General features: G+C 38.9%; 10 protein-coding genes and 1 pseudogene across 11 annotated transcripts; 7 read left to right on the forward strand and 4 right to left on the reverse strand.

Annotated features, from left to right (window-relative positions):
- Positions 1–1,225: 1,225 nt before the first annotated feature.
- Positions 1,226–2,603, forward strand: LOC102702051 (annotated as a pseudogene).
- Positions 2,604–5,786: 3,183 nt separating this feature from the next.
- LOC102702330 (wall-associated receptor kinase-like 8) lies at positions 5,787–9,470 on the forward strand. Its single transcript, XM_040528924.1, has 3 exons — positions 5,787–6,726; positions 7,189–7,296; positions 7,901–9,470. Exons 1-3 carry the CDS (start codon positions 5,787–5,789, stop codon positions 9,100–9,102), a joined length of 2,250 nt encoding a protein of 749 aa, XP_040384858.1. The 3' UTR covers positions 9,103–9,470.
- A 4,011-nt stretch (positions 9,471–13,481) lies between these two features.
- Positions 13,482–13,946, reverse strand: LOC102702610 (uncharacterized protein At5g01610-like). Its single transcript, XM_006663261.1, has one exon. It carries the CDS (start codon positions 13,944–13,946, stop codon positions 13,482–13,484), a length of 465 nt encoding a protein of 154 aa, XP_006663324.1.
- An 11,666-nt stretch (positions 13,947–25,612) lies between these two features.
- LOC102706789 (non-lysosomal glucosylceramidase) lies at positions 25,613–36,994 on the forward strand. Its single transcript, XM_006662784.3, has 20 exons — positions 25,613–25,764; positions 27,259–27,357; positions 27,721–27,825; positions 28,124–28,180; positions 28,291–28,361; positions 28,811–28,910; positions 29,735–29,805; positions 29,930–30,030; positions 30,105–30,208; positions 30,313–30,366; positions 30,502–30,557; positions 30,656–30,694; positions 30,818–30,962; positions 31,854–32,035; positions 32,125–32,192; positions 33,764–33,836; positions 33,930–33,991; positions 34,068–34,992; positions 35,683–35,973; positions 36,432–36,994. The coding sequence occupies exons 2-20, from the start codon at positions 27,280–27,282 to the stop codon at positions 36,703–36,705; spliced, it is 2,856 nt and encodes a 951-aa protein (XP_006662847.1). The 5' UTR covers positions 25,613–25,764; positions 27,259–27,279; the 3' UTR covers positions 36,706–36,994.
- An 8,015-nt stretch (positions 36,995–45,009) lies between these two features.
- Positions 45,010–48,382, forward strand: LOC102703165 (probable protein phosphatase 2C 74). The gene is made up of 4 exons (XM_040528792.1): positions 45,010–45,522; positions 46,641–46,874; positions 47,416–47,586; positions 47,733–48,382. The coding sequence occupies exons 1-4, from the start codon at positions 45,010–45,012 to the stop codon at positions 48,078–48,080; spliced, it is 1,266 nt and encodes a 421-aa protein (XP_040384726.1). The 3' UTR covers positions 48,081–48,382.
- Positions 48,383–57,579: 9,197 nt separating this feature from the next.
- On the reverse strand, positions 57,580–58,280 carry LOC121055743 (ethylene-responsive transcription factor ERF022-like). The gene has a single exon (XM_040528793.1). The coding sequence runs from the start codon at positions 58,278–58,280 to the stop codon at positions 57,705–57,707; it is 576 nt and encodes a 191-aa protein (XP_040384727.1). The 3' UTR covers positions 57,580–57,704.
- A 15,337-nt stretch (positions 58,281–73,617) lies between these two features.
- On the reverse strand, positions 73,618–77,051 carry LOC102703438. 2 transcript variants are annotated; one of them, XR_005812687.1, is made up of 4 exons: positions 76,546–77,051; positions 74,818–75,078; positions 74,389–74,630; positions 73,618–74,081 (listed from the first exon to the last, which is right to left on the reverse strand). XR_005812687.1 is itself a non-coding variant. In XM_006663264.2 (3 exons), exons 1-3 carry the CDS (start codon positions 77,038–77,040, stop codon positions 74,439–74,441), a joined length of 948 nt encoding a protein of 315 aa, XP_006663327.2. In that variant the 5' UTR covers positions 77,041–77,051; the 3' UTR covers positions 74,354–74,438. The 2 variants fall into 2 exon arrangements, 1 of the variants encoding a protein (XP_006663327.2); XM_006663264.2 differs by lacking the exon at positions 73,618–74,081 and having other exon boundaries at positions 74,354–74,630.
- Positions 77,052–78,788: 1,737 nt separating this feature from the next.
- Positions 78,789–91,327, forward strand: LOC102707067 (probable serine/threonine-protein kinase At1g54610). Its single transcript, XM_015842641.1, is given in 9 exon segments — positions 78,789–78,994; positions 79,521–80,234; positions 80,356–80,640; positions 80,718–81,035; positions 81,163–81,390; positions 90,583–90,683; positions 90,779–90,866; positions 91,064–91,171; positions 91,173–91,327. Coding segments are annotated over 8 exon segments (1,764 nt in total). The 5' UTR covers positions 78,789–78,994; positions 79,521–79,667; the 3' UTR covers positions 91,242–91,327.
- A 7,040-nt stretch (positions 91,328–98,367) lies between these two features.
- LOC121055781 (glucuronoxylan 4-O-methyltransferase 2-like) lies at positions 98,368–99,684 on the reverse strand. Its single transcript, XM_040529018.1, has one exon. It carries the CDS (start codon positions 99,588–99,590, stop codon positions 98,616–98,618), a length of 975 nt encoding a protein of 324 aa, XP_040384952.1. The 5' UTR covers positions 99,591–99,684; the 3' UTR covers positions 98,368–98,615.
- A 4,335-nt stretch (positions 99,685–104,019) lies between these two features.
- LOC102707345 (glycine-rich protein 5) lies at positions 104,020–107,870 on the forward strand. Its single transcript, XM_006662785.3, has 3 exons — positions 104,020–104,206; positions 105,556–105,727; positions 107,344–107,870. The coding sequence occupies exons 1-3, from the start codon at positions 104,029–104,031 to the stop codon at positions 107,432–107,434; spliced, it is 441 nt and encodes a 146-aa protein (XP_006662848.1). The 5' UTR covers positions 104,020–104,028; the 3' UTR covers positions 107,435–107,870.
- A 352-nt stretch (positions 107,871–108,222) lies between these two features.
- On the forward strand, positions 108,223–110,471 carry LOC102707620 (chlorophyll a-b binding protein CP26, chloroplastic). The gene is made up of 6 exons (XM_006662786.3): positions 108,223–108,536; positions 108,656–108,740; positions 109,175–109,225; positions 109,388–109,508; positions 109,691–109,825; positions 109,972–110,471. Exons 1-6 carry the CDS (start codon positions 108,338–108,340, stop codon positions 110,230–110,232), a joined length of 852 nt encoding a protein of 283 aa, XP_006662849.1. The 5' UTR covers positions 108,223–108,337; the 3' UTR covers positions 110,233–110,471.
- Positions 110,472–131,197: the final 20,726 nt, after the last annotated feature.

Genomic DNA, 131,197 nt, shown 5'->3' on the forward strand with positions numbered 1-131,197 from the left:
TATAAGTGTCTTGTGGTGATTTGTCTTTACAAACAAAGAGACAATTTATAAAGTGTGTCTATGCCTTGCAGCATTTTTATAGAGACGTTAAATTATATGGCTACCATAGCAAACCATTATAGAAAAATAGAAAAAACATACCTTTTGCACCTAGTAGTCCTTGAACTTAGGACCTATTAACATAGAGTTATTTATATATCATTCACCTAACCATTTTGACCTCAGGTGATTACTTGTTAATTAATATCACGTCTTAAATATATTTAGTTATTTAGAATGTATTAACCTCAAATAAAGTGTCTTTAAGAAGGTTAAAATGCCTCAACAAAATGCCGATACATGTGAGGCAAATTATAAAGTGCCACAAAGATGCCTCTATAAGATTAATTTAGAAAATTAGGTTAAAAAATGCCTCTAAAGTGTCTCTAGAGTAAAAACATTATAGGCAATTTACAAAATGCCTCTAAACAATGTCTCTATGCTATAGGAGTCTTAATTTTAGAGACATTTTTTAATTTGTCTCTACAAAAGTGCCATTATGTAAGGTTTTTGTTGTAGTGTCGGTGAGAATCAATTTGGGCTTTTTAATAACCCTTCAAAAGTATTTTGAGGTACCAAAAGTTAAATTATGGTACCTCTAGGTACCGAAAATTTACACTAGAAGATATGGTAACTCAAAGTACTTTTTTTAAGAATGTTAAAAGAAACTCAATCAATTTAGCTATTTCTTTCAATCTTTTGTGGCTTCAGCTCTACCTTTCAAGAAGTAAAATAGTGTGACATGCTTTATAACCCGTCTAAAAAAATACTTTTTCAGATATTGATGAGTGCCAATTGCCAGATATTCACCCATGTCAGGGAAACTGCATCAATTTGCCTGGGACATACCGATGCTCACCAAACAAAGGCATCAGGAGCCTTCCAGGTACAAACATGTACCACTACTGCTACAATTTTCAGTACCAATAATATCAGTTGTCCTTGATGCAATTGAAAACTAACATTTGATAGAGTATGTATTTAGATTCCACAACAATTTGAGTTCAAAATGACAAGGGGGAAAAGGTTTACAAGAATTACAAGAGTAATTTTAATGTCCTTGATAAGATATACTAAAATTTCAGGGTAAAATTCTGGTACCTCTTGGTACCTAGGTACAAGGAGGTACCAAATTTTATACTAAAATTTTGATATCTCTCAGTATCTACTCAAGAACTATAAAATTGCTCTAATTACAATAATAGCAATCAGTTCTAGCTTTTGCCTACTACTTTTACTACTTGGTATTGCCAAGAGCATTTTTCTCATACTTAAGTAGGTACATGAGATACTACTGTTTTCAATATAAAATTTGATATCTATATATTGCCAAGAGCTTTTTTCAAGAGCATTTTTCTCAAGGATGGAAAAAATGCTCTATTGCCAAAGTCACCAATGAACTCAAGCAGCAAAGAGAGAAGAAGATAAGATTTTGTAAGAAATCATGGATTCATTCTCATCAAACAAACATATGGCTGAAAGGATGGAGATTTTCAGCTTAGAAGAACTAGACCAAGCAACCAACAAATTTGACCAGAATCGCATCCTCGGCGACAGGGGCACAGTTTACAAAGGCATCTTATCTGATCAACGTGTTGTGGCCATCAAGAAGTCCAACATTGTAGTTCAAAGGGAAATTGATCAGTTCATAAATGAGGTTGTCATACTTTCACAGACAAACCATAGAAATATGGTGAAACTATTTGGCTGGTGCCTTGAGACAGAAGTTTCTCTACTAGTGTATGGGTTCATATCAAATAGAACTCTCTCATAGCATCTTCATGAAAAATGTGAAAACCCTTTGTCATGGAAAGATAGAATGATGAGATGATTACACTGGAAACTGCAAGGGCAATTGAATATTTACAGTGCTGCTTCAATATCAGTCTTCCGTAGGGATATCAAATCTGCAAATGTACTACTTATTGATAATTTAACAGTAAAAGTGTCAGATTTCGGAGCTTCAAGATCAGTTTTGACAAATAACACAGGAATAGTTACAGCCGTCCATGGAACTCATGGTTACCTTGATCCTGAGTACTACTACCTAATCGATTAATAGAGAAGAGTGATGTTTACAATTTTAGCAGAACTACTAACAGGGGTAAGCCAGTTTGCTCTTCCCATTCATGAGAAAACACAAGCCCCGCATCACACTTTATGCCTTGTTTAGTTTCCAAAATTTTTTTCCAAAAACATCACATCAAATTTTTGGACATCTAAATAAAGCATTAAACATAGATAAACCAAAAAACTAATTGCACAGTTACGGAAGAAATCTTGAGACGAATCTTTTGAGCCTAATTAGAAAGTGATTAGCCATAAGTGTTACAGTAACCAACATGTGCTAATGACGGATTAATTAGGCTCAAAAAATTCGTCTCGCGGTTTTCAGCCGGAATCTAAAATTTGTTTTGTAATTAAACTACGTTTAATACTTCAAATATATATCCGGAAACTTGATGTGATGTTTTTGCAAACTAAACACCACCTTTGTGTCACTGATAAGAAACAATCGCTTGTCAGACATTCTGGATCCACAAGTTAGGTGGTGTTTAGATTGAGAAAATTTTTAGGAGAAATGTCACGTCAAATGTTTGACCGGATGTCGGAAGGAGTTTTCGGACACGAACGAAAAAACGAATTTCACGGCTAGCCTAGAAACCGCGAGACGAATCTTTTGAGCCTAATTAATCCATCATTAGCATATGTTGGTTACTGTAGCACTTATGGCTTGGCTAATCAGGCTCAAAAGATTCGTCTCAAGATTTCTTTCGTAACTGTGAAATTAGTTTTTTAAGCTCATCTATGTTTAATACTTTATTTAGGTGTCCAAAAATTTGATGTAATGTTTTTGGAAAAAAAATTTGGGAACTAAACAAGGCCTTATTTAAGAGGGAGGGACTGAATATGGCCTTGTTTAGTTCCTAAAATTTTTTTCCAAAAACATCACATCAAATTTTTAGACACCTAAATAAAATATTAAACATAGATGAACCAAAAAACTAATTGTACGGTTATAGAAAAAAATCTTGAGACGAACCTTTTGAGCCTAATTAGCCATGATTAGTCATAAGTGCTACAGTAACCGACATGTGCTAATGACGGATTAATTAGGCTTAAAAGATTCGTCTCGCGGATTCTAGGCTAGCCGTGAAATTTTTTTTTTCATTCGTGTCCGAAAACCCCTTCCGACATCCGGTTAAACATTTGACGTGACACTTCTCCTAAAAATTTTATCAATCCAAATACCACCTATACATGTCTAAGGGGTTGCAAGTCTCGCAAAAGCTTACAAGGTGACAAAGGCCTAGAGTGAGGCAAGTAGAGATAGCACTTGAAGGTATGCAAAGCTCAAAGCTCCACGTCAGTTGCCGTATCACAAGGGCGAGTCAAAATGTTGAAAAAGACCAGACATACAGTGGAATCAAAAGAGGTGAAATAGCTAGACAGTACAGCATGGAAACAGAGTTGTTACATTCATCTGAAATACCGAGAAGAATCTTCATTCTAACGTAAGCTATTTAGCAGTGTTGGGCCATCTGAAATTTTCTGCAGTGTGCCCTGCCCGAATGTAAATAATTCCTGGATATATTGATGCAATGCTGCGGTATCACTGAAATAAATCTGCCCAGAAGATGTGCATTCAGAAACAGATCACAGCAGCTCACACTATTATATTTTATTGATTTGAAAAACAAAAATGCACTAATCAATTCAACGATCGAAAGATGGCCATATGCTGAAATTCATCTGAAAATCCAGGGGAAAGTTATCAGAAATAGAATCTTCAGTAAAGATTGCCCTCGAAGCTCCAGCTGAAGTCGCAAAAGAGCCTCATCGCAACCTGCCATTGCCAAGCCCCAGCTGGATTTGGCCGCCCAGAGTTGGGGCAGTTTGTCCTTTCGGGGTTCAAAGCGATGGTCATAGCTGATTAGGAATGATTGATTAAAGGAATATTCGTGGTCTACAGAAAGTCTGGATTTCTTTTCTTTTTTGAAGCCCACAGCTACCATTTTGAATTTTACATGCTGCACGCGTTTTGTTGGATAGCTCCTAATCACGTCACCTTCTCGGTGTTTGGATCGGAGACTTTTTTACGTAAATAAAGGCTATTTTATTAGACAAAATTTTTAAGCCTAATTAATCTATGATTAGTAAATATTTACTACAGCATTATATTCGTTAATCATAAACTAATTAGGCTCAATAGATTCGTCTACGAAATAGTCCAAATGAACGAGGTGAGTTTTATTAATAGTCTATATTTAATATTTTTAATTAATATCCAAACATTCGATAGGACAGAAACTTAAAAAAAATCATCAGAGCCAAACAGGGTCCAGTTTCATATGGCGTGCGACGGTCGTATGCGCCGACCATTGTAGTCACCGCAGCCTGAGAATTTTATATGGCGCACGCGTTTATAGTTCAATAATTACTCAGAATGTCATCTTCTTCATTAATTAACAGGCTAGGTTTTGTATCGTCAAGCTCATGGATCGATGTAACGTACTAACTAACGTTTAGTTCTCAAAAAAATTTTCAACAAACACCGTATCGAATATTTGAACATATAAATACAGCATTAAATATAGATGAGAACTAAAACTAATAATTACACAGTCATAGGGGAATCGCGAGACGAATATTTTGAGCCTAATTAGTCCATAATTAGCCATATGTGCTATAGTAACTAACATGTGCTAATGACGGATTAATTAGGCTCAAAAGATCCGCCATACAAATTCGTTTTTTTTTATGTCCGAAAATCCTTTTCGACGTCCGATGAAACGTCCTACGTAATAATCTTTAAAAACTTTTAGAACTAAACGGAGCCCTCTCTCCTCTCACTCTCCATTAAAAAAAAAAAGAGGACAGGTGATGCGAGCCGGACTTGCAGTGATCACTTGACCGCGTCCGTCATCCAGTACAGAAGAAGCAGTGCGATTTCTTGTTTTTTTTTTGTCGTTTGACCGAAGTCAGTAGGAAAACCCCAACCTCCAATCTATTTCTCTTTAATTTTTTATTTTAGCCTCAAATTTTTGGGAGTCGAACTTGGCCTATTGATGAGTGACTGAGTGCTACTTATGTGCTTTATTCAGGAAAACTATTCAAAACTCTCGAAAGAAGATACTCTCGTATATAGACATGCTATCTAAATATTTATTAAAAATATTAAAAAAATTTGTGTATATAGATTATGTGATATCTCACTACACAAATATGCAAGTTCCATAGCAAAAATAACAAATATATGATTGTGAGTATGTGTATACTATTTACAGTTTAATTTTTTATTTTTGTTATGAATCATAAAAGTCATATTTTAACTTGTACGTTTGTATAGTGATACATCACATATTAATTTATCTTAACATATTTTTTCATATTTTTGTGACTATTTAGATAATATATAATAGACGAAAACCGACTCCTCGGTAGTTTAGAATCGAGGCTCGCTTTATCCAATAGACGTCCTTTCGTCAGGATGACTTTTTTTTGAAAGGAATCAGGATGACTTTTGGTACCTCGCACGTAGAATCAGGATTGTTTATGTGATGAGCGCGTTTAGATGGATAGCTAGTCGCCTAATCATCACACATCACCTTCCAATTTTTCTTGATAGTGCGGTGTGCGCTGGCCGGCCTTTCAGCTAATTAAACACATCTTTAAGACTTGCAGTGAGTGACCATTCTTGTCGCCACCAAAGACTGCGTATTTCTTCGCAGCTAGTAGAGCAGACGATGACGATTCCCGTCTCATCTCGGCGACCGGCGATCGACATGATCGGAGCACTGACATTGTTTCAGACGATCCTGGCGACGGCGGCGGCGCTAGCTGCAGGCCGGATATCCCTGCCTGGTTGCCCGGAGAGCTGCGGCGACGTGCAGGTGCCGTACCCGTTCGGGATCGGCCAAGGCTGCTTCTTCCACGAACACAAAGCAGCTGGCTTCAACCTCATCTGCAACGAGACGCTGCATCCGCCAAAGCTGTTCTTAGCCGCCGCCGGCGCGGAGGTGCTGGGCATCTCCTTGCCGGACGGCACGGTGCGCGTCGGCGGCGACGTCCGACGGTGGCCGGGCTTCGTGTACGACAACACGTGGTACGCGCCGTACGCCGCGGGCTCCTTCCGAGTGTCGAGCGCGCGCAACTCCTTCGTGGCCTTCGGCTGCAACGTGGTGGCGCAGCTCATCCCCGCCGCCGCCGGCGCCGCCGACACTCTCACGGACGACGGCGGCGCCGCCAGCATCTGCGCCGCCGTGTGCGCGCAGCAGACGCGCAACGGCTCGTCGTCTTGCTCGGGGGTCGGGTGCTGCCGCACGTCCGTCGTTCCGCTCGCGTGGGGCGCCGCCACGTACGGCCGTCTCCACGTTAACCACCTGCTCGGCGAACAGAACTCCGGCCCTTACATTGGAACGAACAAAACCATGTTCATCGTTGATCAGGAGTGGTTCAGCAGAAACGAGCGCGAGGTGGTGAGAGAGTTCAGCCAGCCCGACCCCCAGGTCCGCAGCGTTCCGGTGGTCTTCGAGTGGTCGCTGAATGTGACCGCCGGCGACGGGACGAAGGGATGCCTGAGCGCAAACAGCTTCTCGTATTCTGTCGACGGGAGTGACGACCGGAGGCGATGCAACTGCTCCCAAGGGTACGAGGGCAATCCCTACCTCAGCGATGGATGTCAAGGTATCCACCCACCACTTCAATTTGTGTTTCTTTTCTTCATTCTTCATTGGAAGTTCGGACAAACGCCCGGGGGTTTCTTTCTTTTCTAATATTGAAGATCGTCGGAAGTTCGTATAAGTGACCATAGGTGGTTCTTAGCAAGAAATAATTAATTGAGTTACGATGTTCAATGTTTTCACTTCTATTTTTCATTCAGTAGTTTTGTACTTGTACTGTGTATTGGCTCTCAAAGTCCTTTTCTTAGCTGAGCATTTTTCCTATCCTTTAGTAGGTACTATGAGGCATCACTGTTTTCTATATAAAATTTGGTATTTTCTAATATCTATATAAAATTTGGTATTTTCTAATATCTAAGATACTAAAAGTTACAAAGAAAACAGTGGTACATACTAATAACTCCTCAGGGATGGTAAAATTGCTCTTCTTATAATCCTATATGTCTTTTTTTTATAAAATTTTCAGATATCGACGAGTGCCAACAGCCAGATCGGTACCCATGCAATGGAACCTGTACCAATTTGCCGGGGACACACCGATGTTCACCAAAGAAAAGCAGCAGGAACCTAACAGGTCAAAAAATCACTTGCTTGATGTTTTTTCCCAAACACACAATAGATTATTTGCATGCTTTTTTCATAGAGAAGATACCATAAATAACGTATGCGCTAAGTTTTAAATGAAAAATTTATAGAAATTGAGAATACACCACAGTCTTTGACTAACATATTTGCTTGAAATGGAAGTTTCCCTTAATGTCATGACTCATGACTTACGACCATGATGTGCGAATGGGCTTGTTCTAGTGGTTACAATACCTTAGCAGTAATTGAGGTCTTGGGTTTGACTCCCTATGCAAATGAATTTTCTGGTCGGTGTTACCTCACCCGAGAATGAATAATATGATATGTACTTAGAAGTTAGAAGCTCATCACCCGCACCACTACTATTGCCAATGTTTTTAAATTCCAACATTAAGTTCAGTTGTCCCTGATGCTATAGCAAATTATTATTGGATATGGGCATATAGCATCTATATTATTATGTGAAGTGCAAAAAGAAAAGGCGAAAAGCATGTTGAAGAATTAATGAGTCACATTTAAGTGGTTCGAAAAGTTGAAATGAGTGCCACATGTATTGTATTTGTATTCTAAATTCTTGTATTTACTTTCGACAGCCTTAATTACAATAATAGCACTCAGTGCTGGTTTTGGCCTACTGTTTTCACTCCTTGGTGTTGCTAAAATCACCAATAAAATCAAGCAACGAAGAGCCAAGAAGCTGAGACAAAAGTTTTTCAAGAGAAATCATGGGTTGCTTCTGCAACAATTAATCTCATCAAACAAAGATATAGCTGAAAGGATGAAGATTTTCAGTTTAGAAGAACTAGAGCAAGCAACCAACAAATTTGATCGGAACCGTATTCTAGGAGGTGGAGGCCATGGCACAGTCTACAAAGGCATATTATATGACCAACGTGTTGTTGCCATCAAAAAGTCTAAAATTGTGGTTCAAAGGGAAATCGATCAGTTCATAAATGAGGTTGTCATACTTTCACAGACTAGACATAGAAATGTGGTGAAACTTTTTGGTTGTTGTCTCGAGACCGAAGTTCCATTACTAGTCTATGAGTTCATATCGAATGGCACCCTATCATATCATCTTCATAGACAGATCGAAAACCCTCTGTCATGGAAAGACAGATCGAGGATTGCACTTGAAACTGCAAGGGCCATTGCATATCTACACTCTGCTGCTTCTATATCTGTGTTTCATAGAGATATCAAATCTGAAAATATACTACTCACTGATAACTTAACTGCCAAAGTATCAGATTTTGGAGCTTCAAGATCAATCTCAGTAGATGATACAGGAATACTTACAGGCATCCAAGGAACTCACGGTTACCTTGATCCTGAATACTACTACACCAGTCGGCTCACAGAGAAGAGCGATGTTTACAGCTTTGGTGTTATTTTAGCAGAGCTTATTACAAGGATTAAACCGGTCTTCTCTTATCATTCATCAGAAGTAACAAGCTTAGCATCACACTTTGTGTCAATGAGAAGAAATAATCGCTTGTTGGACGTTCTAGATCCACAAATTGTTGAAGAAGGAGGTGCTGAAGACGCCGAAGTGATTGCAAAGCTCGCAGAAGCATGCTTAGGCTTAAAAGGCGAAGAAAGGCCTACAATGAGGCAAGTGGAGACAAAACTTGAAGATGTGCAAGGCTCAAAGGTCCATCCCAATTCTCAGACAACAAGAATAAGTCAAAATGCTCAAAAAGATGAGTCGGCTAGCAGGAACAAAAGCGGTGAAGGAACTAGACAGTACAGTTTAGAGAAAGAGTTCATACAGTCATCTGAAATTCCAAGATGACAACACTTGCAAAAGCTCAAAGCTCCATATCAGTTTCAGTATCACCAGAGTGAGTGAAAATGTTTTCTTTATGGCCAGAGTGAGTGGAAACGTTAAAAAAGGACTAGGCACACAGCAGAAGCAAAGGTGGTGAAGCAACTAGACAATACATGATGGCGAAGTAGTTCTGGGAAGGGGCAATTTCGTTTGTCCCTGTTTCGATCTGCAATACTGATTTTATCTCTCGTTTTTAGGGTATTCATTTTGAACCCTATTTTTTTAAACTCAATGTACAATCTGTTCCTCTTTTGGATAGGAGTACTAACGGTGTTAAGTTATTCATATAAATGTCATTTTATCCTTTCTTGCAAGGGCAACTCTCCGGTACATTTTACTGGTAATATTATACTACCAATAGAAAAAAGGGTATTTTTGTATTTTGTTAATTACTTTATTAGTAGTATTTTCTAATTTTTTTGCAATAAAGATCGCAACAAAAAGGACGATATACCCCTTCAAATTTCTACCATACCTAATATTGTTAATATTGTTGGTAGTATAATTTAATCACAGCCGTCCAATAAAAATAGATCATCGGTATGCTTTAAATTCTACTACCAGTTAATCTTGGAAATTTATGAAAAATTAGACTCACGGTGAAGAACAAGCAACAAATGTAAGCTTGGTTAAACGTGATTTTTTCATGCCAGTGGTCACGATTCCCACTGCGATCTCCGCATGCATTGCCACCGTTGCTTATTCACCCACATGGAAATTAACCGAACAAACACAAACAGAAATACATGAGAAGAAGAAGACCGCATGGCATTGCTGATTCCCCCAGTCCTTGGAGCTTAACAAAAGATCGATTTTGCATCAGCAAAGTTCATCTCACATGAGTTAGCCTTTTGGCTTACCTGTATCATCTCGACACCTTAAATCCCTAGCAAAAAAACAAGAGCAATACTGCGTTACCACTGGCTAGCATTACATTGGATGAGCAAATTAATACTTCACATCTCCCTGCCTATAAATCGAACCTCCAATCCTCCTCCTTTCTCCATTGCTTCCCATGAGTAGAAGCTCGTCACCAGCCAAATTCCCCACGCTTCCTCCACCATGCCAAGTCCCAAGACTCGGGAAGTTGGTGCGCCGAAGCGGATATTTTGAATTTCTAATTTTATTTATTAAATAATTTACAAATTTAGTTTTGTATTTCAAAAAACGCAAAACTAACCTCTAGGAGAGGCGAAAAGGTGACGTGGCAATGGCTCCCTCGTCGTCCCACCCAAAAAAATATTCTACCACCGGGACTCAACCTTAGGGGCATATTGACCACTAAGCCAAATAATACCATTGATTAAACAATCTCATATATTATATATGTATCAGATCACGGTTAAATCATAAAATTTCTAATTGGCACGACAAATTTTATATTTAGGTCTTTTTCGCCCTCTTTCCATCCTTACAGAGGACGGCAAAGGTCTAAATGTAAAATTTGTCATGCCGCCATTTCCGGCCGTTCGTCAGGATCAAGTGGTCGTTGCTGTGTCACCTTTTCGCCCTCGAGAGGACGAGAGGAGGTTAGTTTTTTTATTTTTTAAAATACAAAACTAAATTTATAAATTATTTAATAAATAAAATTTAAAATTCAATAAATTCGCGACGAAGCTGGATGCGAAGAAACGGCCCAAACGGGCCAAGAAGCCCAACAGGTGGGTCGTCGGGCCAGCATGGGCTGCATAGGATCCGGCCCATGCATGAACGGCCCAACGGGTGGCTCGATTCGCTTCAATCCAGATTTCCTCACGAGATCCGGATCCTCCACAAACACACCACACTCGCTCGCTTCCTCGTGCGCACGGGAAACCATGGCGGCAGTCGCGGATCCCATGGGTTCGGTGCTGGCCAGCCAAGCTTGAAGAATTGGGGAAGAAGAAGATGGACAGCTCCAACACTCTAGCGGATGAGACGAGGCAGAAGAGCTGGAACAAGTTCAAGTCTCCGTTCGAATCGCTCACAGAAGAACAAAGCTTCGGCGAAGAACTGGAAACTTCCCGTGCCTCAAATTGAGTTTCCTCGTTTCGATGGTACGTACCAATCCCAAAACCTGGCTCAAACGCTGTGAAAACTTCGATCTTTGATGTTGTCTATGATATACCTTCTGAGCATTGGGTTAATTAAATTAGCTGCAATGCACTTATTTTGTAGGCTCTGCTGCCTTTTGGATGCAATATGTCAGTAGAAATGGATCTTAAAATCTGTAGCTGGAAAGCAAAGAATACAAGGAAAGCAGTTCAAACCACATGCTCTTTCATACTCCTTCCGTCCCAAAATAAATCAATTTTTCACTTTTTATCTATAATTTTTTACTCTTCGTCTTATTCAAATTTTTTTTACGATTGATATTTTTGTTTTTATTAGATGATAAATCATCACTAATACTTTATGTGTGACTAATTTTTTTCTAATTTCCAGAAACTTTTTAAAATAAAACAGATGGTCAAACGTTGGATACGGAAACCGAAGAATTAATTTTTTTTTTTGGCAGACGGAGTATCGTTCTAGCCAGAACCTGCCAGGCACATGAGAACACTAGCCCAAATCCTGCTGTCTAGCAGAAAAGCAAAAGACCGGCAAACTACTTCGACGAACTAAGGCCTTGTTTAGTTTTTAAATTTTTTTTCTAAAAACATCACATTAAATTTTCAGATACCTAAATAAAACATTAAACATAAATGAACCAAAAAACTAATTGTACAGTTATGGAAGAAATCTTAAGACGAATCTTTTGAGCCTAATTAGTTCATGATTAGCCATAAGTGCTATAGTAACCAACCTGTGCTAATGACGGATTAATTATGCTCAAAAGATTTGTCTCGCAGTTTCTAGGCTATCCGTGAAATTCGTTTTTTCATTCGTGTCCAAAACCCCTTCCGACATCCGGTCAAACATTTGACGTGACACTTCTCCCAAAAATTTTCTCAATCTAAACATCACCTAAAGCTAAAAGGAACACTAACCACACAGCATTCAATTATTCAACTACACATGCATATGTAGTTTTAGGGCTTTTTTTACCATTATTGATAATGTACGAAATGTTTTAGTGTAAAATTCTGATACCTTGTGTCTTGATATACTAAATTTTTATATTAAAAAATATGGTATCTTGAGATAAAAGGCTTGTAGTTATAACATACAACCATCAGTCCTCTTCTCCAAAGCAACTACTCTTCCTTGTAATAATTAACCTTCTGCCTTGTTGAAACTAATCCATCCAAAAATCTTTAGCAGTTTTGATCCCCACAGTTTGCCTTTGTTTCTCCTGCAAAATGGTATTATCGAATTAAAGCAGGCAGCATTCCTTGTTTACAATAGGCTTATTTTTATGTCCATTCAATTTCTTCTAATTTCAGAACTTGTTGGATCATATTAAATACACATAGATATCTTCTAATTTCAGAACTCGTTGGACTTGTGCATTCCACGCGGGAAATTGTTTTTAGCACACGGGTGTAGGTACACCCGTGTGCGTGCATGTCATCTCAATAGTCATCAAAAAATATAAAAAAATTTGATAAGATATATAAATATGAGTTATATCACTCCACAAATATGCAAGTTTAAATTTAACTTCTACAAGTTGTAGCAAAAAAACAAACAAAACTGAAACTAACCATACGCATATTCATAATTGTTTTTATTATTTTTGCTACAACTTGTAGAAGTTGAATTTAAACTTGCATGTTGGTGGAGTGATATAACTCATATTAAACTATCTTGTTAATTTTTTTATATTTTTTATGACTATTTAGATGACATGCAAGCAATAGATGTATATACACCCGTGTGCTAATAAACTGCTTCCCATTCCACCCTACATATGAGGCTAATCTTTATGCAACCAATTTTGAGCTAATAAAAATGGCATCCATTCACATAATGTGCTTCCTCTTTGCATTGTGGCTAGATAACAAAAATGGCCATTTTAATCCATCCATGCATACAAATAATATTCTCTCCCCATATGCTAAATTTCTAAGAAAAGGTTAATGCTTGATTCTTAACATGGTCATCGATCATTCCTCCCTTAAATTATCATAGCTCTTACGTTTACTTGTACATATTACAATCTTTCTCTCATCGTCTCTACGGTAGTATCATGAGGTACCGGTTTTAAATTATCATAGCTCATACATTTACTCATACATATTATAATCTTTCTCTCTCATCTCTACGGTAACATCATGAGGTAGTGTTCGTAATACCTCCCGCATAACAGTAAAAATACCTCCCGCATAACAGTAAAAAATAATCTCAGACTCACGAAGACATCACATTATTAAGTGAAACAAAGAAAATGACGAATGGATTGAATCGACGGCGGCCGGTGATCACTTGCACTGGGGGCTGACGGCGAGCTGGTCCGCCGCCACCGACTTGGTGAAGGGCCCGACGTGGAGCCGGATCTGGTCGCCGTCGACGTCGACCTGCGAGATGCGGAGCCACACGAAGGTCTCCTTCACCTTCACCCCCTCCAGCGACGTGATGGAGCCGGCGGCGACGCTGCCGGCGACGCGGCTGCTGTAGCGTAGCACGTACCTCTTCGCCGCCCGGAACTGGCAGTCGCCGGCGAGGTACACCTCGAAGGAGGAGCCGTCCTCGCCGAGCCTGTATCCCTGCACGCCCTCCGGGAGGATGCCCACCGGGAACCCGAACCTCTGCAGCATCTCGTACGCCGTCGGATCCGGCGACGATGGCGACGGCGAAGTCGAGTTGTCCGGCGAGGAGGCTGTGGAGGCGGCCGCTAGGATCAGGAGGGCGGATGCCACCATTGCGAGGAGGAAGAGCTTCGCCATGTCTGCTTGCTAGCTTGGGATAGCGAGTGAAGTAGGATTGTGCTGTGGTGCTATACTGTACCCTAGCTTTTATATATCAGTATAATAAATGGAGAATACGTTTTGATTTGGAGCATGATCATTGCAGAATGAATGTGCTTCTAAAAAAATACAATAAATATGTACAATCATCAAATATAAGCTAAAGATATATGCAAGGCAAATGAGGCATGCATTTGTTACTACACAGATATACTACCTGGCTATTAGGGATGGGCACGGGTCAGCCCGCGAATAATTCGGACCAGCTCTAGTTCATTAAATAAACTTAGGCTATGTTTGGTAAGCAAATAAGTTAACTTATCTTCATTGTTTTCCGCGCGCACGCTTCCCGAACTGCTAAACGGTGTATTTTGTAAAAAAATTCTATAGGAAAGTTGTTTTAAAAAATCATATTAATCTATTTTATATTTTTTAATAATTAATAATTAATTAATCATGTACTAATCTATTGCTATGTTTTTCGCGCCGGGTAAATTAACTTATCGCTATCTCCCCCGAACCCAACACAGCCTTAGTTTACTTTTGAGATCTCATCCTTATTGGCTACCTGCATTGTTCTATATAATTTGCCAATGTATATATGGTTAGCTGGCGCCGCATAACTGTACACCACGTCTTTTTTTCGGAGAGGGGTTCAAAAGAACCTTTTTTTCACTTCGACCCAAGAATTTTTATATTTTTTAAATTATTTAATAAATAATTTTATTACTAAATCTCGAAGAAAAAAATATTTTACCATACGAACCTTTTGGCCAGATACGAAGTCGTGTCCGTGTGATATGATAAGAAGAAAAAGGGTCAGACTGCCCTCTTTTCTTTTCCACATGAAGACTTCATTTTCTAAAAGGGGTGTTTCTCGACTGACTAGTTGTCGTGCACGTAGCTCATTCAGGTTCGATCCTAACTGATCACACAACCCGAGTGTCCTGCCAGTGGTGGTACCCATTCAGCATATGTGTCTCATATATATATATCCCACTTCTAAAAAAACTTGAACCGACCCATTCTTCGTGAAATGGTGTTTTTTACGAAAGAAAAAAATGCAGCCATGTCCAATAGTTAAATCTAGTATGCTACCTATCAAATCACCGTCCTATCAAATCACCGTCCAACAAATATTGTGTCCTAACGATAAGCATTGTGTACAACAGGAGCATTGTGTACAACAGGTGACACAAGAACAATAAATATTGCTTACAACAAGTACAACAATGTTACAATATAAGTGGTTTTGGTATATTGATTAAAGTTTTATTCTCCACCCTCTCACTCCTCAGTCACTTTATCTTATTTTCTGTTGTATTCAAATATATGATCTGTTGTATTCTATTGTATATTGTACTGATCAAACTTGGAGTACAAGATAAATATTCCATCTTATCTCTCTAGGATTTTATCTTTATCTTTAGAGTTTCTGTTGGACTCTATTATCTCTATCCGTATGCATCTATATCTCTAACAAGTCCTTCGGTGGGGGACGACTTGGAGATGGCGCCGGCGTGGAACGTGATGTCGCCGCCGTCGACCTCGACGTCGTGGATGCCGACCCATACGATGGCGATCTTGACGCTCACCCCGTCGAGGCCGTCGATGGAGCCCGCCCGCACGTTGCCGTAGATCTGGCTCCGGTACTGGAGCCTGTACCCGTCGATGTCGACGACGCAGTCCCCCGGCAGGGTCACCTGGAACGAGCCGTCGTCCTGGTTGAGCGTGTACCCCTGCACGCCCGCCGGCAGGATGCCCGCCGGGAAGCCGTACTGCGCCATCATGTCGTACGCCGTCGCGTTCGCTGCGCCGCCGCCGGCGGGGAGTACGGCGGCGGGAGCGGCGGCGACGGTACCGCTGGAGGGCGCCGTCGACGTCTCCGACATCGACGCCGTGTTCACCAAGCTGGCGACGGTGGCCGCCCGGGAGGCCGTGGCGGCGGAGGCGAGGAGGGCGGCGGCCACGACGGCCAGGAGGAGGAAGTGGTTGATCTTGATGCCGGCCATGGCTGATGCTTGATTCAATGTACGTGGAAATGCAATTGAAGAAAAGAATATTTGTAATTGAATCGCTAATGGCTATGTAATAATGTTTTCTAAGATAACCTCTCTATGTGTATATATATATATAGCTTCATGTCATGATGTATTTTATGTATACTCCAGATACTTAATTAGAGCAAGAGATTATCATTCTAGAGTACCAAAATCAGACAAATAGTTCAAACCTTAATCACAATCAATTTTGAATGGAAGTTAACAGATACACCGGGATAATTATAAATTATTATTTGAAATCAAAATAAAAGAGATGGTATATGTTATGTACAGTAGGTCTACATAGTTTTTTTCAAAAGAAAAAAAGGTCTACATAGTTGGTAACTACGGTAGTATCCACTTGCATGATCACATATGCAATATATGCTTCCAAGTTTTATACTTGTATTATGGTGGCTTTTTGGTACAAAAGTTGATATGCCAGATCATATAGTTACTTCTTCCATCCCTAAATATTTGATATCGTTGACTTTTTTATACACGTTTAACTATTCCTCTTATTTAAAAAAAATTATAAAATATGTAAAGCTATATATATGCATAAAAGTATACTTAACAATAAATAAAATGATATAAAAATAATTAATAATTATGTAATTTTTTGAATAAGACGAATGATCAAACGTACATAAAAAAGTCAATGACGTCAAACATTTAGAAACGGAGCTAGTAATTTGTATCCACAGTGGTTCGATTCTTGCTTCCTTGGCGTGGTTTTGTTAATCTAGCGTTATTAAGTTGCAAGTAATCTCATGCGTTTAGCATGTTTATAATTTGCAAAGCTAGCTAATATATTTAAGTTATGTTACTGAACCACGGGATGGCCTAGCCTAGCCTATGTCATGGGCTTTATTTAGCCCCAGGCCCTTGTTGCATGGGCCTATATACACACATATACATACACTCCTTTGGATGTCACCTATGTATAAAAGTTTATTTCTTGTAATATCGCAAAATTATTTAGAATGTACTTATATGTATAGATTCATGTATGTACTTCTTGGCAGATATGGCATGGTTTTACTTAATAATTTAAATATTTTTGGTTAGATTAAGGGATAAAATGTAATTGTCAATGACCTAACTAAACCATAAGCACCGGACAAACCAGCAAGACTAATGGTAATTATTCAACGAGAGAAAAGAAAAAAGTATAAGGTGTTATACGTTTGCCGTTGACATATACAAATCACCTTGGAGAAAACATGGTTCTACTTAAATACCATCATATAAGCATTTTTCTTCTTCTTTCACCCTAGCCATTAGCTTTTAGTCATCGTTACTCGGTTTATAATGTCGTAAAAGGGTACCTCCCATCTTAGCAGGGGCGAACCAGCCAGAAGCCACGTCTAAGGCTCAAATCAGTATCTTGCTCTAACTCTTTATAAATTTAAATTTTTTTCTAAAACTCATACAAAATTTATAGGAGTTTTCATCACAGGACTAAGGCTTAAGCCATATCTGCCACGGGACTGGATCCGCCCCTACATCTTAGCAGTTTTTGATACTATTACCATTCCAAAGTATAACTAAATTTACAACAGTGCTTTGATTAATAACAAAAAAAATTAAAAAGATCGTAAGAATTGTGTTGCTTGATTTATCATATTAATTATACAAAGCATCATAATATGCAACTCCATTTATTTAAAACAAATAAATATTAGTGTCAAAATAGTATCTCGAAAATTGTCTCAAGATTTGAAAATAAGTTATATTTGGAACAATTGGATTGCCATTTTTCTAGATTGTCATTTTTCTAGATTTCTTTGGAGATCAATTCAATTCTCATTTGGATTATACCCACCACAAAGTATATCTCATATGTTTGGGAATTGATTGGTGGGTGTCAATAAAAAAGTTAAAAAAATTATTCTTGTAGAGGCTTCCACTATATGTTGGGCTCTTTGGCTTAGCAGAAATGTTATGATTCTTGATAAAACACCGTCAAAATCTTATTTGCGGGTACTTTTCAGGGCAACATATTGGCTTCGGGGTTGGGCCCAACTACAAAGGCATGATGATGATATCAAGCTAATAAATGATGCATATCGTGAACTAGAGTCGACGATTATGCATCTTTTTGCCAACTTCGGATGGAGATTCTCGAATAGAATTAAGTAATTAAGGGTTCTTTTATCTTGTGTTGGTGTCTTTTAGTTCATAGTTTCTCTACATTATATCAGTGTGTATAAAATTTATTCATACACGGATTTTATAATAATTGACCGTAGCTCATTGAGCAAAGACCACAATGTTATTTTATTATCTAAAAAAATTTGGAACAATTGGAGTACACTCTATGGGTAAAATGGTCTCGTTGTTAATGCGTTACGGCCAACGGCAATGAATAAGGAAGAAAAAAAAGACTGGTGCGATGATATTTCGCGTCAATGGTAAAAAAAAAAAGGAGGAAAAACCATTGGTGTCATGGGCCGGCCAATCCCAACAAGACGTCTTCTGTGCCCAACTACAAGGGCCCAATGTGGAAGTGCTGTGAAACAAGGTGGTCATCATTTGGCTTTTGGAGGGGAAAACAAAACGTTATATATTTACAAATGAAAATTATTTATAAATAAAATTTTTATGCACGTGTTCGTGATGATTTAAAAGCAATTTAAAGTTGAAAATTAAAATTTTGGCTTAATAACTGGCGTGCCAAACTGCCAGCAATTGCTTCCATCACAAAATAACTTTATCTTACCTTCTCTAGCTAGTTTGTCATAAATTAAGTTACTGCATTGCAGTCTGTAAAAGTAGGGGAAAATGCATTGGAATTTGGAATTAGATAGAGCATGGCACAATTATATTGATATATTATAAAGTGAAGGGTGTTGTAATTTTTTTCCTTCTGTATATCGATATATGTAGGATGAGTGAAAATCATGAACTTATTTAGGGACGGAGCAAGTGCAGAGCATAAAGCAAGCTAGCTTGCTAGCCTCGTCTTATTAAAAAAAGTAAATTATATAAAATCCATATAATATGATTCAATCTACACCAAACCATAGTAGGTTTAGCATGTGGCATATAACCTCAGATATTATGGTTTTATAATTAAAGTTATCACATCATTCACTAATTTAACTTGCAAATGTAACAAAATAAGAAAAGCTTAACTTAGATGAGTAAGACGTCCATATATACGATGATAAACGAATTCATAATTTTATGATTTGAATGTACAACTCAGAAATATGGTCGATCAAAAAACAAATGATCCTTAATACGGTTTAACTTTGTAAAACACAAGTCATGGTAACTGAGATTATATGTCACGTGCCAAAATATATATATGAATTTACTTATCAAAATATGCTCTATTAAGAGTAAATAATAAATTTCATCCTGGTGATTAATCTCATCATGGGTATTATGGGTCTATTTGGTAGGGTTGTAGTTTCAACTTGACCTCTCACGAAGTTGGGGGTTTCGTATGGGAGTAAAACGCATCATGATGATGAAAAAAAAAGTAGAGAGCTGAACTGAAGCTGTGTTCGAGCAATTTCACACGTACTTCTATTTTAGATTTCACTCCTGCTGTTAAATTTAGGAGTCGGAGTCATACCAAATAGACATATATAATCATCCTAAATGCATTTTTAGAAAAGGGTATTATTGGGGATGGGCACGGCCGGCTAGAAAGGGACTTGCGTGATAAGATACGTGGCAGAGAAAGGTAATGAACAAAGTCGAATTGTCGAATGGATATCTTGACTATACATGCTGTGTATTAATTAATTAATTAGCTCGACTATTTCGGTTGAGTTTTGAGACAGGGACAGTCCGGTATATGTGGATTTTTCTTCTGCGATTGGATGGATGACGTGTCTAAACCTGCCCGTAATCATGTTTCTAACACATATTTGAAGACACGGGGACTAAGGACAAAAATTGCACCACGTATTGATGCATAGATATTGAGTATGGAATCGAATTGAGAAGCCAAATAATGAGCATAAAAATAGCAGGCCGAATGCACCACGGAATTTCATCGGACCGAAGAAATTATGAAAGTATGTAAGAGGTTGAGCGCACGCGTGGCCGTGTTCACGCACCATTTTCTTGCCGCACCGCGCCTAGAGAAAGCAGCCTAGGTTTTGCGTTTGGTATCATATGAGTGGCACCAAATTGATACTGACGATACTAATTGATATATTGGCACCTGATAACATCAGTATCGTCTGGTATCATCTAGTATCATCCACGCCAGCAGTGAGGTAGCATGAAGGATGGAGGCGATGCGCCGAGGGAGGCAGGTGCTGGTGCGTGTAACTAGCGGAGCGGAGCAATGCAGTGGGAGGTCGGCATCGACGGAGAGGAAGCGCGAAAGAACATAGACGGAGCGCAGGAGGAGACAGTCACCGACGTGCGAAGCCAAGCAGAGGGAAAAACGTGGGCAAGGTCGCGCTGGTGGAGGGCAAGCGTGGAGGGGCGGAGGGAAAGAGGTAGAGCAGCACCGGGGGTGAAGCACGCGTCGAGGGGGTGCATTTGTCCATTAAATGATTTTTGTCCAGGCGGGAGGACGTTATGTAGACTCTCTGTAGATAATGTCAATTTTTTTTATCTCAATTCTTTGATCAAGAGCACATGGTCTTGTACACTTTTATTAAGTTATAGATTTTAGCTTAGCGCAGATATGTGTTCAAGTGTGATTCTTAGGGCCTGTTTGGCACCGCTCCGCTCCATTTTTTGCTGCTCCGCTCCTAAAAGAACTAGCCAAATAAGTCCAACTCCAGAAACTCTGCTAAAAAATGTGGAATCAAGGCCAACTCCACGTTTTTTCTGAAGCTCCTAAAGTAGTACTCCACGAATCAGATTTGCAGCTGTCCTCATGGAGTTGGGAGGTAATTACCCACCTTTGCCATTAAAAAAAGTTTCTCTTTTTTTAGCAGTACGACTCCTAGGCTCTCGCCGTGTTGGGCATTCTGGTGCGGCGGCGCATGGCGGATGAGCACCGGCAGCGGGCGCAGTTGGTGCGGCGGCGGGAAGCGGAGGAATGGCGGCGGCGGCTGGGGCACCAGGTGCTGCGGCAGCCACCGGAGGAGCGGCGGCGGCGGACGACCGAGGAGCCGCATGGCCGGCCGGATCTAGCGCTGTTGTGGGCAGGGGCACCATTGGGGCGGGCGGCCGAGTAGGAGCGGAGACAGGAGTAGGGTGGCTAGGGCTGCAGCCCTACTCCTATCCTAAATATGCATTGAAATTCTATTTTAAAACTTTAAAAAGTAGAAGATAAATGTAAAATTATATACATTTAACTAATTGAGCCCTATGTTTGAAAAATTCTAGCTCCACCACTACTTTAAGTGCTTCCACGTGCATGGTGGCCGGCCTTTGCCGACGTGGTCAAATTAAGAAAACCACGTGTGATACTCGTTTGACTAGGAACACATGTGTATAGCCAAACAAACGCTAATTAGTCGCCTATCGATCGCTCTCTTGGTTGAATTTTTTGTTGATTTTTTCCTCTTTTGTTTTATCGCTACTAGAAGGCCGGTGTACTAGTGTCAATGGCATGGGGTGTGTGTATAAATATATGGTAATTTAATTAATGTTGTGCACATATTTACGATGAACGAATCCTATTCCAATTCACATAATAAAGTTGAGCAAATTAGCAAAGGCATCAGTGGCTTTTTTTTTTGCTATATTAACACCATCAGCACGGGTTAACGAAATAAGTTTAGACGGCTGGTTCATTTTTAAAAACAAGGGTCAAATAAGTTAACGGGAAAAAGTATATCATTTTATTAGTTAGGATTCAAAACAAGGCCAATGGAGCAATTGTCCCTATAAACAGTCAATTTTGCACATGTTGCATTCAACAATATCTTAATATAGAATATATATAGCTACCATAAGCACATCAACAGTTAGTTTATGTTCCTATTTTATACTTGTGTTAGGTTGTGTTTGGTTAATGGAAATATATATAAGCTAATCTATATTTTCGAGGATAACGTAGCTCAAATTTTTTCAGCTTAGTTGGACAATATGACCAAGCTTCTCATTTGGTTGATATGAATGGGGTTGGATAGAGTAAAAACAGTAAACTATTAATGAGTAATGAAATATATTAAGTATCATTAAAATATTATAGTACTCTATAGCAACTACCAATGATAGACTAATTATCTCTCACAAACACAAATATTGACAGGTTAATTACAAATTAACAAAAATATTAATTATTATTAATTACTACTTATTGAGGTCAACAAAGGTGGATGATATCTTATCCAACCCATTTGTTGAGATGAGCTCATCCAACATCTTCATCTAATATTCTCTCTCCCAAGCATAACCAAAAGCTGGATTCCCAAATTTAGGGATATTCATCTAACAGAACGCACCGTAACACGACCATATTGTGATCTATTTCAAACTTGTGACGGTAGTTTCGATGAAATATATAAACATCTTTGAGTTTATAACATAGATTAGTTGGTTTGGCTTTCATCCGAGTTCAAGTTTTAGAATTGACATATAGGTACTCGCATTTACAATTCATTATGTATTTGGGCCACGTTCGGCAGGAGAGATATAAGGTTTAGTTATCCAGCGTGGAAAAAATAGTAATAGATTAATACATGATTAATTAATTATTAATTATAAAAATTACAAAATATATTAATATGGTTTTTTAAGCAACCTTCCTATAGAAAATGTTCGCAAAAAATATACCATTTAGCAGTTCGGAAGCGTGCACACGAAAAACGAGAGAATCTGAGGTTAGGAGATGGATAGCCGAACGTGGCCTTAGAGCATCCCAACAGTTCATCTATCTCATCCTCCATCCTAGAGATAAAGGATGAGAGATAAAAAAATAAGCTTCAACGGAACATCCATCTCATCTTTTATTCTTAGATGTCATTCATATCAGAAGAGAGAAACTCTATATTGGATGTTCTCTCTTCATCATCCAAAGAAATATGGAGGATGCCATATATGGATGATCTGCTAGAGTACAAAGAGATATGAATGATAAAATTATTTTAGATGATCATCTAAATGAAGATATAGATAACCAAATTTATATGAGTTGTTGGAGATGTTCTTAGTGGTAGATGACGCATCATCAACATCAACAGCGAAACGTTTGGGGTGACTTTATCAACCTTAAGATATCCCAAATATGATGACTTCGTCAATCTCAAAATATGTCATCCTATATCTAAATAGTATTTATTCGGAGAGATAGTATATGTGTTTGCATTTGTAGGGGTGAGTGTGCCTGTATGCACTCGGAGTGTTTGTGTTTGGCATTTGACCATTTTTCTTATTAAAATAGTGTCATATAAAAGATATAAATCATATTTAATTAAATTTTCTTTAATAATAAAAGTACTCATAATAAAATAAATAGTACTATGGTATTAATCAATATCATAGGAGTGGTTAAACATGGTTCCAAATATCAATAACACCTCGACACCATCTATTAACCATGCTTACGTTATATACCAACTTACCAACATTTAGATTTTGATTAGTAAGTTGCTCTCCTAATTTCCAAAATTCACGTTACCGTGGTTCTTCGAAATAAACATACCTGGCTTTAATCTATGTAAAAGGTTGAATATGATAATATATTTTTCACATTCTCTCTCACACTACCGTTTATATGTTGTGCTGCAGAGGACTTTTTTTTAATTTTTTAACATTTTTTAAAAAATATATTACTAAACCAAGATTCATCTATATATATTAATGTATATGTTTTGTAGATACATCAAGATTTATTATGAATTTAGGCAAACCAAAAAGTCTTATAACATCAAACGAAGAGAATACTAGGTAGGACATATTCACAATTTTAGAAAAAATACGGTTTTTTTACACAAATATAGGTCTGATTCTTTCGATAAACAGAGAATGATATAAGAGTATATAAGTAAATGATTAGTTTCGAACATATCCACGTGTCCATCCATGTTCATGTACTTGATTAATCTACTTCGAAAACAGACTAACAATGATGAGTCGTCGATGACACGGATACGCATCCACGATATTATTTGATATTATTTTCGCCATTATCAACTCAATACCACGTGATGGATCGTATCACACCTGTTTAAATTACAGATTTAACACGAGCAATTACATTTGTGGCAAATTACTTTTCAGTGGTTTCTATCTACCCATTAACTGAAACATGTTTACGATGATTTTGTTCATTTCAAGAGATAATGTTAGCCACAAAGCTAATATGAATTTTAAGATACGTCGGTCCAGTTTTGGATGGTATTTATAAAGATACGGTGTATATATATATGTACTCTTGGCTTTGGGTTATGCCTGTAACCCAAAACTTAAATTTTCAAACTTAAATTTAGAGTTGATTTTAAGGTTTTTTCATTGAAGTTTATTTTTCAGTTTTGACTTTTAGATCATTATAAGCATGTATATAAAAATTTTATTCGTAAATTATTTTACTTTTATCAATAAGTCGTTTGACTTTTTTACCCCCTAAAGATGACCCCTATAGTTGTAACAGGAATTGTGGGTGTGTTACGAGCGCTCATACTCTATTGCGTTCGTAGAGATGGCAATGGGGAATTCATCGTTGGGGGTTATCAGCGCGTCTTGGTCCCCACGACGAAAAAATTTCCCTTTCCGTGCCCCGATGAACCACGGCATGACTTATATTAAATCCATCTCCGATCACTATGGTGATTTTTTCACGGAGGTTTTCCTCGCCTCGTCAGCACAGGGGAGAGGCCGAAGCCATGGGCGGCCGACGATCGACACAGTTTATAGTAGGAGGCAACATGTTGATGTCGGTGGACGGCCAACGCATCTTAGAGGGAGGCAGTCATCGAGCGGAGTAGCGATGGACAGCCAGCGAGGCGGTAGTCGGGCGTGGCGGCGCGTCAGGGGGCAAACATGGGAAGAGGCGGCGTGGCGACGCGTCAGGGGGGCAGGCATGGGAAGAGGCGGCGTGGCGGGGAGAGGGGGCGTCACAAGGGCGGACATGAGAGGAGGCGGGTGAGCGGGCGAGGCGGCGATCTGGGTGTTGAGGGTTAGGGTTACCTTTATAAAAGCTATATATACTATGGTTATTGGGCTTCTTTTTTTAGTTGGGCCAAAACATATATAAAGTTAGAATTGATCCCTTGTACACTACAACACAGGGTCACCGCAGGACAGGGAGTGGTACACCGTCCCCGTTCTCACCATCCTCGACGAAGATAAATTTTAGACCATTAGATTCCCCATGGTTAAACCATCACCATTCACTAATAGGTGTATACAGCGTGGAGAACTAGGATCGGGTCCCATTGCCATCTCGGTGTGTTTCCTAAACAATAACAAAATCTCCATAGGAGCATGAATTTTAGATTGGATATTTGAGGGGCTAGATCCCCTACTTAGGCTAAGTTTCCAGAGTTTCTGAAATAAAAAAAATGGCTGCATATATCCGAGTGGATATAGAGACCGGATAAAATATCATTCTTAAAAAATAACAAAATCAACTCAATAATTCGATGGAATGAGACTGACGGAGTATAGGTGAGCAATCTGAAAGCTGGGAATCTCTGAACTTTCCGCGTCTCTCCCTCCGCTCTCCTTTTCTTCTTCCTCCTCCACCGCCACAATCTCCACCGCCCCATTGTCTCCCTAGTCACTCCCTATACCAACTGCCTCGGAGCGCTCGGCGTCATCCGCGGCGGAGGGGGTTGGCGCCGCGTGCTCCGTCGGTCCCGCCCTTCGCCGCCTCATCGGCTCCGGTATGTTCCGTCTTCTCCTCGGTTTTCTTCTCCCTCCGTCCGTCCTTCCTCCTGCTCCTCCGCCTCCAATGGCACTGTAGCGCAGGGCGAACTGTGCTAGAATTTCTTGAAAATTGGTTCTTTTTTGGGGCGGGGGTTTGGAAAACGAGGTGGAGTCGTCTACGCGGATTTCGTGTGTGTTGATGAAAAAAAAAAATCCATTTTTTTGGTAGCGTGCGTATTCTAGTGTGTGGTCCAACTGGTGGTTTCCTGAAATCGTGGAAGAAATGGTCCAAAGATGTGTTATCTTCTTCTCGAAACAGTTGATCAGGTAGTTTGGAGATCCATCCCAAGTTCTCAACTTTATTCAATCCCAGATTGCTTGGCTGCTGGGCCTGTGGTTCGTGGCTGTGAGCAATCAAATTCTGGATCTTTATTGGTTTCTCTTCATCCAGTTAATTCAAGACTCGTTTGCTGCGTGCTACGTTGCTATTTCAATCCATCGGTGCGTCTCTCGATGATTTTGTTATCCTTCTCACCAGGCATCGTCGATCTTGGTTGACTCCTGGATAGGTTTCTTCAGGCCGAGTTTTTTTTTTAATTTTTTTTTGGATATTTTGGGGTTTGGTTACTGCTGCATTGGCCATCTGACCTATCAATGGACGAACACTGTGTAAAACTTTTCTCGTCTTTTTTTGTTAATCGACTCATTCAGAATTTACCTATAAACCTTTTGGATCGAACGCTCGCCGAAAGGGAGGAAACGTTGACTTGTCATCTGGACAAGATTTTCTAATAGAATGATTCATATAGCACTCTGTTTTTAGTTTTGTCAGGCTCTCACCAATAACAAATTTGCATGCTGCTATTCACAACTAATTCTGACAGTCTCATCCGTATCGTCTTATCCAATACAGTATTTCTTTTCAACTCTGTTTGCAGTCACGCCATCTATATTTAGTAATATAAACATTTTCTGTTGAATTTGACATTTCATATTACGTGATGCTGATACGTGATCAAAATCAGCCATGCTAATATCTACTACATCGTAAGCTACATATTCTTGCTCTCACATGATGTTTGAGAGTTGTACTTATTATCTGATCATTATTGATGACACTGAACCTGATCTCTGAAACAATTGTTGAGTTCATTATGAAAATGCCTTTTGGTATTCAGTTTGTTTAATATTGCTTCCACCAATTTCAGAATAAAGGTATATAAGCTTTATGACTTCCCTTATATTTGCATTGCACTAAAAATACCACAAGTTTGACTTTGTTTGAACATTTAGCTCCAACATACATTCATATTAAATGTATCTTTCTGTACCTCTCTTTTTCTCTCTATAATTCTGATCTATATGTTTTGAATGGTAAATGGAAATAGAGGAATCTTTATGTTGTTTGGACCATTTTTTCGTTGCCTCTTTGTCTTCTAAAACTTTATTAATCTATATTTTCAAATGAATTGAGGAAACATGAAGCTTTTAATATTTCAATCTGTTCACAGGGTTAGTACAAAGGATTAAAAATGGTAGAGAATGGTGTTGCTGAGCAACCAGACGGGGTGTCTCGAAATAGGCCACGTGCTCAGTTGGATGATGATCCGGTGAGTTCTTTCTTCCAAGGTCCATATGGAAACTTATTCATGATTTAACTTCTACCACCCTGATTTTGTTAATTATTCTGGAAACTTATTCACTATTTGCTAGTACTGTTTGTTTTTATTATAGTAAGCACATATTTGTAGCAAGACGGTCCAAAAAATTTCAAACTGATGATTATTGATCAACCATTTCACATGTATCTGTAAATTGGAACTACCGTAGTAGCAATCTTAACCACTAATTTGGTGGGTTGAATTATCTTTTGGAACAAAAGAGGAAAGCTAATTGTGTCCTGAGTAAAATTTATCTTTTTTTTTCTTAATTATTAATATTTGTTTGGACATTCTTGTGCTTGTTATGGGAAGGTTGGTCCTGGATACCTTCCAGAGTTGACATGGGAACACAAGCTCAGCAATACTGGCTATGATTTGCCATCATTCAGACTTACATGGAGAGAGACATTTCAATTGGTAAATATTCTGCTTTATATACATTTAACCTTTTTCCTGGTGAAATTTATTGTGGAAAAACTGTATTATATGGTTTCTATTTTGAAAATTATTATGATTATTCTATGTTCAGAAATTAGTAATGACATTAGTCTTGATTGAATTCTTTAGTTGTGCATTCCTCCATTGTTATTTTAATTTCAACTGATTTATTCAATGGCTTACTGAAGGGTTGGAGATTTGTAATTTTCTAGGCACAATGACAATCGAGGTTCCTGTTACAATTTCCTTTGCTTTAATATTCATTTGATCATTGCAGGCTGGCCTTGGTTTTCGTCTTGGCCGACACATCCTTGAAGAAACATCAAAAGGACGTGTATGTTTTACATTTAATCATCTTTTGGAATGCTAACCATTCCCCATGTTCCTTTCTATAATAATTTATCTGGAAATTATGTAAATGCTTTCTTTGTTAGTTTTGTACAGGCTTCTGTGATTGATCCCATGAAAAAGCGAATTGCAAAATCTGGTCAGGGTGTTCCACTTGGCGGCATTGGGTATACCTTCTTCTTTCGGTGTAACATGTGTTTCTAATTGACAAGTTCTAACAGCAATTCAGCAAACAAGTTCGCTGTGTCAATTGAATAAGATTTAACAGTGCTCGCTTCTGCTTGCTTGATCACAAGAGTTTACTCTATTCTGCCCTTGTCTATCATATTTATTACTATATGATGATTTTACTTGCCATCATGCAATGAATATATTAGTTTGTTGTGTTCTGTATCTGATGCACTTATTTGTTTAGAAAGTTGCCAAAAGCACATAAATATCAACTTACAGTTTCCAGCATGGCAGCATCTAATTGCTAAGTATGAGTGAAAATTGTCTCTTTGTTTTTAACTTCCATATTCACTAAAAGGTTGTCATGGTTCAAGTGAACCATGTCCTGGTTAATAAAGCTTTGAATTCACTGGATTCATATCTTCTAATTATTAGAAAACTGTAGTTCAGGAAGCATTGGAAGGAGCTACAAAGGTGACTTCCAACGATGGCAATTGTTTCCAGGAACTTGCGAAGAGAAACCTGTACTGGCAAATCAATTTTCTGTAAGTCTTCTTTTCTAGGCCAGTCCCTTTTGGCAGTTTTTTTTGTATGTTTGTGCATGTTTGTAGGTGAGTACCCACTGGAGAATATATACTTAAGAGAAGGTAACTATGTACAAGGAAAGTGAAGAAGGGAAACAAAACAAAAGCAAATTCAACTCATACTAACTAGCCAAACCAACTGGACAGAATTTGATTTAACATAACAACTCTTGCTTTCAGTAACTTTTCTGAAGACATATGCCAGCTTCATAGACTAATTATTTATTAACAGTATCAATGTATACTTATATAGGAGTCACAGTCAACATATCAGCAGTATCCAGTGATGTATTCCCAATTGATCATACTCAAATTCCTGCATTCCTGGGTAAATGTACATTCAATGAAGAGATGAAAACAATCCCCTGACTGTTTTTCACAGAGAACACACAATGGACAACCAAACACCAATTAATCATATAGCATGCTTCCACTACAAAGAACTCACAAGAACATGGCATAGACCACATGTTACATGTAGCAAGTTATTAGCAACTATTCATGATTGAACATTTGACTCTTTGAAAGTTGAATATGCTACTACTAAATCCATTTGATACTTACTGCTCAAGCATACCTGGTCAAATTTTCTGTAATTCATGTGCCTGGATCAGTTTGATTTTACCAGAAATGAGAAGTGCAATAGTGGCATGTGGTCTGCTAAGATGCTCTCTCTTGGGCTGTAGCATGCATTATTTGTTAAGACCAAACAGAAAAAAGAAGGAACGCCAATATGTTTCTTTTTGCATGATATTTACTATACTTTTCATCTTTGTAATTTTTAGGCATTCATTTCCCACAAAGATGGTAGAAACTATTCCTCAGTGTTGCATCCTGGGAAACCAGATTTTCCAAAGTAAGTTTGTTGATATTTATCAGTTTCTCATTCGAGATAAGCTGCAAAATCTCCCTTATATAATATGGAATAGCATTTCAATTTTTTAGTATATGAAAAATTCCTTAGAGCTTTTTAAATGCAGAGGAAGTAACATTTCAGGAATTGGATCCTGGGATTGGAATATGAGTGGACAAAATTCTACGTACCATGCTCTTTACCCTAGGTCCTGGACGATATACAAAGGTATTGCAGTAACACATAACTATTGGGTTTACTTGACTACTGTTGTTTTGTCTAATGTTGGATTTTCTTATTAGGAGAACCTGATCCAGATGTTAACATAGTGTGTCGTCAAATTTCTCCAATTATTCCACACAATTATCAACATAGCAGCTACCCGGTTGCTGTATTCACTTTCACAGTAATACTACTTTACATGAGATCCCTTCAATACACTATTTGAATAGGTTTTAAATTTATTATATCTCTCAACTGCACTTAGGCAGTCATATTTAAAAATTTCAGGTTACTAACTCAGGCAATACCACTGCCGATGCAACTTTGCTTTTCACATGGGCTGTAAGTTCCAACCTTGGATATTGCACCCCTTTTAGAAGTTTCTAATAGCTTTTATCATGAGTGTATATTTAGCTTTAGCAACTCTGTTCTATATTTGAACCCCTTCAAACTTAACTTTTGTTTAAATCTGTTCAGAACTCTGTTGGTGGGAAATCTGAATTCACTGGATATCACTCCAATTCCCCTATGATGTAAGAGATGAATCAATATAGACATTTTTCAAAATATTTTCCAGTTTTTAATCAATTAAACATCTGTGTTATAATTTTAATAATGTAATCAATGACAGAGAAAAGGATGGTGTTCATGGCATTCTGTTACATCATAGGTAACATCTGTGAAATTTTCTGTAAAATATGCTGTCTCCTTTTGGCATAGAATTTCAGTGATGTAAACTTGAACTTAGCCCTGAACAAGTCTCTATTTTTCTTAATGATATGTACGAGAGCAGAACAGCTAATGGACAGCCACCAGTAACTTTTGCCTTAGCTGCACAAGAGAAAGAAGATGTTCATATCTCTATATGCCCTTACTTTGTAATATCTGGAAGTTCTGACGAATTTACAGCAAAGGACATGTGGAATCATGTGAAAGAGGTTTGTCGAAAGTTGAACCTGCCATTCTTGTAACACTTACAGCAATACAGTTTTGCTTTTTGTGTACCACATATCAGAAATTGGATGCAAGCTTGCAAATAGTGCCATGCCATATAGGAAAAGGCAAACATAATGACATACACATACATCAGATATAGTCCAGAGATTTCAGGTTTTCACATCACATACATCAGAGATTGGATGCAACCTTCTTTGTTGAATATGTAATAGATAAAATAAAAACAGTTGGTAAAACTGGAAGATGGAAACATTGGTAGTTCACAGAGATATTTAATATCCCTTTAAATGTTTGTATGAAATATTTTGCATGAAATTTGAACTTTTTATAGATCCCTGATATTGTTCTGTCAAATGGTACATCCAGCTGCCATTTCAAACTATGAAACAATATTAAATTATTTAGGTAATCTTTGTAATGAATTGTTAAGTAGTTTTATAACTTTCACTAGTTACCTAATGGGATACAGATGATCTTGTTTGGTGGGATTTCGTTTTTAAATACCTCATCTGTTCGTTTTTACTTGGCTTCCTAGAATATGCAAATGTTTGACTACAAATATATACAATATATTAGTATGTTATGTGATAATAATTACATTTTTATGTTAAGAATACTTTCATAATATTATAATTTCTAGTATGGACTATAATTTAACGTTAAAGTACAATAAGTGTCAAGATTGTCTTAAATAGTAAAAAAACCAAAATAGTTTCTTTTGCGCTTTGCCTTCTTGGTCATCCACAATTTCTTAATTGCTTTGGTTTAATATGACAAGTCAAATATCCAATAAATTAATCCTATTTGAATTATGCTATACTGTAGTACTGTACAGAAAGAAACTAAAGCAACTTCCTTTTTCATGTTGGCAGAATGGATCTTTTGATCATCTTGATCTCAACAAAACATCGATGTACTCAAGACCTGGATCGTCGATAGGGGCAGCTATTGCAGCTTCTGTTAAGCTGCCTGCTCAGGCAACCCAGAATGTATCATTTTCACTTTCCTGGGCTTGTCCTGAAGTGAAGTTCTCCAGTGGAAAAACCTACCATAGGTTAGAGTAGCTGCCAAAATAACTGCTACATGATTAGAAGGATAAAAGACTAAAGCAACCTGAAACTGACTTATCTCCTGCTTTTGCAGGCGTTATACAAAATTTTATGGCACAGATAGTGATGCAGCAGCTAGCCTTGCCCATGATGCCATTTTAGGTGCAATCCAGTTCTTTGCTAATATGTTATATTTGATATGTTCAGTAAAAAAACTGCACTTCACATAAACTCAGCATGATTCTAAAACCTGCTCATAATTGGCTGGTTCAGGATCCTACTGTTATTAGGTTATGTTCAAATTTCAATTCGTTAATTCTGGTTTACTGGTTTACAATTACAAGTGAATCTCTCCCTTTTGTGTGAAAAGGTGTGAGTTGTCAATACTGATATCTGCTGCTTTTCTAGTTTTTCTTATATCCAAATATTGTTCGTCAATAAATTTCACCAGTGATTTTGATTGATAATGGAATATTTGTTTTCATATCCTCAAGCTTTATTGTGAACGTACCAGACTAGCTGGTTTACTAGTCCCAAGCAAGCTATTAGCTGAGTTGATGCATTGCTGTCTCTGTGATACTAGGTTTGTTACAAGCATTTACACTTTGGTTGCCTTGTCCAGGCAATCTAGCACAGGTTAGGTTCACTCTGTGGTTGTTGTGCTAAGCATATTTTATAAGCTGCTGTGAAAAAAGTTTTAATGTCTATTATTTTGTTTAATAAAATTAGATAAATGTTGAACAACTCATTTTTCCAGTTGTCCTATCACATTTCTTCACGTATGTTCTAGGATGAAAAAAAAAAAGGGCTTTACATTTGTGTAACATATCTTACCAAAATACTGGTCAAATCAGTTTGATAAGTGGCATAGTGTTGGAAATCTTTCTTTTGTTTGCAGATAGTTTGTTTAAGTAAACTGACTGTACTGCCAAACTGCTGGTTCCACCTCCAAACGCACCAGGCAGCTCACTAGCTCAGCCATGTTGATAAGATCATTGTACTCAAGACATACCCCAAGGGCTGTTGGGCTGGTAGCTTCTGCTTGTAAGCATGCTTCTATATGCTCCGGATTGCATGAACGCATGGTTGCATGCTGCCCACTGGTATACCGGTGCTAAATGCTGCTAGTGCTAAGCCATTCAGCACAGCACCTGCGATGGCTGAGCAGTGAGAACTGCTTGTTATAATGCTCTTTTCTTGGATTGTCGCCTTGCTGCTGTTATTTGAATGTTCAACATTTTGTTTGCTGCAGTACAAGCATTATGCATAAATTTTGTAGATATGGTATTTAGTTATTTACCAATACCAACTGAAATAGATTGGTATTTACTGATACCAATTCTTATTTTAGAAAACGCCATATTTACTGAACTAATAAAGTTGCTACCACATTTGCCATACTGAAAACTGTTGATATACTGAATGAACAATTCTTTAGAAACTATTTTTATTCAAGAGTTGATAGAGAAAATAGAACAGCTGGCCAAAAACAGGTCCACCTAACAAGGTTACCATAATCCACCTTAATACCAAATGTGGCTTCAAAATTTTGGGAGCAACTACTAGTTTGTTTTGTGCTCAACATGCAAAGCTGTTTGAAATCTCTCTGGGTATTTATGTATTAACAGTGTCATCTTTCCTGATGTTCTTAGTGAACAGCATCCTTCTTTTGAATGTTGTGTTAAATCATATTTCATGTTGCCTACTGTAACTGAATTCATCTACAAAATTAGAGCACAATTCTTGGGAAAGGCAAATTGAGGAGTGGCAGAATCCTGTTTTGCAAGATGAGAGGCTTCCTGCGTGGTATGTTCTAGCATAAAACTACGTACGAACCACCCTGTATCTGAGATTACAGTATAGTACTACTGATGTATAGTATAAACCTTTATGCCACAGGTACCCAGTCACACTTTTCAATGAATTATACTATCTTAATGCTGGAGGAACCATATGGACTGGTACTCATCTACTACTTTATTTTTTTATTGAGGCTATCTAGCTTTCTGGAATATTAATGTAGTTACACTACAACAGATGGATTGCCACCAATTCAAAGCTTGACTGCTATTGGAGAAAAAAAGTTTTCTCTTGACATGCAGAATGGGGAGGCTGATGATGTCAATGGGATAATCCCACGAAATAATACTGCTGGTGACATCCTTAATCAAATGGCTTCAATACTTGAGAGAATTCATGCATCCATGGCATCAAATTCTGCTATAGGAACAACTTTACTTCAGGGTGAAGAGAATATTGGCCAATTTCTCTACCTTGAGGGCATTGAGTATTATATGTGGAACACATATGACGTTCATTTCTATGCATCATTCTCTCTGATCATGCTGTTTCCAAAACTTCAGCTCAGCATTCAGAGGGACTTTGCTGCTGCTGTTATGATGCATGATCCTGAAAAGCTCAGGATGTTACATGATGGGAAATGGGCTGCAAGAAAGGTTCTTGGTGCTGTTCCTCATGATCTTGGGTTATACGATCCCTGGTTCAAAGTGAACGCATACACACTGTATAACACAGATCGTTGGAAGGATTTGAACCCTAAGTTTGTACTGCAAGTTTATAGAGATGTTGTTGCCACGGGTGACAAATCCTTTGCTCGTGCTGTATGGCCATCTGTTTATATGGCAATGGCATATATGGAGCAATTTGACAGGGATAAAGATGGGATGATTGAAAATGAGGATTTTCCAGATCAGACGTACGATGTGTGGTCAATGGCTGGTATAAGTGCGTACTGTGGTGGACTTTGGGTGGCCGCTCTTCAAGCTGCGTCAGCCTTGGCACATGAAGTTGGTGACAAAGCGTCTGAAAGGCTTTTCTGGGACAAGTATGAGAAGGCTAAGTCTGTCTATGGCAAGCTGTGGAATGGTTCTTACTTCAATTATGATGATGGCGAAAACATAATGAGCACATCTATCCAAGCAGATCAACTGGCTGGACAATGGTAAACATCACAAATCTGTTTAACTTCATCATTTAAAATTCTATTCTAGTTTTGAAATCATATCAATGGTTCTTACATCAATTTAAGTTTGGCCCTCTATACAATGTATGTACTTAACCTAGCTTTCTTTGTTCAATCATTTACCGTATACTGAGATTTTCTTGGATTCTAGGTATAGTACTATAGCATGAGTTACTGACTGCTTTTGCTGGTTGGAACTCTTGACAATTTGTCAATACTGATATGGTTCAACAATAATTTCTATCAAATACATCATGCTGCGTTCATTGTTCCCTATGTACCAGTGTAAATTTAGTAAACCAAAATAAAAAAATGGATTGTTTTGTCATTGCTTAGCAACTTCTACTTGGTGCCATAAAAGAAATTCCTATCTTATTATCGAATCCAGGACCTTTTCTCTGTTATTATGTACGTATGGAGTAACAAACATACATTATCAAAGTAAAATAAACCATATAGTAACAGACTTATAATGTAGCTGGTATAATATCAGAGTGCACTCCAACAAGACAAGAGATGGTCACTGTATCTTCCATGTTTATGCTTTTTTCATCACTGAATTTCAAATATTGTTGCTCTCACATTTCTAGTGTCACATCTATGCATAGCCTGTTGTGCTTCTACTCATGTCATCACTTCCACAAATAACTTCATTGAATTTTCTTATAGGTATGCCAAAGCCTGCGGTCTTTTCCCAATTGTTGACAAGGATAAGGCACAAAGTGCACTCGAAAAGATATATTCTTTCAATGTGATGAAGTTCAAGGATGGCAAAAGGGGAGCAATGAATGGGATGTGGCCAAATGGCACCGTGGACATGTCTGCAATGCAATCTAGGGAGATATGGCCAGGTGTGACATATGCACTTGCTGCAACCATGATTCAAGAAGGCATGGTTGAGAAGGGGTTCAAAACAGCTGAAGGGATCTATCATGCTGCCTGGTCTCCAGAAGGACTTGGGTGAGTATTTACATATAAAATTGAAACTTTCACATATTTTTATTTGCAAGTATGTGAGCTTGAGCCATTAATAACTTTTCCATACCCTTTGAATTGGAACTGGTACGCTAAATTGCTACTTCATCCAAAATTTTAGTTATGTTTAAACCAAGGCTTGGTAGTTAAAGCTTTTACATTCTTGTTATGGTGTTGCACGGTTGCACCATCCTTTTCTAATTTTGTTTAGGATAACTATCAATTATAAAAATAACGATTGAAATGGACTGAAATTATAGTTTCTTAATGAATTTAAACATATTGTTTCCAATTACAAGTTAATTCAGCAACCCTATTCTTGGAGGCAATCGTCGACGGATGATCCACGATCCTACTGCTCTTTTTTATCTGAATTGATGCAATTTCATCCTAATGCCAACTCCCATTCGCTTGATTAAAAATCTACAATTTGGAATCTTTAGGTACTCATTCCAAACCCCAGAAGCTTGGAACAACGACGACGAGTACCGATCATTGTGCTACATGCGCCCTCTTGCGATCTGGGCCATACAGTGGGCACTATCAGCACCAAAACTCCACAAGGAGGCTCCGGCAGATATCCCACAGGATTCTTTCCCAAAGAACCAGTTCTCGTATGCAAGGATTGCGAAGCTGCTGCAGTTGCCTGAAGACGACTCTCCCAAGAGCTTCCTTCGAGTGATCTATGAGATTATCTGGAGCAGGTATAAGTCCTGATCATAGTGCCAGCCAGATGCTGATCCTTGATGTTGGGTGTCCATTGGCGATATTTTCATTCTTGATTTGGGAACATTTGTGAGCACACTTCATCAACGTATAGTTTATGATAATAAAACTGTATGAATTATTATGGATATGTGTGGAGCATAATGGTGCATATAGCATTTTCGTGTTCCAGTGCTATTCATCGAAAGGGGAAATATGTATGCGAAATATCCGTAGAAATTCTTGACCGGTGTTGCTTGTTTGATTGGTAGTTTGATCTAACATTATGAACAATCTTAAATCTGATGAAGTGTCTGATTTTATTGCCTACTAGCAAATAACATGATTCGAATATTGCGTAAAAAAAAAACATGATTTGAATAGGACACTTGTATTCGGTATATGTCAGTAGTAAAAGTGCTTGAAGTAATAAATTCGAACCAAATGCTCTTCATCCAATCAACGAGTTTTGAGTTGAAAAAAAAGAAATCAGTGTAACCTTAACTTATGTTTGATTCTACTGCGTGGACAGCTCATTAGTTATGGCGATTTAAATTTGGATACAAAACTATTTGGTTGGTAGGATCAGTAGCATCATATTTCCCCAGTAATTATTTTCCCTGATGCAATGCATATAAGTAGGGCCATACGGAGCACTAATTTTGCAGTATGGGATTACATTATACCGCATTTCTCAGCCCCAATTTATATTGGCCATAACAAAGCATTCACTTGGGTGACCAAAATTTAATTACAGGGTCTGTACATACCCTATTTTTTCACTTATATTTATTTTTATGAGGCAAAATTTGGATTTGATTTAGGGGCTTTTTCACCAAAGATTATTTTTTAGCTTAGCTTTTATATCGCTAAGCATATGTATATAAAAGTTCTATTTATAAACTATTTTTTATTTGTAAATATACCGTTTGACCTTTTTGGTGGAAAAGCCAGACAACCATCGCCCTGTTTGGCAGGCTCAACTGGCTGTACGGGAGGTGTGGAGCGGCCCAAAACCCGCTCATACCCTCTAGATAATTATTTCATATCACTTTAGCAGGATGTGCTCATCTTTTGGCTTTCTATGAAAAAGACAGGACGGTATGTTTACAAATAAAAAATAATTTATAAATAATTTTTTATATGTGTTTTTAGCTATCTAAAAATCAAAAGTTAAAAAATAAACTATGATGAAAAAAAACTCTAAAACCTACTTCAAATTTAATATTAAAAATTTAAATTTTGACCTATAAGCATAATTATAAGGAAAAATATGTGGATACATAGGCCTATTTAGTTTGCGAAAAGAATATTTTTAGTTGTCATGTTGAATGTTTGACCGGATGTCATAAGGAGTTTTCGGAAACGAATAAAAAAATAAATTTTATAGCTCGTTTGGAAACCACGAGACGAATTGTTTGTGCCTAATTAATCCGTTATTAGCACATGTGGATTACTGTAGCACTTATGGCTAATCATGGACTAATTAGATTTGAAAGATTCGTCTCACGATTTTTCCTCTAACTGTGCAATTAGTTTTTTTATCTATATTTAATGCTCTATTTAGTTATTCAAACTTTTGATGCGATGTTTTTGGAAAAAAATTAAGTAACCAAACGAGCCCATAGTGTATTTCAACTGTATAAAAGATAGGTCCAGGAACTGGAGCCATACCAAAAATATCGAAATGAGTTGATATATTTGACATATTCAACACTCCAGTTGACGATTATCCTCAAAATATTCATCAAACACAACAGAATGGCCGACCTGTACATATCTGCAGAACATGTCTGAATATATATAAAATATATCTACGAACATGTCTCTGCAGAAGTGAAGTGAGCTCGACCTGTACATATCTGCAGAACAAGTCACATATATACGTACGACGGCAACAAAGACGTCCAGTTGAAATATTTTTCTATCGAATACCTTTTCTCGTGGAGCGACGACGTCGATCTGTACAAAAATTCGTCTAGGATAATGCAGAAAACATATAATCTTATACAATAGTTTCAAGGCCACACCAAATCAAAGATAGATTAACTAATTGACCATTTGTTTATCTTTCCTTAATACAGCTGATAAGCAAGCAAACTGCAGGTCAGATTTCATGACGAAATCGTTGGATCTTCTAAAAAAAATGGAGATGGAAAAGGTGCTGAGGAGTTGGCACAATTAATTAATTAAAGCTACCAACCAAGGAAGTTACAAGAAGAGAATAAAAGAAACCAAGCTAGATGAGCAAAATGACAAGGGCTAGCATCCATCCACTGACTTTATCAAGAGGAAAAATAACCCAAAAAAAATGCATCAGCTTTCACTGTCTATATAACAAAAGTATGTGCAGTGTGGCAGTGTTTCCTTCAGTTTCAGTATTTTGGCTTAGTCGATCTACATATTAGAAACACCATTTTGTCGAGAAAATCATAAGCACAATATGTAAATCTATAATGTTTAATATGAGCTAAACTTACAATTACTTTAGGAGTAATAGCATATCCGCATACTCACCGTGTCCAAATACTATCTCCATAAGTTCTTCCACTTTGAGTTATGTACAAAACTATAATTAAAAAAAATCGGGAAACGGGAAGTATCTTCCGCTCGGTGTGATTATGTCATGGGTCACTTCGTTGACAGGTAATAATAATATATCCATTAATTAAAGCAACTTTTGCAGCAAACAGTTATAATTAATTCTGCCACGGCTCTAAAATCGTGATGAAAGTTACGCATGTTAGTACTTTTCTCTCCAAATTGGCGATGAAAGTTTCTCGAGACGGAATTGAAGCATATGTATACGCAGTAGCAGTACCCGATCAAGAGGCCGGGCGACTGCGTCTCTTCACAAATATTTGTTCTCCCTCGCCGGCCGGTCTGGTCATCTGCTGCTTACAGCACCCTCCAGTTTGATAATGTATATCGCCTTTATAATGTCTTTTTATTAAGTTTTTAGATCGTAATGTATGGAAAGTAAATAGATATTTATTTTTATTAAAGTACTCCATCCGTTTCATATTACAGGATTTTTTTATTTATCTGTATTTATTCATATATATTTTTTATATATGTGTTTAGCTAGATTTATTAGCACCGTCAGGAGAACCGAAATTATTAAACTACCAGGTAACTGAGAGAAGCCTGCACTGTCATCGCCGGCAACTCCTTGAATAATTAATCAATCCGCTGAGGATATGCGCACGCAGTGGAACTGACCTGCGTCTGCGTGCATGCAAAGGATTACTATTACTACTGAATTGAAGAATTAAAGCGTTGTTATTACGTAGGCCATGATGGATGACAGGGGTCGTTGACAAGATCGTTTCAGACTCTCTTAATTCTTTTTAGGTAGTGTTTAGATTTAGAAAATTTTTAAAAAAAGTGTCACATCAAATGTTTGATCGGACGTTGGAAGAGGTTTTCGGACACGAATGAAAAAACGAATTTCACGGCTAGCCTAGAAACCGTGAGACGAATCTTTTGAGCATAATTAATCTGTCATTAGCATATGTTGGTTACTATAGCATTTATGGCTAATCATAGACTAATTAGGCTCAAAAGGTTCGTCTCAAGATTTCTTACATAACTGTGCAATTAGTTTTTTGATTCATCTATGTTTAATGCTTTATTTAGGTGTCCAAAAATTTGATGTGATGTTTTTGAAAAAAAATTGGAAACTAAACAAGCCCTTAATTACTTGATACTCTACGGTGGGTGGCCTGCTTGCCGTTTAATATTCTCCCTGGAATTTATGCCTTTTATTAGTATAAGAATGGAAGTGGTCTTGAGTATCAAAAAGGAAAACTCTAGCCCTCAACATTTGATTATTCCTCATATTTAAAAGATTTCTTCAAACATGTAAAAATTTAAGTTATAATTAAAATGCATTTGGTAATAAATCCAATATTAAATGATAATTATATACGTTCTTTTAATAAGATAAATAGTTAAAAATGTGCCAAAAGGTTAATGATGTCATTTATCGAAACACAAAGATAGTATTACATGTAAAGTACTCTCCAATTTTTTTATTTCATGTCGTTGATTTTTTGTTCTACGTTTGATTATTCGTCTTATTAAAAAAATTGCATAATTATTAAGTATTTTATTATGACTTGATTTATTACTAAAGACACTTTAATAACGACTTATAACCTTGCATATTTACAAAAGAAAATGAAGAAGACGAATGATCAAACGTAAATTCAAAAATCAATGACGTAGAATAAAATGCCAGAGGATGTAGTATCAATGAAAATTCAAGCTAAAAGTTGTAAGTTGAATCCTGTTCCACTTCTAAATTAACTACGAACTTGAGTTTTCTTAAATTAAGTTGATATCAGTATTGGAAATGCTTACTGAAACTATATACTTGAAAACTGAACTTTCATCTTGAAATATAAAGCCTCCTCGTTTGTGATCCAAACTTTAAACCATAAATCGATCTTGAAGAAGAAAAAATGGTATCTTATCACAACTTGAAAATTAGAATTTTGGACGCCAGTAACAAAAAAAAGGTGAAAATCATTTACTGGTAAAAATAATAGTGAGTAATCATTAAATTCCAATCCACTGTCTTCCCAAACAAAATCTATTTTATATACTCCCTTCATTTTTTTACAACGTTAAGTTTTAAATCCGCATTTGACCATTCGTCTTATTTGATATATAAAAATGTTAAGTTATGCTTAAGTATCTTCAATAGTAAAATGATTATTTACATTAAATAAGACAAATGACTAGATAATTGAAAAATCAATATTGTGAAATAAGACAAAATAATAGTAGTAAATAGAAAAGGGATAATGTCCGATATAATGTGCAGGAAGACATTTGCCATCCCGCGCGCATAGAAAGGGCAGAAAAGTGAGGGGACATGACATAATTTGTCGACGTTAATAAGGGTTCTACAACTAACTTTAGAGTTATACTCTCTCTCCATAAATGTTTGACACCGTTGATTTTTTATATATGTTTGACCATTTGTCCTACTCAACAAATTTTACAAAATATATAAAGCCATATATATGCATAAAAGTATACTTAACAATAAATAAAATGATATAAAAATAATAATAATTATATAAATTTTTTTGAATAAAACGAATGGTCAAACGTATATAAAAATATTAACGGCGTCAAAAACTCGGTCTTTGCGTCAATCGAATTGCTGCATGCGTTTTCCAGCACGTAGTGACTAATATTTGGAAAACATGATGCTAGCTGTTGAAAAGGGTCCTTCTTCTAGAAGAAAATATATATCAAACCCAAAGTTTTAAAAGGGATAATTCTAGAAGAAATTCCAAAGTTTCAAAAGGCCCTTCACTCTAGAAGAAAATTCTAATTAATCCAAAAAATTTAAAATTGAGGGTCTTCCTTCTAGAAAAAAAAATCCGTGGTCTGTTCCATAGTACTGATTCAACTAATTAATGCTAGCATATATCAGTTCTAATATTCACACTGAACCACTGCTCAACTTTTCTGTTAATTTAACTCCATTTGGTGGTTCTGTTTTTAATCCCTTCAAGAGAAATTAAAAGTTCTGTGTCTTCGAAAGAGATGGGGATCTCAACAAACCAATGTGCTGTCGCAGAAACATTTTCGAGTGTTCAACGCAATTAATTCTCTGCAAGTCGACGAAACACAAATTAACACATGCAGAGAGCTCTGCTGGTGAGACTTGTTCCTGAAGGTGTCCAGCCTCGACCAATTAAGCTGCATGAGCTAGTTCCTGATGAAAAACCCCAAATTGAACTATTCCATCCTGATCAAAACTGGGCAACCTTTCAAATCGATCTGTAGCAGTTCCAGAGCCAATTGGTTTTACTTGTCTTTAGTTTAGACATCGACATGGTCTTCGAGGAACATACTAATTGGCCATCACCATTGTGAGAGTGGTTTGTACGACTCATTTAGGATGTGCTGTGATAGGCAATAAATTGTCCATTGAATTGTTTCTGTGGATTATCTAGCAGATTAAATAATCTTACAATTAACATAACAATATCTATAATGGACTAGACACTGCAGTACAAGAAAATACATATTTTTTACATTTAGAGACATAAAGCAAAATAATTCGTCAAAAAGCTTGTAGCCTACCGGTTGCAGTGGCCTGGGTTCAAATCTCTATAGAACCATGAATTTCAGATTGGGTATTTAAGAGGCTTTTAGTTTCTTACTTAGGCTAAGTTCTAAAAAAAAATGGCTGCATATATCCAGTTGGTTATACAGGCCAGGTAAAATTACCCTGCTCTAAAAAACTAAAGCAAATAATTCACGATAATAATTCGTCGAGGCAGCCAGAAGAACGACCCTTGAGTCTGGTTAATTCATAGATCTACTCTGGAGCAGGCATTGAACAATTGTTTTGTTTCTAGTAAGCCAATATAATGCCGATTCCGATTTTTAGTTAGATATGTATTTCCTTCGTATGCTGATGTGGCTCATACAGCAAACCAATGAAAAACTATTTTCCTACGCAACGCTCTTTTATTATCACGGATGGACTCACAAAAAGTCATCCTCGTGAAGATGCATACATCAGTGGAAATCATTTTTTTCCACATATATACAAACGTCTTACTAGGACCATATATATCATACATCATCAAAGAAGAGGCCTAGTTATTAATTCACTTACTCTAATTGTACAAATCAAAGAAGAGAATTGGATATTTGATTTCCTTTTACAAACATAACCCCTAGCTATTTTTGACTCGCTATATTACCTAAACTGTTAAAGATGGCTAATGTGTTCCCTAATTATATTTATTTTTCCCCAGAATACAAGTAATACGTTGGTAATTACTCCCTAAACTTTTGAAAATTGGTGAGATGATAAATATTACTGCAGAGCGTATCTCAACTTTTCATGAAATTATTGGTAATTACATAAATATGTTGGAAACACCTACAGTTCACTTGAATAGTGGATTTAAAATAACAACCGAACTGTTATGAAAAATACAAAAATAGTTTTATAACAAATATTGGCATTCATGGTTTTGGAGAATATAAACTTGAAAGATGTTGTGTATAAGAAGGAAAAAGATATAAATATCGTCCAGTAATAATTAAAATAATGCTTTTGTAAGTAGTTTGTAAGATAAAATAAGCCTAAAATTAAACCAGTTAGGAGGGTAAAGTATAAGTGAAAGAGTTATAGAAAATAAAAGGAATATATTGTCTAAAATTAAAATTGTAGAAATTGTACGTAACTTTATATAAAGAAAAGTGAGCAGCTCACTTGGTAATTCCATATACAGCCTTGCACAAAACTCCATGCACATCAACACTGTCAGAAAAGAAATCCCTGTAGCCTTGCATGAATCTCTCCATGCACGTTAAAAAAATTGAAAGTCAAACTGTGGCATGTTCTGTACCAAAACCGAAACAAAATGGGCATTTTCTTTCTCTTTCTGTTGTGCTCGCGGTCGCGGAGATATGTACATAAATGCCAGACCAGCCCAGGTGTAAATTAATTAATTAAATCGAGGTATTACTTACTATAAAAATCCTACACTTATTTATACTCTTTCGGGTTTTTTAAAACTCTTGACAATTCATTTTATTCAAAACTTGTATGCAATATGTAAACTTATAAATTATGCTTAAAGTTTACTCCCTCTGTCCCAAAATAAGATAAATTTTTGACTATTTGTGTCTATTTAACCATGTATCTTATTTAAAAAATGAAAAAAAAGTCACACGTGAAGTACTATCGTCTAATAAAAACAAAAATATTAATGGTAAAAAATTTTTAATAAGACGAACCGTCAAACATTAAGTAAAATGTTGGTTTATTTTAGGACGAAGGGAGTATTTCAGTAATAAATTAAATGATAACAAAATTTAATAATTATATAAATTTTTAAATAAGATGAATGACAGTAAAAGTCAACTGAATCCAATTAAAAAAAAAGAAACTGAGAGTATACTACGATCGACATGTGTGTCATTAATTGCGAGAGTACGTAGTTTGTCAAAGCTACATGGACTCGGCTCCATTCCGGTTGCGCCGCCCGCTCGGATAGATTAAGTAAAACCACGACGAGATGCTGTTTTAACCATTTCCTGTATACACATAGATGATTCGGTCACTGCATTGACCGGTCAGCATCAGCGACTCCTTCAATAATTCTTCACCCTTCTCCTTCGTCATCACCTTCCCTGCAGCTTTCCCTCCTCTCCCCGCTCCCCGCATATGTATATAACCTATCCACCATCTCCACCCGAGCTAGCATCTCTAGTACTCCTCTCCAGCGCACCATCTTCGCTTCGTCGTGCTCTTTGTCGTCGTACGTCGACATGGCGTCCATGCTCTGCTGCTCCCCGGTGCCCGCGGCGACCGCAGGCCACGGCGCCGCCGGCGGTGGCGTGGTGCAGCCGTTCGCGCCGCGGAGGAAGGCGCACGTGTGCCCGGCGGCGCCGGCCGTAGCCATGAAGGATGATCCCTCCTCGGCGTCGTCGTCGCCGGCGGGGGTGGCGGCCGTTTCTCCTTGGTGCTGTGACGGTGGCGGCGCGGTAGACGGTGCCGAGACGACGACGACGACGAGTTTGGCACCGGCGAAGAAGAAAAAGAAGGCGGCGGCGGCGAGGTGGAGGCCGCCGAGGCTGGTGGTGCCCGCAGTGGCTGACGCCGACGAGGCTATGGTGCGGGAGGCGATGGCGATGGCGGCGGCGGCGGCGGCGAGGGCGGAGAAGGAGGAGGTGGTGGTGGAGGGAGAAGGGTTTTGGTTGGCGAGTAGGAGAGGAGCGAGGCATGCAATGGAGGATGGCTATGGAGTGATCACTCACAAAATTGCGGGAGATTCCCAATTGGTAATTATTTTTTTCTCCTTAAAAATAAATGGATGTTCGATCATTTTGTTAAAAAATAGTATTAATACTTGAATTTGAATTCCAATTGTGAAACTTAAGATCGATCGAACACAAACCTCTCCAAAATGAGGATTAATTCCAAATATTTTTTTTTGATAAAAATGACGGTATAGAATAGAAAAGAATTGATCGGCATTTCCATATCATAGACAAGAACACCTTGATTTCTTTTCAATTTTTGTTCATAGATATGTTAGGGCCGGACCATTAATATTAACTTTGCTCTGCTTTAATTTATTTGCATTTTCTTGGAATAACAAGAATAAACGTTAGGATTGTTTCAATTGGGGGTGAGAGTTTAATTGAGTCCTTTTGAAAATAAAATAAAAATCAATTACTTTAGGCTGGTTTGTAATATTAAAAAAAATCACCACATCCAAATGTTAAAATTTTCTGACTAATATAATGTAATGGGAAATAGAAAAATTGAACTAAAGGGGCTGTCTGGTATTAATTAATGACAAGCAAAATATATTTCCATTTTTTGGAAGGGATATGTATTTTGTAAGCTTAATCAATCATGCAAATATTTATTTTGTGCACTTAATTTAAGACTTGCAGTAGTAACTCTGTAATTTCTGAAAATAATGTAGAACAAAAAAAATAGTTTTCACTTAAATACTAACTGTATATGCACTATCCATATCTATAGGATAACTACACATGCATGGGTCTGGAAATATATAGTTGGTTTACTATTCAACTACTTCATCTTTTTCCAAAGGAATTAAAACAGCTAAAGCAATGTAAATCATGAATACTGGAACACACACGACGTACACGCCGAGACTCTAAAATTAAAAATAGTTCAGACAGTTCTGAACGAGCTAGTTAAAAAAGATGACCAAAGTGTAATTGAACAATTAAGTTCAAAGTGATCAAGTCCCAACCAAAGTAATCCCAGTGTGTTGACTCAGTTAACTAGCTAGCTAGTAGCAGAGATATCGACGTAAGCCCAACACCAAGTCACCTACTAATTAATTTAACGCACGTACCATCCTACTGTGTTTCTCATTCTTATCTGATCCGATCTCATCTCTCCCTCTCAAAATGTTCAGGCGTTCTACGGTGTCTACGACGGCCACGGCGGCCGCGCGGCCGTGGACTTCGTCGCCGGCCGCCTCGGCAGCAACGTCGTCGCCGCCGCCGCCACCGCGGCGGCGGAGAAGCAAAGATCAGATGACGACGAAGCATCGTCGTCGTCGTCGTCGCCGCCGGCGGCGGCGGCCGACCACGTCGCGGCGGCGATCAGGGCGGCCTACCTGGCCACCGACGGCGACTTCCTGAGCCAGGTGAGAGCTTGCATGCATATGCATTGGCGTGCGTGCGTTTTACCTGGTCCTCGATCCGATCTGATCTGATCTGTCGACGCCTCTCTGAACTCGTCAAATTTAGGACAGATAATAACAATACTACATGGCTTTCCTTTTTGTTTTTTGCTCTGCATGAATTGGCGATCGATGCCGACGTGACGCATCCATTAGGGTTTGTTCATTCGTTCGTTCGTTAGCGTGTGATGGTGACGGCCAAAAAGGGACAGTGACACTAGTATGTGCTCGGTTACTTCCCTTGCCGTGTCCTTGGTGTCAAGTAATTAACACGTACCATCAAAAAGACCATTTGATCGAGCTCGAAAAGTTGCTTAATTAATTACTTATGTGATACGACGGTACGAATATATGTTATGGGTCCTAATGTTATGATTTACGTACAAAAATTCAAAATTTGAATATATAAAATTCAACGTATAGTTTTCAATAAGCGCCGGCTTGGACCTGAAAATTAAGGTAACCTCATTTTGTTCAGTTAATTAATATCGTTGTTGTTGTGCAGGGCACAAGAGGCGGTGCATGCGCCGCGACGGCGCTGGTGATCGACGGCGACCTCTACGTTGCCAACCTCGGCGACTGCCGCGCCGTGCTGAGCCGCGACGGCGCCGCCACCGCCCTCACCTCCGACCACACGGCGGCGAGAGACGACGAGAGAACCCGCATCGAGACCTCGGTACGTACGTTACGTGATCAAACTAAGCCACACACGTACACATCAATCAATCACATGAACATGCATTACATTAATCGAACCATTGATGCCAACGTGGTGATTAGTAATTAACTAACAATGTTTCATGCGTCGTCATCGATCGTCAGGGCGGGTACGTGAGCTGCGGTAGCAGCGGCGGCGGCGGCGGCGTGTGGCGTGTGCAGGACTGCCTGGCCGTGACGCGGGCGTTCGGCGACGGCGGCCTCAAGCGGTGGGTGGTGGCGGAGCCGGAGGTGACCAGGACGGCGCTCGCCGCCGGCTGCGAGTTCCTCGTCATCGCCTCCGACGGCCTCTGGAACAAGGTGCCCAACCAGGAGGCCGTCGACGTCGTCGCCGCCGCCGCCGTCCACTCCGTGGACTCGTGCCGGCGGCTGGTGGACATGGCGCGGCGGAGAGGGAGCAGAGATGACATCACCGTCATGGTCGTCGACCTCAAGAGGTTTCTCAGCTGCTGATCGATGAATCGCTGACTGATTAATTACCAACTAACCTTAATTAGTTAGGAGTTCAATTAATTAATTGATGTGTTAATTGAGAGGTGTGAATTAATGCAAGAGTTTGCATCTTGCACAGATCGATGGCATGCATATGAGAAGATTGTAAATATGTAGCCTCTTTTGTTTGATGCTTTTCCTTTTACATTTTTTGAGGCAATAATTTTTTAATGTACATGCATGTACTATATTTCTAGCTAGGATGTAGTATGATGAGCTAATAGCAATGAGGCACTACCTCTCCTTTTGTAAATATAATACATGTCCTACCATCAAATTTAAATGTATTATGAATAAGTCTTTGAAAACTGAGGCGCAATATTAATTCCTGTAAAACTCCACTAATTAAATCATTGCTATCTTCTAGAGTTCTTCTCATTGCAAATATTTGCTCCCACAAAAATGTCTGCGTTTATCCGGCAGCTGTGGTCATTTTCTTAATTCAAAAAGATGAATTATTGATTATTTATATGCCCGTGGTAAGATTGATCACGGGCTTATATATGGCCCAGTAAGGTGAGGCGGTCCATTACCAAGCCCACCCAAGAGACCAAGTTTCTCATAGTGTGACGATTACACACCTTATTATTAATATAAATTGCAGTTGCAGGCAATGCTATGTAGAGCCAAATTCTCCTCACCGTGCACGACCCTAACGCCCAGTATTTTAGGTTGGCATTGGATTGAGTTTGGCTTTGTTTCAGGTTCAGCTCAGCATTATAAGACACCTACTGCCTTCGTCCTATAATAACTTCAACATTTGACCATTTATCTTATTTAAAAAAATTATACAAAAATTTAAAAAGTAGTTACCTATAAAATACTATTCATGCTTTACTATCTAGAAACAATAAAAATATTAATCGCAAAAAAATTTTAAATAAGATGAAGAGTCAAAACTAAGAACTAAAAAATAAATTTAATACGGTACAGAGGAAGTACCTACTTACAATAGTCATCAGCAATTTTGGCACTGAGCTCGTGTGTGTGACACGTGACTAACATCTTTTTTTTTTCTTTTCAAACCTTATCACAAATGCATCTTCGCATGTTCACCTGACAAATGTCTTGGTTTGAATAGAATAGTGGAACTGTTTGATATATTTACAGTAAATTTTTGAATATTAAGTATATATTTAGAATCTTGTCATCATTCTTTTTAGGTACGATGTATGGATAAAGTCTAATTTTACCCGTTGAACTTTTACTAGATGTCCAATTTTTGGGGCATTTAACTTTTTGTCACTCTTAAAAATGATTGATAACATATTTGCCATTCGTTGTCTATGACATATGGGTCCAGTGACAAATCTGTTACGACTAAATGTAACAGTGACACCTCAAAGTATACAAGTTAATTTTCTCATTTAACTTTTAAAAGAGGATACTTAACACCTAAATAATAGTGCACGGTTGTTTGATTTGTCGATGTTTGTTATCGGTAATAATACCTATGGGGCTATTCATTGAATTGAGAGTAAGATCGTGACATAAGACAAGCTGATTTATACAATTTCAGACTCTCAAAATGAATTAATACTCTACTACTATTTGATGAATCAGAATATGCAAATTGAATTGTATCGTGGATGCTTCCTAATCGTAATGTTCTATTATTTTCACTACCGTAGTTCGGGGCTTCCTATACTCCAAGGGTTTCCTACCTCCCAAGAATAAGATTACATAGTAAGAAAACTAACAAAATATGGGGTTAAGGTATCATAATCTAAACAATGTTGTAGTTGGCCAAGACATTACGCCTTTTATATGGTACATGGGAACATATTAACCATATTATATTCTATCTCTTATTACATAGTCCGGACTACCTCTTTTTTTTAAAAAAAAGTCTGATAAGCCTTTCTTTATCATATTAAAGGCGATGTTATCCACATTATTAATTGATGCGATGTTTGTTTTCCATGCGTTAACATGAACTTAAATTAGATAAGTTTAGTGATTGTGGATCTAATTAAGTGACACTTCTACCATCAAAATGTGCATAATACAAGGGTGAAAACTAACCGATTTTATGGTTCAGAGTAAAAAGAAAAAAAACCGACTTTGGGAAAAGTTCAACAGCCAAAATTAGAGGTCACACTGAAGAATAAGGGGGAAATTAGGGCCAAAATAATATAAGGGCTGATTATCTATCTACTTGATTGTGTTAAAAAAACAATGAGTGGACCATTCTCCATTATAAAAAAAACAAGGTTTATTCCAGCTAAACTTTGGATATATTTAATGACTATTTAAGCTGCAACTGACCTTCAACCCAAGGACGAAGACGACAAGATAGATCTCCCCAATCAAATCCAAGGACAAAGATGGTAGGATGGGTCTCCCCCTTTAATAATGCGTTAATTGAATACTAACAACATGTATAGGCCCGACGGCCAGCCCATATCACAGTCATTTGACCCAGCCCAAGCATGGCACGACATGATGGGATCGGGCCTGTGCCATCTTGGCCTAACAGTTGGACCGTGCCTGGGCTGATGTCTTAGCACGATGGGCCAGCCTGACATGGTCCGGTTCAATTAGTAGGGATGAAAAAATTAGTAAAGAACTTAAAATAGACTTAATTTAGTTATACAAGGCTTAGTCCAAAAGGAGAGGTATGTAAAATAGACGTATTCTAGTCATACAAGACACAACCCAATGTGGGAGGAAAAATAAAGTTATTCACATGGCCCAAAAAGGTGAGAAAGATAATATAGACTTATTTACTGAATAAGCACGATAGACCATCATGCCTTCGGACCAGCCCGAGTGTTATTGGGTTGTGCCTAGGCGTTAGGTGCAGCCCGTGGGCCGGCACGGCACAGCCCAGTGTGTTGTTGATTGGGGCATGCCAACCTGATAGAATTCGGCACGAGCATGCCAGGCCGAGTCTATAAACATGTGAATGCAACTCTGCTCAAAGGCCAATGAAATCAATCATCCGGACCTCTAGATTCTATGATCCAACGGCCCAACTGTATCAGACGACTGACTAGGTTCTCTTACCGTTTACATTGACTGATTTCGAGCCCAGACGACACCATGATTTTTGATAAATTTTGATCAAATTTACCGTGACATTTGAAATTATCAAAAGTCATTTAAACTTCCAACTATAAGTTGATTTTGAGTGACTTAGAGAACAGCGGAAACCTGTCGTCGGCTTTCGATGGCTTCGCGAACCCTACTTCTTTTCAGTCGGCCGACCACAGCACTACCAACCAAACCATATGTCTAAGGCCTTGTTTAGTTCCTAAATGTTTTTTTAAAAAACATCACATCGAATTTTTAGACACCTAAATAAAACGTTAAACATAGATGAACCAAAAAACTAATTTTACAGTTATGGAAGAAATCTTGAGACGAATCTTTTGAACCTAATTAGCCCATGAATAGCCATAAGTGCTACAGTAACCAACATGTGCTAATGACAGATTAATTAGGCTCAAAAGATTCGTCTCGTGGTTTCTAGGCTAGCTGTGAAATTTGTTTTTTTATTCGTGTCTGAAAACCTCTTCCGACATCCGGTCAAACATTTAACGTGACACTTCTTCCAAAAATTTTCTCAATCTAAACACCACCTAAATGTCTCCATCGATCTCACCCGAAAAATCAAGCAAAGCATCTTTTAATCTAGCTTTTCACCTCACAAGGCACAGCCATTATTAACAAGACCATGTTCTGTGACACGTGTCCTCCAATTCAATTGATGTTAGATATGCAGGAAGGAATCAACGAAGGCGACATTCTGATTCTGATCGCCCATTGGTCATTGACCTCATACCTCTCTCTACTTTCTTCTTCGTCCCTTCTTCCAGTTTCCTTCGTCTTTCAATCTCGCACCTCCATCTTTTTTTGTTTTTTTTATACTTATAAACCAAAATTTAAACTTTTAACCTTAAATTCGGTGTTGATTTTAGGGGTTTTTTTACCGTGGTTAATTTTTCAGTCTTGCCTTTTAGATCGCTAAGAATATATATATAAAATTTATAAAAAAAATATTTTTATTTTGCAACAAAAATCACCCTCATCTTTCTCCATGTCTCTACTCCAACAAGAACTAACACTATGTCTAGCTTAGGTATCTCCCAGCAGAATCTCGGCCAGCTAAGCAACGCGATCTCAGCAATGTGATCGCTAATCCTTGTTTAATTAGAGCGTCAAGTGCAATTAGTGTAGGCCTAATTATAATAACAATGTTAGCTCCGTTTGTGTCGTCTGATCGATCGAGACCACATTTTGCTTTGTCGGGAGGGGGTGTGTTCATGCTGTCCCTGTCTCTCCCAGCAGGCAAAGGTTTAACAAATTTGGGGAGATTTTGTTCCAAGTGAGGTTTGTCTGTGCTGTCTGATATGTATGTGGATGAATCTCCAGCCTCCTTCCCAGGTGCCATATAATTTAGCGGTTCTCGATTATTAATTTGGACAAATTTTGTTTTATCTCCCACTCATTTCATCGTCATATGTATGTATAGGGTACGTGGGCTTGGATTCTTAGGTGGTATTTGAGACAAGAGACTTATTTTTGTCACCTGTCCTATCGAATGTTTAGACGTTTATTATAAATAGTAAACGTAAACCATTAATAAAATCTATCCATAATCTTGAACTAACTTGCGAGATGAATCTATTGAACCTAATTAATCCATGATTAGCCTATGTGATGCTACAGTAAATATGCTCTAATTATAAACTAATTAGACTTAAAAAATTCGTCTCACGGATTACTACTCATTTATGAAATTAGTTTTTTATTAGTCGATGTTTAATACTTCAAATTAGTATCCAAATATCAGATGTAGCATGGGTCTAAAATCTAAACAACCCCTTAATCCTCACTTTTTTTCTCAGGTTTTTTATACACACTTTTCGAATGCTAAACGATATGTTTTCTTAGAAAATATTCTGAGTATAAGTTCATTGTTTTATCTTTCTAAAATAGATTTTTTAACTTTATTAATTTTATCGTTTATACTGCTAATAAATAACTATGAAAAACAAAAAAAAATCTTGTCTTTACCTACGTAAAGAACACAATCAAAGAGAACGAAAGGGACCATACTTAGGTAATACTCATAACACATTTGTATATTATATCACTCATATTCGACTTACAATATATTTAGTTAGGATATATATAAAGATTAACAACGGACTTGCATGTCTTTTTAATGAATGGCTGAATGGTTGAATACAACGATTTATGTAACTGTAGAAATAAACAAAATAACTAATAACTAATGATATAGAGTAGAAAATGGATTTAAAAGCAGTGCTAAGAAAATCTTTTATACCGAATTCTTAAAACTATCCCACCGCTTCGAAGTTTGGAAAATATGTGCATCAATGGTTTGATCCATGTCCATCACAACCAACGGTGTGAGATGTCCTCGTGTGTTCGCTTGTATAATAAGTTACGTCCACCGGCATACTGTATTTATAATTCATATTCTTATTTTTTATGCACACGTTTATCAAATTACTAAATGATATATTTTTTAAAAAAATTATATATAAAAGTTACATTAATTTATTTTTCTAATTTTTATAGTTAATATTTAATTAAACATATATTTATCTGTTACAGCGTACTCTGCGCAAGAAACCATCCGCCGAACCTGGTCGCGTCCGTCTGCTCGCCGAGTTGGCGCGCATAGCATGACAGCAGTAAAACCCATGCTAGCTGTTTAAATGCATGCTAGCTATCTCCAGTTGCTTGCTGACACACATATATATGGCTGCAAGGCCATGTCTCTGCCCATGCAAATTAATAAATAGGGGATACATTAATTATTATATACCACCATTAATTATACGGTTTCTCCTTTTACAATACCAGTATCATTGAAAATTTTATGGGCAATAAATAGAATGCCATGTAGATGATACGACAACATATTAATGAAAAGATAGGAAGATAACTTGTGTCTTTCATGTAATCTAGAAAACAACAATAGATGATGCATTAAGAGAGGGGTGTTTCATTCTAGTTTCAAATATTTTTAGATGATATACCACTCTAGGTAACCGTGTTCATAAAACTTATATTGAAAATGGCCTAAGTTTCGTCCCATCAATCCGACCCCGTTGTATAGTGCTGTGGAAATGATTGAGTAATAAACGAGTAACTAATATAATACTTCATTCCTTTAAAAATAGAAGTGTATTAGATCCGGTTAGGACAAAATTTTGAAAAAAAAAACTTTTGTAGGATCTCATTTTCAGGATATAAGAAATTAGGTACTTTCGAGTACAAATCTATAATAACACAAATTATATCATAGTAGAGTGATTTGTTAGTTGAAACTTTATCATAACAAAACCTACTGATCCTTATATTTCTAAATGTAGGAGTATTATTCCTAGATTTCTACATATATAATGATCACACAACTATAAAACTTGAGATTTGTTTTGTGTTACACAACTCTACTGCTATTCTGGAGCATATAAATTCTGCAGGATATTTATAGAAATTATTTTAGTTCTTCTAAAATTCCTTTGATATTAATTCCTCCATTGGACATGCCCTGCCTAAGAAAGTATTTTTCTTTGTGTTACCATGCCCTTTTTCTAAAAGGAAAATCGAACTCGATCTATGTGCATCATGTGCATCTAACCATAAGAATTATTCCTTCAGTTAGCAGCTTCCACTCTTCCTACCAAACAAAACAGTATCAAGCAGCCAACAAGCACCCAAATGATTGGTGTGTGTGGCCCTAAAACATGCACTCATATATGTAAACTAAGATCCCTGTACAGTACTACAACACTGCCTTAGCTGCTAGTCCCCTATCCTGACAACACATTAACAAGTATAATAGCGTGCTATAATCCGGTTAAATACTGAAGTGGAGAAGAAATAGAATAAAAGAAAGAAAAACTAGCCTATAAGCTTAGAACCGGCTCGGACACAACCAATAAGAGAGATATGTGTGTCATGTATTAGTGATAAAAAGTTATATGAGTGGACTGTAAGAAAACTACTAAGAGTCTAACGGTCAGTTTGCTTGCTATATTATTACCCTTGCTCTCGAGTCATTGCATTAGGCTAAGCCTCTAAATTAATTAGTACAGGAAATATATATTGTCAGGATGGGGACATGCAAATCTCCATTGCCTGATTCCATGAGCTGAATCAGGACGCACTTTTTTATATGCACACATGGGTTTGACCAGGTCTCTCTCGACACTGTACTGCTGACGTACGTACGAAGTTCGTACGAAACGATGGAATCGTATATAAATTTGTGTGTCGTTGTGTGATGTCCCTAGGATATATATCTGACATATACAGAGCACCAGGAAGCTTCACATCCGTATTATCCACAAAAGAACCAGATTAATTAAAATTTGGTGCATACTTAATTTGTAGGAAAAAACTAGTAGAGTAGGGAGATCAACTGATCACATGCTGAGATTCTTGTCATTTTGTTTGGATAACAGAAATTGTTTTAGCCTTTGCTTCGAAGAAACTACATTTAATTATTACCAAAATTTTGCAGTACAAAATAACTGCTAATTAAAAAATCAGTGTGATGGGAAAAAAAACTAACTAGACAGAGATAACAACCTATTGCTAAAAAGTTCATACGTAGTTCTTGCCGGCCTTTCTCAAACATTTACTTTCACCCTTAAATTTAGAGTTGGCTTTGAGGTTTTTTATCGTAGTTTATTTTTAGCCTTGATTTTTAAATTGCTAAGAACATGTATATAAAAATTGGATTTTTTAACGTACACTTGAATGATTGTGAGCCGTTCGTTGATTTAGATCCAAGGGATCTGATTATACTACACCGATGGCAGACGTAGTACAAATTTTATTAAGGTAAAATTAGAAATAGATAAATTTGCAAATATATATAACCAAAGTTTTAAATAAAATATTTAATATATTTATTAAAAATAAATAGTTAGGTTTAAATTTAATACATTACTACTGTTAGTAGTGTAATGTACGCCCTAAAATTTTTATTTATAAATTATCTTTGATTTGCAAAAAGCTGCCAAGCAATCACGCATTTAGAGCATGGTTCCGATTGGTCGCAGCCAATGAGGAAATAGTCTTGTCCTTTAGAATATGACATTTTTGTAATACGACTAGAATATATAGGTCGATATGATGGCCCGAGCATATATATATATCCATCATTCCAGGTTTAAACTATAGTACAAATATGGCGAGTATATTTTCTTTTGATCCACCATTTGAATGTGTACGGATTCGTTCCCTCAAAAAAAAGAATGTGTACGGATTCAGTGTAAGGAAAATTTAATGGTGGTGGCGAGAAGAATTAGTGCATAGATTTGTTGATCACACCCCATCAATTAATTAAATTTGCCGCGGCCAATTTGACGTGTCCGTATATGTCTAATATACTTTGTGGTGTACACAATAATGAAGACATTTTGTTTATGGATAAGCTAGCCGAAACAAATTGCCAAGATCATAATCATTTATATCAACGGGCCCTAATTAATGTATGAATATTAACATATAGTAGTATTTCCAACCAAAAGATGCATTAATTACCGGCATATACATGTGTGTGCCAGGCCGCCCCAAGCTGAAAGCTGATCCATATGGCTCATTTAGAACACAATACTAAATTTACAGGTTTTTTATATAAATTAATTTAACTCATATAAAATCCTTGCGAAGTCATTCGTTCCAGAGACATATACTCCCTCGTTTTCAAAATATAAGGATCTACTATTTGAATCTTGTTCCATAATTTAACCATTTTCGGTACTATTTACGATACTTCCTGACACATCGATTACTTCATATTTAAAATTCTTTAAATTTTATACTCAATTATTCTCCCACTTCCATCCATTTCTCATTTACAAAAAGACACTATAGTTTTATCTTCTTAATCATAATCCATGCTAAATTACCTATAACTATTTATCTTTTGGAAGGAGTTATTAGTATGTGTGTGAGAAAACTGCTCTAATCTTCTAACATTGACATTTTTTTTCTTAAAAAAAAGAAGATCAATGCTGAATAAAAGTTGTATTATATAAGTACATAAGACAAATTAAATTGTAGGTTGGAATATACACCATTGTAACTTAGGTTATAAATAATGGAAGAAAGTAATCTTCTAAAAATCATACTTATATAGTTTTCAAGCATCGGACGAGCTTCCAAACGTCCTGTTAAACAACCACGGTTCGTGTTCAACCGCTGGTATATATGTGAAGGTGATCGGTGTGAAGCATAAAAAATGACCTTTGTTAATTCAGTCTTAGAATTTCACTTGTAGTTTAAACATTTCTCTTATCATAATTATATCTATATATTTTTTCATGTTTGGTGAACATGAGCTATTAGCTAGATTTTTATAATAATGTATTCTCCAGAGATGTCACACAACAATAATATGGTTATCAGCAGATTCAGAACATATATAATTTATTCTAAAGTCATGCATTTGCATAATACCCTGATTATTTAGAGCAATTCCTACGTGGCTGTGTGCATTTGTCTTTGGGAAACCAATTAATGAAATTTCACACCTCTAAAAACCAAAAGGCTGTGAATATATATATCGATCAGGTGGGAAGGATTAATTTATCAGTAGTCCCAGACTGATGGGTCCCACAGGGACGATGCCTGGTGGGCCCACTCGTCATTGTCCGCCACTCCGCCCTCCCAGACAGGTGGGGCCATCAGCATGGCCTCCGCCAGCTCAGCCCACATGTTGGGCGACCTGGCCTCCAGCTCGTCGCCGGCGCCGACCAGGACGTCCCACTCCAACGCCGCCGCCGCCGAGCCGCCGAGGCTGTCCTGGCCGCCGCTTTCGTCGTCCTCGAAGCCGGAGCAGCAGCCTCCGCCGCCGCCGTCGTGGCGGCGCACGTCGACGAGGTCGGGGCGGAAGCGGACCTGCGCGGCGGCCTCGAGCGCGGCGGCGCGGACGTCGCCGGGGTCGGCGGTGTCCGGGCGGCGGAAGCGGTGGGCGAGCCCCGGGAAGTTGAGCCTCGCCTCGCGCCCCCGCAGCGTGAGCGCCGCCACGTCGTGCGCCGCCGCCGCCATCTCCGGTGACTCGAAGCTCCCCAGCCAGATCCGCGTCTTCTTCCCGGGCTCCCTGATCTCCGACACCCACTTCCCCCACTTCCTCTTCCTCACCCCTCTGTACTGCCCCCCCGCCATCCCTCCTCCCACCACCACCTCCATCGCCGCCGCCCGCCGCTTCTTTCGAGCTCGCTCCCTCGCCGACGCTGCAATGGCGCGTAGTGAGCTCAGCTAGAGAGAGAGAGAGAGAGTGAGAGCTGCTGCTTCGAGGTGGAGGTGGAGGTGGAGGTGGAGGTGTATATATAGAGAGAGAAAGAAGAGAGAGGAAGCTGAGAATTTTTGCATGGTGCATGCATGGGGTTGGGGAGACAGCTGGAGGCTAATACGTGTCCATCTCCTATTTTTTTTTCTTTTTTTTATTCATTGCACTTGTATATATATTCACAAGCATGGATTATTATAATTTTTTTACATGTATATAAAAAAATTGAGATGGAGATTTTGGTGATGCATTATCCACCGGCAAGATGCTGGGTTTCCTTTCTGGGGGGAGTTTCCTGGACACTTCATAGGTCTTTGGTGGTTAGTTTGAGAAGGTGAGCATAACTGATGATGTAGTGATGTTATCTTTTTTGTATGATTGTTTCAGTGTGGGGTAATCAAGGGCCTGTTTTGTATGCATGCATGTATGATCTGATGGAAGTTGAGTGGTTTTGTATTATGTTTAAGTACTATTGCATCCACATTTCGTGTTTATAGTTAATTAAAATTTGTACTTGGATTTGTCATGTACATTTTGGTTTCAACATTTAGATATGTTGATGATCTATTGAGTATTAATTTACTCTGTTGAAGGTGGTTCTTTAGCTTATTGTCTTTTTTTCTACATTGTAAGATGGATTCTGGAGATTAATTTGCCTGCCATAAGCGCTGATGAATTTGCTCTTTCGCAACGTGGGCAGCACAAAATAAACAACCAATTAATGATAGCACTTCTATTCATCATATAAGATTTTCTACTATTAACTGAATTTATATGGACGCTAATAAATCAACACATATGTACGTATCAACAATATACATTGAATACAAACATACATATTGATGATCAACAGATAAAAAATCTTATATAGTATGAAATATAGTATGAAATAGGGAGAGTATTAAACACAGTGAACTTTATGCTACTCTGGATACACACTTTGAACACACACATAATCTACCTGGTTGAAAAATCGAGTGGTTCTCCTTAAAACAAGCAAAAAATATTTAATCACCGAAATCAATATAAAGGATGATGCATGCTTTGACCACATGCACGCGCACAAACACTGAAAGCAACATGTAGCAAGCGAAACGAGTATTTTAGCAGTCCAAATTAAACATTTGTGCCGCTAGCTCTCACAAAGCTGTAAACCAGGTGAAATATGAACAATTTAGAACTTAAATACACAAAGGTACTAATTAAGCTTGACGGGGTCACGTCGAGGAATCAACACGTGTCGAGCTGGGACTGGATCAGACAACAATTCACCATATCTGAATCTGTTTTTCACACGTTTATTTTTATTTTTTTTAGCTCACACATACTCCGTTCATGTTTAAATATATGACGTACGTTTTATAAAAAAAAGTACGTTTTATAAAAAAGTGATAGAGAGTATATTATTTGTAACGTCAACAATCTTCTCGCGAGATTCTCACGTAGAACCAGACTATGTATGTGCACGCTTATGTCACTGCCACATTTAATTAATTAATTAATTAATTAAGAGAGTAACTTTTTAAATTACTTTAGCAATTAACAAGTGACGTTGCAGATTGATCCACCACTTCTAGTGGCACCGGATCGCCTCAACACGTAATAATATCCCTTGCTATTTTTACTATCTGATAATTTTTGCACGTATTTTCACATTTAATTCCAGATCAATCCAGGCACGTACCGGATCGCCTTGACACTTTGCGCGAAAAATGTATCTATAGCCCGGCACCAAAAACCCCCCACGCTGAAATTGAACTCTATCTCATTACGTTCGAAACCGTCTATCATCAGGTACTATGCTATTGTTCAGATGTCATACTATGCCTAGCTAGTCCTAGCTACAAGGCCATCGCTCGGATGACATCCTATGTTTGTCTATGAGTTCTAGGCAATTGTTCGCATACGTTCACCTAACCCTCGCTCAAGCCTATGCATAAGAAGCAGTGGTAACACGAATAACTTTTAGCGCCTTTGAGTCCATCCGTGTAGCACATAAGGAAGAAGCAATATGGCAGATACATCCCAGGATGCTACTGAGCACTCTTATCATTGTACATGAGCTCCACATGGGCTCCTCTTAATTTGGTCGATCGTAGTACTCCCATGCCTGTAAGGGGAGAACTGTCGCCAAAGGAGAAGGGGGATCTGGATTTTTTTTTTTTGGCTGCAACATCCTCCAACACCACCAAATAAACCACAAACAAGACTAGAGTATCACGAATGTGTGTGGCCTGAAACTATGTACTTTCAATCTTTCATGCGTTTGATCTCCATCCTCCCCCGTATGAATCCGAAAAGGTGGCCCCACAAGGCTCCCACTTGAGCTGCCTGAGCATTGGTAGAGTCTAATGAATAAGTTGTATACTAATTCATCAACAATAAGTTATTTATCTCAAGAAACATAATACCACTTTATTTCAAAATGTCATAAATATAGTATGTAATATAATTAGAGGTGGAGCTATATGAAGCCAGTGGGGTTCCTAGGAATGCGGTTCAGAGTATCTTTTAACTAGAATTCATAAATTTTTATCATATATACATCAATCCAAATTCAGACACATGTGGCAACTTAAACATGGTTCAAAGCACTAAAAAAGTGAGTGATATGCACATCTCTGTATTTTGTTCTAGCTCTGTCACTGAATTTAATCATTTTAATGCATGATTTCTTGTAGACCATATCACTAACACAAAGCAGCTTCCTCACTACTTTGTAGGGGTGTAAGTGGGTCAGCCTGCGAACCCGCTTATAGGCCAATTAAACAGGTAGCCCACCAGCGGGTAACCCGGTGGGCTACCCGTTTAATTAATTGGCATATAAGCAGGTTGGTGGGCCGACCCACCCTTATTACTTTGTTCTCCACAATTTACTTATAGATAGGATCAAGGCCTAAGATTGGGATGAAGGCGTGTAGCCCCCCTACCTCCTCTTCCCTCTTCTATGCAGAAAGCATATTGATTTCACATGAAAATTAACAAAGCAAATCAGCATGTTTCATGTCCACTAATTTGCTTATATTTTTAGATTGGAAACATGATACTGGGATGAATTAAGGTGTGTAAGGTTGATGTTAAAAACGATGACAACAGCACTAGGCCGGCATCTGGCCATCATCAATAGCAATAGGTCTCAACGCCTGGGGCGGAGCTACTTGATTGGTGGGGGTTCCTATGAACCGGTATACAGAATGTTTTACCTAGAATTTATATATTTTTATCATATATATACGTCTCTCTAATTCAAACTCAGGCACCGGTTACGATCTAAACTTAGTTCAAAGCATAAAAAAATAAGTGAGTGGCACCCCTCTTTGTTTTGTTCTAGCTCCACTCCTGCTCAACACCCAATATCATTAGCATTGTTTTATTTAACCTTAAATAGTGTAAAGACTAGCGTTAGCGTTAGTTTTGAGTCCCTTTTGAAAATAAATATTTTAGGGGATGTTTTTCTTATATACTTCTTTTTCTGACTAATTTTTCATACTTTCGAGCTCATGTATGTATAGGGGTGGTAATTGGTTCAAACTATTTTGTCTACAAATTTTAAAGGTCGGGTTCAAAACGGATTGGAAATAAAATTGTATAGAGTTTTGAGCTAAATTTTTTTAAGAATTAAATAGAGTTGTGAAAGAACCAAGAGTCTTGCCCCATTACCACTCCTATGTATGTACATAGCATACTGAATGTTTACTCTTACTACCTCCAACTATTGAAATGTGTAATGCATCGACTATTAGACATAACGCTCGCCATTTGTGTCTTGCTAAAAAAATAAAAATATTTTTATCTATCTGATGTGTTTCACCATTTAAAATACTAAAACTTACAGTTACATATCTATACAAACTTTTTCAATAATACGAATGATGAAACGTTGTATAAAACCATTAAAGTGTTGTCTTTGAAATGTCCATCTATTCTCTTCCTCGTCATGCATAGTGTGAGAAAAAAAAAAGGAAATACTCAAATGCGTATCGCCTTAAAAAACAACTGAAGTTCTTCAGAACAAAAACTTTAACATGTTATATGGCAGTTCATCCCTAAATATTTAACGACGTTGACTTTTTATATACGTTTGACTATTTATCTTATTTATTGTTTTAAATATATAAAGCTATATATATATATGCATAAAAGTATGTTTAACAATAAATAAAATGATATAAAAATAATTAATAAATAATTTTTCTAAATAATATAAATAGTAAAATATGTATAAAAAAATTAAAAGCGGCGAAGACACGGGGTCACGGAAGCTCTTCCAAAAGAAGCTCGCAGCATGTTAAAATTTCCCATGTCGCACGCTGCCATGTCTTAATCGCAGCATACCAAAACTCCCAAGGCGCACGCTGTCATGTCTTAATCGCACGCATGGGCATGGGCTTGGGGGTGGAGTCTGGACTAGGAGAGGCAGTCTGGCTGGATTCCATATATTGCAACAACCTTACTACAGGGGTACAGGGAAGCGGGAGACTTTCATTTGGCTTTTATGTAAAAAATAGAGTGAAGTGTATCAGCGGTCCTTAAATTTGTATGTACGTGTCATTTAGGTTCCTGAACTCTCAAAATGCATTTTTGGGTCCTCGAACTTGTTTAGGGTGTCATATAGGTCCAAACGGGCTCCGACGCGCTCCATCCGCTGATGGCGCCTACGTATTTGTGGGGCCATGTATGTCCCACATGTCAGTATCTCTCTCCTTATTATTTTCTCGATTCCTCCACTCCTTTGTTGTGCTATCTCGTTCCCTTCTCACATGTGTGTGCGTCCGAGTGGGAGACAGCTGGCCTGTGACAGCGCGAGTGGTGGCCGGGCGATGTCAGCGCCACGTAGGCGCCACCGTGGCATGCCACGTCAGCGGATGGAGCGGGTCGGAGCCCGTTTGGATCTATATGACACCCCAGATAATTTCGGGGACCAAAAATGTATTTTGAGAGTTCAGGGACCTAGATGACACATGCACACAAGTTTAAGGACCGCTGGTACACTTCACTCTAAAAATATTAAAGAACATATTTACAAATAAAAAATAGTTTATAAATAAAACACTTTTAGCGATCTAAAATAAACACTGAAAATAAACTTTACTAAATCAATTAAACTTAAATTTTTATCTTGTAAATATAAATACGAGTGAAATTGAAAAGACGAGCGGCACGAAGCATAGTACAAAAAACATACCGAATAAACGGTTGAACAAAAACAAAGGAACCAACAACCTTCTTGTACTCAAAAGATCGTCCCTACAATTCAACCAGTAAAAAATTGTAAACCAACCCATTTATAAATGAACTGACCATTGTATAATTACAATGTATTTCAATTTAAATATAGCAGTATTACATTAAGAATTTATTGGGTTACCGTAATATAATTATTTTCTGATGGTGTGACTATATAATCCATATATTGGTTTATTATATATAATTTACTAATTTAGAATAATTGTATATTAAAATAATATAAATTAAATTAAATATTCATAAATAATTTACCAATAAGCCAGTGGTTTCAATCAATAAGAGCAAGTTCAATAAGAGCAAGTTCGCCAGCTACTAGCCCCAATTCATCTATAGTCAATCTAATAGTCAATTTATACAATAGTTATCTACAAACATTAATACATGGTCCTACATGTTATACACATATTTTGTTTTGGAGCCCGTGTACAACTGGCTACAAATTAGTAATCCATCTCTCTTCTCTCTCTTCTCTTATCTCTTTAAAATATAATTATAACTGATTTATATCTTATCTCTTTAAAATATAATTATAACTGATTTATAGTCTGCTATCGTCCCTAATCTAAACCAATCAATCGACGCCTCTGGTCCGGTTTCTTAACTGTGACAGCAAGGAAGAAGAAAGAGAATTATTAAGATAATATGCAGATAGACGAAGGGAAAGAGAGAGAGAGGGACATATGAGCATAGGCACCTGCCGTGGTGACACGTGTCCGTGGTGCCGTGGTGGGACTTTGACCACTGCACGGACTTAATTCGTCCGTACTCCCCACCAGCATCACCGAAAGCAGATTCAGCTAAGCTCCTGTTTTGTTCTCTCTCACCTATAGATTTTCATTTCATTTTTTTTTCTTGTTTCGCTGGGTCCGTTTTCTTTTATCTAAAAATTGTGGGGTACCATAAAGGATTTTTCGGTCAATAGTCTTAGAGTAAATTTTAGAAAACATCAGATATTATCGCAAAACTTTAAAGTTAAGAATATATTCATAAAACTACACGTTTAGCACAAAATTTATCATAAAATGCATATTTAAAATCATATATTGTAAAACTATACAAGTTTAGTTACAAACTTATCAATATATATATATATATATATATATATATATATATATATATCTTAGAGATCAGATACATAGGCTCTGTTTAGTTCCAAAAACATCGCATTGAATCTTTAGACATCTAAATAAAGCATTAAATATACATAAACATTAAAACTAATTACATAGTTATGGAAGAAAGCGTGAGATGGATCTTTTAAGCCTAATTAGTGCATGATTAATCATAGGTGCTACAATTATCAACATGTGCTAATGACAAGTTAATTAGATTCAAAAGATTCATATCGTGGTTTTTAGGCGAAATCTGAAATTTGTTTTATAATTAGACTATATTTAATACTAAAAATATGTGACCGTATTGACGTGACTTCTCTCCCAATTTTTTTAGAAACTGACGCAACCATAATGATGTTTTGGGATAAATAGTAAAAAAGGACCTTTTGCTAACTCCTGGTAATGAAAATATTCATTGTAATCACTTGAACAATATCAGCCACCCGAAATCGAAAAGCATAGCATGGAGACAATTTGTGGGGCTTAATTTGCTTTCCTTTTCGTGTGACTTAAAATACACCAAAAATATAGCATGGATTTAGGGGGTATATTTCATGTGTTTTTAGCTGAATTTTAATTTGAAAATTTCTCAACTAATGAGGAACAAAACAAACAATAATAATGAGGAGTGTTAGTTTTTTTTTTGAGTTTAGCACGAATTTCAAAGTCTCAGTAAATTAATGAACTGCCAAAAAATAATATTTTATAGGAATATAGGTTCCCCAAAATCGATAAGGACAGCATGGAGTCGATTTGTGGGCACTGCAGGTGGGGTCCGACGAGCATGTACACAGCAGAACCTGGATGTGCATGTCACGTTTTTTTTTATATTATAGCCTCGTCAATTATTCACTCCATAAATCATAATAATTGGTTAGGTGGAATAATGAATACTCTGCTTCAAAAATTATTTCTGCGAGAAAAAAAATGATTATACGTTAGAACGATGGCAGTAACTCTTTATATGTATTTTTTGGTCTCAAAATAAGCAACCACGCTACTATTTATAAGCTACACTATGAGGAAATAAAAATAACCTAAATACCCTTGTTCAATATGGGTTTGTTACTAGTGGGAACGTGGTTGAGGGTAATGTGGAAGATAATTTGGATAGGAAGTTATCAATGAGATATTTTAGGATAAATTTTGAATATTACTTAGTGTTTATTTATTTTGGGACATGCATAGTTGTGTTCTTTTTCAGCTGAAGATGAAATATCATCTAATACTTGTGATAGCTATTTAATATTATAAATGATAAATTAGCTACATGGGAAACAAACACGCAAAATTTGATGAACAAACTTAGAATAATTAGGGGAAAAATGCAGCCATGGAGGGAGAACAATTTTTGGGAGAATAATTAATAGATCTGACAGTTTTAATAAAATTGTAGCGTACTGTACAGATGAGAATGATGCTGATACGCAGGATCTAGTGATAGCTGTCCATGGCATTGATGTCATCTTCACGTACCTTGGGGCATATATACAAGAGAGAAGTAGATCTTAAGTAATTATTACTCTCGTTGTTCCAAAGTATAAGAGCACTGTTATACGCACGATGAAACATTTCTTTTCTAATTAGGCTTTCGGGCCCATCATCGTATTTACTTTTTCCTCTTGCCTTCTGCCCCGTTACGTTTGATTGTACCAAGATAAAAAAAGATCGATAGCATTTTCCCATAGTGTTACTAGCTCTCGGATAGGTTTGACTACGAATATGGATATAGCTATCTCATGAAAAATGCTTTTGTAAATGTAACACTGATTTTCATGTAAAAATAAATATTATCTTCAATTTTGCATCCATTATACTCACCCTTTTCCGAGTTATCTTGACTACGCAGCGTACAGTAGAGAAAACTAACAATCGTATTGATTTAGAAAACCTATTTACGAAACTGGTTTGAAGTATATTCTTTTACAGGCGAATAACACTACACGATGGAAAATTAACCTTAGGAGGTTAAAAACAAAAACGCAATCACATATCATGGTGTCTACACATGGCAAAGAACTAGTATGATAAGACATCACTGGACATACGTACTTGGCTAGACTATTTACCAGTAAATAGGCTAGTCCGCAAAACCGCTTATAGGTCACATATAAGAGGGTTTGCGAACCAGCACACTTGTACCTTGGTTTAGGGGTGTAAGTGGGTCAACCCGGCCGTGAGTCCATTTATAGGCTAATTAAGTGTTTAATCCGGTCTTAATTGGCCCACTTACACCATTACCCTGGTTTTCTATTATATACTCCCTCTATCCATGTTTGATCGTCATGTTTGGTCTTGGCATCAAGACCAAGATAAATCTTGTGTACTTATATTCCATTTAATCTCCATTCAAGCTCATGCTGTCACATCCACCTCATACATGCATCTTTAGGTGAATGATTATAGTAATTGGATGTGTAGCTCTCATGCAGACAGCTGTATTGATGGTTGATGAATTCCGAAGGCACTATGCATGGTGGTGGTGTAGTAAATCTGCATGAGAGATGAAAGGTACAACGCACCAGACAATACACAATAGCTAATGCGATGACCATTTATGAACATGCAATTTTTTATTATACGTCCATCAAATATGGATGGAGGGAGTATAAATTAGACAATAAATATACAAAATATTTGAAGATGACAAGTGCTGCATCCTGTTAATCAATTATAAAATTGAAGCTTTCATTTATGCACTCCAATAGTTTAGTTAATTGGATAAGAGAAATATAATCCTTCCTTCGGCACTGTACACCAACAAAATCAAACTAATTTAAAATAAAACATTAAAACCCCTACATAATAAATTCTGACATGCATCATGGACAAGAGCGTACGGAGGATTCATGCGGCGGCATGGCAGGCAAATTAACCAATGCCAGTGCCAGACGATCGATCGGTTGCATAATGCATCACCCTTCATTAAAAAAACAATTTTGGAGATGATTCGTCTCAAAATTTGATTTTTTTTTTTTTTTTGCAAAAACGGAGTATATAATACTACTGCTAGCTGCTGTGCCGTCGGACTCACTGGCCCGAGATACATCCATATAAAGTTATCTTGTGTTTTTTAAAAGAAAAGGCCAAACGGTATATTTATAATAAAAATAATTTATGAATAAAAAATTTTATTTACTTATTAATAGCGATCTAAAAAACCAATCAGGATAATAGGATGTGAGGCAAGCCCCAGCTATCTAGCGAGTGAAAGCTATTCCCTCGGTTTAGATAATAGGATGTGAGGCAAGCCCCAGCTATCTAGCGAGTGAAAGCTATTCCCTCGGTTTAAGACTGAGGCTGCGTTCATTGCTGGGGTATAAGTTGACTTATGCACTCGCACGAAAAATATTAATAGATTAGTACATGATTAATTAATTATTGATTATTAAAAAATATAAAATAGAGTAATATAATTTTTTAAAACAACTTTCCTATAGAATATTTTTTAAAAAAATACACCTTTTAATTTAGCAGCTCGGAATACGTGAGCGCGGAGAACGTGGGAGATAAGTTAACTTTACACATCAGGACTGTCTTGAGATAAGTTAAGTAACGGGGGCTGTCAAATGCGGCCTAAGTCATCTTGTGCCACCTTATTTATCCTTGGTCTATAGTCAATATATTTTCTGTTTAATAACCTTTACACATGGGGACACCAGTACAATTTTCTACCATAAACCCAATATATTTTAGGTTTTTGTCTTATCCTTGAATTCACCTCGGGAATAATCCAGGAGTAAGATCGCGTTCGGCTCTCGGACCACCGACCTAAAATTTTCTCGTTTTTCGCACGTACATTTTTCGAACTGTTAAATGATGTATTTTTATAAAATTTTCTATAGAAAAGTTATTTAAAAATCATATCAGTCTATTTTATATTTTTTATTAATATATCAATCTATTTTATATTTTTTATAATTAATAATTAATTAATCACGTACGCCCGAGTAATTCAGGTAGGTAGCTGCAGTAAATGTGGTGGGAGCGGGCTGAGATATATAGCCAGCTTGTGCCATCGCCTGCTGCTGCATCGGCGAGCCATGCGCGCGTGTGCCTGCTCAATCTTTTGATCCTAATTAGCCCATGATTAGCCATAAGTGCTACAGTAACCAACATATGCTAATGATGGATTAATTAGGCTTAAAAGATTCGTCTCGCGGTTTCTAGGCTAGCCGTGAAATTCGTTTTTTTATTTGTATCCGAAAACCCCTTCCGACATTCGATCAAACATTTAACGTGACACTTCTTCCAAAAATTTTCTGGATCTAAACACCACCCTCATCTACCGACACATTTCGCTAGCTGGGTATATATGGTGCGTGTACCGTGTACGTGTGCATATAGGGTCGTTGTTGCTAGCTTACGCGCTTTCTAATTGTCCTCCTAGTTTATCTTTCAGTTTCAACTTATAAGCCGTAGCTAAATTTTAAATTTTAAAATTTAATTTTAAAGTTGATTTTGAGACTTTTATTTATTGTGGCTATAATTTTAGTAGCACTGCAATGACTCTTGTAACTTGTCTAACTGTATATATATAATCTTGTATGTATGTACATGAAAATTAGATCATACCACTAGGGCCGTGTTCGGCAGTGACGGCAAGATATCTAACTCTTCTCTTTTTCACGCGCACGCTTTTCGAACTGTTAAATGGTATATTTTTTGCAAAAACTTTCTATAGGAAAGTTGTTTTAAAAAATCAGATTAATCTATCTTATATTATTTTTAATAATTAATAATTAATTAATTATGTACTAATCTATTACTACGTTTTTCGTGCCAGATAACTAATCCCTAATCTAACGAACGCTGCCTAGGTGTATACTCCCCCTCGTATCTAAAGTAAAAAACAACTACGTACTTGGAGGCTAATATCATTGACTTAAGTATAAATTAATATGTGCTCATCCATGGCATATCATAATAATATTTTTCTTAGTATTAGAGTGAATTAATACTATGTGAGCTAAACTTGTAATCTTTTACTCATATCTGGTGCTATATGCCCTCTCCGGTCATATATATTTGACACAGCTGATTTTAGATTGTTTAGCATTCGTCTAGCTTGTTTATAAATTTAGTTCGAATATAAAAAGATATAAGGCATGTCTTAAAAATAGAACAACCGACAGCAAACAAAATAGTTGGTACTTACCGGTAAGATGAATGGTTAAACTGAGTCGTCAATTACGTTAATATTTTCAGGGTTAATTAGATCATGTTATTATGAATTTGCTAGTTTTGAAATATGTCATTACTATTTAACTAATTGTAAGGATGACATTATAATTTCAGGACTATTCGAAATATGCCACTTCATATCCTTTCGGTATTTTTTTTAAAAAAATGGACCATATTGTCCCTCCGTTGTTCACTGTGCTCTTGGTATGTGACAAGGGTAATTTGGTCCAAAAATAATATATCTGAAATAGTTCTAAAATTATAATGGCATCCTTACAATTAGTCGAACAGTAATGACATATTCTAAAACTAGCAAAGACACCAATTTAATTAACCCATATTTTTAACTGGTAAATTTATAATGACATGAATCTAATTAACCCATATTTTTATGACGGGAGAAGGATGTATCAACTAAGTGATAAGGAAATTCTCTAAACTATTGTAACTGCATAGCTGTTAATGCACAAGCCGCTGATGCAAACATTACGAAACATGATATCAGGACACTAATGTCCATCGATCAGCTAGCTCTCTCGATCTAGGAAGCTTCCCCAGATCGATCGATCCTGCACGAAGTGAGTGCTATAGCTTCACATTAGGATAATGCACACAAGAGAGGTCCCATCACATTGTCGATTACCCGGACTAACAGAGACATATATAAATACTGGGGAGGGAGACAGATTAATTAAAAGATTAATTAGCAGAAACAACAAGCTAAGGATTTCTTCTAAGCTAGGATTTGCTCTATTTTTTAATACATGGTTTCGCTTGTGTCTAGTTTTTGGTTGTATGTATCTTAGTTATGCAGAGACCAGAAGTGGTCTTCGAGTGATTGTATCACCTCGATGTAATCATCTGAGATTAATAAAAACTTTATTTATCTAAAAAAACAAGCTAAAGCATAAAGTAAACCAATTTTTCACTTTTTACCTATAATCTTTGACTCTTCGTCTTATTCAATTTTTTTTTGCGATTGATATTTTTGTTTTTATTAGATGATAAATCATAAATAGTACTTTAAGTGTGACTAATTTTTTTCTAATTTCCTGAAATTTTTCAAATAAGACGGATGGTCAAACGCTGGGCACAAAAACCGAAGAATTGATTTTTTTGACAGAGGGAGTAGTTCTATCTGCCAAGAGCTATTTTCTGTCCATCCAGTTGTCACCGATTCAGTCTCGGATTTGGGTTGACCTGGTTGCATGTGCTACCAACATTTCATCCTGTGACCATTACACTGCTTCCTTTTCTTCCTCATTTTGTTTTTCCACTTGGTATATTGTGGCACTGTTGTCTAGTCTAACTTACTACACCATGAGTGAGACTCCAGCTACAATAGTAGTATCCTAGGTTTTGGTCTCATTAGAACTATGGGCCGATCCAATCATATAATGTCTACTCAACCTAAAAGACTACTTGTAATTGAGAGCCAATGAACTTTTCAAGGTTAAAGAGATTATTTTGCATATGAATAAAATATACAGTGTTTTTGCGAAAAGACTTGTAGCCTAGTGGTTACAAAGGCCTTAGTAACACCTGAAATCTTGGGTTTGACTCCTTATTGAAGACATCGAGGCACCTGTGATGACTTCGTGGTTCTCTCTTTTGGAAATTGGAACAAATAAAATTAGGATGATTTTTATAGAATTCAAATCCTATGAAAAAGTTTCCTACATATTTACTTGGAAAAAAATCCATTCCAAAATGCTATGGAATTCCTTAGGATTGTGCCTCCATGAGGGTTTTAAAGAATTTCCAACAGGGGTTCCAAACTCTAAAAATAATTCCTGTCTATCTTTTATCTTCGGATTTCTATATTTTTCCTGAACTTCATTCAAACAGACATTAATCATATAGGTTTCCTCTATTTTTCCATCCATAGGATCTGAAGTTCAAAAACACTTGAATCCTCTTCTTTTTTCTATTCACCATGTTCCAAAGAAGCCCTAAATTAGACAGGTATTGTACCTCGGAGTAACTAAGTGTGTCAGAAAGATAAAGATTGCTCCACTGTGCCATTTTTTGGGAGAAGAGCACATCCATGAGCTAGCATAACTGAACTTCATTTACTGAATTAACTGATGCTGAACGAGAAGGCACCCAGCACCCAGGATGGTCCATAGTGGTTTTTATTTGGCAGAAGACAGTAAATAAGATTGTCACATTCCATCTAAAACAGATTGTCTTTTACCCAGACTGAACCTGGATGAATGCTTTTAGTAATGCTGAGACAGAGCAGCAGTAGTACACCATGCATGCATGGAAGCCAGGAATGGTAGCACAGAAGATGATCAGAACATATATTCAATAAGATCTCAGTAGTAACAGTGGCACAACTGAGCAAGAACAGGGCTACAGGGAGTTGTTCGATGGCAAAACTTCAATGGCTTCTCTATCTATCTATCTATCCATTGGCCCATCATGCCTGCTTCAGTGTTTGTAATGATTTGAGTCATTTTTATTATTGTCCACACTATGATCTGATCGCTATGGTGAGCATGGTCCATGGTTCATAAAAATATCTGAGCATTAATAGTGTGCTATGCTTTTGCAGAATGTAGGGTCAGGTTGAGCACAATGAATGAACAAAAGACAAGAAAGAATCTAGAAATTTACCCAATCAGAAAGAAAGAAGATAATTCAATGTTTTTTTTCCTTTTTGGCATTAGGAGAAAACATGCTTGCTGTTGGTATTAATTAACAAAGTACAGAGTGTATACATTTCTTCAATCCATCAAAATGGTGTGTAAACATACTTCACCATCTTTGAAGGCAATGCAAGAATTCATTGAAGTCTTTCAGACTTTCAGTTTGCAGTAATAATCTAACAATGTTGCAATGTTACATCATTACATTAAAAAGAAGAAAAGGATTCCAGAACACAAATAAGCCCATTTGGGCAAAGTTTAATGCTAATGCAGTTAATCCCTAATGACCTTCAATATCATGAAAGTTTGAAGTAGCTTTTGCTTTACATCAGCATGAGCACGATATGACAAACTTTCAAGCAAGTTCAGTATTCACTTGTGAGGTGTTTGATCCCCAACACGAGGACACTGAAATTAAGCTGGGATGGCTAGAAGGAGCTACCCATTCAATGGAATTAAGAAAGGAGGAGCCACATATTCTCAACCCTTCATCAATCCAGACGAAAGGTGGGAGGTTCAGGAATTGAATCCAGGCTACAGCGTTCACCGGCGAACGCTTTTGCCAACTGCGCTAAAAGTGCATCTCAGGACACTGAAATTTGATGAGGCCCTCAAAAATACATCCATTCCAATACTTCCATAACTACCCAGCCACCAACATAACTAAGAAATTGAAACACATCCATTCCTATAGGCAACATGTTGTGTTTTAATTATCCGTAAGTCAACCCAGGAACTGGCGGTATAAAAGTGCACAAAGAAAGTTCTATAACCGTGCCTCCAGATAATCCCAACCATGTGAGTATTTAGTGCTTGTTAGTTTTTCAATTATCTGAAGAAAAAAAAGAGAGAATGTTCCCTAAACTCTCTAAAACCACTTGACATCTAATAGGAAGCTAAAGTAATAAAGAAAATAAATGGAGTTAAAAAGTGGACATAGGCAGAGGGTGATGATGTCAGAAAAGCAGCAATACAAAGAACAGAGCATTGGGCTGGCATCCAAGAGGTTCAGACTTCAGGTTTCAGAGGTTACATGGTCTCACTCATGTTAGTCATTAGCCCACATGAGCATTGCAGCAAAACAAGCTCATAGTATTGATTCTTTTCTAACTCAAATAAGGTGCAGAAAAAACTTCAGTGCAGTTCTCTAGGAAGTTTGCTATTTGCAATGATTAAGTTCCACCTATCATCAGTACAATTTCACCATTTTCTTTGATGAAAAAGGAACAATGTGTTTTCGTCAAAAGAAAGTACCTTAAGTACCTTTCTGATTGTTCACAAAGATTTCTCTCCAAGTTCTTAGAAATCACTCTATTTTCAGCTTGAGTGCAGGTACAAGTACAAACTCAGACTACATATGAGAACTACATTGAAGTTTTTCTACATACTATATTAAATCCGCTTTGTTGATTCCCATGGCATGTTCTATATTATCATCTGCTTTCCTCATTCGCTTCATCCATTTAGCTTTTCCAATCTGAAAAATGATTAGTGATTAGTACGGGCTGTGCATGTGGGCTTTTTTCTTGCTTAGATAATTGCGTTTGCATAGTCTACCATGCTACATTCTCAATGGTAAATTTTAATATGCCATTTTTTACAAGGAAAGAGTATGTATATGCTTTCAGACGTTTCATTGAGGGGTTTATGAAAATTTCATCTAATGCATGATTATGAACAGAGATGGCTCAGGCACGAAGTGGAAAATATTTTTTATATTGCATTCTTAATAGAGACAAACATAACATTAAATTCAAAAGCATGCACAAATAAAATAGACTTACATGAGTAATGATGTACATGGACAATATTCCACACCAAAGAACAAGCATCCTTATGAGCTGAAAGCTCTTGAAATTGCATATATGAAGTCCAATAAACCAGTTCCCTTGAGAAGGCCTTTCCCAGTTAAGAGTTCAAAGTCTATTAACAAGAGAAAGCCAATTATAGCGGCTTTTCCATTTATGAGTTCATTCGCACTGGTGAAACCAAAACCTCCAACATCCTCATCGATTACCATTCTCACCTGAAAATGCAAAACACAGGATTATATTCTGGTAAATAGCTCTGTGAAATTCGTTTTACTGACAATGGAGTAGTACACTGAATTAACAATACAGGATTTATCTGAGCAAGAGCTGCAAGACCAAAGCAATGTATGGATATGATCTTCAGTTCCAGTCCATAGGTAAGTAATGGAGCAAGGAGTGAACCTCTTCAATATTGACATCAGATGCAGTAAACCCAGGTTGAGCTTTCCCACTGAATATGATCTCTGCAGATCCACCAGAGCTATCAGCTCCCCTAATGCTGATGTATATATTCTCTCCATCGGTCTTCACCGGGTACACGAATAGTTTTCTCAATGCAGGGGTAAGAGCCCTTAAAACAGGGTTTTTTGGATACCATTCTTTTATTTCGCCAGTACGAAGATCATATGTGCTGTCTGTTGTTGGGCAAACGATACAGCCATCCTGAAAGACAAACAATATAAGGTTACATCTTTGAGGAAGGAACTGGAATTCTGGAATGACAATATTTTCATGCAAGTGATGTCTAACAAAGTCAAATAAAAAGAAGCGAACTTCCCAGATTCGTAATAATCTTCAAGTGATATAGACTAGTGTCTGAGTTCGTATAGTCAAGAGGAAGGCTAACTCGAAATATCCCAGATTCACAATATGGAAAATCACAAACATACAAAAAAAAAAAGATAAGGCTTATGCACAAGGCAGTGCATAGAACTTTGCAAAACTGGTATTAACCCCACTATCAAACCACATGATTATCAAGGTAGCTGCTTTCCTCAATTCACATTCGCGAACATCCATCTTGTACGAAGAAAACAGGTGTAAAATCGTAACTGTTTAAAATTATATCCAAAGGCATCATCAAGGGAAGCTCATGACGCTTCCGTCACATACTCACATAGGGTACTTCACTCCTACCATTCCAACTGAACCTTCAAACTGCTGCATCATATAGTTCATGGTTGTCATTTTGGACTGGGTAATTTTCCCATGTTTGCAGTTTGGATCACCCAACTATTTTTTTCTAACCATGTCTAGCCTCTCATACGGCAAAGATATGGCCTGCAACAGGGCCAGACCTAGCCCAACAGCAAGGACCAGACCGGCCTGTGTAATTTAGCTAAAAAATGGCCCACCATGGTGAAATTTTGTCCAGGCCCAGACTTTTAACCTTAGGGCCCGGGCCATGGCCTAGGATGCTATGGGCCTGAGTCCTTCCCTGGCCTGCAAGTAGATGGGGGAGTTCGCCGGTATGCCAGAGCCGATGTGCTTGAGGTCATTGAAGTGTAGTGAAGTTGTTTATGGTGATCCAAATTACAAAAATGCAAGATCAAAATGTGAAGATTGGCAAGGAAATAAGAGGTGACCCATACTATAATTCACTCCAAGAAATGTAATCCACTACCTACATGAATTGTACTTATATACATACAGGAGCTGCATACAGTACACCATGTGTATGTCCATGCCAATAATGATCAAATCAACTCGATTGTTGTCATGTTGGAATATACTCTCTCCGTCCCTAAATGTTTGATGTCGTTGACTTTTTTATACACGTTTGATCATTCGTCTTATTCAAAGAATTTACGTAATTATTAATTATTTTGATATCATTTCACTTATTATTAAAGATAATTTTATACATATATATAGCTTTACATATTTTTAAAAAAAAATTGTATAAGACGAATGGTCAAATGTATATAAAAAAGTTAATGGTATCAAACATTTAGGAACGGAGATAGTACTTGCACAATAAAAACAACAGTTTGTCTTTTGTAATAAGAACAAGCCCTAAGTCTTCTTCTTCTTATTAGTTTGGTTCTACTCTAGATTAGTAGAAAGAGTGCAGTAGAATGGGAAATTGGAAGGAGAGGAGAGGAGGAGTGGAAGGGAAGGGAAGAAGACCTGGGTGAGCTTGGCGTTGAGGAGGCCCTCGGTGTAGGCGCCCTCGGCCGGGGAGCGGTTCTCCACGGCGTACACCTGCTCCTTGTACCACAGCAGCAGGATCTCCTCCCCGTCCTGCACGATCACCCGCCGCTCCCCACGCGGCAGCGCCGCCAGCGGCACCACCGGCACCCAGTTCCCCTCTCCCCCGCCGCTCGCCTCCGCCGCCGCCGCGGCCGACGGCTCCGCCCCTGAAACCTCCGCCGCGCGGCATGCGAATCTTTGGTAGTAGTGCTGCTGCTGGTGGTGGTGGTTCAGCCGCAGGATGGTGCCGCCGCCTTGCGGGGGCGAGGCGGCGCCGGCGCGGCGGCGGCGGTGGAGGAAAGAGGAGGAGGAGGCGGCGGTGGTGGTGATGGACGCCATGGGGAATGATGGATGGGAGCGGGCGAGGCGGAGGAGGAGGCGAGTGGGGCTAGGGTTTGAGGAGGAGGTGGTGGAGTGGAGTGGCGCGGCCATGGCCACAGGATGGGGATAAAAAGGCGGGATTGTGGGGAAGACAAGATGACACATTTATACGCTGCCGTCCACGCGCGCTAATTTCAAATTCCTGAGCGCGTTTGGACGTCGTCGTGGACGTCTGATAACTTATCTATTTCCTAATTTTTTTTTAAAAACATCATATCGAGAATTGTTATATCGAATTAGACACCTACATTAAATATAGATAAATCAAAAAACTAATTGCACAATTATGTAAGAAATCTTGAGACGAATCTTTTAAGCCTAATTAGTCCATGATTAGTCATAAGTACTACAGTAACCAATATATGCTAATGACGGATTAATTAGGCTCAAAAGATTTCTCGTTGTTTCTAGGTTAGCCGTGAAGTTTGTTTTTTTATTCGTGTCCGAAAACCTCTTCCGACATCCGATCAAACATTTGACGTGACACTTCTTCTAAAAATTTTCTTAATCTAAACACCACCTTATTTTCTCAACATTTTTATTTTTTAATATTAAAACTAAACTCTTAAAAGCTTATTTTTAAATCGATACCTTTTGATAGCCAGTTTGTTTGGCGTAACTTTGCCACGTCACGTCAGCGTATACCAATTAAACTAGTGTGTTAAAGGGTTATTGTTATGTCAATTAATCATGAAAAGACGGTGTTATTTGGTTACGTTGCTAAAATGGTTTAGATTTAGAAATAGGTTTTTTGAGTAGTTATAAAATTAAAAGTGAAAAATGTTCAAGACATAATACAAATCCGTCGTGTGGTTTGTGACGCCTCGCGCGCCGCGGGAGGCGACGTGGCGAGCCGAGCAGCTGGCCATGGATTCTGTGGCACTCTACTCGCGGAGATTTTCACCTCGAAAATCTCTAAAATCAAATCACCCCCAAGCTAGTTCCCAGTCTGCGTGGATGCCTTTGCTTGTTTCGTCCGCCCGTTTGGAGCTCTCGGCCGCGGCGGGTCTCGGGGTGTGTTCGCTCTGGAGCAGGAGACGTGGGCGCAAGGTGTTCGAGGAAATGCCTGAGAGGGACCGTTTGTTTGGATCTCTATCTTCTGCTCGTTTTTCTTTTTTTTTTTTTCTGTGTGTGTGGAGGACAGGTTTTTTCTTTTTCCTGGATCCCTTCGGCTGCAGCTTGGCGACATGAACTGCAGGACAGGTTTGACAAAGTCCGTCGTTTCAGAAATTCAGCGCGGTACTGTTACTGTTGGGAGATCAAGGTGCGTGATGCTGAATAGCCAACGTGATCGGGTTCGGCCTCGATGAATCTTTGAGCCACGTTGCAAATGCGCTATTGTTTAGAGGCTTTTGCGTTATAAGGATCAGCTGGTTCTCCTTTCCTCGGGTGCTGTCAGAGATTGAAGTGGAGTTTTATCTGAATAATCTTCAATAGATCACAGGATCAGCGTATGATGATGGTCTGGTGGCTGAGGGTATGACTAGAAGGTCCACTGCATCACCATTCTCAGTGCGTGCAAGTGGAGAAACTAAAGAGATTCCTCGGTAATCTTCTGTATTCTCTGCCAATACTCATTCTATGATTTGCTTATTCAACCACCACATCTATCCATTTATGAAATGGGAAACTTTTATTCACAAAAAAAGAGAAAACTGAATAAAAAAGAAATAGAACAGTGCCTAAATTTGGCTCTCGAGAAATCCTCTCCTCCACTCATTTTTTTCTCTACTTTATTTTACAAAACTATCTTTATGGTTTTTTTCCTACCCTTCTATAGTTTAGTTGGAGCAGGGCAAGGAAAAAGGAAAGAGAGAAATCCTGAGAAATACATAGTAAAAAGCAGTCTGTTCTTTTAGAATCCATGTTCATTTCGCATAGCTCTCCCTGCCTTCCTCTCCTCCATTTGAGGATTCGAATGGAGAGAGAGGAAGGTGGGGAAAATCATTCAATTTGTTCGTCCCCTATAGTTTCTTGAAAGACAAAGGAAAGCGAAGGAATTCAGGTCTTGATAATTGTTGTTGATGTGCTTCTCCATAACTACAATTTTTTTATTGCTAATTGTCAAATGAATTATAGCTTTTTCATTCCTTTGAGAGGATATTGCTGATTGTTAGTACCACTTGTTCCATTTATTCAGTTCTTAAATTATATTGCTATTCAGCGCCTTATGATGCATGAATTTTTAGAGCAGATCCCACAATGTTCTGAATTCTTACAATTATTTTGGTTCAAAATGTCGATGAAAAAATTATTCATAAAAATCATTTTTATTTATCTTGATGTTAAAGGTGGTTCTGAAGAAAAATTGTTGCCTGAATTTTGAACAACCTTTTATATTCAGAATTACAAAGATACAGTTTTGCAGGGTTGGTGGGACAGATGGAAATTGCATTTGTTTTCTGTTGTTTTTTTCCTCAATAGCTTTTCTAGAACTGACTTCTGTAATTGATTTTAAGATACTTTAGTATTCTATCTTGATAATAGAAGACAATTATTTCACTCTAAAATTTGAGGAACTATTTGGATAGGTGTTTGCTTCATATTATAGTCTGACACTGCAAGAATACCTGAAACTCTCACTCATAGTTGACGAACTCATGTCAACTTAGAATGTCATCAAGGCTCTTGTTACATTCAGAAGATCAGGGCTTCAGGCCCTGATTATTTGTTTCTTGATGAAGATATTCACCAGGAAACCACTGCAAAGTTTAATCCACATACAATTCCTTCGATCAAGTGGAAGGGCATTACATGGGCTTATAGATCAACTTTGTTCCAAATGTACTAAACATGATGATGGTGTCACTTTGCAAAGTGAAACCACTTCAAGCAAGTGCAAATGTGTCTATAGGTTCTTCACACCATCAATTAAAGGTGACACTGCAGGCATACACAATGCACCGGGCAATGGTGGAAATACAGAAGTTCTCACTATTCAGTCAAAAGAAAATGGTCCCATCTCTAGTAACATATTGGATGATGGAGAGAAGTCAGTTCTCTCTTTAGATCCTTCTAGGAAATTGAGTGCACATCATCGACTGAAAATCTGGATCAGTAGTGGACAGAGTGGCATAATCGGAAGATATGGAAAGAAGTTGGAGCTATATTTTGCTGATGTGTCTAAGGAGTTACGAAGTGAACATGTGAATACTTTATGGCCAGATTGGCTCGTGAATGTGGCACCTGAGGCAGTACAGGGCTGGGTCCCTCTCCGAGCAGAATCATTTGAGAGATTAAGCAAGGTGTGTAGTCAAATTGATTATACAAGTTAGTTAATTGGTAAATTTTGGTACATGGGCTTGTTAATGCTAATTTCTTCAACCATCCCTAGTTACTATTGTATCTCTTCTTTTTCAATTTCAGATTGGACAAGGAACTTATAGTAGTGTGTACAAAGCTCGAGATCTTAAAACAGGCAAGTTTGTTGCTCTCAAGAAGGTTCGGTTTGCTAGTGTAGATCCTGAAAGTGTGCGCTTTATGGCAAGAGAAATATGTATTCTTCGGAAACTTAATCATCCAAATGTCATAAAGTTGGAAGGGATTATAGCATCTTCTGCTTCACAAAGTTTGTATCTTGTGTTTGAGTACATGGAGCATGACCTTGTTGGTCTTGCAGCTACTCCAGGCCTCAAGTTCACTGAGCCACAGGTGATTCTGATACTATTTTTCCAGTAAACTACTTGGCAGACAGGAATTTCAACTATTCCCCTTCTCTTGAATCCCAGGTCAAGTGCTTGTTGCAACAGTTACTTAGTGGCCTTGATCACTGCCACAGCAATGGAGTTCTTCACCGGGACTTGAAGGGTTCCAACCTCTTGATTGATGACAATGGTGTCTTGAAGATTGCGGACTTTGGTCTAGCAACATCTTATGATCCTAACAGTCAGCAACCACTGACAAGCCGTGTTGCAACATTGTGGTATAGGCCTCCGGAGCTTCTTCTTGGTTCCACTAAGTATGGTGTTTCTGTGGATATGTGGAGTACTGGGTGCATTCTGGCAGAATTGCTTTCTGGCAAGCCAATAATGCCAGGAAGAACTGAGGTACGTGCAACTATTAGTCTATTACATTCTGAAGATCACCCAGAAGAAATAATAGACGATGATTGTAGTACTTGAACATATGTCAGTTTTGTTTGTATCACTATTCTCTCCTACAATGCATTTATAGGTAGAGCAAATTCACAAGATTTTCAAGCTCTGTGGATCACCCTCTGATGAGTATTGGCAGAAACTAAACGTGCCCCAGACAGGGATGTTCAAGCCCTCTCGCCAGTATAGGAGGTGCATTGCAGCTCATTTCAAAGATTTCCCTCAGCCAGCTATACTTCTTCTAGACAATTTGCTTTCACTGGAACCAGAGGCTCGTGGAACAGCTGCCTCGATTCTCCAGAGCGATGTAAGTTACTACCCTTCAATTGATTATTAGTTGTGGTGTTCTATAATTTACTCCCACAAGACAACACAAATTTGTTGCTTACTAGTTTTTTGCCGAGAAGGCCAAAGTTGGCCAGCCAATTTCATGAAGTAGGAAGGAAAAAAAACAGAGTGGAATACAAAAGTCAGCAGGACGCTGCTGAGTCCGGCGAGCTGCCGGAAAGAAAAACACTTAGAATCTAGCTACTATTCTACTTAAACAAACCAGCCTCTATCCACAATTTGATCTCTGTTATGGGCTAGGTTCATATGGGGTAAACACCGTCGGAAGAATAGCTGGGTGACGGCTGCTAGGGATGAGATGAAGGAATAAGTCTTGGGCTGTTTGGTCTTGGTCTTGTGGTGTCCTACCCACCCTTGTTTTTCAGCTTTTAGTTGCTAGGACAGCATCTAGGACAGGTTGTTAGGATGCTCTAGGACAGGTGGTTAGGATGCTCTAGGACAGGTTGTTGAGATGCTCTAGGACAGCATCTTTTAGACTGTAGACAGCTATAAATATGTATCCAACCCTCCCCGGGAAGGGCATGACATTTGGTGATAAGTAAACAGAAAATTGCCCCAAGTTTGAGTGTCATCCTCTCACCAATGAGAGTAACAATAGAGATACTAACATCTGGTATCAGAGCCACACTTTCCTGTAGGTTGAACATCTCTTGCTCCTCCCCTTCCCAAGCTCGAGTGAGCACTCAGCCACCATCAACAGCAGTACCACCGGCTGCTCCTCCTTCCCCTTTCCCCTTCCCTTCTCCACGTAGCAACCCCCCCGGAGGCGCGCCATGTCCGACGGACAGTCTCGGCGTTCGGGCGCCTCGAGCACACGACGTCAGCAGGACGCCGAACTCGCTGCAGCGCAAGAGCGCAGGCGAGCAGCGGCACAGACCGCAGCAGCAGCAGCAAGGGCAGCAAAGCTGGCAGCAGCGGAGTTGGCGGCGATCAGGGCGGAGGCAGAAGCGGAGGAGGCGGAAGATGCAGCACGTGCGGCGGAGGCTGAGGTTGAGACCTTGCGTAGCAGCATCAACGGCTCCATCGTCGGCGACATCACCGCCGACAGGGACCTTGAGGAGCTGGCGAGAGGAAGGGTGCGGGAGCGGACAATACGGTGGGCAGTAGCCCACCCCCATGGCGGCGGCGGTCCAGGGGACCACGCATCCGCCGACGGCGCCCCAAGCGAGGGCGCGTGCGGCAACGGTAGCCCAGATGGGCGCAGGCGTGCCGGCGGCAACCCAGAGAACACACGCCGCGGCGGCTACCCTCCCGGTGATGGCGGCCGAATCTACGGAGAGCGCGGCCCTCACAGGCAACGCGACTCTCCCTCCCCTGACCGGCGCCATGGCTACCACGGCATCCAAGCGGTGGTCAGGGACTTTGGTCCCGGTGGTGGGTGGCCTACCCTCACCAAGACCAACTACATCGAGTGGGCCGCGGTGATGAGGGTGAGGCTCCAGGTGCGGCACATGTGGGAGGCAGTTCGGTATGGCGACGTCGACTACGATGAAGACCGACGGGCGCTAGACGCCCTCATCGCTGCAGTTCCATCCGAGATGCAGTTTTCCCTTTCACAAAAGCGGACTGCCAAGGAGGCCTGGGATGCCATCGCTGCGGCACGCATCGGCAGCGATCGCGCCCGCAAGAGCACGCTGCAAGCACTCCCCAAGGAGTGGGAGAACCTGGCCTTCAAGCCAGGTGAGGACATCGATGATTTTGCCCTCCGTCTCAACACTCTGTTGCAGAAGATGGTGCAGTACGGCGACGACACCTACAACGAGGAGAGAGCTGTCGAGAAGCTCTTCCGCTGCATCCCAGAGAAGTATAAGCAGATTGCCCGCTCCATCGAGTCTCTGCTGGACCTCTCCACGATGACGATCGAGGAGGCGATTGGTCGCCTCAAGGTCGTCGACGGCGATGAGCCACAGCCCCTCTCCGGGCCCATCACCATTGGCGGGAAGCTCCATCTCACTCAGGAGCAGTGGGAGGCCTGCCAGGGTGATGGGAAAAAGGGGGAGTCCTCCTCGGTAGGCGGCCGCAAGCGCGGCAACCTGCACAAGGGGCGCGGAGGCGTCCGGGTCAGGTTGCGAGGACGCATCCGGGGTGGAGCCCGCGGAGGCGTCCAGGGCGGCACCACCGGCAACCGCAGGCCGACGTGAGACGACGCCTGCCGCAACTGTGGCAAGTCTGGCCACTGGGCCAAGGACTGCCGACAACCACGACAAGGCCAAGCCAACGCCGCACAAGTGGAGGAAGAACCAGCCCTGCTCCTGGCACACGCAAGCATCGAGCTATCTCCAGCGGCACCGGCCGCATCGGCTTTCCTCCACCTAGAAGAGCCGAAAGCACGAGCCCTTCTTGGCGACGACTCCAACGACAAGACTGATGGATGGGTCCTCGACACCGGGGCCACCCATCACATGACCGGTCGACGGGAGTTCTTCACCGAGCTTGATCCCAGCGTCCGAGGCTTCGTCAAGTTTGGGGATGCCTCTGGCGTGGATATCAAGGGCACCGGCTCCGTCATCTTCACCACCAAGTCCGGCGAGCACAGGCTGCTCACCGGAGTCTACTACATCCCCGCGCTGAGGAACTCCATCATCAGTATTGGACAGCTGGAAGAAGAGAAAGGTTCATGCGTGGTGATCAAGAACGGAGTCATGAGGATTTGGGATCGGCGCAAGATCGGGGAGCACCGTGGTCGCCTCCTTGTCAAGGTAACCAGAGGCAACAACCGACTCTACATCCTCAACGTGCAGGTAGCACAACCCGTGTGCCTCGTCGCCCGCCGGGACGACGAGGCGTGGCAGTGGCATGAGCGCTTCGGCCATCTCCACTTCGAGGCCCTGAAGCGGCTCAGTACCAAGGAGATGGTGCGAGGCATGCCATGCCTTGACCACGTGGAGCAGTTCTGCGACGTCTGTGTGTTGACGAAGCAGAGGCGGCTCCCCTTTCCCCATCAGACGAGCTTCCGAGCCAAGGAGCGGCTCGAGCTCGTGCACGGGGATTTGTGTGGCCCGGTGACTCCGGCCACACCAGGATGACGACGCTTCTTCTTGCTGCTCGTCGACGACCTCTCTCGCTACATGTGGGTGACGGTCCTCGGTAGCAAGGGAGAGGCTGCGGACGCCATTAGGCGCACGCAGGCTGCTGCGGAGGCGGAGTGCGGCCGCAAGTTGCGCATCCTGCGCACCGACAACGGCGGCGAATTCACGGCGGCTGAATTCGCGTCGTACTGTGCCGATGAAGGTATTTACCGCCACTACTCCGCGCCGTACAGCCCACAGCAGAACGGCGTCGTTGAGCGGCGCAACCAGACGGTTGTGGGGATGGCTCGAGCCCTCCTCAAGCAGAGAGGAATGCCGGCTCTCTTCTGGGGGGAGGCGGTGGTAACGGCCGTCTACATCCTCAACCGCTCACCTACCAAGGCTCTCGATGGCAGGACGCCGTACGAGGCTTGGCATGGGCGCAAGCCATCGGTCTCCCACCTGCGAGTCTTTGGCTGCCTTACGTTCGCCAAGGAGCTTGGCCACATCGGCAAGCTCAACGACAGGAGCATCCCAGGGGTGTTCATCGGCTACACGGAAGGCTCGAAGGCCTACCGCATCCTCGACCCGGCGACACAGCGTGTGCGCACGGTGCGCGACGTGGTGTTTGACGAAGGGCGCGGATGGACATGGGACAAGACGGTGGACAACGGCTCTACTCCGACGTATGACGACTTCACTGTCGAGTACATCCACTTCAGGGAAGCTGGGGGAGTGGGCAGCTCCCCTTCACCTAGCGTGCCTACCCCAGTCTCCGATTCTTCACCAACTCCAGCACCCACCACTTCGGCAGCGCCACGCTCTCGAGCCATGACTTTGGCTGCGCCGCGCTCTACGCCGACACCACCACAGTTGGCGACCCCACGCACTCCGACACCACCAGCCACCCCTCCGGGCACGTCGACACCAACACCAGCTCACGTCGAGCGCAGCCCGGTGCAGTTCGCTACTCCGCTCTCACACGATGAGGAGCGCATCGACGCCTACCATGATGGAGAGCCCCTGCGGTACCGTACGATGGAGGACCTCCTCGGCGACCAGCCAGTGCCAGGACTGGTGCCTCATGACCTGGAGGAACAGTTGCACCTTGCGTGCGACGACGGCGAGCCTCGGTCCTTCGCAGAGGCCGAGAGACACGCGGCATGGCGCGCCGCGATGAAGGCGGAATTGGACGCGGTTAAGGAGAACCGCACCTGGGAGCTTGCTGACCTCCCTCATGGTCATCGTGCGATCTCTCTTAAGTGGGTGTTCAAGCTGAAGAGGGATGAAGCCGGAGTCATCGTCAAGCACAAGGCTCGCTTGGTGGCACGTGGTTTCGTGCAGCAGGAGGGGATCGACTTCGACGATGCCTTCGCCCCAGTGGCACAGATGGAATCCGTGCGACTCCTTCTTGCGCTGGCAGCTCAGGAAGGCTGGCGCATCCATCACATGGACGTCAAGTCGGCGTTCCTCAATGGCGACTTGAAGGAGGAGGTTTACGTGCACCAGCCGCCGGGTTTTGCGATCCCCGGCAAGGAGGGCAAGGTGCTACGTCTGCACAAGGCCTTGTACGGCCTGCGGCAGGCACCGAGGGCGTGGAATGCCAAGTTGGATTCCACGCTCAAGAGGATGGGCTTCGAGCCAAGCCTGCACGAGGCTGCTATCTACCGGCGGGGAAATGGAGGAAATACCCTGCTGGTGGGTGTTTATGTTGATGCTTTGGTGATCACCGGCACCAAGGATACGGAGGTGGCAGCGTTCAAGGAAGACATGAAGGCCACTTTCCAGATGAGTGACTTGGGGCCCCTCTCCTTCTATCTGGGGATCGAGGTGCACCAAGATGACTCCGGGATCACACTTCGCCAGACTGCCTACGCCAAGCGCGTAGTTGAGCTCGCTGGGCTCAACGATTGCAACCCAGCCCTCACCCCGATGGAGGAGAGGCTGAAGCTGAGCCGGGCCAGCACGGCGGAGGAGGTGGACGCTACGCAGTACCGGCGTCTTGTGGGGAGCCTTCGCTATCTCACCCACACACGGCCGGACTTGGCATTCTCCGTCGGCTACGTTAGTCGGTTCATGCAGCGACCGACGACGGAGCACCAGCAGGCTGTGAAGAGGATCATCCGCTACGTTGCGAGGACTCTCGACCACGGCCTCTACTACCCGAGGTGCCCTGGAAAGGCACAGTTCATTGGGTACACCGACAGCGACCACGCCGGCGATATCGACACTAGCAAGAGCACGAGCGGGATTCTCTTCTTCCTCGGCAAGTGCCTCGTTAGCTGGCAGTCGATCAAGCAGCAGGTGGTGGCCCTATCCAGCTGCGAGGCCGAGTACATAGCGGCTTCCACTGCTTCGACCCAGGCACTCTGGCTTGCTCGACTGCTCGGTGATCTCCTCGGCCGAGACACTGGAGTAGTGGAGCTTAGGGTGGACAGCAAGTCCGCTCTGGCCCTGGCAAGGAATCCTGTTTTTCATGAACGGAGCAAGCACATCCGGGTGAGGTACCACTTCATTCGAGACTGCTTGGAGGAAGGGAGCATCAAGGCAAGCTACATCAACACCAAGGACCAGCTTGCGGATCTGCTTACCAAGCCCCTTGGTAGGATCAAGTTCCTTGAGCTTCGCTCTCGGATCGGGATGGCTCAACTTTCTCACAAGACGACGCACAAGACTTAGGGGGAGAATGAAGGAATAAGTCTTGGGCTGTTTGGTCTTGGTCTTGTGGTGTCCTACCCACCCTTGTTTTTCAGCTTTTAGTTGCTAGGACAGCATCTAGGACAGGTTGTTAGGATGCTCTAGGACAGGTGGTTAGGATGCTCTAGGACAGGTTGTTGAGATGCTCTAGGACAGCATCTTTTAGACTAGTAGGCAGCTATAAATATGTATCCAACCCTCCCCGGGAAGGGCATGACATTTGGTGATAAGTAAACAGAAAATTGCCCCAAGTTTGAGTGTCATCCTCTCACCAATGAGAGTAACAATAGAGATACTAACATGAGAGAGGGACTTAGATTAGGAAAGACTAACTCTAATTCATCATTGTTTGATTAGAATGACGATATAATCCTATCCTTGCATAGATAGTGAGACTTAATTCATAGGTAACTAACTTGATCTAATCTAACTTTACTTCTTAATCCTATTCTATCTCTTAATCTTATCCATTCTGCTACAGTACCGGCGGCTACAGTGCCACGTGTACTGTTCATCCATCAGGGGGTTAGGCCCATGGGCCTCAATCCCTCGGCCTCTACCCATGACAATCTCATCCCTGATTTCGTTGAAGAGTTGCTCCGCTGATGTTGCTTATTAGTCTTTTCTAAAATTTCTAATGGGGCCAATTAAGGCACATTTCCTTTTTTTAGAGAATGGGAATTCTAGCCTTTGCCTCAATAGAAGCTACAGACAATTAAGGCCTATTTATTGAGTTGGGATTTGTCATATACTCCATCTGTTCCAAAATATAAATACGCACTATATTTGGTCAAATCTTTATCTTAACGAAACAAAATATACACTATATTTTAAAATATATTAAAATATAGTGAGTACCAAGGAATCAGCTTCTGTTGGGCTTGCAGCTTGCCAGCACAGAACAGACATTGATTGACAGCTTTAGTTACTTCACTGATTTGGCCTCTAACCACTTCCATATAAGATTTCTGTTTCATTAGTTATTAGTTTCGAGAGCTAGCTGCATCCCTTTATAAGGTGCATAGTGTATCAGTTATTATATCCAAGCAATAAAGAGTAAGTAAACTCTAGTCTCTTTCTCCTTCAAGGTTCTCCATCCTCATCCATAGTCTCGTCCTAAACAGTCATTTTGCCAAAACCATGTAGCCTTCCTCCTGGCTGTGTTTTATATTTTCTTATATACTTCCTTGGTCTAGAAATATAAGGATATCTAGAGTTTGAATTTTATTCAACAATATAAGTACATCTTTACATACCTTCTCATCTCAACCAATCACAACCATCTTTCATTTAATTTCTCACCTACTTTCTGTTAACACCAAAATTTGATAAGATTCTTTAGTAGATTTGGTTAAGTAAAGAACATAATCAAATGATAGAAAGCTTATCCAAAAGAGTCTTAGTTCAATAAGAAATCATTAAGACTATGGCATGACAGTTTAATTATATCTATTAATTAGACATGATTTAGTAATTTTCCTTTATCATTAGGAAATTTTGTCTGGTTTACAATCAGGACTATATTTCCTTTTATTTTTAGGAAAACGTGTGTTGTGTCTAATATGGACTAGTATTTATCCATGGATATAAATATGTACCCTCAGGGTTCTTGTAAAATATCTCATAAATCAATACAAATACTCTCGACGCATCTCTACCCTTGTTTCCAAGGTTTTTATCACCGGTGGAACTTGGCACCTTATGCGTGGTTGCATTTGCTTCAATCTTCGGCTAAGGGGTAAGCCCTAAGTTCCACCAGCCTTGGCAATTGTATCGGCTATATTGGTGTTGTTCAAGGTTGCATCGCTTCGATATCTTGGATTTCTTTGGTTCGGTTGGTATATTTGTCTACCTGATATTTCAATTTTATCTTTAATAGCATTGTGTTTAGAGACGCGTCGGTTTAATCAGAACTGTCTCGGTTAGGTTCAGTCTTCGGTCTTAGTCTATATGTCTCTACAATCACAATGATGTGTTTGATAAATTTGTTATATCCATCAAATTAGACAGATTTATCGGCTTAATGACATTAGATTATCATATACAATCTTGTACTGCATCGGTTAGGTTCAACCTACTAAATTGTTGTTGATAATCTAAATCTTGTTAAGTTGATAGGTTTATGCTAATGTTTTACTGGACGGTTAGCCGATTTTATATAACCACTTTGATCGGTGTCATATCAGTTTGCTTAAATCTATCGAGCAATTATGAACCTTATGCTACATCGGTTTGGTTCGATCTATAGGGTTGTGGTTGTAAGTTAGATATATTTAAGTCAGTAGGTATCAATCATTGTTTCATCGGGGTTTCAGCCGATGAATTATCTAAGTGTTACATTGGTTTATAAGGATTATATGCAAGTTGGTTTACCCGATCATAACAAGGACTTCATTGTTCATCTAACTATTTGAGTCTATTTGTATCGGATTTTCAACCGATCCAATTCTTCAACAACCGATTGTTTAACCTATCGGCTAATCACTGCCACATCGACATCCAATCAGCTGGGTCCTCAATTATCCATCAGCTCGATAGCCAATTAGCTTTTTTATTCTTCATATTGTCATTTGCAGGATCAAATTAAGCAGCACATCCACAGCTCATCAAGATCTAGGACCTGCACTAGAGCGAAGCTAGACTCCTAGACCTCTGCGTGTGATCAACGATGGCCCAGCTCACAAGATCACGCACTCACGTAGTTGTTTACTCACACGAGAAAGAGGCTAACAAGTAAATGCAAGGACGCGCACAAAGCATCAGACGCACGCAAAAGAATTTTTGCAGCACTGCAGACCAGCGGCTAAAGCAATGCACTCTCAATTCTCCACTGCACTTAATCACATGACACTTACATGCTTAAATAGCCACACACACTTGCTAATCAAGCAATCACTCAACCACGATTTGGCCGCACGACCCGGCCAGGCACTCTCATGGCTAACCACCCACTCACTAACTAATCTACATGCAAGCTGCACTTTCTTGCATGCAAAGCAGCACTAACAGCCGTGACTTGGCCACTCCTAGCTGCATGTTTTCACTTGCATGCAGCCTATAATTATCACTATTAATCTAGCTAACTCACACATACACTCACTCACTTGCTCCTAGCACATGCAACTAACTCAATGCTCAGAAACTCAACTCAGTAATAAAATGAAAACAACAAGATAAATCGATCTTAACAATCAACACGTCAAATCAACAGACTAGCGTCAACACTTCCCTACCTTAATCAACCACAACTCTCCCTTCTCTTAACCTTATATTGTTGAGCTAATCTGGTTCAATGGTAGTTTTCGAATCCAGTATCAGCCACTAAAACTGGTATGGTTTACCAAGTTATTGGTCTACAAAAATTTCATCGCATGTCTAGTTTTCCATACCCTGCTTTCAGGAGAACATTGCATTGGAGCACTTAACCCATGTATCACAAACTTCAGTTTTTCAGAACAAAGCCACTGGCTTGCAGCCCATCAACCTTACCAAAGTGTCCACCGAGCAAAGAATACGATGCAAGACTCCGGCTAGAGGAAGCTAGGCGGTATGCGTTTCTTAACCTTTTCCTTTTATTTTTCAGGGAGGATGTAATTGAGAAGAATTATTAGTCGGTTCTAAAATACTGTAATGTTTCTATAGGCAAAGAAAGGTTGAGGGGTCAAAATCTGTTAGACCGGGAAGAGAGAATCCTAGAACAAATCGTGGTAATGGCCCTATCCGACCAAAGGTGAGTACAACATAATACAACTCTGTAGCCTATTTTTCTTGATGGTCATTGTTATATGCAGAAACTTTGATAAAATATGCCGCTCTCTGCAATTAATCATGCTCATGCATGACGGAAAATCTGCATGTACTTTACTCTAGTAATCATCTCATGCTCAAAATAAACATTGTTTAACTCACCTAATCATCATTGTGCAGAAACATACATATAACAGCGCAAATCTCAACCCAGGAGCTGATCCACGGGCATTAGCTACAGGGGTGCAATCTCCAGGACATGACTCCACATGGAACAACAAGGGCAGTTGCACTGACCATTGGGAAGTACCTAGGCGCAAATACAGTTCTGTGCAGAAGGCAAATTCCACTGTCTTGATGGCAAGGAGCTCAGATTTCCTTCAACCTGGATACACTGATGTAAGGAACGATACACATGCTTCTCGCAAGAACGACCAAGGAGGGAAGGGCCCCACTGGGGTAAGTACAGTAATTGTACAAATGTCAATTTTTTCAATATAACTTTTTTGGTCAACAAAAGCATCAGACTGTTCAGATAAAAAGCACGTAATAAGAATATCGATCGAAGGACATATATCATGTAAGGTAGTGTCATTGCCAGCTTCTTAGCGGTGTTACTGATATACGTGTTTGTAAGGTTTATAGAAATATTATTCCTCAAGTAAACAAAACTTATAGTTTACAGAATTTATAACTAAAAGATGGACTGGCTGTTTCTAGAATCAGTATACAATGATTTGATGCTCTACAGTAATTTTTATTTGCTGACCGTGATGTGCACTATAATTTTCTGTTGAGAGTTGAGATGGTTATCAATTCACCCTCTGTGTGTACATGCTGATTTCAGTTTTTTGTACCTTCTAACAGATTAAATTGATGAATTGACTGTTTTCGTTTGAAAATCAAGCCATTTTTTCCTTTAAACTAACATTTGTCAAACCTTCTTGTTTTGTTTCTCTCTCTCTCTCTCCAGGGCTACAGGGTTAAGAGCAGAACGCAGTACTCTAATTCACTGGTTAAACCAGAAGGAAACATAGAGGAGATGCTCAAGGAGCATGAAAGGAACATCCAAGCAGCCGTGCGCAAATCACGCCTTAGAAACAGCAAAGAGTTGTGACACTGATGTGCAGTTCAAACTAAAGATCTCAACTTCCGCAAGTTCCAGTTGAGGAATGGCAGGACTGCATTCTTGCGCAAAGCTTCTGCAAAAGGGTAATTTCTTTCAAACCTGATGAAGTAGCTGAAAATAACAAAGACACAATTGAAAAGTGCTGATATGTTAAAGATGTCAAGTCATGTGATTGTTTTTTTTTCTCTACAGCTCAAGATTAAACGTGAAATGTTGATATAATACGAGAATTTTGGCATGGATGATGTTCCAAAAGTACACATTGTCCTTTCAGGTTACTTAGAGTATCTTTTTTTTTGAAACCAAATTAATTAGAGTATCTGCAATAGGGAATATACACATATTCTTAACTGATGGTAGTGAGCCTCCAAGATCATACTGAAACATGTGACAACAACATGGATAGGTGCATCTTACAGAGTATGAGTACGGTCCAAGAGGTTGCCAACAGATTGACAAGGATATCCGAAGGTGGAGAATGTCCTTTCTTCTTGGCTGAGGTCTTGTTTCCCAACTTCTGTGATCCTTATGCCCGCTGGCACTGCAGTGGCTTGTATAAATTTGTCATCCTTTTATTCTCTCTTCTTTTTTTGTGAGGGCCTTATAAACTTTACATTCTTTCCTTTGCTTCTCCTTAATTGAATGGCTGAGGTCATGCATACTTTTGTTTAGGGTAAAGTCCATTTTTGGACCTTGAACTTTGCGCTAAGTCAATTTTTCACCCTGAACTACAATACTGGTTATTGTTCAGCTTCAATTTGCAAAACCAGATTAAAAAAAAAAAAGCCTTAGACATAACTTTTGTATGGTTTTTGTTTGAAATGGAGGAGGTTTTCCTAGTTTGTACCATTATTGTGTGTTTTGTTGATGCAAACGTCAGTTAACTAGGTCTACAAACATGAAATTTACCTAACCTAAGTTCATTTAGCTGAAAACCACTATTATCTCGATCAAAACCACCATGAAATGTGGTGCAGAGTGTGATCTGTCCAGTTTTCATTAGTTGGTGGTGAAAAATAACGGGATTTTCAGTTCAAAGTGAAATTTGGTCTTAGAGCGAAGGTCCAGGTCCAAAAATGAACTTTATACCTTAAGATACAATTTCAAAGGTAACAGGTAAAGATAAAAGTTCCTTGAAGCTGGAAACATTGCGGAAAACTGTAGCAGCATATTTTTCCTTCATTCTGCCTGGAAACTGGAACGGAAACTACAATAGGTATTTGCAGCTCAATCTCAGGATTTCCTAACTTCCTATTCAATCGATGATGGTACATGATGCATCTATACCTAATTAATCTTCAGAAAAAAAAAAGGATCTGAATTCAGATCTTCAATTTTCAGACTGCAAGTACCTTTCCCTAGATCCATTTAGGCTGCTAAAACGCGTGGACAGTTTCAAGCTTCTGGAATTCAATCTCCATGAAGCTTTTGCTGGGAAAATTGTAGAAATGCAGTGTCAGGATCAGTCATTTTCCCAAGTGACAATTTTTTCCTGATGAGACCACATCACTGGAAGAAACAAAAGGTGTTGGTGCATCGGACTCTGCTAGTTGTTGGTTCCATTCATGTGGTTCAGACTCGTCCCTTAAGTTTCACTCCTTTTCTTTGTAAATCTTTGTACCTGTTGGTTTGAAGCAGACCCTTTTAAGTTATCAATCTGTGTATCAGTTATCATGGCGTGTATTTATATATTTGATCTTTTGGAGAGTAGATAAAGGAGAGAATAGTGCAAATATTGGATGCATTGTATTGAGCCTCGGGGGCCAGTATACGTAGAAGTATATATATGGAGGAGATAAGGAAAGATTTAAGTTATGGAAGGAGTCCATACAAATAAATTCTATTCTAATATGTACTCCTTTCATATCTATAGTCCTTTCCTATCTCCTCCACCTGTATAGTTATATTAGGATAGGATTACATATATGGATTACAGTCATATTAGGATAGGATTAATCTGTATGAACTGTTTTCATATCTATAATCCTTACTTATCCCCTCCATCTGTACTCCTATATATATTGCCCCTGAGGCTCAATACAATGCATCCAATATTTGTAGTATTCTCTCCCTCCTCTACTCTCCAACATGGTATCAAAACAGGCGATCTAGAGTCATCGCTCACGCTTCCGCCACCATTGCCCTAGGAGCGATGTAATCTCTAGGGGGTGGCCGCTGTTTTCTTTTTTGCGTCGTTTTTCCTCGCCAAGATGGATCGATCTTGATCGACTCCAGATGCCCTCATTCGTCCCCATCCTTCATCATCAGATCGATCTGGTTCAGTCACAGATTGGTCGTTCATCTTCTTTGTGTCGTCAAGCAACCAGCAGCATGTACTCGTCGCTGCACACCTCCACTCTGTCGCTTCCCCATCGCCGAATGCAGGAGACTTGCTGCCACTAGGGGGACGAGGCCCTCTGTCCCCCTCCTCTTCTGTGGCCAACACAACCTTCTCATCGGCTCCTCCTCGGATGCAGGAGACCAGCCGCTACCAGGGGGACGAGGCCCTCTGTCACCCTCCTTTTCCGTGGCCGACGCCGTCATCTAGACCTAAGGCCCCAGCAACCGAGGCTCTAAGGCCCTGTCGTTCGAGGCTCCAAGGCCTCTTCCGACCTTCTCCGCGCCCTGAAATCTGGCCCTCAAGGTTCCGATGTCTGGGCCCCGACCCTGACTACTACTGCTTCTATCTTTCCGTTTTTTCCCATTCGGAGAGTGGGTTTGCATCACCCACCTTCTCATTGACATCTGCATGTCCCCGACATCGGCCTTGACTCCGATTTATTCTTCATCATCTCGCCCTGCTTCTCACGAATTGATCACCCGTTAAAGCACTCAGCTATGACTAGGCCATCAAGCTTCAGCGGCCTCAAAGTTAGATAATGCGTTCTTGGGGAGGAGCTCTCAGCGGAGGGCGTGTTGGCCACAGAAAAGGAGGATGATAGAGGGCCACATCCCCTCGGTGGCGCAGATCTCGTACATTTAAGGAGGAGCCGGCGATGGAGGTTGCGATGGCCACAGAAGAGGAGGGTGACGGAGGGCCTCGTCCACATGGTGGCGGCAGGTCTCCTGCATCTGGTGATAGGGAAGTGGCAGAGTGGAGGGGTGTGGCATTGACTACATGCTGCTAGCTGCTTGACAACACGACGAAGACGAATGACACCAGATCGATCTGACGACGAATGACGGGGACGATCGAGGGCCGCTCGTGTGGATCAAGATTGATCCATCTTGGTGAGAAAGAATGAAAAAAATGGTGGCCGCCCCCGAGAGATTATATCACTCTCGGGGCGACGATGGCAGAAGTGTGAGCCACGACTCTAGATCGTCCGTTCTGATACCTGTTGGAGAGCAGAGAAGGAAGAGAATACTGTGAATATTGGATGCCATTGTATTAAGCATCAGGGGCCAATATATATAGGAGTAGGGGTGGAGAGGATAAGGAAGGATTGCAGATATGAAAGCAGTCCATACAAATAAATCATATCCTGTTAACACCAAATTTTGGCAAATTGTCGTTACAAGTTGAAACATGGGTAAAAACCAAATCGGACAAGAAAAGGGGAATCGGCTGAGGAAAGTGGTTGAACGCGATACTACTGTGGCTGATAGAATTTGAATCGGACAGGAATTGGAGTCTGATTGGGCCTGAAATTAGAGATAGATTCGGTGATTAGCTACGAGTCTATGTAGATTAGTTAGGCCGTATCTTGGAGTTTGTTTAGGATTTTAGACTTAATTAAAGTTCAGATGTAATAAGTTAGTTATTAGTACGGATCCTCAGCCGTTTAGGTTAGTTAGATCCGAGGGTATAAATATGTATGCTCGGGGTCATTGTAAATTATCACTAGATCAATCAACTCAACTTCAGCGCATCGCCAAAATCGTTTGACTTGCTTGGGCTTTCGGCGCGGGGTTTGTTAGCTTCGCAATGTAAGTTCATGTTTGTCAAAACCTGTCGATCAACTAGAACAAGACTGTCTCGATTATGTCCGATCTCGTGCCTGGTTGATCGGCGAGCTGGGTTCTATTATTGCTTTGATCTATTTTAGCTTGAAGTAGTAGTATTTCTCGATCAAGTTCTCGCGAGTTCCTTTGTTCGGTTTATTGGCATAATTCTAGTTAACTTGATTCTGTTCCGGTTCGGTTCGATCAATCTAGTTGGCTGGGGTTATGTTATCATATTCGATCAGGTACTCGTGAGTGCTTATCGCTGGAGTTCTAGCCAGCATTATCCCAAGTAATCTATTAATTTATCTATTAGATTCATCGATCTTCGTATTCCTATGATTATATCATGATAGATTGCGTAGTGTCTTGGTTAGGTCCGATTTATACGCATTTCGTTTGATCTAGTTATAGGAGTTCGTCCAATCGGCTGAGTTTAACGAATGAATTGATAGATTACACTAGTTTGCTATCCTATTGCTCATATGCTGCAATATTTTACTAATTCCGTCTTGGTTCAATCCGATCTTCTAGGTCTGGTATAAGCATGTACGAGATTGGTTATTATTGTTCTATGCTAGTAATTGTCAATCCGGTTTACATTAAATTCCGCGTTTAGTCTCCTATTAGTTGTTGATTTTACATGCAATAAGTACTAGGTCAGTTCGATCGGCTGATTAATCTTAAAACTGTCTTGGTTAAGTCCGATCTTTTAAGATTAATTGATTGGCTAGTCTGTTTGGTATTTATCTCACTACTAATTCAGCTGATTAAGCATGTTTATACTTGTCACCATAAAATTCCTGTAAAACCGATCGTCTAGCTCATCGACTAGGGTCCTGGGACGGTATCGACTATCCGGCCGATAGCGATTTCTGAGTTAATTATTTTTATATTATATCTTGTCAGTTATAGGATCAAACTGACTAGCACGCCCATCAATTCTATGAATTATGTCCTGCACTGGAATGGTCTAAGATTAACTTCCAGGCCTACATATGTGACCATTATTGTTATTTTCAGCATCAACATATCCTAATATGACTCTAACTACCATACTCTAACATGATCTAGCATTTTGTGACGACAAAACATTAAGGGCTTGTTCAGATTACAGGATGTTTATAGGATTTTTGCAGGAATACTGTACACCAGGAATTTTTCCTTTCCTTCCATTCGGATCACACTAACTAACCACAGGAAAATTGAAGGAAAGTTTCCTCCGTGACTGATTTCAAAGGAAAAACGCAGGAAAGAAACCATCCAATCAAATCTCATTTTTGTTTTCCTTTGCATCAATGGAGCAATAAGCATCTGACAAGCAAGTAGTTGACTAGTAACCCAGATCTAATAAACGGCTAATATGTATATTACTGTACATTTCCTATCTCCTTTCCTATGCACATCCGAACAATCTTATCTCCTCTATTCCTATGCTTCTTAATCCTCAGTTTTCCAAGTGAATTCCTATCATATTCCTACGTTTTCCCTATCCTATGTTTTTCATATCCTGTGTTCCGAGTGAGCCCTAAATACTTGTGGCTGCCAAATCGGGTACTAAGATTTCTGTTGCCACTAGATAAATGGATTATTGTTATACTTTTTCTTCAGCGGAAAATAGTGGGAACCCAAAATTAGAGGTGAAAAATTCACTGGTAGGCATTCGTTTTCTCGTCCAGATTCCACATGAAGGGTTTCCATGTCCTGATGCGTTTGGAATGCAACCAGGCTTACCATTGGAGTGCAGAGCGCTAACTGGTTGTTTCATTTTGGATGAAATTTGTCCAAATACAAAATTTTCGCGGTTTAATAAGTGGCGGTTTTCACTTCAAACCACATGTAGCCGTGGCAAACCACACAATTACCACGGTGGAAACCGCAACAAAATTGTCCCTATCATTGATTTTCAATATTTCCTTGGTTCAAGAAGTGGCGGTTTTACTCCAAATCACGTGGTAACCACAGTAAATCGCGTGATTACCATGAAAAAACTATCTATATCACAGATTTTGAATTTAAGTTTTTGGAAGTCAAATTTTATGGTGATTTTTGCAATGTCGAGGTAATCGCGCTATAATTTTACTACCACTGGGTGGCTACATGGGCTCAGGCAAATGGTTTGGTGAACCCCGAATGCAACCCCGTCGAATCACCAAAACACGTGACCTCAAATTTCATCAAAACTCAGGCCTACCGAATCCTAAAAATTTCTACCGATTCGAGTTGACTTGCAAAGTTTGAATTTGCGAACCCTGCTTGAATTTGTGAAACTTCTTGCCAGTTGTTTCCCTTCTCTGGAGAAGTGTTCTGAATCAGCTCCCAGTGTTTGTGCTAGCCTGCTCAATGCTACTTCTTTGTCATCCCTAGGCATTTCCATCCCCCAAAAAACATAAATTGTGAACATATAAGGTCAATTAAAATTTGACAGTGAATTTGAAATTCCGAAATTCACAAGAGGGTACGGTACAGGGTATGTTCATCCTGTGACATGGCACAAATGCTGCTCTCATATTAACCCCCCCCCCCCCCCCCAAAAAAAAGAATAAAAGAAATATTCTACACATGTTACTGTTTCCTCTAACATAAATAAATAAGTATATTATTACTAGTATGTTAATAATATGCATATTGGTTATTAAATGAAATACTGTATATTTTTCAAGGGCAAAATGGCATGCCTTCCTTGCTGCTTGGGATGGCGAAGTGCCTGAGCTTGCCAACCTCCTCCTTGATGTAGCCGCCGCACAGGAACGCCGTCGAGAACCTGTCCTGCACCGGCTGGTCCACGTCGTGCACCACCACGTCCGTCGCCTCGCCGCCGGTGCGCGCCCGCGCGGCGATGGCGGCGGTGTATATAGCGCCCATCATCCCCGGCGCCGGCGCCGGCGCCTCCGTCGGCGCGTCGACCAAGATCACGTCCCACTCCGCCTCGTAGAACGCCGCGGGGAGGCCGCGCACGGCGAGCTTGCAGGGCGAGCGGTCGAAGTGGCCAGGCGAGAGCGGGCCCGGCAGCGGCTGCTGGGTGGCGCCGGTGCAGTCCGGGGTGTCGCGGAGGGCGAGGAGCTCGTCGGCGTCCGCGGCGCTGGCGAGGTAGGCCACGCGGTAGGCCTCGAGCGCCAGGGCGGGGCTGCTGCTCCCGCCCGGGAGGCCCGCGGCGACGCCGGAGACCAGCGCGTCGTCCTCCTCGAGGAACACCGTGCGGCCGCCGTGGTTGAGCGCCGCCCACAGCACGGCGCCGCGGCCGAGCCCGAACACCAGGAGGTTGCACGGCGCGCGCCGCGACAGCACCCGCGCCGCCGCCGCCACCTCCTCCGGCGCCGTCCGCCGCCACGCCGTCGCGTTCGACGCCGCGTAGTGGACCAGCGCCTCGGCGACGTCCGCCGGGACCCCCTGATCACACTCCTCCCGCGCCGGCTGATGACGATGCTGCTGCTGCTGTGCGCCGTGGACGACGACGGGAGCCGAGGCAGCGGCGGAGAGCGTGCGGAGGATGAGGAGGAGGAGGAAGGCGGAGGCGGAGGCAGCGGAGAGGAGGAGGAGGCGGCGAGGGGTGAGGTGGTGCTTGAGCTTGGCCTTGGCGGAGACGAGGTGGCTCCTGAGCTTCGCCCTGCGCGCGTGCATGGGGCTCGCCATTGCACCTCCTCCTCTATGCGCTCTCCTTCCTGCACTAGCTGTCTATTTAGTTTTCTTCAGCGTTTGTGTTAGCATTTTATTGCTATTAATCAAACGTTTGATTTTGTTTGTTTTTTTGTCCACGTAATGTATGGGGCTAGGGAGACAGCGTGCACCCCTTCATATAATCATTCAACAACAATGACCAGATTTAATTGATAGAATTAAAATTTTCAAATATTGGATCACTAGGCGAACTCTTGTGTTAGTGTTTTTAGTCCCGTCTTTTTGCTTCACTTATGCTTATAAATTAAAATTTAAATTTTTAATCTTAAATTTAGAGTTAATTTTAGGGGTTTTTTTACCAAAATTTATTTTTCAACCTTAGCTTTTAGATTGATAAAAATACGTATACAAAATTTGTATTCTAAATTATTTTTATTTATAAATATGTCATCTGGTAATTTCTATGAAAAAGCCAAATAATCATCCATTGTGTGTGCATGTGTTTGCTTTCATGGTGTGTCTTGTGCTGTGTACTTTTAGGTTGTATTAATTGATTATGTGGGTTGTGTGTTGTGTACTTTTGGGCTGTATTGCATATGTTTTGTGTGTGGTGGGATGGCAATATATGGTTTGCTAAATTGGTTGGTGGATGATGCTTGAAGGATCAACAAGATACATGCATAGCCATGCATGCGGTGGCAGATGATTGGTGATGAGTACTACGGACCTAATATTTGATTATATGTTGTGTTTGTTGGATCTCTTCGAAGAATTTATTTCAGTTGATTTATACAGGGCTTTTAATTAACGTGTAGAATAAAGCTTCATATACAACAGGCTCATCTTTGGTTTATCGGTGAAAAATGTCAAATGTCATATTTACAAATGACAAATAATTCATAAATAAAATCTTTATATGTGTTCTCAGTGATATAAAAACAAAAGCAAAAAAAATAAATTATAATAAAAATATCAAAATTAACTCCAAATTTAAGATTAAAAGTTTAAATTTTGGCTTATCAGCATAAGCAAAAACGAAAAGACGAGGATGCAAAACTTTTTTGCTTATAAGTATTTTGACTATTGTGATTGCTACAGAATTAAATTAAAATACCACTTGTATTTTAGATTGACGCTAGCTAAAATTTAGTGAATGTTGAAACATACTTTACATGTTGATTAATTTCTAACCACAGTTTACATACTAGGTAAAACATCTTTTCTTTTTTGAACAATTACATGTCATATGGAGAGTTTTTCCTTTATCCTGTGCTCGAACTATTTTTCTTTTTTAAACAATTACATGTCTAGTTTAAGAAAAAAATAACATTTTACATCCATGCAACTATACACTGGCTATATAAAAAATAGATCTAAGTATAACCTTTGAGCAAATTGTTTAAATTATAAGTAGTTTTGTCGAGAGTTTGCGCATTGTTCTATTCATCTGGGGGTCAAAAAATGAGTCCTACACATAATAAATCCCGGTTTAGTAAATAAGACACAAAGTCTATCACGTCATGAATTTTTAAGTTAGGATCGCTCGAAAAATCCTATCACTTCAAGCTCCTTCTCGGTCTTGTTGGTGCACTAATCCTAGTCTCATTTGATTCAACCTTACCTTTCTCTTCTCATTACATGTCCACTAGGGATGGCAATTGGACCTATAGATCTGGACCCTAATGAGTTTTGTACTTAATAGATGTGGGTATAGGTGAAAGATTTGTATTCATGGGTTCATGGGTATGTACCCGTGAAGCTATGGGTTGGATATCGATTTCAGATTTAACCCGTGGGTATCCATTGGGGCCCCAAAAATCTAGCAGCACCTTGAAATATTAGACATGAAGCATGCTTATTGTTCAGTATTATAAGTCGGGAGCATGAGAATATTATTGATGCATGATTGGCCATTTGCGTCGATATGATTGGATGACTGAATGTTAGAATTTGTTGAGCTTCGTTTTAGTTGCTTACTATTGTACCTTTTTGATTTTTTTTGTTGCTATATTAATCAATTGACTATGTTTATTTGCTTATTCCATGCAATTAAATATTAAAAAAAACTTAATATACTCATGGATATGTCTCGATTAAGATTTTTTTGACATGGTTTCACTCATGAGTACCCATTGGGTTTCAAGTACCCAGCGGGTATGGTTACGGATCTAGTTTTGCATCCATGAAATTTTACGGGTATGAGTTTACCTTGCAGTCACGGGTTTTCTGGTGGGTGGTTTTTTACGAAACCCGCTTCAAATCCGACCCATTGCCAAACTAAATCCGTATCCATGCCCCATCCATACCCCATGTTTGCAAGCTGTCACATGTTCAGTTTTGGTCATGGCGGTATAAGTTTTCTTTGGGACGAAGGAGAGCAACCTTAGAATTTTTTTTTATCAAACCCTTAGAATTTTCTTTGAACTGGATCGTGCAGATAGAAGGCAGATTGATACATCTAACTTGGATTACAAAACAGAACTTTTCAGAGTATGCATTCTCTCATTGTTGAAAACATCAGAATATGTAGATTTATCAAAGTGAAAATTATTTATCAGCCTGTTCTTCGGAGTTCACAGGGGCACCAATGCTGATGAGCCGAGAACGACTCCATCTCTATTTATTGTCTCGTGACTCTTTGTCAATCTGAAGGGGAGAGGCTTGGTGTTTTGTCAGGTGAATAGCGTGGCTCTTGACACACATGAGATCCACTAAAGCATCATCTTAATTACCTCGATACATCCAGTAATGATTCATCTTCCATGAGCTCCCTGCATGTCAGTGACCACCGTTATTAGTTTTTTTTGTTCTACCTTCTCATCATCAATTTATCTTCATTTCTATCAATGCATAATTTGGAGAATGCCACCTTCGATTCTTCCTTTCCTATTCACCTTCTCAATTTTTTTATTTTTAAAACATTTTTAATAAATAATTTATTACTAATTTTTTAGAAAATATCTTCACCATCTAAACGTTTTTTCTTGTCACGTCATCCCTCCTAACGTGACAAGAAGAGCCGTCACGCCAAGTTAGCTGACGTGGCTTGCCACACCACCGTTACTAGTGCGGTAAGATAATGCCGACGCACCAATTACTCCGCGTGATAGTATAGTTTTGCCACATTAGACGGTACGGTGTAACTAAAATGTTTGCTTTTGTGATTTAGTAATAAAATTATTTATTAAAAATATTTTACAAAATAAAAAATATCCCCCTTTCTATGCAACTAGGAAGATTTGCATGTTAAACTCGGATATTAGGGAATGACCTAATATCGATTAAATAGGTAGAAGTGAGGCTTCAAACCTAGACTGCCTAGCCCATTATCGTGTGGAGCTAGCCAAAAGATCCTTGGATGTTTCTCAGGAAGATTTGCATGTTACAAAGATAAAATAATTGACAAACAAATCTCTTAAGCCATGTGCTCTATAAGATATAAGATAAGACATATGCACACCAAAAGTTTATAATTACATGATGCAATAAAGTATTGTTACATCAGGACAGAGAAAGAGTACGAAACAAGACTACAACTTAGTCTTTTTTTTTTCTTAGAACTTTAGCTTTCTTCTTTCTTGTGTTTTATTGTTTTTCTCGATTTAAGGATTGAGAAAAAAAAACTCTAGCAACTTTTGGCCGTGCGTATCCATCCAACTGTTGATACAGAGACTTGATTTTAGGGCTGCTTTAAATCACAGGAATGAAAAAATAAGGGAATATGAAAAACATAGAATTCTAATATGAACATAAGTGTAAAACAGAGGATTACAAAACACAGAAAAAACGTAAGAATACCCGTTTGATTAGACCACAGAAAAAACACAAAAATTTAAAGAGAGATAAATACTCAAAGGATTTTTTCCATGATGTTCTACCTCACGTTAAGGCCCCCTTTCAATTCAAAGGAAATTAATAGGAATTTTAGGGCCCCTTTAAATCACATGAATGAAGAAACGGAGGAATAAGAAAAACATGAGATTCTGACAGGAACGTAAGTGTAAAACAGATAATTGTAAAACACAGGAAAAACGTAGAAATGACCGTTTGATTGGACCACAGAAATTTGAGCAGAGATAAAGACTCAAAGAATTTTTTTCCATAAGGTTCTACTTCTTGTTAATAAATTTCCTTAAAACTTTTATGGGAAAAGACATTTCACAGAAATTTCATAGAATTTGATAGGATTTATTCCTTTGATTCAAAAGATTTTATAGAAAAAATTCATATAGGAATAAAATTATCTAAGTTTTCTATGAATTTTATTTAAATTAAACAGTGCCTTAGTCTGAGGCGTGTAGTAATTGCAAATGCTCCTAGGCTTGGTATGACGTACACGTGGCATGCGTTGGCACATGACAAGGACGCGAGATGCATATGAGCCTCCAAGGTGTCCGCCAGCTCATCATCGCCATCGCCTCCATTCCAACGAGAGAGAGAGAGAGAGGAGGAGATGGGGAGCGCGAAGAAGAGCAGGAGCGGGAGCGGGAGCGGGAGCGGGAGCGGGGACCCGGGGAAGCCGCTCCTCTGGAGGCTCCCCGAGCTCTCCTCCCCGGAGCTCGGCAAGATCGGCCCGGCCTTCGGCCTCGGCGTCGGCTGCGGCGCCGGCGCCGGCCTCGGCCTCTTCGGCGGTAACTTCTTTCTTCTCATCGTTGTTTTGTTTGCTTCCAAAGCTGCGATTTTTCCTGCGTTTCGTGGTCGCTCCTTTGCTTCCATGGACGCAAGTCAGCGAGGATTCTTGGCTCGGCCTCGACGGACTGCTGTCGTTGGCTGGATAGATCACATTTGGGATGATTTTTCGGGGAGTTGTAATTGGGGTTTTGGAACGATTGTGCCACTGCTACTGCTAGCGTGTGATTGTCTCCTCCTTGCTGCTGCTGCTGATTTTTGTTAGATTATATCATGTGGTTTTGGATTTAGCTAGCAGGGGGGGGGGGGGGGTTTAAGGGAAGGGGGAATTGTGTGATGGCCTGATGGGATAGGGTTTCCCCTAAACCTCCTCGTCTTGATTGATTGGTTCCTATGGATTAGGTGGAGCTGATCTGAATTTGTTGATTTATTGCATTAATTAGCAGTAAATCTAGCTGATTTCCGTATGCTACATGTCTCATCAAGGGGATGCATTTCGCATACTAATGACATGGATATTATTACCATCTAATTCCGTTGCAACCTGAATGGTAATCTGATATAGATTCAGACTAATTTTGGTATTCGGTTAAACAATAGTTCTTGTATTACTTACAGAGATTCTCTGTTAGTGTGCTTGACAGCTTGTATCATTAGGATTGTCTGATGTGGTTATCTTGCAGCTGTTATGGTTAATGGGTTTATTCGAGGTCTGTCTGAACAGCTTACTGTTCCTTCAAAGGAGCCTCCTTTCAGAATTTTCATGTAACACAATACGATATCAGTACAAAAATGCTTAACTAAATTTATAAATAATTACCCTGCTTTGAGGGTTTGTATTGTTACTCTTGTACTCCCACCTAAGGATTTGGAATTCTCAATTATTGGCTCCAGATACTTTCAACCGCAAGTTTACTTGTCTGGATAAAATCTTAAAACATTTAGGAGAACATTCATTATTAGACATTGTTTATTCCTTCTTGCTGTTAAGAACTATATTTTTAGCGGAAGAAGACAAAACACATGTTGAATTGACACATGATTTTACATGTTATTGCAGCATCAAAGCACATTTAATATTAAGAGTCTCAACATAAAAGATACTTATTAATACTAATCCATTCCAACATGAAACAGATTATTAAAATACATATTACTGCTTGATTTTTTTAACCCAATATTCACAAATTATGTAAGCAGAGTACATCTCATTCCCTCCTCAGAGTTTACTGTCTCTGTCTGGTGCAGTTGATATTTTAAACTCACATTATTTCCCTGTATCCATGAGAATTCAATCCCTGCTTTTTTTCATGTATGATGTATAATCATTTCTTTTTTATGAATATTTCAGGTGCAGGATTAGGTTATGGATTTCCTGGACTCACATTAGGCTTTGGAGTTGGAGCTGGATGTGGTGTAGGATTTGGTTTTGGTTATGGCTTGGGAAAAGGAATCGCTTATGATGAAAACAAAAGATATTCTAATGTAGGAAAAATGTTCCAAGAAGCTCCAAGTCTTCCTATGTAAGTATTGTGCTGTGGATGTGGAAATATTTGGGAAGATTTGTGCTAATAAATTTCTTATCCATGGTATATCATATTGCCTTGTAAACTGTAGCTATAACATGAGCCTGATGCAACAACAGTATTTTTTTCCCATGATAATGTTGAGTGCTGCAGTTAGTTTCCACAAAAGTAAAGATTCTAAGATTGATTTTGAATGAATAGTTTTTTGAAGATTTGATTCAGTAACTATTGACATTCTGTTTGGTTCTATATAGTTCCCGTTTCCTATTATATTTCAAATGAGTGACGCGTAATGTAATTCCATATTCTGTTAATTATTGTCCTGCATTACCCTGCATGGTGTTTGGAATTGTGCAGCAATCTGGAAATCTTCTTAGCTGTCATGAAATGAGCAGTTTCAACAGTTAAAACTAGATACTGTTCTGTGAATTACTTTTGGATATTTATTATGACTCAGTCATGTGGAGGGCTGAATTAGATTGAAGTACGGACCTTAGGCTAGGTACTAATATTTGAAGTGAAAAGATTGTTGTATGTCTATACTGGGAAAAACAGAAGGAAAGCATGATTTTGTAGTTTATCAAGGCAAAGATGGAATCTAAATGAGTAAAGTTATATAACTATTGGACTAATTCATGTTCAAACTTTTTTCATTTTGTGCAGTAGATATAACTTGAACTTTGACAAATTAGTTCCGCTTCATTTATTTCAACTAACCAAAATTACACACACACACACATATAGGAAAATTAGACCACAAACCTGTTTTCTCATGTTGATGCAGACTTGGTAAAATAAGTTTTCAGGGAGAAATTGTTCAAAAAGCCATAACTTGGTGTAAATTGCGTAGACACATAATTTGACCACCTGGCCCGTCAACTGTCTTTTAGAAGCTAGTGCAGATTATTCACTAACCTGTTACTTTCAGATGTTACAGCAAAGTATCAAGATACCTGAAGTAACAACCATATTATCTTACACGAAAATAACAAAAAAGGGAACTTTTTTCTGATTGCTAAAGTCCTAAGTTACACTATAAAATTTTGTCAGATATTGTTTTCTCTTTGAAAGAATTGCATAGTACAGGACAAAGCTTATTACTACTCTCCTTAAAATCCTGAGCATCTGAGATGTAACTAATACAGTTAGCTGTTGTTCCTTACTGAAAGAAAGATTGCAATTCTTCTTGCATAAAAAACGAAATATCATAATTACTTTAGTCGCAACCAATCTGAAGACTGAAGCAGTGCTCATCCCGTAGTTAAATACGTGTTTATTGTAGTATTGTTAAGTCTCATTATTATTCTACTTCTGAAAGCAGTAGAACAAAATACACTATATTTTGATATTCTCCTTAAATTCTCGATGTGTGGGCAGTTGGCAGTACTCCACTGTTATGTTGTTAGTCTCAGATGATTATTTTCTGCTGATAAAAAAACTCTTTAAGTATTCTCACCAGTTGCCATGGTTGGTCACTGTTAAGTTACCAGCTTATTTTTTTCTGTATCTTGATTTTTGTTCAGCATACATGGAACATGCTAAATTTGGATTGCAACAATGTTTGCCCATTGCCGTGTTGCTCATTCTTCATCATGTCTGTCACTCTGTTGCAGGGACACCTTTACTGGTTTGGTTGACGAGCTGGTTGTGAACACCAAAAAGTTTGTGAGAGCAACTTCAAAAGAGATTGAAAAATGGCGTTGAGATGTGCCACCATATAATTGCCTCCATCAGCTGTGTCAGCCTACCTAAACTGGGTAATCACTGAAGGTTAAAAGCAGCATGATGTCTTGATGAAGGTTAGAAGTTAGCCATGGGATGAAGACTATTGCAGTATGCTTTCTTAGATGGAGTTCAGGAGACAGCCGTGGGATGCAGACTATTACATTGCAATGTTCTTTCTTATTCCTGTGTACATCAGTTATTATGTCTGTATTTAATTAGGGCTATGAAAAGCTGTTGCAGTCTCTGCATGTTAGAAACCCCCCTTTGGACAGTGTCAGTTAGAATTTAGGCACAGAATATATGGTACTGGTAATCTCATTTCCATGTTTGGCTGCTTGTTATTACCCTGTTAGTCGTTGGGCTCATCTCTGGCTAGCTTTCTTGGATGAATTGATTCTGTGAACTTTTGATGGCATTAGGACATTTGATACACCTTGATAATATCAGTTAAATGTATAGTATTAGTGTTTATGTATGTGTGCGGCCAGTATGTGTTGTCTTGCTTATATCTGCATCTGCCCTCTGGTTGGTTCTCCCTGTGTCTCTATCCATCTGTGTGGACCATTTGGTCCTTCCTGATGAAACACCACCACAAGAGGCCCTAGTGGTGCCACATCAGCACCCTCATCTGCCATGTCAGCATATCCTGCCCAATCAAATCCAAGCAACAGATAGCCCTTCTGGGCACCCAGCCAATGGCAGCTGCCATGGCTAAATCTTGCATGGGCCCACAACATCCTCCAATCCTCATTTCCATCCATTTAAACTAGCTCACCTTTCCCTCCACCAGATGCCCATCACACTCTCCCCCCCTTCTTCTGAGCTGAGCACAGCACCCCCCTCCTTGCTGCCTCTCCACCTCTGAATTGTGGGCCCGAGGCGATGGCGGCGCTCGCCCCGACCAAGATGCTCGGCACCCGGCTCAACTTCGCCGGCTCCTCCCGCTACGCCACCGTGGCACCGACCGCTGGAGCGCAGAAGATCGTCTCCCTCTTCGGCAAGAAGCCCGCCCCGAAGCCGAAGCCCGCCGCCGTCACCTCCTCGAGCCCAGACATCGGTGATGAACTCGCCAAGTGGTATGGTGAGTGAAATTGCTGGAATCTGATGGCCGATATTGCATTGCAAGAAAGATTTACATGAAAGAAAAATCAGAATCTTGGCAAGTGGTAAAATTTTCCCCTTTCTTGTTTTTGTGGTCAGGCCCTGACAGGAGGATCTTCTTGCCGGAGGGTCTCCTGGACCGCTCGGAGGTGCCGGAGTACCTCAACGGAGAGGTCCCCGGAGAGTAAGTCACAAGCTCCCATTTTTCGCTGTATTCTCTTAAAGGTTCTTTATGCATGGAACAAAAATTCAGACTTTTATAGGCAGTTTTGTTTGAAACCAGGTCAAATGCTACATGTAAACAGTGTAGCTTCAACTAGGAAATTAGTTGAGAAAACACAGTACAAGTGAAATGAGAATTTCTCTTTTGGAAAAAAAATAGTTATGTCGCAAATTGCATATTGTTCACATATTGTAGAGGCAAATGTTGCAGTTTAGTTTATTTGTTTCAAACAATAAAGAAAAGGATGGGCATCTGTTCTACACTTCTACAAGTAGCATAATGTGGGATCTCCACTTGAAGCACAACAAAATTCCCTAGCATGAATGAAATGCTCATGAAAATTTAGTTTTCCTAAATGCATCTGAACTAAACTGTCCTGCGCATTGCACTTGCAGCTATGGCTACGACCCTTTTGGCCTGAGCAAGAAGCCAGAGGACTTCTCCAAGTAAGTAGCAGTGTTTAATCCTCATTGCAAACAGCAAACATAAACCTGTTCTGCTGCTGCTGCTGCCTAACTGCAAGTTGAAAAACTTCAGATTGTTCTTGTAGAGTCAAAATTCAGATTATTCTCACGAGTAAAATCTGACAAAAATTTCATGTCCTGCAGGTACCAGGCCTATGAGCTGATCCATGCCAGGTGGGCCATGCTCGGCGCCGCCGGCTTCATCATCCCCGAGGCCTGCAACAAGTTCGGCGCCAACTGCGGCCCCGAGGCCGTCTGGTTCAAGGTGCGATTATTGTTGAATATATAAGCACATGATGATTTAATTTATTCGATAAATATTAGTTCAGCGATTGTGTGCTACTCACTGATCAGTGATCATCGGGAGTTCAGCACTGCTTGTGTTTGATGTCTGAATGTCTGAAAAAGATGAGCTCATCCACGCAATTTGTGTATGCACGCATGCAGACCGGCGCCCTCCTCCTGGACGGCAACACCCTCAACTACTTCGGCAACAGCATCCCCATCAACCTCATCGTCGCCGTCGTCGCCGAGGTCGTCCTCGTCGGCGGCGCCGAGTACTACCGGATCATCAACGGCCTGGTCAGTCGCAGCTAAACACTCACTTCACTTCTTGGCATGCAGCTGGTCGTCTCTCTGTTGCGCGTCGCTGATAGTGTGTTCGCTCTCGTCGTCGTCGTCCTCGTCTCCGGCGACGGTACGCGGCGGCTGTGGCGGTGGTGGTGCAGGACCTGGAGGACAAGCTCCACCCCGGCGGCCCGTTCGACCCGCTGGGCCTGGCCAGCGACCCCGACCAGGCGGCGCTGCTCAAGGTGAAGGAGATCAAGAACGGCCGGCTGGCCATGTTCTCCATGCTGGGCTTCTTCATCCAGGCCTACGTCACCGGCGATGGCCCCGTCGAGAACCTGTCCAAGCACCTCAGCGACCCCTTCGGCAACAACCTGCTTACCGTCATCTCCGGCGCCGCCGAGAGGACGCCCAGCCTGTAATCGCCGCGCCGGCGCCGGCGCCGCCGCCGTTGATGCTTCGGTTAATTTTACCCGGGAAGAAAGAATGGGAGATGGAAGAATTGTGTTAATGACAATGTACGTGTAAATTATTATCATCGATGGGGAGATGAGTTCAAAAAAAAACATGTTCATTCTGATCTTCTAATAGGACAACTGCTTGGATTTGTGCCTGAGACATGTTGCTGCTTAATTGAATCCTCTCGAACTGGTTTTCGTCATCGTTATGAACTTTTATGATAGCCAAGTCTGGGTTCTTTTTTATTGGTGAACAATAAAAATAAGAACTTATCTGATTTTTTCTGATAGCTATTTAATAGTATAGTCAATAAAATTAACTATCATAAAATTGAAAATCTACTATGTAGAACTAAGATAATGAACTTCTTTTTTTTTTAAAAAATACATCATATACATGATTCAACAAGGATTCGTAAAAGCGAATGAGTAATCTAGCCTAGAAGAATGTAAACCTAAGGGTGTTAGAATAACGACAGGCAAATAAACGATGAATACAGTAGATCAATCACAGAAAACACGAGATTTAATGTGGAAAACCCTCCTGATGTAGGAGAGAAAAAACCACGGGCGTCAGTCAGTAAAATATCTTCACTATTTCGAGACGAGCTTACAACGCCGCACTCCGGCCCAAGCCTCCCGGCGACGGGCCTCTGCTTCGCTCCGTCGAAGTCGGCGTCTCGTACTAGAAATTTGGATCATAACTCAAGAAAGGGATGCATGAAATTTAGCTACTGATTCAAGTCTTTTTTCTTGGATGTGTGTGGCTGACGACATTTACAACACTAATTAAAAGATGGCTCATCACTCATCAAACCAGGCTTCACCTTTCCAATTAAGCCCCAGATCCTGACCCTGGTGGTGCAATTTTCATCAAATTTTGTCAAATTCATTATTTCAAATGTGGATTCTTGAAAACCCGTTCAAAATTTTGCTCAGAATCTACTTTCGTCCTGCGTCGAAGCCTGGAAACTTCGTGTGTGTCTGCACCCCTGTGTTTGCCTATCTGTTCATGTACCTATCAATGAAATAAGTTTTGAGACATCCCAAGTACTTTATTGCTTAATCAGGCTTGCTGTTCAAACTGCTGGTTGCAATGTGCTTTGAATTGTATATTACTATGCTGTATGCTATTCCTTTGGTATCATGGAGTTTTATCTTGTGTACAGTGGTTAAATTGATTGTATTATATGCACATTCTAAGGTCTGTTAATTCGGATTTCGCTGATTTACTAGTATGCGAAGAATGCTATATATATGTGAATTCAACGGCAAGATTATTAGTATCTCATCCATTCATCGATCCCTAGTTGTGCACCATAATGCTAGGAGACTGCTAATTTGCTCCTCATCTATTGTCTCTAATGTTTAAGGGGATATTTAAGAATTTGCTACTTTTACAAGTAGCACTAATGTGTGTGTCTATGACCGGTAGATTCAGAGCTCACATATCATAGATACGAAGAATAATAAATTATTAAATTAGGTACTGACAAATAATTAACTAAATGTCCCAAACTTAGGACAAACCGACACATGTTCATCTTGTCTCTTACATTTGATAGTTTGGCAGCATCTACTACCACTATGGCGGCGTGTCTCTCGATGCCGCTGCGGTTTACGCACAAGGTTCTCAAGGTGTGGTGGCCTGTAGGGGTGGATTTAAGGGGGCTAGCGGGGCTCTAGCCCCTCTACGTGCTAGATTCCTTGTAGAAAATAGAAGAGAGGGGAGGGGGACTGAAGATAGAAGAAGGTAATCAGCCTCTCCAACCTTCGGACCCTAGATCCGTCACTGGTGACCCGGCGTGTTTTGGTGTCAAAAAACATGTACTGTGATAGATTATATATAGCTGACATCAAGCATGCAAACAGCGCGCAACTGCATATATATATTCAACAGTTTTTCTTTAGTTTGAGTATGTACATACATCCAAATGTATGCAGATGGCAGGTGTTTTACCATGCTCTGCACTGATAGTAGAATTAGTCTAGATGTTTTGTTTTTTCTCTTCTAATTACCACATCAATGACTAGCAGTAAAATAGGACTGTCACACCCGATCCTGCACCCCTGTATGAATGGCACCGAGTAGGGCGTGCCACAAGAGAATGGCGAACTGTTTTTCCTAGGAATCGTGAAATAGTTAGCGGTCCTAGAAAAATGATGTTGGTATCTGCAGTAACATGATGAATCAATGCAATTTTACTACAGATATTATATACCTTTACGTTACAGCTTTCAGTTGTTATGTTGCAACCTTCAATCAAGACAGTAGTAGCCGGACTTAACGAAGCTAGGTAACTAATCCACGGGTAGTAGTTTGGTTCTAGGATGGAAACTCCTGTCTTCATTTTCTTCAACGGGGGTGAGTAGTTTCGTACTCCGCAAGCCATAAGAAATATGTAAATGGAAGTTACAAAGGTAGGCTTAGCTTTATTTGGCAAACACATTATTTTAAAATATTTTCCAATACCATTGGAAAGAGACTTCTCATCTTGATTCATCCATGAGTTGCGTTACAACAACTCTAGCGGAAAGAGTCAAATTTTAATATTTATAAACCACTTTTCGTTCATTAGTTTCTTCTCACCTTTTCAACATTAAACTTTTCTTTTCAAAAACTATCCATTGACCAAGTATCATGGTTAACGGGCTTTCTTGGCTCTGTATTCGATGCTCTCGACCACCCAACCCAGACTTGGTCTACTTGGCCCCAAAACCGGTCTTCTTGGCCCACATCCCTAGCTTGGCCATCCTAGCCCTATGGTACCAAATGGCACCCTTGGTCACACATATCTGTTCCCAACCATGAAGGTTGGCCATTTGTCACAAAGATAGACTTTTGTAACAGTCCCTTCTATACCCCTGAAAACTCACTTGATTCCTTTTATATCCCTAAATTACCCGGTCCCTTCTATACCCCTGAAATTCAACTTGATCCCTTCCATGCCCCTACCGTTACATTTTTCCATCACTTCACTGTTAAGTTTGCGACAAATGTCTGTAATGCCCTCGATGATTAAGGTTTGAATATAAGTTTGGCGAAGCGATTGAAAATTTTGTTTGTTAGTTTATGACAAACGTCTGTAATGTCGTCGATGATTTAGGTTTGAATATAAGTTTGACAAAGCGATTGAAAATTTTGTTTGAGTGCACAGTATGTGCATTTTATGTAACTAATGATACTAAATAATTAGTGTGAAAAATTTTAACATAAATTTTAAAAATAAAACAATATAATAAATTATTTTTTATTTGAAAGTTAATAGGACAATAGTTATTTTTATTGGGAGCACTCTTAAAAAAATATCGTGAGCATTGCTGGTCCTATCTTCGTACGAACGCTCCTCATTTTCATGACTTTTAATAAATATTTTTATTATATTATCTAAAAAGAAGTTTTGCCATAAATAATGTATTGCACAACAAACTCATAACTATTAATAGTCTCATGTGATAAATTTTTATATTTTCAATGATGTGATTCATAAATTTCTATGTTCATCCAAAGAGTAAAATGGTTAATTTTATAGAAACTAGATGGCCATAGAAGAGATCAAAATCAAATTTTGAGGGGTATATAAGAAAATAAGCAAAATTTAGGGGCATTAAAATGATTAGTTAAATTTTTAAAGATATACAAGCGATTCCTAGAAAAAATCAGGACTAAAATACAAAATTATAGAGGCTGATATATAAATATAAGCCACTCCATAAGCCACTTTACACCGTAAAGAGTAGGCGTGGCCTCAGTCCACGTGACAGCTGCTAAAACCACTCGATTTGAGTGGCCTCCACTGTGATGAGAGCCTTAGGTTTCGTTTTCTTCCAATCTTCTTGCGTGCTTGTTCTTTGTTCCTCAGCTATTCCTGCTGTACGTGTAACTTCACATGCGTTGAAAACCTGCATGTTGAATGCATTCATGAATGAACTCTTCAACAGAATGTAGTAGTAGGAGTTTCTTTACAGGAGCAGCTAGCTTGGCTATTATCAGCTATAAGGCCTTATTTAGTTCTCAAATTTTTTTTCGAAAAACATCACATTAAATCTCTGACAATAAAAATATGAATCAGTCCCTGATAATCAGCTAGCCTGGCTATATAGCTGCCTGCCTGCCAAAGCTATGGGACCAACTAGGATATGCCTGAATCTTCAGAGATTCAGAGTACAAAAGTAACTGGCCCTTGTCCTTGACAAAACAATCATTTCTTTGTTAAAAAAAATAATAATCGATGTAATATATTTTCTCTCTTGTCCTCCCTCAGGAGGGCCATGTTGTGCTGTCTTCTGTCAGGGAGACCATAGGGTTCAATGTTCATGTCCTGGAAGCAGACACAGCCAAAGAGATGGGAACAAGGCAAACCACAAACATGAAGTGAACAGCTTTCCTTGCAATCGAATTGATAGTGGCCAAGAAAAAGAAATCATCGCTTCCTTTCTAACCCAGCTCACAGTATACAAGTACAAGCACCACCCTATAGCCTCTACTCTACTGTACTCTAGCGTGTCAATGTTCTAGAAAGTGTTAAATTTGATACTAATAAGCTATACTTTATAATGAAGCAAGTATCAGTTAAACTGTTCATACACATAACAAACTCTATAAACCGAATGAATCCAAGAGATGTACATATTCAGTGGCACTGTGCATATGCGACCACATCACTCAGCACTAGAATTTCCCCCCTCCAATTTGGTGCTTTTGATAATTTATTTTATAAATAAACCCACTATAAAATTTATTGTAAAGATAGATCATATAACTCGACAACAATATTTTTGGCGAAAGTGGAATGCCATGGCATCAAAGACCCTTCTCTTTCCCCACCTATGAATGATACTTCGCTCTCGCTTTCCCCACCCTTCTCTTCAAGTCATATGTATTTGGTGTCAAATTTTATACGCAAATTGATATAACAATGTATATATGCTTATTCATTTCCCCTATCTTTTATTTTAGAAAAAAAAGAATATTGGATCGAGGTAAGGGTACACCCCCTCCCTCTTAATTCCATGCTTTTAAATCATGTTGATTTGACATCAGATATCATGTAAAAAACAACAAATTAATTTAATTTGTTTCATTTCCCTTAATTTGTTTTCATTTTTAGGGTTAAGGTTTAGTGGCGGATTCTGGTGCATTTTACTGGTAGTAGAATTTAAAATCCATACCGTTGATCTATTTTTATCCGACGGCTATGATTAAATTATACTACTAATAATATTAGGTGTAGTACTACTAGACAAAACCCCCTTTAGCAATACATATATGTACAGCTAAAACTTCAAATAAGTATTGCTAGAGTCTGCACCAACACATTAAATATACGTTGCCTTTGCTGCCGTTGCTAACATTAATTACAACACATGCACAACTGTTGGTATATGTGACAATAAGCGTGGCTAGTTAGCAATAAAAGAAGATAAGTTGCAGCAATATATTTATGCGCTTTTAATTTTAATGATGGACACTTTATGTTCCTCCAGTTTTATAATTTTATTATTATATTTGATTATAGTTATAATTATATTATATTATTATTTAAATATAAATGAAGAAAGACCGGAGGCGAGGATCGAACCTCTGATTTCCTGCTTGTGGAGGGACACCCTACCCGTTGGACCATGGTCCTGTTTGTGGAGGGACGCCCTATCCATTGGACCATGGTCTCGATTTGTAGCCAGCCTGAGCATGAGAATGATATAAAATTCTCGATTAGGTTCGCGAGCTTATGACATATTTGATATTATTCTAGCTTAGATTATTGACCTATACCCTGAGTGCGTACATGTACAATAATTTAATATTTTAACTTATAATAAAACGTATTATTTTGTCAAATGAACGTGAATGACTAATCCACTTCTGGTATATACTGTTTATTAAAAAAGTTAAGTACTCTTCATATCAAGTCTTCACACATTAATTACTTGGTTAGTAACTCAATGCTTCAACCTACAGGTAGTGTACTCGAGCCTAACTACGGATGAGATTAAAATATGTATTTTCCCATGAATGAGATTTTTTTCGGTAACAACGGACAAGATTAAAATATGTTATTTTTATATATAAGAATTTTTTAAAATATGTAATTTTTCCGTGAATGAGATTTTTTTGGCTAACTACGGATGAGATTAAAATATGTTATTTTTCTCATGAATGAGATTTTTTTGGCTAACTATAGATAAGATTGAAATATGTTATTTTTCTATATATGAGAATTTTTTTTGGTTAACTATGGATGAGATTGACATATCTAGTTCTAAAAATTTTACCAACGCAGCTCATCCTTTGCAACACATAACTAGCAATATATACTATTATTTATTGCCAATTGTGTAAAATGTTGCAATGCATGTGCTGCAACGCGAATTATCTATTGCAAACTCAAGTGTTGCTAAGTTTGTTTTTTACAACAGATGGTAAGCATGTATTGCTAGAGAGGGGTTCTTGTTGTAGTTAGAAATTTGAAGGGTTAATATCGTCCTTTTTATTGTGATCTTTATTGCAAAAATATAAAATTATAAAATACTGCTAATCAAGTAATTAATAAAATACAAAAATACCCTTTTTCTACTGAACCAGTATAATACCATAAGTAAAATTCACCGGAGAGTTGTTGTAAGGTTTAAGGTTTAATAGTAGGATGAGTGTGGGGGAGGTCGACTCCTTCGACACTGGGGATCGACCCTTGGTGCCGAACAGACTTGCACCATCCCTATCTACTTCAACAACTAGGATCATGGTAATTAAGATATTTAAACTAGACTCGAGCACCAAGTAGTCTAACGTCGAGTTTGGGTACATTTTTGCAATAATATCTCTTTTGAAACACATTATTAATTGAGAAAAGAGTAATAGAAACAAATACACGAAGGATTCCAAAACAAAGAAACTCTTGTTAATTATCTATAAAATCTACATGCATTGAGCCAATCCAGAAATTTTGTTGGGCTGGACACTCAATCTAGTCCTTTATTTCAAAAAAACCATTTAGAAAAATTCTTATAGAATTTAAATCCTATAAAATTTATTTGAAAATCCTTCGATTCAAAAGGGGCCAACTACTATTTTAATATAAGCTGTTTACGAAACAAGTTGTTAAAATGAACCAAAATAAATTAAAAAAATCCAGCAGTCACTGCGCGATGAGCTGAGATGAGCCAGGAGAGGTGTTACTGTAGTAACACGGGGAAAAAAAAAGAGAAAAGGGCAAATAGCATGGAGGATTGGCGCTTCTTCTCTGTCATCATCATCCCAAAAGGCGCCAAAGCTGCTGGCTGCTGCTGCCATGGTTGCACTGATCGACGACGGATAAAAGCTTTGCCTACGTACCAACGGCTGAGCCCTGAGCTATGGCTGCATGCTGCTACAGTCCTATGGCCTCATCACCCTGAAGATTTTTTGTTCGTCGTCGTCGTCGTGTTGCTGCTGCTGAGGAAACGTGCCCCAATTCACGTGCGCCAGATCGAGTGACAGATCGATCAGGATCATGCAGCGGGTATACATCCGATTTGACACCACGCTGCAAGCTGTAGTACTGACTTGCTGCAGCTAGCAGCTCTAGCTGACGCTTCTGCATCCTGTGTTCTGCGGGTGATGGAGCCACCATGGATGGATCGATGGTAGGACGAATGCCATGACTCCATGCATGAGAGAGGAAGTGGAAGGACGACGCTAGCTAGTGGGATCGCACGCCCGGCCTTTCTCTCTCCACCTTTGCTAGCTGGAGCGTCGAGGTTGGACGGCTCGCTCCACGTTCTTGCATGGCTCTCTGCCTGCTGGCGATGGACGACACTGAGGGGCGAGGCTGTTTGATCCAGGGACTTCTCATCACATCCAATCTTTATATGTTAATTAAGAGTGTTAAATATAGACCGATAATAAAATTAATTGTATAAATAAAGGCTATTTCACCAGACAAATTTTTTAAGCCTAATTAATCTACGATTAGCAAATGTTTACTGTAGCATCACATTCGCTAATTATGAACTAATTAGACTCAATAAATTCGCCTCGCAAAATAGTTAAGAGTATGAAATGAGTTTTATTAATAGTCTATATTTAATACTTCTAATTAATGTTCAAACATTCGATGAGACAGGGACCAAGAAAGTCACCGGGGATCCAAACAGGTCTGATACTCTTTTGCATATATTTTTTGTCCAGTGGTCTTCTGTTGCATCTGTCGAGCTCGCTCCGGCCACACTTGGGGATCCATGACTGGAACTCTGGAAGTACTTCACGAATGTTTCATCACGATGTTTCATGTTCTCAACTCGAATGGAAGGGGCTGTTCAGATTATTGCTAAAATGGACCTCCCCAAAATTTGGCACTCCGCATTAGGTTGCAGCTTAGTTATCCGATGCGAAAAACGTACTGATAGATTAGTATATGATTAATTAATTATTAGTTATAAAAAATTAAAAATAGATTAATATGATTTTCTATAGAATTTTTTTTTTTGCAAAAAACACATCGTTTAGCAGTTCGACCAGAAAGTGTGCATGCAAAAAACGAGAGGATCTGAGTGAGTAAGAGGGGGAAGAAGAACTCAAGCCTAAATGTTGGTAAGTTGATGATATTGCCAAAATTTGGAAGGGCAAGATTATTTAATCCGTTGCCCACATTTTATCATGCCAAAATTTGACATCATTAGCTCCATGCAAGGTAAAGCTCACCAACCCACATTTTATCACCGAATAGATTCATTCCGTCAGTACTAATTCCAAACCTTAGATTGCTTACATATATCTAACGCGAACTCGGGGTACTTGCTATTGATGTTTCTCCATTGGACAACATCAGCCGAGTGTCAAAGCTTCCCATCGTTCTTACGATCTTCAGCGTGCCATCTCATTATTGTATGCTCTTTATTTGCAAATGGACGTTTCAACCGAGGGATAATTGGGAAGTACCCCACAACCTTTTCTGGGACTCACTTTTTACGTTTTCCAACCATATCCACATTATCACCATCCATGCGCTTATATCAGGATGCCTTACAGACTAGTCATTCATCTATGTTTGCGTACTCTTTATGGTAAATTAAGGATACAACCGTTCGAACATGCATGTATCTTCTGAACTTCTAGTCCCAATGGGTATATGACTTTCTTTGCCTGATATATAGACTCCGACAGGCGGTGATCGTCTGGAAGAATATCTTTGAGAAACGATAATAGGTCGGTGAAGCTATTGTCTGACCAATTGTTGCTTGCCTTGAGATGCAATAGTGATAGGACTGCTTGCAACTTTGACACTTTTGAACCGCCAAAGAAAAGTGTCTCATTGTCTTGACGCATCCGGTCAAACTTCTGTCTTTCTCCATTATCCATTTTGTACTCATCCTCCCTCCCATCATCCAACATCTGCTCTAGACCATTTTCTATAGGGACATCGTCATTCACTATGAATGTATCATCGAAATAGATCCTCTTTTTTCCTCGTGGCTCATGTCCACAGTTATTGTCCCAATTGTCTCGTCATCAGATTCCCCGTGCTTGGTCCAATGGGTATAGCTAGGGATGAAACCACGTGTCATCAGGTCTTCATGAATTTGTGCAATAGAGAGCCTTCTCTTGTTCTTGCAATCAACACAAGGACATAGTGTGCAATCAGTCTTGTTCTGAACCATGAAATCCTTAGTTGTGCTAACATATATAGCGAGTTCTTGAATGTACTCTTTGGAGCTAAACTTCGAGTTGTACATCCACCAATGAGCCATCTGTATTTAAAAGAAAACATATGTTTTACACATGGTATATTTTTTTACAAATAGTCCTTAATTTATTAAAAATTGTAGGCCTAAACAAGATTGCAAATTGTATGTCCAACAACTATCACAAAATGATATCATATAAATATAAATTGAATAAATGATTTTATCTAGCAAGCTGTTGGTAACATATTATAATTATTCACATGTCAACTAATTATCTAAAAAAAGTTAAAAACTATTAGATAGGAGTTGACCTACTTTATATAGATACCGAGATAAATATTTTGGAATGAAAACATATAAATATATACTAGATAAATAATTTAATCTAGCAAGGTGTTAGTAATTAACATATTGTAATTATTCACATGACAAACTAAATATATCAACAACATTTAAAAAACTTATAAATAGGAGTTACTTCATGTAGACACAACGAGATAAATATTTCGAAATAAGAACATATACATATATAATAAAGAAATGATTTAATCTAGCTATGTGTTGGTAATATATTGTAATTATTCAAATGATAACTAATTATCTAAAAAGTTATAAAACTACTAAATATGAAATGATTTACTTCATTCATGCACACAAAAATAAAATTTCAAAATGAAAACATATTAATAGATGTTAAAGAAAGGATTATCAAATCTAACTAGGTAGCAAAATTTGAAATAACTAAACAAAAGATTTGATGTACTTTAATACTAACCTAAAAGATAGGAGAAGTAAAAACAATGAGTAAATCTTGAAATGGTTGAAAATTTTGAAAAATTCACCCTCTCCTCCCAAGAACAGTGAGTAAGGTGCCTCGTACCCTGTCTGCTCGAGCTCAAATGAGAAGTAGCAAAATGTCTTCTAAAGGCGCTCTCATTTGTGTCGGGTGTATACAGGAACCGACACAAATGATGTTCAGAATACCACTATTTAAATGACTCGATACAAATAGTGATTCGCTCTTGTTGGGCTAAGATATTTTAAATGCCCGGCACAGATGACATTGTCGTTTGTGACATTATTGTTGTAAATACCTAATATAAATATGTTAATAGAACTAATCAGCACAAATGACTATGCCTTTTCTGCAGGGTTTTCTGACATGGCAAATCTTGCCGTGCTCTCCTTCCTATCTGTGTGTATTGCACACCCGGCACGAATGTCCTGGCAGTGATGTGCACGGGGGTGGCTCAATATTTCGGTGAGTTGGATAACTACGATTTAAGGAAAGAAGTTGTCGACCCGACTACAATCGTATTGGACATTGTTGTGTTGTGCTTTAGCGACTGATACACCTCTTCTAGGATTGTTGATCATGCCGGTGCAGATCAACCCTATTCCTGCAAGCAATCGAGAAGAAGTAAGAACAAGATAAAAGCAATCTAAATTGCAAATAGGAATTAAGCCTCAAGATAAATGATACAACTAATAAGGTGGGGTTCCAAACATGTAACCGGGAATCCTAACCGGATGTGTAATTACATAGAAGTAGCAATGACTAAACTTTCAATTAATCAAAACATGAATAACCCTAAAGGGGTAACTAACTATTTATAAGAGTAGGAGGACGCGTCCTAGGGCTCTTTAGGGTCGTTCTCCACTAGGTTGGGGCGCACCCCAGACAAAGTTAGAAGCCCATTAGCCCAATATAGGTGACGCAACATCTTGTTTTTGTGATTGCGATCAAATGAGATGAAATTTGGATATGAGGCTAGATTCATTGGAAAGAGGACTCCAATAACTTTCCATCAAGTACCTATAGAGCTAAAACGGAACTCGTATGTAAATTTGGCGACCGTTTGAATACGGGTGACCGAATTGGATTCTAGCACTTGAGCATCTTGATCTTAAAGTGAGCAATGGTTGTATCCATAGTAGCTGTGGTCACATCAGGCAGTTTTTTACCCTTCTGTAGTAGTGTATATTTATTAGCATACATATAAATCTAGATAAGACTAAAAAATCTTATAAGATGGAACAGAGTGAATAGCTAAATTTGTCAAACCACACATTAGATAAGTTGTAGCTTGTTAAAAATAGTGCGACTAACAAAATATTGGCTGCATTTAGGTGAACTTTGCTGCATGACAAGCAGGTCCAACCAACGTAGACTACTGTTTGTTTTCTTGCTACACTTTTTATCGTATCAAGCTTAACGCCCTTAGTTATTTTTTACACAGTTCTCTGCAAAAGTTTGCTGTGTGGCTAACAATTTCTTAGTTGTGTCATACCTTAGTTACAAAAAGTTAGCAAAATGAAGCATGCATGTCACCAAATAACCCCTTACACAAAAAATAAATCTTTATACACGGAGTAAATAAATAAATAATATGTCTAATTACCATATATCAGAATCGTGACGATCAAAATACCTATGTACAAACTCATGGCACATCGATGAGTTTAAGAGAAGGAAGTGGATGAAGAAAATAACTCACAACAAAGTGAGTCATTAGCGTATTATTAATTTAATTTTAGCTTTTAATTTTACACACTTTAAATAGATTATTTTATTTTTAAAGCAAAGTTCTTCTATTTATTCTTAAAAAAATTATATTGTTTAGCAATTTAAAACCTGTGTTAATGGAAAACAAGGCATAATCCGTTAAAACATGCATATTTAAATGTTGCCTAAGGTGAAACATGTTCGTTTATAATAGTTTGCGTGAAAAGTCCGCTTGTTTCATGTGATCACGTTGGTCAGACTAGTAAATGATGTATTTTTGTTAAAAATAAAAGTTCTTTAAAGAATTATATTAACCTATTTTCTAAGTTTGAAATAATAATACTCAATTTATATGCAATAATGGCTCGTCTTGTGTATTCTTGTACTTCTTATGTTTTCCTCGATCTCAACGTCACCTTAAGCATCAAAACCAGCATAACTTGAGTCCCAGAATGTAGTTATCTCGTACAACAACGAGCCTAGATTCGGTGTAATAGGTAATGTTCTACTCTCTCCCTCTTATAATATAAAGCATAATTATTTTTTCTCTCTGTTTCGTAATACAAGACGTGCATGTAAGTACATATTAACTAGCACATATATTTTCTCTAAATTTGATTTATTTTAAATTCTTTTCCATGAAAACACATAACTACATTACATGAATACATACATGTACCTAGATGATCTAAATGAGTGGTGGTTATAACTCTTTTTTAGATTTTGTGTTTAGTGTTAGTTACATCTTACGTTATGGGATGAATCAAGTATTATTATGCAAAATAGCTGTATTTGAAAACAGAATAACTATCGAAGATAGCTGTCACTAAATTGGAAGCTAAAATTAAGCTACCCTTCAATCTGTTTTCGTTGGCATGCTCTTAATACTTATCTGCCTGCCACTGGCACCCAGGCAGGCCAGCTGGGTGGATTTGGATTCTTCCTCCTGCATGATGTACTGTTACTGTTTTACAGCGTTGGGCCACCAGCTTCCTTTTTTTTTTTTTTTTGAGGTTGATAGCTATGAAGCACAGTAGCTGGCAGGCCACTGCTTGTAGTTGCATTGCATCTGTATGGTAAACCTCTTGTCATTAAATCTTCTTCTCTCTGTCTATCACACACACTCTCTCTCTCCTATCTACTCCTCTTCTCTTAATTGCAAATCAATGCCGCTTCCTATAGACTCTTAGACTGTGTTATTTTGGTTGAAAAGATTATTTGATATTTTAATATTTACTATATCTGTCCCATAATAAATATATTTCTAAAATATAAATTTATTCTATAAAAATAAATTTATAAAGTACTAATCGTTACATCAATCAACTCATATTTAAATCACTCACTCTATATAATCTTCGTATTTAATATTTAATTAGAGGCATTTAAGTCATTTTTATAACTAATTTGGATCTATATGGCTAGAAATACATTTATATTAGGATGGAGGAAGTATTTAATAGTATAAATAATAAAATTAGCTACAATCAAATTACAAATCTACTCAATAAAGATAAAATGATAAGCTTCTGTAGACAATTTTTGCAAAGAGAAAACCGTTTAACAGTTTGGGAAGCATTTACGCAAAATCGAGGAATAATCTGTCGCAAAAACACAGCCTTATTTTAAATATAAGTTGTTTTAAAATTGTGAACAAGAGTAAAGCAAGTAGCTCAACTTTTGTTGTGTTTTATTTATTGGTAAAATGCTGATGGATGATGAACGATGAACGAATAACTTAAATATTAGAAAGTTAAAACGGTTAATTTGGAAGAGTTTGTTAACAAGTATTGTTGAAGAAAGTTTTGGAAGAAATCATATTGTCAAGGAGCTTATTAGTTAGGAAGATGGATCGTGATAATCCATAATTTGTAAGACGAAAAGAACGGACCTTTGTCTTTGTAAAATAGGAGCTAATTATTTTTGAGCAAATGAAGTATCTATTTATTATTTGCAAACAAAAAAAATAATTCACTTTTATCTTGAACTATTGCCTTAATCCAAGTTTAGTCCTTTAATTTGAAACACATTCACCCTCATCTTTTCATTCTACTTATGCTTATAAGCCAAAATTTAAATTTTTAACCTTAAATTTGGAGTTAATTTTAGAGTTTTTTCATCAAAGTTTATTTTCTAGCCTTGACCTTTAGATCACTAAAAAACGTGTAAAAGTTTTATTCATAAATTATTATTTTTTCAAATATATCATTTTGAAAAGTCAAACAATCACCCCCATTTACTTTTAGTGTCTCAACTCTCAAAATAGTCCACTTTTCATCCCTAAGTGCTGAGTCAGAGTGACTTTCTATGGTATGACAACTAGACAAAGTTCATGTGGACGAACAGTGATGGCATCAACACACCAATCAATAATAAACAACATCAAAGCAAAGATAAAATGAACAAAATACTAAATCTAGGTTTCAACCTTGTTTCCTATTTAAATTTTATATCTATATAGTCCTATAAATTATTTATTTAAATTACTACCTCTGTCCTTAAATGTTTGACGCCATTGACCTTTTATGCACGTTTGACCATTCGTCTTATTCAAACAATTTACATAATTATTAATTATTTTTATATCATTTCATTTATCGTTAAATCTACTTTTATGCATATATATAGGTTTACCTATTGCACAAAAGAATTTAAATAAAATGAATGGTCAAACGTATATAAAAAAGTCAACGCGTCAAACATTTAGAGACGGAGGGAGTACTAACTAGTATATTACATGTCACCACGTCATCAAAAACCAGTCCGGATTAGGTTGAGAGATCAAATATGATTTCATACTCAAGGGACCAATAATAAACGGTTTTGTGCTTGAGGGATCAAACTGAATCAAAGCAATAGTTGAGGGACCAGGTAGATTTTTTCTCAAAAAAAATAAAAAAAGTGACAAAAAGTTTCACAGATATCTGGATTCGGAAGTATAATTCCTTTTTTCTTTTTTCTTTTTACATTTTATTGTCCTCTCTGAATTGGTATTCTTCCTGGTAGCCTCCTCTAGGGAGAAAATAGCTCGAAAATGGATGAAAACCACGTTTAGTTACCGTTTCCATATTTTTTTGGAATCGAAATGAGAAACTTCGGATACGAAAATAGAATCGAATATTATACAATACGAAAACAGGATGAATATGAATAAGAGCGAATACGGTAACATAAATTTATCATACTATAAAAACCCTTAAACCGAGCTTTCAATTCTTCTCTAAACAATAGATCAAAATTTCCAAACACTAGCAACTAACATACAACTTTTTATTAATACAACCAAGTTTATAGAACACTTTGTTAATGATTGTCTCAACACAAAATAAAGGCTATAGTTTATAAATTATTATAAATTAAAGTACACATCTCATAGATTATTACAAAGTTTATATATATATATATATATATATATATCATATTACAAAGAAAGTACACATTATACAAGTTATTACAAAGTAGAGCGTTTAAGTATATGTTTTGACTAATTAAGGACTTAAGATTAACGGGTTGAAATGGGCTGGGCTATTTGGACTACTATTCTGGATTTATGATACACAGGCCTGCAGAAATTCTGAGAAAAATTCTGAAAAGTTTTTAAGAAAATTTACGACTGGTTCCGATTTTCTATGGATAGTGTCCTTACTATATCCGTTTCCATTTCTGACAAAATAAATCCTAATTCATTTTTGTTTCTGACAAATTCCAAAAAAATTCTGACCAATAATTCTGTTTTTTAAAACTAGTCTGGAATTGAAAAATATTCCGAACCCTTTTCATCCCACCCTCCTCTGGCCAAGGTTCACATTGTTTTTATCAACAGCCCTAAAAATAAGGTAAGGTTCAACACATTGGTTGAAGGGCTATTGGTCAAGTAACAGATATCCTAGGGTGTTTCGTGCAAAAAAACAAGTTAGTACTACGCATAGTCTCTTCCTTTCAATGAGATTCGACGATAGAATACGTACGTAGTACGTACTAGTGTACTGAGCAGTCTTCATCTTTACTGTTCTTCGGAATGTATATGAACCCAACGGTCTATCGTTGATCTTGAATTTGCACCCTAAGCAGATTTTGAAATTATTGTGTACTCGTTTTTGTTTTTACGAAAATTGTGTTTTCCCTTTCTTCTTTGAATTTTGCACTTTCCGGTCTAAACTTGCCGAACCTTTATTTTAGGAGTTTTTTTTAAATTTCTTGCACTTTTTAATATTTGTTTTTAAGGATAAACAATAGTAATATTTATTTCAAAATCTACACTGACTGTGTCATCCTGTCTGGTGTGGTTAGATGGCACCATCATGCCATATTCTACACATGCATATGACAATGTTTTTAGCCATGAGAAAAACGTCATTAGATGGTAAGACAATGTTGGCACACTAGTTTGTTTGACATGAAATTGATTGATGTGCTCACGTACCTAAGTCTAGTCTGACAATATTATCTTGCAATAAGTTTTAGAATGGATTGTTTTTTCTAAATAAATATTAAAAAGATGTTAGAACTAAAAAAACTTCTTAGTTTGGTATATTTTGAACGATAGTTGAAATGATATCTTATTGACATACTTTAAATTCATTGCAGTTAAACTTGAAGAAAAAAAAATTCTACTTTTCTATAGGAACGCTGATTTTTTTTTATCCCTTTACATTAGAAAGGGTAACTTCCATCATTCGTCATTCAGAACCAGGTACAACAAGCAACTGTAGCAAGGTGACAACACACTTTGCTCGGCTGATTGCTGATTGTATCCCGAGATTTTTTTTTAAGTTCTTGTTGCATCGAATGTTTTAAAGGCTATTTCATTAGATAAACTTTTAAGCCTAATTAATCTATGATTAGCAAATATTTATTGTAGCATCACAGTCGTTAATCATGGACTAATTAGGCTCAATAGATTCGTCTCGTCAAATAATCCAGAGTGTGGGTGAGTTTTGTTAATAGTCTATATTTAATACTTCTAACTAATGTCCAAACATTCGATTTGACAGTGACTTAAAAAAAGTCACTCTAAACAAACCAGGTAGAGTTATTGCTCCCATGGAGTTACCACCCTATAACAATCTTGCAGCCAAATTTTCACTGTCCAACATCAATGCACACCTGATAAGGGAAATTATTTTTCTGCTCTCTGCTTACTGCATCCACACAGTAATTAATATGCCTCCCACTTAAAAGCGGTTTTTAAAGGCTCCTTCTCATTGGAGATTGCAACCTTCATATACACATGCATGGTTAATGCTCTTTGCAGCAGGCAAGTTACAGTATCGGTTTTGTTGCAGTTTTCCCTGTTATTCTTAGATTTTCCATTGTCTTTATGTGCATGTTTTTGGAGCTACTAAACAGTATTTTTTAAAAAAAGTTTATATACAGAAGTTCATCGTATTACATTTCTAAACTAGATTTTTAACTTTCTGGTAGCTGATTTTATTGTTTAAATCATTAAATACCTATAAAAAATAGTAGCTGATTTTATTGTTTTAAATCATTAAATACCTATAAAAAACAGATAGTTTCTTTTTATCTTTCATCTTCAGCTGGAAAAGAACAGGACACATATGTTTAAAGAATAGTTTGGATGTTCTCTCCATCCGGAAACAAAAGCCTCCCGGGGCTTTTAGGGCTCATTTGAATTGCAAGATTGAGAAAATGGAAAAATAAAAAATATAGGATTTTGATATAAGATACAAGCGCAAAATACTCCCTCCTTCCTAGAAAAAAAATGAACTTCTAGAAATCAATTAGAACATAGTGTTTATTTAGATTCATTGCTAGAATTTTTCTTAGACCGAGGAACTGGTGGGTTTCAAAACGCACAAAAAACAGAAATGATTGTTTGAACAGTCCACTGGAAAAATGCAGAAATCATATGGGAGAGAAACCCCAAAGGAAATTTCCAACAAGTTGTAGTTTTTGTTCTTTCTCCAGAATCTATATGCATTGAATCTTAAGAATTTCATATGATTTTAGAAGCTCCTCCTTTGTTTCAAAGAACCAAATAAGAAAGATTCCAACATAATTTGACTTCTACATCAGTCTTCTACAAATCCTTTGTTTAAGTCCCTTTTGAAATGGAAGACACAAAAAAAAATGGAAAAACACAGGAATCGAAAGAGCGGATTTTTCCGACCAAGCAAGAATTTAAAACACAGATAACAGAAAGTGAAGCCTTACCACACAGGAAAGATTGAACCTAACAAAGTTTCAAAAAGGTCTAATCCATTGCTTATTTTCATATGGAATTGACCCCAAACTACAATTCTATATAAAATTTACCATCTTCTTCCTATAAATCAAAGGGGTCCATAGGGAAAAGATCGTAAAGAAATTAAATCCTAGAAAAATTCTTTCCCAATCTTCCGTTTCAAAGGGGACATAAAAGGGGCCTACTAAGGGAGAGAAAATGATCAAAATGTCCTTAAATAACAGAAAAATAGTATTAGTGGGTATATAGGTAAGAGGTATTAAAGGGCTAAAACTTATTGATAAGAACAATTTTACAATTACCGAGAGGTAGCAAAATTTTAGTGTATAATTTGGTAGTACCTAAAGTACTCAAAAGTACCAAAATTTACATAGAAAAAGATGATATCTTTTCAAAGAATGTAAAATTGGTCTCTTGATGATGGACTGACAATAGGTAAGAGAGTAGGAATCAACATATTTTATAGAGTTTAAACCTCAGAAATACCTTATTTTACTATGGAAGGAGCATATGTGTAGATTCATCTTAAAATAAATACTCCCATATTATTATCATATTATTATCCTAGATGATTTTTTCATAGCCACCTCCCAGCCTGATTTTTCCTTTCACTACTGTCCAGCCCAAAAGCTAGAAGAGAAAAAAAAAAGACAGAGAAAGGTTGTAAGGTACTACTATGAAATTACAGAGCAGCTGATGGTGTTCTGATGCCAAGAACATGGTGAGTCCTCACTGATCTGATACTCTGATGGCTTGCCTTGGCAGCAACCACTAAAATTTTCCATCACATTGACAGCACTGACACGCATGCATGCGCTGAAACTGCAGCAGCAGCAGCCAGCCATGGAGATGTAGGAGCTCACTCTTCTGAAAACCATGATATGGAATGGAATGGAAGAGAGCACAACAAAGGCAATGCCTTTGCATTGCTCGCAAAGACAGAAACATTATGGTTTATTTGGCCTGCTGGCTGGCTGCCTGACCAAGCTCGCTTTGTTCATCATTTCATCTCGTCTCATCTTCTTCAGTTCAGCTGCATGCATGCCTCCTTTTTTTTCCCCCACTCTGCAGCTACAGCTGCTGTTTGGCTCTACCTTTTGCTTTCTTGGTTTCTTGCAATTGCAGGGAGGAAGAAGGGAGCAGTTGGATTTGGTTTGGTGATAGCCTGTTCGATCTGAACATGGAGTAAAATGTGTTAATTTTGACTTGTAATGTGTGTTTATAATCGTGGATGATCTCTACAAGTGAAATGTTTGCTGCTACTTTGCTACTTCTTGGGTTCAATGCTAACTAGATTAGGGTTTCTGATCAGGTATGTAGTGGAATCTTGGCTGTATGGCACTATGGCACTGTTCTCCAACTTTTAATTGAAACAACAAAACACAAAATGGTTGCTTGGAAGGCCTTTTTGGCTGGTGTGTGTTATAATCCGTAGACAGGTAATGGAAGTAACTAAAGTAATCAAGTAAATTTCACAAGACTATAGATATATCGATCAAACTATCGTAAAACTATAGCACCACACCACGGATACATCTCGTGTACGTACATTGGAGCGCTACGATCCAAAATTACAGATTAAACAGGGTCGTTGCTCAAAGGCTGCAGAACCCATCCCCAAATTTTCTGAACCTGTGATGGGAGCACATCGCATCGGCAGCAACAACATGGAGCTACAGCAAGTCCTCCTTTCGCTCCAGGTGTGTGCCAGCATGGCAGCATTCGTTGGATGACATGTCTGCATGCATGGCACACAAGGGCAGGGCAGCAGAAGCATGCCTGCCTGGCTGCTGCCGTTTGCAGATATTCCTGCTTCTTCCATAAGATCACCTTGCTTGCTTGCTATAGTTCCGACTATTATTGTGGCAGAGGAAGGATTCCTTCGGAATTCGATGGGCATCATTGCAGCAAACATATTTGATCTCTTAAAAGAGCAATTTTATGCTGTTTGCTGCAAATTAAAGAAAATTCCACAGCACATTTTTCTTAAGTGGCTATCCATGTATTGAATATATAGGGGGGGGGGGGGGGGTTGGGGGTCATCGTTTGGCCTTTTCATGAAAAAAGCTAACCAATATATGCGCAAATGAAAAATAATTTATGAATAAAAATTTTATATGCGTTAGTGATTTATAAGACTGAAAATAAGCTACGATGGAAAACTATAAAATCAACTCTATATTTAAGGTTGAAAATTTAAATGTTGGGTTATAATCATAAACAAAAGAAAAAGATAACGGTAATAATATTCTCCCATGGTCGGTCCTCGCAGAAGATTGATTTTTTTTAATTGTGATTCAAGTGTGGATGCAGATTACTTGCTCCTTCTAGTGCTTTTGGATTACTGGATCCATTGGTTGGGTTAATTGGAGGATGTGAGCATATAACCCCTCTTAATTCCCACAGTCCATACACATGATCAGAGTTTCTGACATGAGCGAATTAGAGTTTAGTTTGTTGATCAGAAAACAGGAAAAATCAACATCTAGTTTCGCAGCAGCAGCAGAAGAAAACCAACATCTTGCTTGTTATAGAAACAAAAGTAATTC

Source organism: Oryza brachyantha, chromosome 11 (genome assembly GCF_000231095.2).
Source record: "Oryza brachyantha chromosome 11, ObraRS2, whole genome shotgun sequence".
Taxonomy (NCBI): Eukaryota; Viridiplantae; Streptophyta; class Magnoliopsida; order Poales; family Poaceae; genus Oryza; species Oryza brachyantha.

Coding starts and splice junctions, on each gene's coding strand:
- LOC102702330 (XM_040528924.1), top strand. CDS start 5,787: ATGACGATTCCCGTCTCATCTCGGCGACCGGCGATCGACATGATCGGA. Junction 6,727..7,188: donor CCTCAGCGATGGATGTCAAG/GTATCCACCCAC, acceptor TAAAATTTTCAG/ATATCGACGAGTGCCAACAG. Junction 7,297..7,900: donor AAGCAGCAGGAACCTAACAG/GTCAAAAAATCA, acceptor TACTTTCGACAG/CCTTAATTACAATAATAGCA.
- LOC102702610 (XM_006663261.1), bottom strand. CDS start 13,946: ATGGCGAAGCTCTTCCTCCTCGCAATGGTGGCATCCGCCCTCCTGATC.
- LOC102706789 (XM_006662784.3), top strand. CDS start 27,280: ATGGTAGAGAATGGTGTTGCTGAGCAACCAGACGGGGTGTCTCGAAAT. Junction 28,362..28,810: donor GTTCCACTTGGCGGCATTGG/GTATACCTTCTT, acceptor AGAAAACTGTAG/TTCAGGAAGCATTGGAAGGA. Junction 35,974..36,431: donor TGGTCTCCAGAAGGACTTGG/GTGAGTATTTAC, acceptor TGGAATCTTTAG/GTACTCATTCCAAACCCCAG.
- LOC102703165 (XM_040528792.1), top strand. CDS start 45,010: ATGGCGTCCATGCTCTGCTGCTCCCCGGTGCCCGCGGCGACCGCAGGC. Junction 45,523..46,640: donor TTGCGGGAGATTCCCAATTG/GTAATTATTTTT, acceptor CAAAATGTTCAG/GCGTTCTACGGTGTCTACGA. Junction 46,875..47,415: donor ACGGCGACTTCCTGAGCCAG/GTGAGAGCTTGC, acceptor GTTGTTGTGCAG/GGCACAAGAGGCGGTGCATG.
- LOC121055743 (XM_040528793.1), bottom strand. CDS start 58,280: ATGGCGGGGGGGCAGTACAGAGGGGTGAGGAAGAGGAAGTGGGGGAAG.
- LOC102703438 (XM_006663264.2), bottom strand. CDS start 77,040: ATGGCCGCGCCACTCCACTCCACCACCTCCTCCTCAAACCCTAGCCCC. Junction 75,079..76,545: donor TCAACGCCAAGCTCACCCAG/GTCTTCTTCCCT, acceptor TTTGTCTTTCAG/GATGGCTGTATCGTTTGCCC. Junction 74,631..74,817: donor CTGATGTCAATATTGAAGAG/GTTCACTCCTTG, acceptor TTGCATTTTCAG/GTGAGAATGGTAATCGATGA.
- LOC121055781 (XM_040529018.1), bottom strand. CDS start 99,590: ATGGCGAGCCCCATGCACGCGCGCAGGGCGAAGCTCAGGAGCCACCTC.
- LOC102707345 (XM_006662785.3), top strand. CDS start 104,029: ATGGGGAGCGCGAAGAAGAGCAGGAGCGGGAGCGGGAGCGGGAGCGGG. Junction 104,207..105,555: donor CGGCCTCGGCCTCTTCGGCG/GTAACTTCTTTC, acceptor TGAATATTTCAG/GTGCAGGATTAGGTTATGGA. Junction 105,728..107,343: donor GAAGCTCCAAGTCTTCCTAT/GTAAGTATTGTG, acceptor ACTCTGTTGCAG/GGACACCTTTACTGGTTTGG.
- LOC102707620 (XM_006662786.3), top strand. CDS start 108,338: ATGGCGGCGCTCGCCCCGACCAAGATGCTCGGCACCCGGCTCAACTTC. Junction 108,537..108,655: donor TGAACTCGCCAAGTGGTATG/GTGAGTGAAATT, acceptor TTTTGTGGTCAG/GCCCTGACAGGAGGATCTTC. Junction 109,826..109,971: donor ACCGGATCATCAACGGCCTG/GTCAGTCGCAGC, acceptor GTGGTGGTGCAG/GACCTGGAGGACAAGCTCCA.